Genomic DNA, 144,179 nt, shown 5'->3' on the forward strand with positions numbered 1-144,179 from the left:
CCTATTAGAGGCTGGTTCACTCTTCTGTTTGCTGCTGATATGCTCATACAGAGCCTAATGCCCCCTATATGTAAAACAAACACAGAAGCTAATGTTACTGCACAAATTCACCTAATAAAGGTGTTGGTGTGAATGAAAAAGGAGCATTTGGAAAACAAAAGGTAGTCCCTGAAAATGAATAAGAGGATCTTGAGAAAGTCTTAAGTTGAACCTTTGAGAAAAATAAATGACCCCTATTTTCTGTACTTCCTCAAAGATGTTTGTTGTTTCTTCTATAACTTGACAAACATTAACACCGTAAGCTATACCAATTGTATTTAAAAAGTCCCATAACTTGTTCAACTTCTGATTTATTATATAATCTAGAAACTATTCTGTACCTTAAGATTATTTGTACAGAAGTCCAAATTTATGTTCTATTTGACCCAACTCTGAAATTAAATCTTCCTGACAATACTATTTCCAATGTCTTCCTAATGCACTTATTTACTTTACTTGTTTGAAAGGCTTTTATTTTGCTGTAACAGCAATGTTCATGTTTTGTGTTGCCCTACGGGAGGGTTTTTCCACATTTTACAAGCAAAATGGAGCTTTCCCGCCCTCTCAAGGCAAAAACAAATTTCCACAATTTTCAGATGGAACGAATGATTCCTGTCTTTTTCATGGCTTCACTGAATTGTTCCCATTTTCTTAACCATTTTACTAATTGGATCCTAGTTATCTGCAGCTGCAATCATTCCTGGCATCTGGATAACAAGGATACATCTGTCAGGCTCCTACTTATTAACTACAGCTCCACCTTCAAGATTATAATTCTAACCAAGCTAGTTTCCAAAGTCTGAGACCTTGGTCTCTGCTCCACCTTCTGCAACTGGATCCTCAACCTCCTAATCCACAGACTGCAATCAGTGAGATTAGGCAACAACACCCCCTCCCTACAATCCTCAATACTGGTACCCCACAATAGTTCATACTCGGTCCCTTACTATATTCTCTGTACACTCATGACTATGTGGTCAAACTTTGTCCTAACTCTACCTACTAATTTGCTGACAATACCACCATTGTAGGCCAGATCTCAAACAATGACAAGACAGAATACAGGAAAGAGATGGGGTGCCTGGTGGCATGGTGTAAAGATAACAATCTTTATGCCAACAAAATGAAACAACTGGACATTGACTTCAGGAAACAAGATGGAAGGCATGCCCCTATGTAAATCAATGGATCTGGGATGGAGATGGTCAAGACCGTCAATTTCCTGGAAGTGTTGATCACCAATAATCTGTCTTGTGTTGAGAGTATGGTGCTGGAAAAGCACAGCAGGTCAGGCAGCATCTGAGGAGCAGGAGAATTGATGTTTCAGGCATAAGCCCTTCATCAGGATTCCTGATAAAGAGCTTATGCCTGAAACGTCGATTCTCCTGCTCCACAGATACTGCCCGACCTGCTGTGCTTTTCCAGCACCACACTCTTGACTCTGATCTCCAGCATCTGCAATCCTCACTTTCTCCTAATAATCTGTCCTGGTCCACCATGTTGATGCAATTGTTAAGAAAGCATGACAATGCCTCTACTTCCTCAGGAGGCTCAGGAAATTTGACATATCCATAAAGACGCTAAACAATCTGAAAGATGTACCATAGAAAGCATTCTATCCAGATGCATCATGGCAACTGTGTTGCCCAAGACTGTAAGAAACTATTGAGAGTTCTGAATACAGCCCAGTCCATCATGCAAGCCAACCTTCCATCCATTGACTCCATCTATACTTCTCGCTACCTCAGAAAGCCAGCCAACGTATTCAAAGACCTCTCTCACCCTGGTTATAATCTCTTCCAACCTTTTTAATCATGCAGAGGATACAAAAGCTTAAACATCTGAACCAAGAGTTTCAAGAACAGCTTCTTCCCTGCCTCTCAAATTTTAAATGTAATGTTGATCTCGCTCTTTGTGCACCTTCTCTGCAGCTGCAACATTTTATTCCTCACTCTGTTCTACCACCCTACTGCATTTTGTATGGTATGGTCTGCCTGTAGTGGATGCAAAACCAAACTTTTCACTGTACCTAGGTACGTGTGACAATAATAAATCAAAGCAAGACAAAATAAATCAAAATCTATTTAGCTTTAATAAATTATGCCCTCTTTATACAGTTCCTGGTTTTGCTCAATGCCTCTGGCTTTGACATCATTGCTTGAACAGATCAATCCCGATACTTTACTGTTTCATTCTGACTGATCCCCATGTCTGCACTTTCATTTCTTCCTCAACTTTCAGGATGATTCCTGTTCTCTGTATTTTAAGTAAATGCTTCCAACCTTCAATATTGTTTTAATGACATTTCTCCCACTTTCTGCAGACATAATAAAGTGTCCTAACTTTCCTTACCCACTAGATCAGGGCTGCTTAGGCTCTGGGAGCTGCTCCTTTGTCACTTGAATTCGCATTTTATAACATGCTCAGGTCTGTGACCTTGGTTTAAATTACTTTTATGGCCCTTGATTTCCCTTGCTGTAGCTTTACTTCATGATGCCCACCCACTATGGGAGTAATGCTCAATCCACATTGTAAGTATTTTTTTTTATTTTTCACTTTCCCAGCCTGTAGTCATGATCAATTTTAAAGGTTTCCCATTGCCCACCAGGGATTTTAATTTTAGTCAAGGAACCTCAATGTCTATTCACTCTCAGGCAGACCACTATCACAAGATGCAGTCTGTACCTGCTTTGGAAAAACTAATTCTCCTCTCAGGGAGTGCCCAACTCTCTTGCTGCAGTACGCCTCCTACCAGATTTGAAATGTTTTTGCTATTGATCGCAGGTTCTTGTTTTTGGAATCTTGTAACAAGTGTTTCTTCTGTGTGGTTCTTAAATGCTCAGCTCTTCTGCTGACAGTCTGTGTGAAGACGTATCTCAAAGTTGGGTCTAAAAAGGCTGAAAAATCTTTAGACCTTCACTGCCGCCACCACGTCATATGAGGCAACTAAATAAAACTTGATCCACTGCTCACCATGTTGTTTGTACAGCTAAACTTAGCTATACAGCTAAAATGTTTGCACCTCATCACATGGAAGTTTGCTGTCATTATCCTCTTTCCATGTCTGGAGTATCTTTGGCCTAGTGTGGTGAAGGAAACCATTTCTTGGCCTAACCAGACAAGAGTCTTGCATTGAACAAAATATACATTAGTGCATGCTAGCAACTAGTTAAGGTTATATTGTTGTGGTGGATATTGTTACAGAAACTACAATGGTGATCTTAAATAATCCTAACAGTATTTTATCCCTTTGTGTCTTACTCCTCTGAGTATCTTTATTCTGAAAGGTTCATATGACATCATCAAATGATTGATGCTTTACACACTCAATATTAACTCTTTAAGACCCTTACGCCCTTATCCAACAGTGGTGACTGCAGCCCCTATCAAATTAGATCAAAGTATCTTAAAGAAAAGAGTAGAAACTGAAAGAGATTTAAAGAGGGAATTCCAGAGCTCAGAAGATAGCTAAAGGCACAGCCACCAGTGATGGGGAAATAGAATTAGGGTTGCTTATGAGATTAGAATTAGATGGCTGCAGATATTTCAAAGTTTATCTGGGATTGGAAGAAATTAGAGTAAGGGAAAGGCAAGTCTATGAAAGGATTTGAAAATATTGATGTGAATTATAAAATCAATGGGTTACTTGACCATGAGCTATGTTGGTCAGTGAGGACAAGAATGATGTGAGAATACAACATATTAGGAGCAAGGACATCAACAAAAGAGTCTTGGATGATCTTATATTTATTAACGGTAGAATGTGAGATGTTAGTCTGTCGTGCACTGGAATGGTCAAGTCTACTTCTCATTATACCATTTGACTAATAATAATTATTACTTAAGTATCCTTAAGCAACCTGTTTAGACATGTTAGGACACACCTGTAAGGTATAGCTGCCTATTGAGTTGGAATTGAACCCAAACCTTCTGAACTGGAGCCCAGTTACAAGTGGAGTTCCGCAGGGATCAGTTCTGGGTCCTCTGCTGTTTGTAATTTTTATCAATGACTTGGATGAGGGAGTTGAAGGGTGGGTCAGTAAATTTGCAGATGATACGAAGATTGGTGGAGTTGTGGACAGTGAGGAGGGCTGTTGTCGGCTGCAAAGGGACTTAGATATGATGCAGAGCTGGGCTGAGGAGTGGCAGATGGAGTTCAACCCTGCCAAGTGTGAGGTTGTCCATTTTGGAAGAACAAATAAGAATGCGGAATACAGGGTTAACGGTAGGGTTCTCAGTCAGGTGGAGGAACAGAGGGATCTTGGGATCTATGTACATAGATCTTTGAAAGTTGCCACTCAGGTGGATAGAGCTTGTAAGAAGGCCTATGGTGTATTAGCGTTCATTTGCAGAGGGATTGAATTCAAGAGTCGTGAAGTGATGTTGCAGCTGTACAGGACTTTGGTTAGGCCACATTTGGAGTACTGTGTGCAGGCAGTTCTGGTCGCCTCACTTTAGGAAAGATGTGGAAGCTTTGGAGAGGGTGCAAAGAAGATTTACCAAGATGTTGCCTGGAATGGAGAATAGGTCGTACGAGGATAGGTTGAGAGTTCTCGGCCTTTTCTCATTGGAACGGCGAAGGATGAGGGGTGACTTGATAGAGGTTTATAAGATGGTCAGAGGAATAGATGGAGTAGACAGTCAGAAACTTTTTCCCCGGGTACAACAGAGTGTTACAAGGGGACATAAATTTAAGGTGAAGGGTGGAAGGTATAGGGGAGATGTCAGGGGTGGGTTCTTTACCCAGAGAGTGGTGGGGGCATGGAATGCGCTGCCCGTGGGAGTGGTAGAGTCAGAATCATTGGCGACCTTTAAGCGGCAATTGGATAGGTACATGGATGGGTGCTTAATCTAGGATAGATGTTCGGCACAACATCGTGGGCCGAAGGGCCTGTTCTGTGCTGTATTGTTCTATGTTCTATGTTCTAAAAGAAAGGACAAAAGATCTGTGCCTCAAGAGCCCCTTAAGATAGCCTATATCCTGACTTTAACTACCTTTCCTTTAATTACTCAAGCTGTCAATCTTCAAAATCATCCTTCTAGCTCTGATCCTGTATCCTCTTGTACCTCCAGCCCTTCTCCATTAGTTCATCCTCACAGAAAGCCTTCCCACTAGTGGTAGAGTATGAAAGTAAAGGTTCATCTCTACCATACACTCACTAATAAATCAAACACAAAAGTCCGGATAAGCAACTTTACTTAGAAAGTTCTGCAAGGATAGAACTTGCTAGCATGTGCACTGGTTGAGGTAAATGACAGGATGCAATTAAGGGGCAGCTAAACAGCTACATAATGAAGTAGGGAATACATGATCATGTTAATAAGGTAACAGAAAGACAGGAAAGCTTATGGTGAGCATCAAAACTTGTCTAGGGCTGATCGGCCTGTTTCTGTGACGTCAATTTGAAGTAATTCTTTGTGAATTGGGCATGAAGCTCAATTCTTCCTCCTGCATTACTTTATTCTTTCATCACTGTGGACATCACTGACCCCTAATTTGCCACTGATCTGAATGGTTTGCTAGGACATTTTAGCTAGCAGAGAAAAATCCTCCACGTTTCTGTGGAGTTGGAGTCACATGCCAGTCAGACCAGGAAAGGAAAACGGATTTCTCTCCCTAAAATGCAGTAGTGAACCAGATGGGTTTTTATGACAATCAATGATTGTTTCATGGTCACCATTACTAAGACTAACTTTCAATTCCAGGCTTCTTATTAACCGAATTCAAATTTCACCAGCTGCCGTGGTGGGATTTGAACTTATGTCCTCAAGGCGTTGACATGATGCTCTGGAAAACCAGGCCAGTGACATCACCATCATGCTCGCCTTTAGAGTTTGTATAATGTCTTTATGCTGCAGCTGTACATGAGGATGAATTTACCTGACCAGTTGACTCTACAGTTTCAGAATGACCTCTGGAAACTGGTGAAATATGTTTTGTCTTCCACTGTGCATGAATAATTTTATTATTCCATAGGTCCATCCAATAAAATAGTGTTGATGAAGACCTTAACACAGAAGAATTTCTTGCAACTGCCAGTCAATATTCATACTGAGAAATCTAGTGCTGGTGTGTTTTATGATGGAGCCACAGTAATAAATTTCAGTTAGGCCGGCAGGTAGATTTAATTACTTCTCAGCCTGTGCTTCCCTTAGTTTGACGAGCAGAGGACTGAATGTGTGGCCTTTATCAAGTCAAGTGTGCAGGAGTCCTTGGAGAGAAGACCAGTCTCAGATGTGAGTTCAATGTTCATTTCAAATAAGCTGCTCCTTTGCTGCAGGCAAGGTAGGGGGAAAACACTTTGAAAATGATTGCTGTACATTTCAAACTGCTGGCCCTCAATAAAAAGATTACAGCAAGGACGAGAAGTTGGGGAGATTGGGGGCGGGGGGGCGGTGGGGTGAGGGATGGTATTGCTGCTTGTGTTGATTGGCAATATCCAATCAGTCAGGCAGGAAAACCTAAGCCACTTAACATAATCCACCTGAAGAGATTGTTGGAGAGTCAGCTGCATAATCCAAACCCTGAAATCCTATCACTCGCAATTCCAAATCTCAAAGTTGTGAAATGTAACAGGGCCAGTCCTGGTTGTTATCTCAATCCCAAGTCAGTTGGTAAAGTATGATAATAGATACCAATACTTTTATTGATAACGAGTTATCCACTGAATGCAGTATTACATATGTCAGCTTCTTATCTACCAACCCAGGCCCAAAGCAGTCTCTCTAAATACTACAGTATTTTAAATTAATGGAACCCAGTGAAATCAATTTAGCATCTGGCAGTCCCTCAAATAGTCTCTCTTCAGCGATATTTTTAATTAGCCTGTTCAAGCATGTCATGGTACACCCTGGAGCAGGTGGAACATGAACCCTGGCCTTCTGTCTTAGAGGTAGGGATAGTACCACTGAGTCACAAGTGACCTTAGTTCACACCTTTTCATTTTGTAAATGAAAATTGTTTAAAAAAAAATTGAATTAAGTTAAAGAGGTATCTGCTCCTTAAAATGATATTATAACTGAGGACAAATTCTCAAAGAAAACTTAATAATTTGAATTAAAATGTGGTTTCAGGAAGAGCTGATTTACTCCAGTCTTTGAGGCTCCCATTCATCATATCTTTCTATCTCTCGTCCCTTCTTGTTCTGCTGAGAAACTACCACCAGTTCAGGTCATGGTTGTAGTTCATGTGACTAGGTTGATTTGTGTTGAAATGGGGCTGTACTTTTAACCACACCTGGCTGGTTTGTACATCTGCTTATGTTACTGTGATATTGCATTTTATTTAGGACATAGAAAATGTAGCAAGTAGACATTCAATGTTGCCTCAACCAGACCATTTTCTGTTGGATTCACACGTGAGTGACACTGGGTATATGTTCAGACCTGTTCAGATAAGCCTATCCCTTTGTAGCAATGTCAACAAATCAATTGTTTTTTTAATTCATTTATGGGATGAGGGCATCACAAACTAGACCAGCATTTATTGTCCATCCCTATTTGCCCAGAGAGTAGTTAAGTGTCAACCACATTGCTGTGGATCTGGAGTCATATGTAGGCCAGACCAGGTAAGTGATATTGAAATGCTCATCAGCCATCATTGAATGGTGGAGTGGATTCGATGGGCCGAATGGCCTTACTTCCACTCCTATTTCTTATGGATGGCAGTTTCCTTCCAAAAAGGACATTAGTGAACAAGATGGGTTTTTCTTCACAATGGATTCATGGTCATCATGAGACTCTTAATTCTAGATTTCTTTAATTCAATTCAAATTCAGCCATCTACATTGCAGATTTGTTTTTATTGAATTCAAATTCCATGTGTCATGGCAGGATTTGAACCCAGGGCCCCAGAACATTATCCAAGTCCCTGGATTAACAGCTCAGTAATAAAACCACTTGGTCATTGCCTTCCCCTGTACTTGTGTTGCCCTGTTTACTGTACTACACCATTACATGTCTGTCAGGCTGTCAGGGTCAGCCCTAATTTTAACACGAGATGGTAGATTGGGAAAAAATCCTGGATGAATAGCTCGGTGTGAGCCAACAGTTATTTTAAATACCTCCCGATTTCCATTGTATGTCTTTGCCTCTTGTCCGGCAAGGTTCACCAGGTCGGAGAGGGAAATCAGGCAGCAATGAGTGGTCCTCAGCATCAAGTTACTGTTGGATAGTGGGAAGAAGGTCTTTGAATAGTTGCGACTGCAGGGAGGAGGACAGCCAAGTAAGGAATTGTATGTTGTATGGCCTCTTCTGCTCATTCCACTATCTCCCTCTGGAAGGACGGAGCTGTGTTTGTGCTGTGCAGCAAGGAGCATCTCAAGTCTGAAGTTAGCTAGATAGTTTCTCCCCATCAGTTTCTGTAAGCTGTGACTTTTTATAAATAAGTCAGAGACTTTGTACATGTGAACCAGTCACCCTGTGCCTCCACAAAACAGGTGAAAGTATCCAGGGGATGCAGTTCGAGAAACAGCATTCTGATCAGTAAAAGGATCCCAGAAAACACTGGTTTTCACAGTTTTTCCATTTGTCATAGATTCATAGGGATGTACAGCATGGAAACAGATCCTTCGGTCTAACTCATCCATGCTGAACAGGTATCCCAACACAATCTCATCCCATTTGACAGCACTTGGCCCTTCCTATTACCCCTTCCTATTCATATACTCATCCAGCTGCCTTTTAAATGCTACAATTGTACCAGCCTCCACCACTTCCTCAGGCCTCCATCCACCATGACTAGGGCCTCCAAGCCCTCCGTTTCTTCCTCTCCTGATGTCCCCATCAGTACCCTTCCACTGACGTTCTCATTCGTTTGGCTGAACTGGCCCTCACTTAACAGTTTCTCCTTCGAATCTTCCCACTTCCTCCAGACCACAGGGGTAGCCATAGGCACCCGGTATGGGCCCCAACTATGTCCGTCTCTTTGTTGGCTACATAGAACAGTCCATCTTCCGTAGTTACACCAACACCACTCCCCACCTCTTCCTCCTCTACATTGATGACTGCATCGACACCACCTCGTGCTCCCGCGAGGAGGTTGAGCAGTTCATCAACTTCACCAACATATATCACCCCGACCTTAAATTCACCTGGACCATCTCTAACAACTCCGTCCCCTTCCTGGACCTCTCCATCTCCATTAATGATGACCGACTTGACACTTACATTTTTTACAAACCCACCAACTCCCACAGCTACCTGGATTATACCTCTTCCCACACTACCTCCTGCAAAAATGCCATCCTGTATTCCCAATTCCTCCGCCTCTGTCGTTTCTGCTCCCACAGAACACACCAGATGGCCTCCTTCTTTAGAGATCACAATTTCCCTTCCCATGTGGTCGAAGATGTCCTCCAACGCATCTCATCCACACCCTGCACTTCCACCCTCAGCCCTCACCCCTCCAACCGTAACAAGGACAGAACCCCCCTGGTCCTCACTTTCCACTCTACCAACCTTGGCCATTAACCACATCATCCGTCGACATTTCCACCACCTCCAAATGGACCCCACCACCAGAGATATATTTCCCTCCCCACTCCTTTCTGCCTTCCGCAAAGACCGTTCCCTCCGTGACTACCTGGTCAGGTCCATGCCCCCCAAAAACCCACCTTCCTGTCCTGGCATCCTCCCCTGCCACCACAGGAATTGCAAAACCTGTGCCCACACCTCCTCTCTCACCTCCTTGCAAGGCCCCAAAGGTGCATTCCACATCATCCACCAATGTCATTTATTGTATCCGTTGCTCCTGATGCGGTCTCCTCTACATTGGGGAGACTGAATGTCTCCTTGCAGAGCACTTCAGGGAACATCACTGGGATGTCCACATCAATCAACCCCACCTCCCCGTGACCCAAGATTTCAACTCCCCCTCCCACTCTGCTGAGGATATGCAGGTCCTGGGCCTCCTCCATTGCCGCTCCCTCACCACCCGACGCCTGGAGGAAGAATGCCTCATCTTCCGCCTCAGAACACTTCAATTCCAGGGCATCAATGTGGACTTCACAAGTTTCCTCACTTCCCCTCCCCCCCCCTTTACCCCAGTTCCAACCTTCCAGCTCAGTACTGTCCCCATGACCTGTCCTACCTGCCAATCTCCCTTCCCACCTATCCGCTCCATCCTCCCCTCTGACCTATCCCCTCCATCCCCATGCCCATGCACCTATTGTACTCTTTTCTACCTTCCCCCACCCTCCTCTCTGACCTATCACCTCCATCCCCACCCCAATTCACCCATTGTACTCTTTGCTACCTTCCCCCACCCTCCTCTCTGACCTATCACCTCCATCCCCTCCCTCATTCATCTATTGTACTCTTTGCTACCTTCTCCTCACCAATCCTTCCCCCCCTCCCATTTATCTCTCCACCCTGGAGGTTCCCTGCCCCCATTCCTGATGAAGGGCTTTTGCCCAAAACGTCGATTTTCCTGCTCCTCGGATGCTACCTGACCTGCTGTGCTTTTCCAGCACCAATTTGATCTAAACCCCACTTCCCCAGGCAGCTCATTCCATATATGCAACACCCTCTACGTGAAAAAGTTGCCCCCTAGGTCCCTTTTATATTTTTCCCCTCTCACCCTAAAACTATGCACTCTAGCTCTGGACTCGCCACCCCAGGGAAAAGACCTGTATTCTATCTATGCCCCACATGATTTTATAAACCTCTATGAGGTCACCCCTCAGCCTCAGACGTTCCAGGGAAAACAGCCCCAGCCGAATCAAACTCTCACTGTAGCTCAAATCCTCCAACCCTGGCAACATGCTTGTAAATCTTTTCTGAACCCTTTCAAGTTTCACAACATTCTTCCAATTGAAGGAGACCAGAATTGCACACAATATTCCAAAAGTGGCCAAATCAATGTCCAATGTCCAGCACAACCTACAATGTGATCTCCCAAATCCTGTTCTCAATACTCTGACCAATAAAGGAAAGCATATCAAATGCCTTCTTCACTATCCTATCTACCTGCGACTCCACTTTCAAGGAACTATGAACCTGTACTCCAAGGTCTCTTTGTTCAGCAACACTCTCTAGAATCTTATCATTAAGTGTATAAGTACTTCTCTAATTTGCTTTTCCAAAATGCAGTACCTCACATTTATTTAAATTAAACTCCATCTGCCACTCCTCAGCCCATTGGCGCATCTGATCAAGATCCCATTATAATCTGAGGTAACCTTCTTCGCTGTCCACTACACCTCCAATTTTGGACCCATATGCAAACGTACTAACTATACCTCGTACCTTCACATCTAAAACATTTATATAAATGACAAAAAGTAGTGGGCCCAGCACTGACCTTGTGGCACTCCAATGGACAGGCCTCCAGTCTGAAAAGCAACCCTCCATCACCACCCTCTGTATTCTATCTTCGAACTAGTTCTGTATCCAAATGGCTACTTCTCCCTGTATTCCATGAGATCTAACCTTGCTAATCAGTCTCCCATGGGGAACCTTGTCGAATGCCTTACTGAATTCCATACAGATCACGTCCACCGCTCTGCCCTTCTCAATCCTCTTTGTTACTTCTTCCAAAAACTCAATCAAAATTGTGAGACATGATTTCCCACACACAAAGCCATGTTGACTATCCCTAATCTGTCCTTGCCTTTCCAAATACATGTAAATCCTGTCTCTCAAGATTCCCTCCAACAACTTGCTCACCATCGATGTCAGGCTCACTGGTCTGTAGTTCCCTAAATTTTCCTTCCCACTTTTCTTAAACAGTGGCACTACGTTAGCCAACCTCCAGTCTTCCAGCACCTGACCTGTGACTATCAATGATAAAACTATCTCAGCAAGGGGCCCAGTACACTTCCCTAGCTTCCCACAGAGTTCTATGGTACACCTGGTCAGGTCCTGGGGACTTATCCACTTTTATGCGTCTCAAGACATCCAGCACCTCCTCTTCTGTGATATGGACATTTTTCACGATGTCACCATCTATTTTCCCATATTCTATATATTCCATGTCCTTCTCCACAGGAACAACTGATTGTTTTATTCACAAATCTAACTTAACTACTGGTTCCCTATTCCTAAGATGATACCCTCTTTCTTGAACGAAACTTCCAGAACTTGGGGAAAGACCTCAACCCGTTTTGGCCTGAGATTGAGGAGACATTTTCTCTAACAAGGACTACTTTTGCCCTTGATCTTCAATTGAATGTTCCCCTTAATAAGATACACCAGACTGATTCCAACTTAGATCCAGAATCGAGACAACTTCTGTCTGAGTAACTCTTCAATTCATCAGTCATTTGACTTATCCCGATTACATTTCTCTTTTTAATTTGTGAATGTGAAATATGATCTACACAAACAAGTCTAAGTTTTTAATTACTAAATATTTTGACAAAATAGGTGAGAAGACCACATATTTTTACAACTCTCCCGGTAGCCACTTCAACCACTTACGATTATGTTCTTTCACCTTAATGTTCTGATTCAACCTCAGACTTCTATCTCTCACTCTATCCCTATCATGATCTTCATTATGTTTGGATCGGTTTTGTCTATGGGCTGTGCTCAGCAATGAGCACCTAATTCTCAACATTCTTCTAAAAAAAAATTCAGCTAACATTCTACTGGTAGGAGAATGAGACATGCTATGATAATTATATAACAAGCATTCACCAGTTTGTGATTTGATGACATCTGCAATTTCTTACAGTTTGTATCTCGTATTTATTAGAATACATTTAACAATCTGTACAGTATATTCTGCTGCTCCATTTGAAACAGAATGATAGAGGGGAACTCTAATGTTTTACGCCTGTTCATTTTGATGAAATTTGAAAACACTTCTGAACAAAACTGAGGGCTGTTGTTAAATGTAATTTCCTTTGGGAACCCACAAGTCAAACTATGCAAAACCTTTCCAATTTCCTGGTTGTTATTTGATGCATTGAAAACGCCTCAACCCCCCTCAAGTGGCCATCTATCACAAGGAATATCTCTTACTGCTCACATTCTGCTGGTCATTTCCACGGTTGCAAATGTACAGCTACAGTTTTTTCTTACAGTTTGATATACTCTGTGTTGTTTTATTATGTCTTCTGGGCCATTATCAATCCTTGGCCACCAAAGGTAGATTCTAATGAAACTCATTTTCAAATGCATCCCAAAGTATCAATCATGAAGACCACATAGCAACTGTAATCTATACCTTCCCAGAATTACAGCTCTGGCTGACCACATAACGCAACATTTATAAACTGACATCACTTTTTTACAGATAAAAAAATTCTGATTCCTATAGCTGTAAACCATGGACACTTTGGGGTCCCTACAAGATGTTCTACCAATGTTATCTGCTGTCACTGACAACTCGTCCACATGTGAAAGGAAGTATATCCTCCCTGTTGGATTCTATGGTAGGTGAGGACATTAATCTAAACATTGCGTCAGCATTAAGTTGTTCTCCCAATCATTTGTACTAAATATCATACTTATAAGCAAATAAAGTCAGAGTCCATCTCCACACTTGACCTGCAGTTAAAGTGGTTACTGGAGACTTTGAATTCAAAGTATCCATCAGTGACTTATGGTCATTTTCAATTATGAAACCATGCCCAAATGCATACATATATATATATAAAATAGAAGGTGTAAGAGGTACTGTACCTTCAAGCAAGTTAAAAGCTAGCAGAACTACATAACAGCACCAAGTGTTCTGAATAAGATACAATGTAACCTTCAGTCCAGCTAGTAGTGTAACTGTTTGCCTGGAGACAAAAACAAATTTGAATGTGGCCGATCCGTTTAAATTATACTGAGAAAAACAAACTCGAATCAAGTTTGAATTGAGTGTATTGACAATATTAAAAGCCAATGGCACAATCCGATGCTTTGAGGGTATAAGACCAGGAAAAATTGAACAGTTGGGGGAGAACTGCCAAAAGACCAACACATGTAGGCTGCTAGTCAGAACTCTCTGAGAAGTACTTGTCTAGAGAAGGAGTTTGTTGTTGAAAATGTGTTGCTGGTTAAAGCACAGCAGGTTAGGCAGCATCCAAGGAATAGGAAATTCGACGTTTCGGGCATAAGCCCTTCATCAGGAATGAGGAGAGTGTGCCAAGCAGGCTAAGATAAAAGGTAGGGAGGAGGGACTTGGGGGAGGGGCGATGGAGATGTGATAGGTGGAAGGAGGTCAAGGTGAGAGTGATAGGCCAGAGTGGGGTGGGGGCGGAGAGGTCAGGAGGAAGATTGCAGGTTAGGAGGGCGGTGCTGAGTTGAGGGAACCCACTGAGACAAGGTCGGGGGAGGGGAAATGAGGAAACTGGAGAAATCTGAGTTCATCCCTTGTGGTTGGAGGGTTCCCAGGCAGAAGATAAGGCGCTCCTCCTCCAGCCGTCGTGTTGTTATGTTTTGCCGGTGGAGGAGTCCGAGGACCTGCATGTCCTCGGTGGAGTGGGAGGGAGAGTTAAAGTGTTGAGCCACGGGGTGGTTGGGTTGGTTGGTCCAGGCGTCCCTGAGGTGTTCTCTGAAGCGTTCCGCAAGTAAGCGGCCCGTCTCCCCAATATAGAGGAGGCCACATCGGGTGCAGCGGATGCAATAGATGATGTGTGTGGAGGTACAGGTGAACTTGTGGCGGATATGGAAGGATCCCTTGGGGCCTTGGAGGGAAGTGAGGGAGGAGGTGTGGGCGCAAGTTTTACATTTCCTGCGGTTGCAGGGGAAGGTGCCGGGAGTGGAGGTGGGGTTGGTGGGGGGTGTGGACCTGACGAGGGAGTCACGAAGGGAGTGGTCTTTGCGGAACGCTGATAGGGGAGGGGAGGGAAATATATCCCTGGTGGTGGGGTCCGTTTGGAGGTGGCGGAAATGACGGCGGATGATACGTTGTATACGGAGGTTGGTGGGGTGGTAGGTGAGAACCAGTGGGGTTCTGTCTTGGTGGCGGTTGGAGGAGCGGGGCACAAGGGCGGAGGAGCGGGAAGTGGAGGAGATGCGGTGGAGGGCATCGTCAATCACATTTGGGGGGAATCTGCGGTCCTTGAAGAAGGAGGCCACCTGGGCTGTGCGGTGTTGGAACTGGTCCTCCTGGGAGCAGATGCGGCAGAGACGAAGGAATTGGGAATATGGGATGGAGTTCTTACAGGGGGCAGGGTGGGAGGAGGTGTAGTCCAGGTAGCTGTAGGAGTCAGTCGGCTTATAGTAGATGTCTGTGTTGAGTCCGTCGCCTGAGATAGAAATGGAAAGGTCTAGGAAGGGGAGGGAGGAGTCTGAGACAGTCCAGGTGAATTTCAGGTCGGGATGGAAGGTGTTAGTAAAGTTGATGAACTGTTCAACCTCCTCATGGGAGCACGAGGCAGCGCCGATACAGTCATCGATGTAGCGGAGCAAAAGGTGGGGGGTGGTGCCAGTGTAGTTGCGGAAGATGGACTGTTCCACATATCCTACGAAGAGACAGGCATAGCTGGGGCCCATGCGGGTGCCCATGGCAACTCCTTTAGTTTGGAGGAAGTGGGAGGATTGAAAAGAGAAGTTATTCAGGGTGAGGACCAGTTCAGTTAGTCGAAGGAGGGTGTCAGTGGAAGGGTACTGGTTGGTGCGGCGGGAAAGGAAGAAGCGGAGGGCTTTGAGTCCTTCGTGATGGGGGATGGAGGTGTACAGGGACTGGATGTCCATAGTGAATATAAGGTGTTGGGGACTGGGGAAGCGAAAATCCTGGAGGAGGTGGAGGGCGTGGGTGGTGTCCCGAACGTAGGTGGGGAGTTCTTGGACTAAAGGGGACAGAACCGTGTCAAGGTGTGCGGAGATGCGTTCGGTGGGGCAGGAGCAGGCTGAGACAATGGGTCGGCCAGGGCATTCAGGTTTGTGGATTTTGGGCAGGAGGTAGAAACAGGCGGTGCGGGGTTGTGGGACTATGAGGTTGGAGGCGGTGGATGGGAGATTCCCTGAGGTGATGAGGTTATGGAAGGTCTGGGAGATGATGGTTTGGTGGTGGGAGGTGGGGTCGTGGTCGAGGGGGCGATAAGAGGAGGTGTCCGCGAGCTGGCGTTTGGCCTCAGCGGTATAAAGGTCGGTGCGCCAAACTACTACCGCACCTCCCTTGTCTGCTGGTTTGATGGTGAGGTTGAGATTGGAGCAGAGGGAGTGGAGGGCTGCACGTTCTGAGGGTGAGAGGTTGGAGTGTGTGAGAGGGGTGGACTGGTTGAGTCGGTTAATGTCGCGGCGGCAGTTGGCTATAAATAGATCGAGGGCGGGTAAGAGGCCAGCACGGGGTGTCCAGGTGGATGGGGTGCGTTGGAGGCGGGAGAAGGGGTCGTCAGAGGGTGGACGGGAGTCTTGGTTGTGAAAGTAGGCACGGAGGCGAAGGCGGCGGAAGAATTGTTCAATATCTCGCCGCGTTTTGAACTCATTGATTCGAGGGCGTAGGGGAATGAAGGTGAGGCCTCTGCTGAGGACTGATCTTTCATCCTCATAGAGGGGGAGGTCTGGAGGGATGGTGAAGATCCGGCAAGGCTGGGAGCTAGGACCCGGTGTGGGACTGGAGCTGGGGGTGGGGGCGGGGTTAGGGGCGGGGACAGAGATCGATGTAGGAGCGGGGTTAGACGTGGTGACGTTGCTCGGTGTAGGGGGGGCCCAAGGGATCCTTCCATATCCGCCACAAGTTCACCTGTACCTCCACACACATCATCTATTGCATCCGCTGCACCCGATGTGGCCTCCTCTATGTTGGGGAGACGGGCCGCTTACTTGTGGAACGCTTCAGAGAACACCTCAGGGACGCCCGGACCAACCAACCCAACCACCCCGTGGCTCAACACTTTAACTCTCCCTCCCACTCCACCGAGGACATGCAGGTCCTTGGACTCCTCCATCGGCAAAACATAACAACATGACGGCTAGATGAGGAGCGCCTTATCTTCCGCCTGGGAACCCTCCAACCACAAGGGATGAACTCAGATTTCTCCAGTTTCCTCATTTTCCCTCCCCCCACCTTGTCTCAGTCGGTTCCCTTGAACTCAGCACCGCCCTCCTAACCTGCAATCCTCTTCCTGACCTCTCCGCTCCCACCCCACTCCGGCCTATCACCCTCACCTTGACCTCCTTCCACCTATCACATCTCCATCGCCCCTCCCCCAAGTCCCTCCTCCCTACCTTTTATCTTAGCCTGCTTGGCACACTCTCCTCATTCCTGATGAAGGGCTTATGCCCGAAACGTCGAATTTCCTATTCCTTGGATGCTGCCTAACCTGCTGTGCTTTAACCAGCAACGCATTTTCAACTGTGATCTCCAGCATCTGCAGACCTCATTTTTTACCTAGAGAAGGAGTTTGCCCAGAGAAAAACCAACATTGACCTGGAAAGCAAATCCACAGAGGAAGATATAAAAGAGAAGATTCATCCGCTGGCTGGTTTTGAAATTTGAATTTTTCAGTAAATCTTAGTAGGGCATTTTATTGGATTAGTATTATAAAGAGGAAAGTAAAAGATAGGTTAGAGGAAGAGTTGTAAATAGTTATTAGTTAATTATGCTTGTTATACTTTAAAAAATAAAGTTGTTAATTTTTACTTTAAGTAGTTCTTGGTCTCTTGAATTTTCACAGGTTACTGCACAGGATAAATCTTTTCTCTGTTGGTGGTTTAAATAAAGTAAGGGGGTTTACCCGTGTCATAACATATACCCCAAAAATATTACCCCAAAAGTCAAAAACAATGCTTCATACTCTGAGCATAATTTCAGTCATGCGCATTGAAGTTGCAAGAGGAAATGCAATTGGTATCTCCTCATCCTTATCCAACACAGAAGACACAGAGCCACATCCATGTGAAGAAGCATCACATGCTAGCTTAATCTTTTTGACACTTTGTAACGTACAAGATTGTGCCACATTGTAACTTACTTTTACACAACTTCAATGCTTTGTCACATTATTGTGTCTAAAACTATGAAACAGAGTCAATAAAATGTGGAGCTGGAAAAAGCACAGCAGGCTGAATGGTCCTGCCCAAAACTTTGACTCTCCTACTCTTCTGATGTTGCTTTTTCCAGCTCCACATGTTGTCAATCATCCCGCAACCCCAAAACCAAGAAACAATCTTCCTCAAGAGCTTCTACAATGGATGCGATAAGGTTACGAAATTTGTACAAGTTTATTATCAAGACAGAGGTTTGAATGCTGGGAGAAATATTTCAATGAATAAACATTTTTCTATATTACTGAGCAGATTAATCATTTGGGGAAACTATTTTTCTGTAGGAAATATCCAAAACAATATTTATTTCTCATTATTCACAGGGTTAGGGCTTGGAATTGCATTAGGATTAGGGTTACAGTTGGGGTTAGGGTTACCAATGGCTAGGATTAGGGTGAAAATTAGATCTAAGATTAGGCTTAAGGCTTGGTTTAGGGCTATGGTTAGGACTAGTGTGAATGTTAGGGCTATGGTTAAATGCATTTCTAGTGTTAAGTGATAGGTTTGAGTCTTTACACTCAGCAGAACGTAACTTATGTCAGCTGCCAGACAACCTGACAATCAGTTTCTGTTCAATTCCTCAATACTGTACTAACTGGATTGTATATTGACTGGCTGACCTCAGTACTGGTACAGAAGTTGGTATCTCCCATATAGCAGCAGGGTCTGAAGTGACCTGCAGTTTTCCATATGGAACTGTTTATTGATGAGACCTGTGCTGACAATTGATATGCAGTCTCCCAAAATGGCAGGTGTCTGCACCTTAGAAGAAATTTATAAAGAAAATTGCTCTGAATAAGGATCTCTTCCAAACTGGTCTTTTTAAAGTTAGTTTGATAAGAGCCAGTACTTATACAGATATTGAAAGTACTTATACTGACCTCCTCCTTCTAAAATTGAGTTGCCTGATAATAATGAGGAAGCTGTTACAATGTCAAAAGAATTTTGTTGATATAGTGCCTTTTACATTTTCCACTTTGCGTCAATGAAATAATTTGAAGTGTGGTTACTGTATTAAAGGTAATTATTGCAATTCTAGCTGATATTGCATTTTTGAAAATTCATTCACAGGATGTGGGTGACACTGGCTAAGTGAGCATTTATTGCACATCTCTAATTGTCCAAAGAACAGTTAAAAAGTAACCACATTGCTGTGGGTCTATAGTCACATGCAGGCCAGCCCAAGTTAGGACAACAGTTTACTCCCTTAAAGGACATTAGTGAACCAGATAGGTTCTTCTGCCAACAATTGGAAATGGTCATCATTAGACTCTGAATTCCAGATTTTTATTCAATTCAAATTCTACCAAGACAGGATTCAAAATCAGGTCCCAGAACATTACATGGGTCTCTGGATTAATAGACTAACAATAATATCACTAAGCCATTGCCTCCCTGCTGATTAGGTCAGATCCTAAAATTAAATCTAACTTGATAGATCATATTTTGTCTCATTTAATGTGAAAAACATCCACTGAAACTTAGGTACATTAGGCTGTGTTAACAATAAAACAGAAGTTTATTACACAAACGAAAAAAGACAAAGCTATTTAAACATTGATCACAGTTTTAAAAATCTTAAAACACACCGCAAAACAAAGCCTCATTGGTTAGGCCACTGTTGGAATATTATGTGCAATTCTGGTCTCCTTCCTATCGGAGAGATGTTGTGAAACTTGAAAGGGTTCAGAAAAGAATCATAAGGATTAGGGGCGGCACGGTGGCACAGTGGTTAGCACTACTGCCTCACAGCGCCAGAGACCTGGGTTCAATTCCCGCCTCAGGCAACTGACTGTGTGGAGTTTGCACGTTCTCCCCGTGTCTGCGTGGGTTTCCTCTGGGTGCTCCGGTTTCCTCCCACAGTCCAAAGATGTGCGGGTCAGGTGAATTGGCCAAGCTAAATTGCCCATAGTGTTAGGTAAGGGGTATATGCAGGGGTATGGGTGGGTTGCGCTTCGGCGGGTCGGTGTGGACTTGTTGGGCCGAAGGGCCTGTTTCCACACTGTAAGGAATCTAATAAAGGATGTTGCCAGGGTTAGAGGATTTGAGCTACAGGGAGAGGCTGAACAGGCTGAAGCTGTTTCCCTGGAGCGTTGGAGGCTGAGGGGTGACTTTATAGAGGTTTACAAAATTATGAGGGGCATGGATAGGGTAAATAGGCAAAATCTTTTCCCTGGAGTCAGGGAGTCCAGAACTAGAGGGCATAGGTTTAGAAAAGATATAAAAGAGAGAGGAAAGATATAAAAGATATAAAACGGGGCAACTTTTCACACAGAGGGTAGTACGTGAATGGAATGAGCTGGCAGAGGAAGTGGTAGAGGCTGGTACAATTGAAACATTTAAGAGGCATTTGGATGGGTATATGAATAGGAAGGGTTTGGAGGGACATGGGCCAGGTGCTGGCAGGTGGGAGTAGATTGGGCTGGGATATCTGGTCGGCATAGTTGGGTTGGACTGAAGGGTCTGTTTCCGTGCTGGACATCTCTATGACTCTATAACTATTGCTTTACAGTGGTGCGGTACCAAAGAATTATCCTTCTGTATCATGTCTTTAAATTTGACTCAATTTCTCTTCCCCAGCTCTGTCCTGTGAAGTCTTCCTACCTGAATACTCAGGAAACTGAAATCTGAAACTTTCTCAGCCTTTTAATAGTCTACAGAGTTTTAAACAAACACTCCTAGATTGAAAGTTTCACAAGGTAAGTACTTACACAAGGTAACTGACTTTCCTCCGGACTGTCCTGTACATTTTGCTATGAGAGAAACTATATTTGTTTCTGACCCTAGTTAGTTCTCCTCCAAAACTGCCCTAAAAGCCTTCAGTCTCTCGGCTTCCTGAGAGAAAATCAATCCCTGATTATTCTAAACCAAAAGCAACCTAATTTCTTTTAATATTTACTCCCCTCATTGTAAACAGTATTGACAATCTTCCATTAACACTCCAGGGGCTTTACAATCACCTACTCTCTGACATAATTGATTAGACTATGATTTCTTTTCTGTCACCCTCCTTTAAATCCTACACAAAAGTAACCAACATCATAAGTTTGAAATCCAAACTCTAACAAATGATCACAAACCTTTCATCCTGCCTTGCTTCAGCCAATTTGCACAAAATAAGTTCTCACAAACAGCAAAGTGAAAATTAAACCCAGCCAGGTGGTTGAAGTTTCAGTAGGAGATTATCTTGGAAAAAGTGATCACAATTCCGTAAGTTTTGAAATACTCATGGACAAAGACAAGAGTGGTCCTAACGGAAGAATGTTAAACTGGGGGAAGGCAAAATTCAGCAGGACCTGGGGAATGTGAATTGGGAGCAGCTGTTTGAAGGTAAATTCTTATTTGATATGTGGGAGGCTTTTAAAGAGAGGTTGATTAGAGTATGGGACAGACGTGACCCTGTGAAAATAAGGGATAGAAATGACAAGATTAGGGAACCATGGATGATAGGTGAAATTGTGAGACTAGCTAAGAGAAAAAGAAGCATACATAAGGTCTAGGTGACTGAAAACAAATGAAGCTTTGGAAGAATATTGGGTAAGTAGGACCAGACTGAAATGAGGAATTAAGAGGGCTAAAACGGTCATGAAATATCTTTAGCAAACAAAGTTAAGGCAAATCCCAAAGTCTTTTATTTGTATATAAGCAGCAAGAGGGTAACTGATGAAAGGGTTGGCCCACTCAAGGGCAAAGGAGGAAAGTTATGCATGGAGTCAGAGAAAATGGTTCAGATTCTTAATGAACACTTTGTATCGGTATTCATTGAGGAGAGGGACATGATGGATGTTGAGGGATAGATGTTTTATTACTCTAGGTCAAGTCGGCATAAGGAGGGAGGAGATGTTGGGCATTCTAAAAGGCATTAAGATGGACTAGTCCCCAAGTCTGGAGGGGATCTATCCCAGGTTACTGAGGGAAATGAGGGAGGAAATAGCTGGGGTCTGAACAGATTTCTTTGCACCATCCTTGAACACAGGTGAGGTCCCAGAGGACTGGAGAATTACTAATGTTGTCTCCTTGTTTAAGAAGGGTAGCAGGGATAATCCAAGTAATTATAGACCAGTGAGCCTGACATCAGTGGTAGGGAAGCTGCTGGAGAAGATACTGAGGAATATGATCTATTTACATTTGGAAGAAAATGGGCTTATTAGTGATAGGCAACGTGGTTTTGTGCAAAGAAGGTCATGCCTTACCAACTTAATAGAATTCTTTGAGAAAGTGACAAAGTTGATTGATGAGGGAAGGGTTGTTGATGTCAAACACATGGAGTTTAGTAACATGTTTGATAAGGTTCCCCGTGGTAGGTTGATGGAGAGAGTGAAGTCGCATGAGGTCCAGGGTGTACTATCTAGCAGGAGACAGAAAGTAGTAGTGGAAGGGAGTTTCTCAAAATAGAGAATTATGACCAATGGTGTTCCACAGGGATCCATGTTGGAACCACTGTTGTTTGTGATATGCATAAATGATTTAGAGGAAAGTATATGTGATCTAATGAGCAAGTTTTCAGATGACACTCAGATTGGTGGAGTAGCAGATAGTGAAGGGGACTGTCAGAGAATGCAGCAGAATATGGATAGATCGGAGAGATGGGTGGAGACATGGCAGATGGAGTTCAATCCAGGCAAATGAGAGGTGATGCACTTTGAAAGATCCAATTCAAGTGTGAACTATACGGTAAATGGAAAGGTCCTGGGGAGGGCTGCTGTGCAGACAGATCTGGGTGTTCTAGTCCATTGTTCCCTGAAGGTGACAATGCAGGTTTATGAGATAGTCAAGAAGGCATATGGCATGCTTTCCTTCATCGGATGGGGTATTGAGTACAGGAGTAGGCAGGTCATGTTACAGTTGTATAGATGTTTGGTTCGACCACATTTGAAATACTGTGCACAGTTCTGGTTGCCACTGTACCAAAAGGATGTGGATGCTTTGGAGAGGGTGAAGAGGAGGTTCCCCCCTAGCTACAAAGAAAGGTTGAGTAGATTAGGATTATTTTCATTAGAAAGACGGAGGTTGATGGGGACCTGACTGAGGTCTACAGAATCATGAGAGGTTTCGATTGGGTGGATAGCAAGAAGTCATTTCCCACAGTGGGGGACCATGGGTTCGGGGTGAGAGGGGAAGAGTTTAGGGAAGATGCGCATGGAGTTCTTTACGTAGAGGTTGGTGGGTGCCTGGAACGTATTGTCGCCGGAGGTGGTGGAGATGGGCGCGATCGTATCATTTGAAATGTATCTGGATGGATACATAAATGGGCAGGGAACAGAGAGATACAGATCCTTAGAAAATAGGCGACAGGCTTAGTTAGAGGATCTGGATTGGTGCAGGCTTGGAGGGCCAAAGGGCTTGTTCTTGTGCTGTAATTTTCTTTGTCCTTTGTTCCAATCAATGTTCTGAGTGGATGGGTCTCTTTTAGCGCAGTGATAGCATCCCCACCTCTGGCTCAGGGCACCTAAATTCAAGGTTTACTTACTCCAGAGTTGTGCAATAACATCTCTGACCAGGTTGTTTGTAAAATATCAGCAGGGGGAGGTGGTGGCATAGTGGCTTGGTCACTAAACTAGAACATCAAGCTGACATTCTGGGGAAATAGGTTCAAATGCCACCATTGTAGACTTTTTAAAAAAATCCAGAGTCCAACATAGGGGAGGGGCGTGTTCTCTTGTGGTGCAGTCGAAATGTCCTTACCTCTGGACCAGGAAGTCTGGGTTCAGGCCCCATCTGCTTCAGAGGTGTGCAATGATGCTGCTGAACAGGTAAAAAATCAAGTCTGCAAAGTGGGTTGGAAGCCAGAAAATTACAAACCGTGAGCTGGTCTCTGGCACGGGAAAGGTAATGATAAACCCCACCATGATTTTAATAATGTGAACTTCGAAACTAAACGTTGAGCCAACAGTCTTTAGCCATAGTGGATGACAGCTGAAATATTGTCTTTTGTCAGGAATATTGTTTAATTTTTAAGTGCATTAGGTATCAAGATACTACAAGTGAATTTATCCCTGCATGGACAGGTTGGACCGAAGGGTCTGTTTCCATGCTATACATCTCTTTGACTCTATGTTAAGTTTCATGCCTAAAACTGAAAAAATGCATGTATATTTTAATACGTCTCCCATGAATTAGATGTGGGGAGGCAACAGCCAAGTGGTATTTTCACTGGACTGTTAATCCAGAGACCCAGGGAATGGTCTGGGGCCTGGGTTCAAATCATGCCAAGACAGATGGTGGAATTCAAATTCAGTAAACATCTGGAATTAATAATCTAATGATGACAATGAATTCCTTGTGGATTGTCAGAAAAACCCATCTTGTTCATTAACATCCTTTAGGGAAGGAAACTACCATGCTTATCTGGACTGACCTACATTTGACTCCAAACCCACAGCAATCAGGGCAGCTTGGTGGCTCAGTAGTTAGCACTGCTGCCTCACAGCATCAGGGACCCGGGTTCATTTCCACCTCGGGTGACAGTCTGTGTCTGTGTAGGCTTCATCCTACAATCCAAAGATGTGCAGGTCAGGTGAATTGGCCATGCTAAATTGCCCACCATGTTAGGTGCATTAGTCAGAGGTAAATATAGGGTAGAGGAATGGGACTGTGTGGGTTACTCTTCGCAGATTTGGTGTGGACTTATTGGGCCGAAGGGCCTGTTTCCATACTGTAGGGAATCTAATCTAAACAGTTTACATAATAATGATAGTGGTCCTAACATTGGCCAGTACACCAGGGAGAGCTTTCCTGGCCTTCTTCACATTGTGTTATAGGATTTATGTCTTTTTGAGTTTAATATTTATTTTGAAACATGACAGCTCTAACATAGCAGGATTTCATCAGTACTGCACTAAAAAGCCAGCATGGATTAAGGCTCAGGTCTCAGGAACAGAACTTGAACATAACCTTCCAATTCAGTGACAAAAGTATTGTCCACTGAGCTATGACTGACACAACAAACTCCAATCTTATTGGATAAAATTTAGATCCAACTATTGCCACATGAAATGTAGAGATCAACAGTCCTTTCCAGAACTCTTTTTTGGTTCAGCTGAATGCCTGAAGTATTGCGCACAGAACTTACAGAACATAGAGGGTGTTGGAGGCAATCCTAAGATCATCAGCAAACAGAGCTCAGTTCATTGGTTATAAAAGGTATTGAACTTGAGTCAGGCAGTTAGAGGTAACATCAGTCATGCACATCCACAAAGCATTACTATTACATAATTTCTAAGGAACTTAGCTGGAAATGTGTACAAATACTGCTAAGGTCAAGAGCTTAACCGGAAAAACTACCATAGCTACTCTGATTGACATGGTTAAAAATAATGCGTAGAAAATGTATACATGAATGCAAGCAAGTGATAGTAATCTTTGTTGATAAGAGATATATGATTCTAAATTGATGAATCCAGTTATTCATGTCTGTGTCACTGGTTGACAGCATTTGATTTGATGCATGAAATAACTTAGTTCTTTGGGACTCAGTGAGCTGAGAAGTAAGAATCAGTGATGTCTATCAAACTAATTCACAACTATTTTAGCATGCCTGGCGTACAGACAGACCAGGTATCATTACTGCAGATTGGTTGTGACAGGTCCTGATCTAAAGCTGTGTATTAGAAATTTCTGAAAAACTGCGGCCCTTTTGATTACCCTTTGTCATTTTCTTCAGCCATCATCAAGGTGACTTGAGGTAATATGGTAGGATTACTGAACTAAAGAGATGCTAGTCCCTCATGATGGATGGCTATTATGACTGGAATTGATTTTGAAATAGTTTCAAACTTGCACTATAGTTTTAATCCAAGCCAGAGATATAGTAAATGGACACAATAAAGAACTAGAGCATCCAATTTCTACCTTTGTCTGTGACTTTTTTTTCCAGAATTACTCAATTTGTTTAAAATCATTTTTAATGGGGAACTTCTGTTAAATGAATACAAGGGGAACAAAGTCTGGCTCAGTCGATCAGTTTGTTCCATCCATTAGCTCCAATTTCAATACCCAATTTTTCATCTTTTCCCACCCAAAACCATAATCTTCACTTTCCTGTTGAAACTGGAGATCATCCAGTGTTGAAGTGGAAACAGTTTTTACTGGACTTGCTTGAAGTATATTCCTTACATTTAACTGTACAATTGCACTAATTTTGGATTCACAGTGCAATATATGCTACGTGTGTCTGAAGATAAAAAGCTTTTGTTTAAGCATTTGGTTCCAGTGTTCTATCTAATTCTCCTGCCTATGAGTCCTAACGATGAATGGAAGAATAGTTAAAACAAAGGCAGCTTGAATTGTTGAGATTCTAACTGGAGGGATGGAGGAATTGCAGCCCTTGGCTCCAACACTTTTCCAACATGCATACAAAAATTAATTTCCTTGCTAGGTATGCTCAGGCAAAGCTTTGACACCTGAGCAATTATTGACTGTTATATCTGTGACATTGGAAGGTGCTGTTGTGGTGCAGTGGTCTCTTGTGTTGCAGTGGTAGTGTCCCTATCTCTGAGCCAAGTTCAAATTGTTTTTGGTACAGTTTCCAGCATCTGTAGTCATTTGCTCCAAGATGCTGAGAGGCTATATGTTTTTGAAAATGTGTGTTTTCCTGATCTCCAGCCATCTTTCTTGAGAAGTTAGACCACACTCCCAGTGAGATATTCACCTCAAACTGACAAAACTCTGGTAGAATTTCAGGGCCCATGACTTTAGTTGCTTCATTTGTAAGTTCTTTTTCCTCTTTCCATTAAGGTACAGCAATGTCACAGATATGAATAGACATTGGGAAGATGTTTCCATTAGTAGGAGACACTAGACCCTAGGGCATTCTTAGACTAAAGGGAAGATCTTTTAGAATGGAGATAAGAAGAAACTTTTTCAGCCAGAGAGTGGTGAGTCTGTGGAATTCACTGCCACAGAAGGCTGTGGAGGCCAGATCATTGAGTATATTTAAAACTGAGATAGATAGGTTCTTGAGTATCAAGGGGATATGAGGGCAAAGTGAGAGATTGGGGATGAGAAACTTATCAGCCATAATTGAATGAGTAGACTCAATGGGCTGAATGGCCTAATTTCTGCTCCTATGTCTTATGGTCTATAACCTAACACTCACCCATGGAGGATGGGAATGCACTTAAAAGTCAATGGAATCTGCTCCCTTTGAAGAACCTGCTTAAATAAACTTCATATCTCCAAAGTATGCAGTCTCATTCTCTGTTTGGCATGCAAGGGGATTGGCAGAGGATGGAAGACAAATCATGATGCACTATTCCCCTTGAGGAACTGTAAGAGATTGTACAAATAAGTGAAAAACAAATCCCGACTTGGCCCTGTGGTCATAAAACTGCAGCAGCCTTGTTTGTCATTCTGCATCGACACTATTTTAAAGTTGATGTGTAAAAACCCTATTCTAGTCACACCCCGGCAGCAAAAGAGTCAAATTCTTCTTCACATTGTCAGTGTAGCATCATTATGTTGCTCTTTTGCAAAGGAACAAGCAAATTCTTTTCTAACTCATCCCAGTGACTCAAAGGCAATGAAATCTTCAAGATTTCCAGGGTATAAAGTGTGATGTGGGCCTGTGTGTTCAGACTGCCTAATAGCTGCAATTATTTTGCTCTCTGCATGCCATAACAAATGTATTTTGCCAATGGAAATATTTACACAGTCCAAAGAGAAAAGAATCTGACAGGTTCACTATAGCACCTAAGCTGAATTACCTGCTTGGAACTGATGCATTAGATGGACAAAATGATTGAAATGGTTTCCAGTTTTAAGCATAAAATGAATTACAGCCCAAAAGTATGGTTTGCAGCTTTCAGGTTGTTATGACAGGATCTTTTGCCCAGGGTGTAGAAATAACTTTGAATGACCAATGAAGCCATAAGGCATATGCACTCCCAAATATTTCTTTATCTCACAGGCTAAATGCTGACCACCATAATCATTAACTACACTCTCCGATACTCACTCCCTTTACTTCCTTCGGTATGCAGACCTGCCAACCATCAATCATCAGGAACAGCAACCATTCATTTTGGTTTAAAAACCTGGCCCTTTTTGTTCTGTGTTTACAGAACAAACACACTGTTTAAATTTATTGGGCCAGATTTTGCTGAGGAAATTGCAACGTCTCAATGATGCATGCCATTGTTTATTTTATTCGTTCACGTGAAATAGGTGCTGCTGCCAAGGCTATCATTTACTGGACATCCCTAATTGCCCTTGAGAATGTGGTGGTGAACTGCTAACTTGAAATACTATAGACCAGCAGGTACACAGGAAAGGATTGCCAAGACTTTAACCCAGTGTTTATGTGAAAAATCAACCAGCAACCATAGCAAGAAAGATATACTTCATGCATTGCATAGCTCCTCAAGTTGCTGTTGAACCATCTACACTGTTGTGCGTTTAGCTTCATAAAAATGTCATTTCACAGACGCATCTGTATGTCAACATTATTTGTCTATTAAACTTAGCACTGAAATTTAATTTTAATAACGAACTATTTTTATTGTAATTTTGTAATTTTTGTAATTACTATTGTAATTTTTATTAATGACTTGGAAGAGGGAGTCGAAGGGTGGGTCAGTAAATTTGCAGACGATACGAAGATTGGTGGAGTTGTGGATAGTGAGGAGAGCTGTTGTTGGCTGCAAAGGGACTTAAATATGATGCAGAGTTCGGCTGAGGAGTTGGGCAGATGGAGTTCAACCCTGTCAAGTGTGAGGTTGTCCATTTTGGAAGGATGAATAAGAATGCGGAATACAGGGTTAACGGTAGGGTTCTTAGTAAGGTGGAGGAGCAGAGGGATCTTGGGGTCTATGTTCATACCTCTTTGAAAATTGCCACTCAGGTGGATAGAGCTTGTAAGAAGGCCTATGGTGTATTAGCGTTCATTAGCAGAGGGATTGAATTCAAGAGTTGTGAGGTGATGTTGCAGCTGTACAGGACCTTGGTAAGGCCACATTTGAAGTACTGTGTGCAGTTCTAATCACCTCATTTTAGGAAAGATGTGGAAGCTTTGGATAGGGTGCAAAGGAGATTTACCAAGATGTTGCCTGGAATGGAGAATAGGTCATACGAGGATAGTTTGAGAGTGCTAGGCCTTTTCTCATTGGAACGGCGAAGGATGAGGGGTGACTTGATAGAGGGATCAGGGGAATAGATAGAGTAGACAGTCAGAGACATTTTCCCCGGGTACAACAGAGTGTTACAAGGGGACATAAATTTAAGGTGAAGGGTGGAAGGTATAGGGGGGATGTCAGCGGTAGGTTCTTTACCCAGAGAATGGTGGGGGCATGGAATGCGCTGCCTGTAGGAGTGGCAGAGTCAGAATCATTGGTAACCTTTAAGCGGCAATTGGATAGGTACACGGATAGATGCTTAAGCTTGGACAAATGTTCGGCACAACATCGTGGGCCGAAGGGCCTGTTCTGTGCTGTATTGTTCTGTGTTCTATGTTCTATTGCATCATTTAGTGATGCAATAATTGGTAATAACACCCAAGAAACCTCTTTTACCCAGAAAGTAAACCTTAAATTGTGAAGCTTCATTCTCTCAGGTTATGAACTGTTCATAAAAATACTAAAAGCAGAATCATATCGGGGTCTGAGTGACATAGGCTTTGGTGAGATGACAGTAGAATCAGGTAAGAAGATTGTGAGCTCCATCGCGACATCAAGATCTTCTCGCTGCATCTTGTACACTTTTCTCAAACAGCATGATGAAATTCTCTTTAGGCAGCAGTGAGTTCCAAAATGACACTCATTATTGCTTGTGAACTGCATTGTTAACAGACCAACTTACCAGACTCACCATACAAACACAATGTGGAACTAGAAATGGGTTCTTGGCAAGTTCAACACACTATTTATCCCAAAGACCTCCATGTTAGACATTGGTTGCCAACATCTCAGGGCGCATTCCATAGGTACTGGTCACACACACTTCACATCAAAAGATATTGGCAACCAAAATGTGCCACCCTCTATGAACTTGCATATTTTATTACCGACCATTTACAGGACGCTTCTGCACTTCAATGATGCACAGCAGACTGCACATGCAACTATCATTGTGATTCTGCACTTTGCACTCAGGGACATGCACCCAGTTCGTGGACTGGACCAGACTGCATCAGAGGAGAAAGTGAGGACTGCAGATGCTGGAGATCAGAGCTGAAAATATGTTGCTGGAAAAGCGTAGCAAGTCAGGCAGCATCCAAGGAACAGGAGATTCGACGTTTCAGGCAGAAGTCCTTCGTCAGGAATGAAAGAATCAGACTGCATCAGAGAAATCTTTGCTTGATCTCATAGCACCCACTCAACTCTAAGTCTACCTGGATGCTCACTGCATCCCTGCCTTGCATTGTCTTGCTTTGCCTTACTGTGCATTGGTCCGAGATACCAGGCTCATATTTCTCCTACCTTATCTTGCTGTTTAGCTTAGAGAGAAAGTCAAGAAGCTTGCCACAGTTGTCAGCAGGCCTCAATCCAGTCAAGAAAGTTCAGTAAGTCAAGGACAGCATCTGACACCAGTCAAAATGGTCAGAGATAGGAAGGGCTAATGAGCTGAATGAGGGACAGTCCACCAACCATCTTAACTCTTTCAGCCCTATTGTGGATTGTTTTCCTCCCGGAATGTGAAAAAGGCGGTATTATGGAAGATAAAAGAGGGTGGCATGGTCATTACTATTGGTACAGATGGGTAGGCATTCCAAGTAAGTGAGTAGCCTGCTCAGAGGGTGTGCAGAGTCCCAAGTTGGTTGAGTGAGGACAAGTAGAGATGATGTTGAATGTATTAGTGAGAGTGGTAGAGCTTTGGTGTGGGGTGGGCCCAGTAACAGAGATAGAGTGTTAAGTATCAGAGAGAAAATGTTGGCACTTACACAGGCAGAATTGAGAATGACATTGATCATCTTCCTACAGTGCTGTGCATTCCTCCAGATGGCCGAAATCACTTGAATCTGGGTCACAACCTCAGACCAGGCCGGCATGGTCTGGTGTCATGGCCTCCACTGCTGATCCCAGAAGAACAGGAAGTCCCTGTGCAGGACTCCATCCAGCAGGACATCCAGACCTGTAACCACAAATCAGGGTGCCGATGCCAATTCCCCTAGGTTTGCCATGTCCAGAACAAGTGTGGGGAGCTCTGGAGGACTGCTCAGGACTGACAGTGCTTGTTTGGGTGTACAATGGCATTTTAAATATAGCACTGACACCATGAATACTGGACAATTTGGACTCTCCAATGAGTAATGAGTTGCTCCAGGAACAAAAATGCTAAGATAGGGGCTGAAATCGGATGTAGCATTCTCCATAAAGGTTACAAGTTTGATAAGATGTGGTGAAAAATTTCACTCAGCTTCACAGCAAGATTCACTCCACCAAACTCGACATAACTTGTACTTAGCCAAAAATCATAAGGTTCAGCCCTTATTTTTGTTTCATCTCACCATAGCTCCTGAGGTATGCATGGAGACATACTGAGTGAATTTGGGTGGGGTCATGAGTTGGCATTGATGGGGCACGTGGGGTAGTTGAATGGAGTGATGGTGAGGGGTTATGAGGGGTGAAGCCCAGAGGGCTTAATATTCAACAAACTAACTCAGACAGAGAATCGAGATGGACATTTTCACTGGTGTCCTCAGCACTCAGCAGCCCCTGTTGCCATCTTTGATCAGCATCCAGGGATAGCAGACCTGACTTCTTGCCACTCCAGTCTTCTCCAGAAGAAAGATTGTGCGAATTTTCCCTGAGCTAAGCATAGCAAACTGGGAAATGTCTGGACTGCATTTGGAATGAAAATATGGCCCGACGTGAAGTAGGAGGATCGTATCCTGTGCTGAATCTGTACAGAGAATTCAAAATTGTTTGGGAGGGGAGCTAACCTCATATGATCCTAAACTTAGTGGGTGGGGTTATGCTATTTCACTGACCAGTGTGGGAGGATGCTATCTTTAACTGTTACAAAACACAGATACATTTACCTCTCTAGCCAATGTTCTGTTATGGCCTTAAAAAACCAAATGCACGCTCATTTTTGTAGTGTCGGATATCCAAAACAGCCACCTTCTTCACACAGCACCACACCATCCCGCTCCCCCAACCCCCAAAATGTTTCCATCTCCACTGTTTTGGATGACCAGCCCTGAAATTCCAGAATGAAAAACACAGAAAAGAACTACAATGCCTTGGCTCTAAATAAAAAAAAATGTGCTTGCTGTCAACTATTACATCGGCTGAAAACAAGTACTGTATAGGTTCTGTGATTTCTACTGAGTTCACAACCCTTGCCCAAACTAGGATCGATGTGCAAAAGTCAAGTATTTCCAAATGAACTTGACATAGTATCATTGAAGTTAGCTTCTTCAATTTTCCCTTTTTCGTAGCTTATAACACGCAAATAAGTTGACTACACGTATGAAAAAGAAGCTTTCAGAATTCAAAAACCAACATGTGCAGGAAAGCACCTGCAAGCTCTCATACAAATTGATCATAGTTCGCTAGACATTTAAGCTATCCCAACATTTACAAAAATCCCTGAAGCAGCTCAATTTCACTGAACTTAAGGGATTTCATGGAAGTGGCATATGTACAATATCAACTTGGTTCAATTAACAATACTTTAGCCTTTGGTTTTCATTCAAGAGGATTCGCAGTAGGGTTAAAATCAACGAGGTAAAAACAATGACTGCAGATGCTGGAAACCAGATTCTGGATTAGTGGTGCTGGAACAGCACAGCAGTTCAGGCAGCATCCAAGGAGCAGCGAAATCAACGTTTCGGGCAAAAGCCCTTCATCAGGAATAAAGGCAGTGAGCCTGAAGCAAATCCCACCCGAAGCCTAGAGTACATAGATTGGGTTTGCACACAATGTTAAGGGTGTGCCACACTAACCAAGGTACTCCTTCAAATGATACATTGAAGCTTCAATGGCTCAATCTGTTAAAGATTAGAGGATTTTCCTGTCTGTCCTATGTTTGTCCCTCAATCAATATTTCGAAAAGAAATCAGATCCATCATCAGGTTATTCATCTTCATGTTGCTAATGTTATTTTGCTGTGTGAAAAATAGCTGCAGTGTTTCCTTACCTAACAACGAACACAACACTTCAAGATAATGAATTGCATGGGAAGCACTTTGAGAAGTTTCTCAGGCGCGATAAACCCTTTCTTTCTTTCCTCTCAAATTAAAATATTATTAGATTGAATGCTTTTACTGAGATAAAACAGTGAGATGGTGGTTATAGATACATTACAATAAAGAAGAACTTACAGATCCGGAGCGTATTAAAAAGAGAAGACTTTGAAATGTTCGTCTTTTCAAATGCATGTAACATACTTTTAATTTATTTAAAATTGCAGAAGGATATTAAAATGGTTCCTTTATTACAGGATAATCACTAATATATTGTTAGCTCTGAACAAAATGAAACCAAAATGTTTGTCTTTCAACCTAACCTCATTTGGCTACCAGAGCATTACCATGGTGGGCAATAAATTCTAAAAGATCTAGACAATTTTTGGGTGTCACTTGCAGACATTCATATCTTTAAAGATATACATTTTCCACAATAATTCAAGGAACTGCATGTAATTACAGACAGTGATAATGAGTAATGCCAGACTCTAATCCAGACATTCAAGCTATTATACAGTGAATGTTTATCTTCTAAACGCTACAACATTCTTGTAATACAAGGTAGCATTACAGATTGCTAAAAAACACAGCAGAAATATGTGCTCTAATTCAGAATACTGAGCATTTTATTTAACAATTCACTTCATCAGTTTAATATTTATTTTTATGTTAATATAATTTGATATATTTAATTTTACTATTGTGATGCATTGTGGATACCAGGATATAAACACTGTAACCTGAAATGTACAATCTTAGAACAAAAGACTTGTTACAGAAGGAGGCTATTCAGCATGTTATAGGTGATATGGCTCTCCGAAGGAACAATGTACTTCAATGTCAGTAGCCCCTTTTTCCCATCCTAGTCCTATACATTCTCCCTTTAACCAATTTGTTTCAAAGGAACCTGCCTCCATCTCACTCTGAAGATTAGAGTGCTGCTGGAAAAGCACAGCAGGTCAGGCAGCATCCCAGGAGCAGGAAAGTAGACGTTTCAGGCAAAAGCCCTTCATCAGCCCTTGCAGCACCACTCCAATCTTGACTCTAATCTCCAGCATCTGCAGTACCCACTTCTGCCTCCATCACACTCTCAGGCAGTTCATTCCACTTGCTGTGTGAAAATGTTTTTCCTCTTGTGTCAATCGCTTCTTTTGCCAATTCCCTTAAATTTGTGCCCTCTGGTTTCTTGATTCTTCCTTCATAGGAACAGTTTCACTCGATTTATTCTTTCTAGACCTCTCACAACTTGCAAAAAAGTAATAATCAGCAGCAAAATTGCCAATATATTGTCTAACATTCTGATTAAATGTATTCATTGTGTTGAGGTGGTTTTATAAGTAGCTCCAGCAATATCTTTATTTACGTTATAACCCAGACAACCTGTCAGTAGATCTCAGACACTGAAATAATGTCCATTTCTCTCTAAAAGGTAACCAATGGGACACCTGAACAGTTTACAGAGAGACAGCAGTGGGTTAAGTAAGTGGGCATGTAGTTGGAAAATGGAGTATAATGTGAGAAAATGAAATGTTGGATATTTTGGAAGGGAAAGTAAAATAACATAATATTATTTAATAGATAAAAGCTGCAACACAAAGGGACTTGCAGCTACTCATACATGAAACACTAAAAGCTAGCACACCGCTGCAACGAGTAATCAGAAAGACTAATATTTTTAGTCAAAGCTACAGAAGCAAGTATGCAAGTATGGTATGAAGGCCCTAATCACCAATTCTCTGGAAGAACCAGCTAATGACAAAGGAAAATGCAACCTTACCTGTGAGCCAGCATGAGTACCATGGTGATCAGTGCCTTGACAATAGGGGCCAAAAAGGACTCACAATGACACCTAATAACTACCTCCTGTGTGGTAATAGAAACTGACTCCCATGAGTTGATTTCTCAGCCATGAGCAAAAGTGCACCATGTGAAACTACCCCAAGGCCAATGGATTTGATTTTCTGCATTTCCATTGGCTTATATTAATGAAAGGATGCCTAAGGCAATGATATTCAAATGAAATAGCAACTAGACACAAGAGTATAAGATTTGGCAACTTAGTCATGTTTTGAAGTCTTTATCATGTTTTATAAATGTAACACAATTATATTCCTATGATATCAAATATTCGGGGAGGGCTCGTCCGTGCTCTGAATGAGAAGTCAAGTTCTTGATGGTGGGAAGGATCCACAATTTTCACCAGCAAATATCGCCAGCAGAAAAGCGATTCTTGTTGGTGAGTGACGACAGGCCCATAAAAGGAATTTTCACTTGATTTGACTCCCCTTTGACTTTGAGATATGGTCATTTGGTTGCTGCATGTTGCCACATAGGCTGCTGGCACACAGTGCAGGTGTGAGATTGATACAGCCTGGTGTCATACAGTAAAATGTGCATCCCCTTGACCAATGATTTCTGACAACTTCTGACAAAATGCCTGGCTTTGTGTGTATGCTAAAAGATGAACTCAGACAGCAATACTGTGAGTTTGTTAGCTCTGGTTGGGAGGTAAAGCATGAAAAAAGAAGGCAGGGCAAAGGCTGAGATACTGTGAGCATCCAGGTATGGCCTACGTGAATAGTTGCAAAGTGAGCAAATGAACAACTTTGAGATGCAGCTGGGTCCAGTCTATGAGCTGGATGCCTGTCCATGCGTGCTGTGTCCTTGCAGCAGTATTTCAACAAGAATTGACAGTACACTAAAAGCACAGCATTGAAGTGCCATAGCATATTGTAACTTCATTGGAGATGTGCCACGATGGTATGGACAGGTTGGCATGTTTCGAATGCCAACATCTGTGAATGTGGCATGCCATGACTGCTCTGAATTGCCCCTTGGAGCATTAGTGCCAGTTCTCCATGTTGAAAGTCCAGAAGAGCAAGTGATAAGCTGGAGTTGCTAGGTAGGAAAAAGTGAGGACTGCAGATGCTGGAATTGCCAGATACCTGCTCTGATTTTCATGTCAGGCATTCTCAGTATCTAGTTTCTATCCGACAACGATAGGATGGGAACCTGCCTATTATTAAGGTGAGATTGGTAGTCATGGGGGTGATTATAAGTGTCCAATAGACGCATTCAAAATTCTGAAAGAAATTACAAGAGTAAATAGTAAAATAATAATGAGTTGGTAGCAAAAACGGCGCAGATTGTCACAGGAATAAAGAAGAGGAAATTTGAAAGGAATTTTAAACATGGAATATTTCATCACTCGAAGTTTGGGAGAACAATATCCTTACCCCACAGAATGTTACCATAAATGGCTATTGAGACAAAAATAAAAGTATAGACTCAAGGAGAATTGAAAGAATGTAAAAGGAGGCAGTGAAAGGGCAGGGAAATGAGATTCTTGCAGATAGTTACAGTTGAACAGCTTGGCCCTGACACAGTTCACTGGGTTGCGTCCACTCCCGCTATACTGCCGTTCCCACCAATCTATGAACTGTCTGGTTTAAAGGAAATATCTGAAAATGAGATTCATCTCTCACAGCTTCAGAACTCAATCATGCACCCAAATCATTCACTCCCACAGATATTGCACGTTTACAAAATTCAGAAATGGTCCACACCAAACAAGTCATTAATGAGAAAATGTTCAAACTGCTGAAGCTGTGAGATTGGTGCCGGTTGAGATTGAGTCACTTTAGTCTACAAGAACTGCAGCAAAATAAATATATTCAGATAGTTGTCCTGATGCTGGGGGAGCTGGTCACATTTTGCCCCCTTGTGGCAGGTGCATTCTGCGCCATGGAGTCAGTTCCCAGCTATAGGATGAAGTATAAGCTGTACCTTGCCTCTCTGAAATATTACACAAAGAGCAGAAAGATGGACCAATATTGGACTGACTGTATCTCTGTTTGTTCAGTTGTAGTCAGTGTTTATTTCCAAAGTATATTCCAACAAACAGTGCAACAACAATTCGTAATGAGTGCTTTAACATTGTAAAATGTCCCAAGGCCCTTCACAGGAGTATCAACAAGCAATATCTTGACACTGACTCAATTAAAATAATGTTAGGCAGATAGCCAAAAGCTTGGTCAAAGGAGAAATTTTTAAGCAAGACTTTAAAGGAAGGAAATAGATGTAGAGAGGTGAAGAAGCTTAAGATGAGGCACTTTATTAAACGGAATGGTGGCATACTCAAATAACACCATATTTCTGCCTCCAGAAGATCACAAGATCCAGAGGCAGAATTAGGCCATTCAGTCCATCAAGTCTGCTCTGCCATTCTATCATGGCTGATACATTTTTGAACATTCTTCTGCCTTCTCTTCATAACCTTTGATCCCCTTACTATCTGTCTTAAATGAATGATTTTGCTTCTCCAGCTTTCTGTGGCAATGAATTCCATAGATTCACTACATTCTAGCTGAAGCAATTCCTGGTGGACTGGGTAAATAATGTTGCTAGTGGATCCAAAGAAAGGGAATTCATGGAATGCTTACAGGATGGCTTTTTGGAACAGCTTGTCATGGAGCCCACAAGGGAGCAGGCTATTCTGGACCTAGTGCTTTGCAATGAACCAGACTCTATAAAAGATCTTAAAGTAAGGGAACCCTTAGGAAGTAGCGATCATAATATGGTGGAGTTCAGTCTGGAGTTTGAAAGAGAGAAGGCAAAATCGGATGTAATGGTGTTACAGTGAAATAAAGGTAATTATGAGGGCATGAGAGAGGAACTGACAAAAATAGACTGGAAGCAGAGGCTAGCGGGGAAGACAGTAGAGCAAAAATGGCAGGAGTTTGTGGGTATAATTGAGGACACTATACAGAGGTTCATCCCCAAGCAAAGAAAGATTATCCGGGGAGGGATTAGACAACCATGGCTGACAAAGGAAGTCAGGAAATGTATTAAAGAAAAAGAGAGATCCTATAAAGTGGCCAAGAACAGTGGGAAATCAGAAGATTGGGAAGGCTACAAAAACAAACAGAGGATAACAAAGAGAGTAATAAGAAAGGAGAGGATCAAATATGAAGGTGGGCCACCCAGTAATATTAGAAATGATAGTAAAAGTTTCTTTCAGTACATAAGAAATAAATGACAGGCAAAAGTAAACATTGGGCCACTTCAAACTGATGCAGGAAGCCTCGTGATGGGAGATAAGGAAATAGCAGGAGAACTTAACAAGTACTTTGCGTCAGTCTTCACAGTGGAAGACATGAGTAATATCCCAAAAATTAAAGGGAGTCAGGGGGCTGAGTTGAGTGTGGTTGTCATTACAAAAGAGATAGTGCTAGAAAAGTTAAAAAGTCTTAAAATTGATAAATCTCCTGGCCCCGATGGGATACATCCTAGAGTTCTGAGAGAGGTGGCTGAAGAAATAGCAGAGGCATTGGTTGAGATCTTTCAAGAGTCACTGGAGTCAGGAAAGGTCCCGGATGATTGGAAGATGACTGTTGTAACCCCCTTGTTCAAGAAAGGATCACGACAAAAGATGGAAAATTATAGGCCAATTAGCCTAACCTCGGTTGTTAGTAAAATTCTAGAATCCATCATTAAGGATGAGGTTTCTAAATTCTTAGATGAGCAGAGTCTGATTAGAACAAGTCAACATGGATTTAGTAAGGGGAGGTCATGCCCGACAAACCTGTTGGAATTCTTTGAAGAGGTGACAAGTAGGTTAGACCAGGGAAACCCAGTGGATGTGGTCTATCTAGACTTTCAAAAGGCCTTTGATAAGGTGCCACACGGGAGGCTGCTGAGCAAGGTGAGGGCCCATGGTGTTCGAGGTGAGCTACTGGGATGGATTGAGGATTGGCTGTCTGACAGAAGGCAGAGAGTTGGGATAAAAGGTTCTTTTTCAGAATGGCAGCCGGTGACAAGCGGTGTCCCGCAGGGTTCAGTGTTGGGGCCACAGCTGTTCGCATTATATATTAATGATTTGGATGAAGGGACTGGGGGCATTCTAGCGAAGTTTGCAGATGATACAAAGTTAGGTGGACAGACAGGTAGTACTGAGGAAGTGGGGAGGCTACAGAAGGATCTAGACAGTTTGGGAGAGTGGTCCAGGAAATGGCTGATGGAATTCAACGTGAGCAAATGCCGAGGTCTTGCACTTTGGCAAAAAGAATAAAAGCATAGACTACTTTCTAAATGGTGAGAAAATTCGTAAAGCCAAAGTACAAAGGGATCTGGGAGTGCTAGTCGAGGATTCTCTAAAGGTAAACATGCAGGTTGAGTCCGTGATTAAGAAAGCGAATGCAATGTTGTCACTTATCTCAAGAGGGTTGGAATATAAAAGCAGAGATGTGCTACTGAGACTTTATAAAGCTCTGGTTAGGCCCCATTTGGAGTACTGTGTCCAGTTTTGGTCCCCACACCTCAGGAAGGACATACTGGCACTGGAACGTGTCCAGCGGAGATTCACACGGATGATCCCTGTAATGGTGGGTCTAACATATGAGGAACGGCTGAGGATACTGGGTTTGTATTCATTGGAGTTTAGAAGATTAAGGGGAGACTTAATAGAGACGTACGAGATAATACATGGCTTGGAAAGGGTGGACGCTAGGAAATTGTTTCCATTAGGCGAGGAGACTAGGACCCATGGACACAGCCTTAGAATTAGAGGGGGTCAATTCAGAACAGAAATGCGGAGACATTTCTTCAGCCAGAGGGTGGTGGGCCTGTGGAATTCATTGCCAAGGAGTGCAGTGGCGGCTGGGACGCTAAATGTCTTCAAGGCAGAGATTGATAGATTCTTGTTGTCTCAAGGAATTAAGGGCTACGGGGAAAACGCTGGTAAGTGGAGTTGAAATGCCCATCAGCCATGATTGAATGGCGGAGTGGACTCGATGGGCCGAATGGCCTTACTTCCACTCCTATGTCTTATGGTCTTATGGTCCTCATTTCAGTTTTAAATGCCCATCCCTTCACTCTGAGATTGTGCTGTTTGGTCCTCGTCTCTCCTACTAATGGAAACATCTTCCACTCTATCCAGGCCTCTCAGTATTCTGTAAATTTCAATCAGATCTCTCTTATCCTTCTATACTCCACCTTGTACTGATCCAGAAACGTCAAATGCTGTTCATATGACAAGCCCTCGTGTCCAGAATCATTCATGTAAACTTCCTTGGATGCTGCCTGAACTGTTGTGCTCTTCCAGTACCACTAATCCATAATATTCCAAATACAGTCTGATCAGAGCCTTGTGCAGCCTGAATAATACAACCTTGCTCTTGTATTCTAACCACCTTGAAATGAATACTAACATTGTTTGCCTTCCTGACATCCAACTGAACCCTGCCAGTTAACCTTAGGAGAATCTGAACTAGGACTCCCAAGTTTCTTTGTGATTCAAAGTCCTGAAGCCTTTCCCCATTCTACTCAAGTTAAATCGGTACTGGAAAGTTCCATGGTCAACCTTCTCGCCCTACCACCAATTGACACTCTTATGTAATCAATTAAGGATCACTTAAAAGCCTCAACTATTTGCCACTGGGACTAAGCCTGCTACAGGACAGCCTTGTGACGATGCAGCCTGACCAATAAGGCAAAGCTTGTCATCCCAGGAGGTGGCTGGCATGTGAGTTCCATCATCAAAAGCAATCAATACCTGATAAAAAGACAGAATATATGGACCTTAGTGTGGGCGACCTCTGGGAATTATAATGGTATTGTTATCTGCTCTGTAAATGGACCAAAAATGAAGTACATGAATTCTGAAGCTGGAAGTTCTCTAGTAGGCTTACTTAAAGCTAAACTAATAAATACCACACAATGTAGAGATGACAACAGCATAGGTGACTATTCCGCAAAAGGAAAAAAAGACAGCAGGTCGAGGATTCCTTGGAGCTGTCTGACAGATATGAAATTTTAGATGCAGCACGACTAAGTCAGGGGTGGATCACTCATGGAAAAATCACAGAACTGTGGTGCCAAGGCTATTCTGAGAAAAGAGAAAGAGGCTGGTAGGCAGATTACTATGGCAGTACTAGTGAATGATTCAGTAATTCAAAGGATAGACAGGTTGGAACTGGAATAAGGTGGGGAGGGTGGGGAATTGAGGAAACTGGTGAAATTCACATTGGTGCCATGGCGTTAGAGGATTCCAAGGCTGAAGATGAGGCGCTTTTCCTCCAGGCATCAGGTGGTAAGGAGTGGCGATGGAGGAGGCTCAGGAGCTGCATGTCCTTGGCAGAGTTGTGGGGAAGGTGCAGTTTAAGTGTTCGGCCACGGGGCAGTTGGATTGATTGGTGCAGGTATCACGTATCTGAAGTGCTCTGCGAGTAGGCATCGTGTCTCCCCAGTACATGTTCCTCTCTATTGGTCCACCCGTGAGCTAATACTTACTCTGATGCCATATGGGGAAGCATCACATGTCAACACCAGATTTCCCTTGGGATCATAGTGTGCCAACGCTTTCGGTGATGATAGCTGTTGTTCACTCCCCTAAAAGCTATGGCTTAGCAACGTGACCATTTCAAAGACTGATCTTTTTTAAGAGTTGATGCAATCACCCTTACTTTAACTTCCCACAGGTGTAACCCAACCTTGTTAACTCTGTAGATCAAGTAGATCACATGGGGTGCCTGGAACAGACATTGTTTCCCTTCTAAGGCATTCACCAGCCTGGGAGAAATGTCTAAGGACTATGTTCACTAAACATTCTCACAGGCTGATGATACCCCACATGGTAGTTTTGTATATTGGTACAAACTCTTATGGGTACAGATTGTAGTATATTTCTGGAAACCCTCATCTAACTGCAATTGTGGGTAAACATGGCTTATGTCCAGCTTCATGAAGGTCAGTCCCCCACCAGCTTTGCAAATAAATCCTCTATCCAAGTGTATTTATGAACTGTGAAATGTGGTTTGCTGTTAGTTTAAAATCCCCACAAAGGCAAACTGACCCATCGGGCTTCACAATCAGCATGACCGATACTGACTATTCTGCAAACTGGATTGGTTAGATATTCCTTCGCTTTCCAGCTTCCTGAGTTCTGCCTCTAATTTTGCCAATAAGGCAAATGGCACTAGCCGGGCCTTGCAGAATCTTGGCATTGTTTCCTGGTCAACTTGCTAGGTGGTTTTGGCATCTTTAATTATCCCTGGGCCTTTCTGAAAAACATTCAGGTAATTAATAGGACTTCACTCAAGCAGCCATTTTCTAATTGAAAAATGTTGAGCCAATCCAGGTGGATCTTTCTCAACCAACTTCACCCCTTCAAACTTGGGCCTGGGCCTTTTACTACAATCAATGGTAACTGCACTAAATGTTTCTCATATGGGACCGAAATTGAAATTGTACCCTTAATCTGTAAAGGTTTCCCAGTATAAGTTCTCAGTCTATCCAAGATCTTGTACAAATTTAAGGTTGGAATCCAGAGTGAGTTTTGTTAAAGACTAGTTCTACAATCACTGGACGGCTGTGCCAGTATCAAACTTCAGTAGAACTGGATGATCTCTTAACCAGACGTTTATTTTGATTGTTTTGCATTTGGATGTTGCTAAGTAATTTAACTGTTCCAAACCACATGTTGGTGGTCTTTCCAGTGCATGCACTTTCCTGCACACCAGCCTATGAGTTCTCTTACTCAGTTCAGGTCTTGTGGGACTCTTTTGGTCTCTCGAGTCCACATACTGGCAGCAACAACAATGGCTTAAAAGATCCTGAAGAAACTTTTAACCATTAGACTAAGGCTTAGTGTTGTTTTGGAGTTTTGCTGTTGGCTGACTTAGACTCCCTCTGCTCAGGATTTGTCTTGGGTCAGGCTATGCAATTGTCCTTACTCAACTGGTGTTCACAAAGCTCAGTCAGACTGGCGAGGGTGTCCATTTCCATTGGAATACTCTGTAATTCAAATGCTCCACTTGCCACATTTTCCAATGATAAAGCCAGTTGGAATGCCAGTTTGAGGCCCAGTTGGGCTTCAACTAGTAAGTGCTCTTACATGGTTATATCATTAATTCCACATACCAAATGGTACTTCAGCATCTCATTCAGAGTTAAACTAAAGTCACATGCCTCTGCCAGCCACCTTTACCTAGTCAAAAATTTCAATATGCATTCCTCTAGTTCTCGAATTGCTGAGTAAAACTGATAGTGTCTCAGAATTGGGATTGTAATGTTCCTTAACTAAATCCATCAACTCTTAAAAGGTTTTAGTACTTGGTGCCTCAGGGAGAGTTAGGCACTTAATTTTCAAAAATGTATGGGTCCACAACTTGTTGCCTTTCATCTGCCCCAATGTTATTATGGCATTCTTTCTACATCCTAGGCAGGATCAATGAGTCAAGCTTCCCAAATTACAGCATGGTGCCAAAAATGTGTATCCCAACTCAAAGACTACTTTCGCAAGCAACTTTCTTCAGAGAGTGCTTTTCTCCCATCATCACTGAAATAACTCTACAGAGGCCAATATTCCATCAGCAAGTCACCTTTATTCACACATGGAGAGTCCTTGACTCTCATCCAGCTCCATTAGAGCCAACTCTCAGAGTGAACAGAACCTCTGACACTCCTGTTTATATCTGTCACACAAGGCTCCCTGATTTGACCAGATTAACAGCCTCAATCAGGGAACTCATATTCTATGACATCCATCTGGCTGACCTTGTTATAATCACTACACTGGTTATTGTTTTCTGTTAATCGGAGTCCATCAGATAGGTAAATTGATCTCTCTGAGTACATTGGTTAAAGCCGTAACTTTCATGATGACCTCAAGAACAGTGGGGCTTGAGTAGCAGCACACTTTGCCAAGTGGATCTTGATGAGAGAAATACAGTCTGCATTTTGGAAAATTTGAATAGGTGGTGACCACCATTCACTCTAAACTGAGCAGATGGCAACCCAGTGTCAACCCATGTCATTGTGTATGAACTGTTGCTTTGTTAAAGGTTGCTACCACAATCCTCTTTACGTGTAAGTAATTAGGGCCAGCTTGGTCTAATGTAGTAGTGAAGAATGACTTCTTGGTCAAACTATCAACCTTATAGTTAATAAGATACAGTTTATTGCATGTTTGTAACAAATTACAGACAGTGATACTGAGATTTTGAGACTGACCAGATGCTGCATCTCATTCCTTCAAGATTCTATGCTGTTCCATCCACAAGCACATATGACATTATCATCGTGGATGTTGCCAATGGCAGTCCTCAGTATGAACCCTTTCAGGCCAATGTTCAACACTGGCTGTGATTAAATAACTTTATGATTTAAAAATTCTCATCCTTGTTTTCAAAATTCACAAGGTCTCCCTATCTTTTTACCTCCTTCATCCACAAAATCTTCTGATGTATGTGCTCATTTCATGTAGGTTTACTTTGTATTTCCCAATATTAATTATTCCACTACTGGTGTTCATGTCTTCAGTGGCCACTCTCTGAAATGACCTGGCTTCCTTACCTCACTTTCTGCCTTTAAGACACTGATTTAAAACGTTGCTGTTTTCCCAGGCTTTTGGTCTTCTGAATTAATTTCTCCTTGTGTTGCTGTGTGTCATTGTTTATTTGACAATGCCCCCGTGACAATCCCCTCAGCTCCTTCTGATAATTCATTATGTTAAAGTTGTTATTGTTGAATGAACAAACAAAAAGTGCTTTGGAATAGTCAAGTTCATAGAAAGCAAACTGCACACTGCATCACGGATGTGCCTTGATTGCAGTTTGTTTCACATTCAGACCCCAGAGAGGTTCTGCGACAGTCATTGTGATAATCATTTGGAGGGCATCATGCTGTATTAAGGGGATTCAGCTATGATGGTTTGACTGCGGGAGGAACGACTGCACCACCATTCCTGCAATCCTGGTATGCTTGTTTGTCTATGCTGGTCATGAGACATTCTGGCAAATTACATTTGGCTGTTTTTCTTTAAGGAAGCCTTCCAACAAATCTAACACCTCTGTGTTTTGAAGGGCCCTGAGGATATTATGTGTGGACCACTCTCTTATGGATATGCTTTCAAAGGCAATTTTATGCAAGAATGTTTCCGTGAGGCATAGGTGATGGGGCATGTTCCAACTGAATGAAGTATTTTGTGGCAGTGTGACTAAAATCTCTTACAGCAGAGAGTATGGGAAAAAAATACTTCTGAATAGAATGGCTTTAATGTTCAAATACCACGTGTTGCCTTTGTCATTTTAAAATATAGTTCACACTGTTACCGTCTCCTTCAGTAGAAAGAGCAGAATTTCCTGCAATTTATTCTTTGTAGACCCATTGCTTGTTTTTACAAAGAGGTCACATTGCTGTAGGCAAATACAGAGCAGAAATCCACTGAATCCTTCATCAGGCAATTAACAGGTTTCTTCAGATGAAACTTGTAAGGAAGATGACCATGTGGCACTGCAGAGGAAGGTTATTAAGTCAGCAGATAAACAAGCAGACATTTATGAAGGGAGTTGAGCAAAGGAGATAAGTTCAAAACCATTGAGATCAGTCCTCGGGCTAATATTTATTCACCTCTACAAACATAAAACATTGCGGATGCTGGAAATCTGAAATAAAAATAGAAAAAGCTACAGACCTTAGAAACTGGATAAGTGTCAGCTTCTGTGGAGAGAGAAACAGAGTTAATGTTTTGAGTCCAAAGAGACTTTCTCTTTCCACAGATGCTGCCAGGTCTGTTAGATTTCTCAAGTATTTTATGTTTCTATTGCTCATCCTCCTTTTTCTGGCCTTGAAGGTACATGTACAGTTGACAAAATTATGTATTGAGGCTAAAATTGTTGACACTGCACTTGCTATTAAAGAAAAGCTGAATAGGCTGACCAAATGACTTACAGTGCAGAGAGAAATAAGTTCAGCAACTGGTTTATGTTTTTAAGTGCTGATTTCTGATTAGTTAGGCTGTGCCAGAGTACATTGCTATTACAGAAGAAGAAAACATAAGGAAACGCATAATAGGGCAGAAAATGAAATATAAATTTTTTTTCTGACAAATAAACACAAATTCAAGCTTCACTTGGCATTTTCCATGTTCGCAAGTGAACTGAGGTACCTTTAATGTGAGATGTTCAGCACTATGCAAATATTTTTCATTCTGTCTGTATATTAGCTGTGCCTGTGAAGAGCCAAAATGTAAGAGAAAAGCTTGACGAAGGGATTTCGAATGCTCAGGCTCAAATCCTGATCTATAACTCGATGAAGGAGTAAGGTTTGCTGGACAATTCACACAGAGGTACTGAAAAGGCCCTTTAAGAAGGAAGAAAAGATACCACAAATGATATCAGACAGAGAAAGGGCTGTAACATTGTATTGAAGTCACCATTGATTGGAAACTGAAGTGAACCAGGCAGTTATTAACCTGGTTCCAATTGTATCTTTCTTTTCATCACCAAAAAAAATCACCTGTATTGTCTTCTCTTTTTGTTTTGACACCATGATCTCTGGTGTCTCCCTAAAGATAATTTTGGCCCTGCCTATTTCTCATTAATATGTTATGATCAGTGAACCCAGTCATGGATACATCAGCAGACATGTTCTCTATTTAAAATTGATAGACTAAACTAACTGTCTTTAGTTGAAAATGTGTTGCTGGTTAAAGCACAGCAAGTCAGGGAGCATCCAAGGAATAGGAAATTCGACGTTTCGGGCATAAGCCCTTCATCAGGAATGTCTTTAGTCCTAACTGTTCCCTAACCAGCAACTCCATCCCATTCCCAGACAACTACCTGAAGCTGAAAGAGATTTTCTTCAAATACATTGTCATATTTGACACCAAAATTGAATTCCCAACTATAAATCTATGCCACCTCTATGGCTAGCTACTTCCATCTCCACATCATTAGCCACAATTCCATTCCAGCCACAGATCATTTTGTTGTTGAAGGTCTTGCATCTTTTAATTACATCTAAATTTGACTATTTCAGTGCATTCCTGGCCAGCCTCTCATGTTCCATCCTAAAACCCTCCATCTCTCAACCTCACTTTCCTCCCTTAAGATAACCTTTAAAACCTACCTCTTCGAGTAAATATTTGGCTCTTTGCTTTAATATTTCCTTATATGGCTCAGTGTCATGTTTTATAATGCTGTTAAGCACCTTTGAACATCTTATTGCATTACAAAGTGTTATTGTTATGGTCACGTCGTATACCTGCAAAACCTATTGGGGAGGAAATATTACTTTGAAAAAGCAACTTGAAATATGGACACTGTACCTTTAGAAAATGGACTCCAGAGTTTCCGGTGACATTTTCTAGTTTCTGTACAAGCTGGGACAAAAACGTCTGAACCTATCCCTGGGAAGTTACTGAAAGTGCAAGTGGTCCCCTCGGGTGCTAGGTGACTGCCCCTCACCATTTTGTTGGAACACAACTAAATTATTAATTGTTGTTAGATTTAATGGCTGCATGAAAATGGGATTTCAAATAAAAATATTCAGGTGATGGTCATAGCTATAATACAGTCCACTGGCATCAGCTCCAACCCATTATCTGGACATTGGAATATATCAATACTGTCACCACATGAATGATACAATATGGAGAGAGAACCGGTAGCTTGTTAATCCAAAAGGGCAAACCAGTAAATCAGCCTGAGATTTGAGAATAAGAGGAAAGTCATCTCTCATCCAATAAAAGAAAGGAACCTATCTCAAAAGTCATCTGAGGCAGAGAAGAGGGGCAAAATCATTTTATTTGCAAGATTTCATTTTTTTCACTACTGATGCTCAACTGATCAAAAAGTTAGCGGCATCTAACTTCTTTGTTTTCAGTGAATCAAGAGTGAATCCTAATGCTTCAACCATCATCTCAAGGAATACATTTGCTGTACTTTTGTAGTAATTTAAGTGTATGTTATCTCTTTAGAAATCATCTTTTCTTGTGTATAAGCACGTGTGTTTGGGAGTGGATTCTTGCCTCATGTTTCAGGTATTGTGAATATTAAATGATTTTCCATTCTTTTGAATTAAAGTTATTTTAAAAAAGCCTGATCATATCTGTTCTTTAAAGTCACAGCACTCAAGGAGTTAAAACACTTCTCTCTAAAGTATATCTTCTTGTGGTCTGCCAAGGCATGAGGAAAGAGTCACAGAGTCATAGAGATGTACAGCACGGAAACAGACTCTTCAGTCCAACTCGTCCATGCCGACCAGATATCCCAACCCAATCTAGTCCCACCTGCCAGCACCTGGCCCATATCCCTCCGAACCCTTCCTATTCATATACCCATCCAGATGCCTTTTAAATACTACAATTGTGCTAGCCTCTACCGCTTCCTCTGGCAGCTCATTCCATACACACACCACTCTCTGCGTGAAATAGCTGCCCTCTTTCAGGTCTCTTTTATATCTTTCTCCTCTCAGCCTAAACTTATATCCTCTCGTTCTGGATTCCCCCATCACAGGGAAAAGGCTTTTTCTATTTATCTTATCCATGCTCTTCATGATTTTATAAACTTCTATAAGGTCACCTGAGATCCTCTGATGCTCCACTGAAAACAGCCCCCGCCAATTAACCTCTCCCTATAGCTCAAATCCTCCAATCCTGGCAACATCTTTGTAAATCTTTTCTGAACTCTTTCAAGTCTCACAACATCTTTCCAATAGGAAGGAGGCCAGAATTGCATGCAACATTCCAACAGAGGCCTAAACAATATCCTGCACAGCCGCAACATGACCTCCCAACCTCTGTATTCAATTCTCTGCCCCATAAAGGAAAGCATACCAAACACCTTCTTCAATATACTTTCTACCTGCAACTCTACTTTCAAGGAGTTATGAACCTGCACTCCAAGGTTTCTTTGTTCAGCAACACTCCCTAGAACGTTATCATTAAGTGTCTAAGTCCTGCTCTGATTTGCTTTCCCAAACTGCAGCACCTTGCATTTACCTAAATTAAACTCCATCTGCCAATCCTCAGTCCATTGGTCCATTTGATAAAGATTCTGTTGTACTCTGAGTTAACCTTCTTCGCTGTCCACTACACCTCCAATTTTGGTGTCATCTGCAAACCTACTAACTATATCTCCTCCATTCACATCCAAAGCATTTATATAAATGACGAGAAGCAGTGGACCCAGCACATTTCCTTGTAGCATTCCACTGGTCGCAGGCCTCCTGTCTGAAAAATAACCCTCCACCACCACGTTCTGTCTTCTACCATCGAGCCCGTTCTGTATGCAAATGGATAGTTCTCCCTGTATTCCATGAGATCTAACCTTGCTTACCAGTCTCCCATAGGGAACCTTATTGAATGCCTTACTGAAGTCCATATACCACTCTGCCCTCATCAATCCTTACTTCTTCAAAAAACTGAATCAAGTTTGTGAGACAAGATTTCCCAGCACAAAGCCATGTTGACTATCCCTAGTCAGTCCTTGCCTTTCCAAATACATGTACATCCTGTCTCTCAGAATTCCCTCCAACAACTTGCCCATCACTGATGTCAGGCTCACCAGTCTATGGTTCCCTGGCTTGTCTTTAACACCTTTTTTAAATAGTGGCACCACGTTAGCCAACCTCCAGTCTTCCAGCACCTCACTTGTGACTATCAATGATACACATATCTCAGCAAGAGGCCCAGCAAACACTTCCCTAGTTTCCCACTGAGTTCTAGAGTACAGCTGATCAGGTCCTGAGGATTTATCCGCTTTTATTTGTTTCCAGACATCCAGTACTTCTTCCTCTGAATTATGGACATTTTCCAAGATGTCACCACCTATTTCCCTGCATTCTATATCTTCCATGTCCTTCTCCATAGTGAACACTGATGCAAAAGGGAGAAAATTATCCCACATTTCCCCTAATATAGTGTGATATAAGTATAAATTGTTGTTGTTTTAGCTACATAGATACTGTGTTACAAGAGCAGATCAGAAACTATGTATTCTGAATCTAGTGACTCACTTCCTATTTTCCCAAAGCCTTTCCACTATCAAACAAGTGTCAGTCAGGAATGTAATGGACTACTATCCACTTATAATATGAATGCGGCCCCAACAATACTTAAGAAGATCAACCCCATCCAGAGTAAAGCAGCCTGTTTGATCTGCACCCCATTTACAACCTTCCATATTCATTCCCTCCATTATTGTAACACCATGGTTGTAGTGTGAAATATCTATAAGATGCAATGCAACAACTTGCTGAAGCTCCTATGACAGTATCTCACCTGTTCACAACTTCTAGGACCTATCATAGCAAGAAAAATAGCCAACTGGAAACACCACTACCTCCAAGCTGCACCCCACCCCCCTACCCCCCAAATCAAACACTGTCCTGACTTGAAAATATAGCACCATTCCTTCATTATTGCTGTAGTGAACTCCTGGAACTTGCCCCCCAACAGCATTCAAATGTATTCTTATGACACTAGACTTCAGTGATTCGAGAAGGTAACTTTCCATACCTCCTTAATGGCATACATGGATGAACAATAAATACCAACCTTGCCCACAATGGTAATGTCCCTTGAATGCTGAAAAGAAAAGGTGCCACAAATTTCAATAAGACAAAATGAAACCTCAGTCTGATGGAAAGTGGCCCAGGGTCAGTCTTGCAGCTCTAGTGTAACCTGTCCAGGAATCTATGGTAAGTCCATGAGGGAGTTGAAAGAGATTCATCAGGGGCCCCAGATACTCCTCAGTTGGAGTTATCCATCCAAGTGAGTCAGGAGGATTGGACCATGGTCAGTCTTGCGGGTTTACATCAAATTGGGTGTGGAGGTGTCAGGGGTGGATACAGCGGTAGAGAAATTGGGGAAGTCAATTCTGGAATTTGGAGGCAACATGCTGGAATGTGGGGAAGATAATAACTGTGAAAAGGGGTGGGGGATATTGCATAGGAGGACCTGGGTTCCTGCAGGAAGGTAATATCCTGGCTTCAACACGGGCAGCTCAGCATGATGGTAGGCATGTCTATGACTCTGTGACTAAGCAGTAGATCCAGATCTCAAGGGTAATGTTAGGAGATGAAGTTGTAAGCAAAAGAAGTGTGTGGGAACATGTGAAATTTCAGCACTGATAGTCTTGACAGGAAATACAAGGAAGAAAGGAACATGGAGATTCAGGATAAGAGGGGTGGCGTGACCATTGCCAGGATGAGCTTGTCACTTACGGTGGCAAGCATGACCTGCATTGATTTCATGCTCTTCCAAGTCTTAAATGCTCAATAGAAATGGAAAGTGACTGTGACCATACCAAGAGTGTGGATCATGACCCGTTTCTGTCTGAGCACACAGACTCTACTTATGAATGATTTGAGACTATTCAATGGCAATTGCGCTAATTAGAAACTTAGTGTAACTAGAAGTCATCTGTCATAGTAGCCTACATGTGAAATTAATATGGTGTCCAAATGTAAGGGACACAAATCCTAGTCACATGATTATATCAATGATCTTTATTGATTGACCATTCCCATTTCTATGAAGCAGACATTATCACAGGAGACCTTAGATGTCTCACCTTCGTGCTACAACTCACAAAGACCATTTAAAATCTCAGCCTATACAGAGGCACGGAACTGACTTCTCCTCACCATGAACAATAAGTGTTCACTAGCTTGCTCTTTTATGTAATGTTACCTTTTTTGGGTAGTGAGAGGAGCTGTGGAGTTCAACTACTAATAATGACACAGCACTCACAACCTCCTATAGAATTTGTGTAATGCAGAATAAGTTTCCTATATCAAAGACATACAACATGCCTCCTTTCTGGAGTCCTCAATGTCCCATTGCATAAAGGACTGTGTTAAACCATCATTTGTGATTGATGTAAATGTTGACTGCTTACATTATTTAGGAATTTCTGATATTTCCCACACAGGTTAAGTAGAACCCCACTGCAGGGGACATTGTCACGGTGTCTATAATACAATGAAGATGCATAGGAGAGGAGATGCACCCGCAATCCCAGGACATGCAGCAACCTCCATCAGCACCTGGAAAACCTCCACACAAAGAAATCACAGATAAAGTACCCCTCACAATGCACAGGAGGTACAAGAGGCCCAGACCCTCAGATCCTAGATGTCCTCCAGGTGAGTAAGGCAGAGTTTCACTGTAGACTGATGATGTTCCAGAACATTGTCACAGAACCATGCCAGCTGCACATTGAAGAGGTAGATGGCCATCTTATCAAGGTGTCAGCTATGCTAAACCTTTAAGTAACTGGCAGCTTCCATTAGGGATCTGTGTGAGATCTCACAACCCTACATCCACAATGTGTCAAAGCTGTTAACAATACAATTTGTGCTGGATCACATCATTCATTTCATTTCCCCATGATGAAATCAGTACTGCAGGCAGAAGGTTTAGACAACATGGCTGGCCTCCCCCAGGTGTAGGATACTATAGACAATGCACATGTTATACTGAGAGAACCACAATGTAGCAAGCTTCATCAACAGAAAAGGATTCCATTTAATCATTGTACAAGTCATTTGTGATCATTAGTACCACATCTTAGAAATCTATGCCAAATGCATGATGCCTGTACAAGTAATCAACATCATTACCTACAACCAACATACCATGTGTGCCCTAAGGATCAAAGCAACCATGCCCCACATAACCAAGTATGGTGTCCCAAAAGAATCAGTCTTCACACTAATTCTCTTCAACATATATGCCAGCAACATCCCTTCAACAAAGTCATGACTATTTACAATTACTGATGACTTTCCATGCTGAAGAATCTCAAGCCGTTGAGGACACATTTCCTGAAGATCTAAGAACATTAGGAGCAGAAGCAGGCAATTCAGCCCCCTGAGCCTGCTCCACTTTACTGTCCCCTTTCCATACCCTTCAATCCATTACTAATTACATTCCTTCCATTCACTGCACTCTGATGTAATAAATTCCACAAATTCATGACCCCTTGAGAAAAGTAACTTCTCTGCTGTAAATCTGCCATCCTATATCTTAAAACTATGGCCTCTCATTCTACATTGCCCCACATGAGAAAACAACCTCTCCAGACCTAGTTTGTCAATCCCTTCAGCATCTTATATACCTCAAATGGATCTCTTCTCATTCTTGTGAGAGTATTGGCCTGAACTGTTCAATCTCTCTTCATAAGACAAACCCTTTATCTCTGGAATCAGTCTAGTGAACCTCCTCTGAACTGTCTCCAATGCAACCTCATCCCCTATCAAGAAAGGAGACCAAAATTGTACACTTTACTCCACATACAGTCTCATTAAATGCCTTGTACAATTGCAACAACACTTCCCTATGTTTATACTTTTTTCAGCAGAGGCTATTAAAGTTTCCAGAACAAGTAATAGAACAAAAAAGTATGGAAAGTCTCAGGAATCTAAACTTAGCCACAGCAGATAAGGGGACAATAGGAGAATGCAGGACTGAGGGTATTGTACACAGTGCATGAAAGGTAAATGAATTTGCAGCACACAATAAAGTAGCAGGCATGATGTTGTGGGTATCACAGAGTTGTGGCTGCAAGAGAATCAGGACTGGGAACTAAATATGCAAGGATACCATCGAAGGGACAGGTAGATGAGCTCAGGCATTTCCTTTTCAATAAGAAATGAAACTAAATTGGTAGCAAGATGTGATATAGATTAGGCAAGCATAGAATCTGTGTGAGAAGATTTGAGGAACTGCAAAGGAAAATGGATTCTCATGGGAGTTACGAACAGACCTCTGTGCAGTAGTCAGTATGTGGCAAAGAAAATAACTCAGGAGATGGAAAAGGCACTATTACAATAAGAAAGGCACTAGTACAATAATCAGGGGGGTGTCAACATGTAGGTGACTTGGAAAATCAGGTTGGCAGTGGGTCCCAAGAAAAAGAAATCATGGACTATCCACAAATGGTGTTTGAGCAGCATGTGGTAGAGTTCACGAGGGAATAGGGAATTCTGGATTTGGTGTTATGTAATAGGGCAGACTTGATTTGGGAGTTTAAGGCAAAGGAGACTGTTAATTGGTAGTGATCATAAAATGATAAAATTCACCCTGCAGTTTGAGAGGGAGAAACTAGAATCAGAAGAAATGGTACCACAATTGAGTAAAGATAACTACAAAGACATGATAGTTGGTCAAAGTTGACTGGAAGGGAATCAGAGCAGGAAAGATGATGGAGCAACAATGGCAGGAATTTTTGGGGAAATTTGAGAGGCTTCCTGCTACTCAGGGAATTGTGGATCCAATTAGCCAAATTTCCTTGGATAGGCAATAAATGCTGGCTTAACAAATGATGCTCACATCATACAAATGAATTTTTGAAAAAAGGAAAATCTCATAATGGTCCATTTCCCAGTTGAACTGCAAATATCACCGACTGCAACCTGATATCTGACCTGAGTGATGATTCGATGTTTGGGCATCAGCCCTTCATCAGGAAGCATTCCTGATGAAGGACTTACACTTGAAACATCAATTCTCCTGTTTCTCGGATGCTGCCTGACCTGCTGTGCTTTTCCAGCATCACACTCTCGACTCTGATCTCCAGCATCTGCAGTCCTCACTTTCTCCTGAGTGGTGAAATCCTAGGTTTCAACCTTGCAGGTAAAATCTGGACAATCCGCAACTTCTTGAGGAGGGACCAGAGAAGATTGGCCATTTGCTTCAGGAATGGAATATGAGGAGCTGCTCAAATTGTGACTGTATCCATCTGTTTCAGTCCATCACCCATGTACTGAACTCCTGTCCAAAGACAGCCATTCATGGTGGCATCATAATCATTCACACTATATCAACAAAATCCTTCGAATGAATTGTTCATCATAATATTAAATTGAGTATAAACTGCCTCAGCCATATGAATTTTTCTAACAAGGGCTGGTTAGATCTGTTGTTTCTCTATCTCTGAAGAAATCCTTATTTTAAGCACAAGCCATGAATGTGCAAGATAAACCTGCCTACAGATACATGGCTATGAGTCATGAAGGTTAGGGTAGGGGTTATTGAATGGGATCAGTATCATAGAAGTTTCCTATATATTTGATATTGATCTGTAAGATATGATGGTCAAACGTCGCACTACTAGATCGAAAATCTTTCCCATTCATAAAACTGAAGGTATGATGGAGCTTTCAATATCATGCATGTTCCCTGAACTGCACCTTGCTCATATGCATTTATCTAGACCTGGAGAGCTCACTTTAATTGGGAAAAGTATGAATCGTGCAACCACTCTGAAAAGAGCATCTGTGATCCTCTTGATGTACTGGTTAGCAGAGGTCTGACAAATTTGGTAAATTTGATCCAACATGCGATCCAACCCAGATGGAGCCAGTTACAAAGGAATTTGAGTGGTGATCATATCTGGTACAGAAAATGATGTTCTCTTGATAGGAAATGCCCTTTAGTTCTTCCACCAATGGTTAGCACATCTATTTTCCTGACCACATTATCTCCTTGTTGTTTGTTCTCAAATTTTCTTTTATAACACCAGTGTAATGTATCTTCTGCCATTCTACTAAGGGAAAAACACTGTATCGATGTAAACAGTTGAGCTACTGATAGTCAGAAAAGTCTGAGCAAATTATCTTGGTCTGTAAACCCCAGTGAATAGACATGCAAATGCAGGGAACAGATACTTCTGTGAAAGAGCTTGCAATCTAGCTTCTTTCATGTTTCATTCTCCATCTATTCATAGATTAAGAATGTAGAGATTCCTGCTGAGAATCCCTACCTCCACCCTCAAATAGCCGTAATTCATTGTGAACCGAGCAAACAGCCTGACAAAACCTCCAAATACTGAAGAGATGAAATGCAGTAAATATCCCACCATTAGTAATCTGACAGCGATAGTTAGATTATGGTTGACTTTGGAGCAAGGAGAGGTGAGTAAGACGAATGAGTTATACATGTTGATCTTGCGCTTTTGAATGACCTTAAAAAAATTGCAACTTCTTTTGTGGGAGGAATATAATTCTAGTACAGATTTTTAGTAACTACTTTGAGGAAATAGCACTGAAAGAAGTAATTCTATTTAATGTTCTTATGACCAAAATGCCACGCTACGGAAATATAGTGGGAACTTAATTCCTCAGGGTGATAGATAGCACGACTAAACAATGAACAACCCATCAAAGTTCATTCAATTTTGACAAAATGTCCATGGTTTTCTGTGCTTGGTTTAACTGCTGTGATTTTCCCCCAATCCCCTGTTTGGCTTAATGGACACAAATTTTGTGAATAAAGAGATGAAAAAAACTCCAGCCTCAACCTAGGCCTGAAGTGTCAACCCGCCACCTGATGGAATGGCGTTCCGAAATAAACCTGTTGGACTATGACCTGGCATTGTGAGATTTTTAACTTTGTCCACCCCAGTCCAACACCGGCATCTTCAAGTCATGTCATTTCTTCAGTCAGGTTCTGATAGACACTCTGTATACTGTCAGCATTTTCTCTTTTTGTTATTCATTCTTAGCACTTTCAGCTTGGTCTAACCTGACAGTGTTCTCCAAAAAAAAATGTTGATCTGCATAGTAATGCAGCTAGTTCAACAAAGTCCTTAGCAAACTGGATGCAAATTGACAGTAATTGACTGTTTTGCTGGCCTTTCATGGTTACAAAATGCGATTACATAGAAACGACAGAGCCTCTGAGGATTTGCTGAATTACCTATTTAAATGATAACGCAGACAACGTAAACTGCGCTGAGCAGCAACTTTAACTGCTCAAACTGAGACATTTACAGGCTATCAGTGCTGAATATTAACTCTGACTAATAGCTTAAGACAGAATGATGTGTGGCTGCCTTGATTGCTTAGACTTTGGCACAAATCCCATGAAATTTAAGTTAACCATAAAACGAACTTTAACTTATAGACTGTGAACACATCTCAGGCAAAAACAAATCTCATCATTCAACATAGCAAAGTCATATATTATATTGAGATATAAAAAAATTAAATGAGTTCCGTATTATATTGTAAAAGTCTGGGCATCATATTTTGTTGAATTTCTCAAAGCATTCAGGGAATCATAAAAAAAACATTTTAAGACATTGTGAGTAATTAAAGTAGAATTTCTAGTTCATCCTGTTTCATTCAGCATCAGGAACAGACAATCCAATACGAGGGCCAGATGTTGCATACATTTTGCATTAAAATAAATTGTCTGCCTAGAAAAAGGCAATGTTCTAGTAGCTTGGAATTCATTGCATCACTGCAGTAAAAAAGTACCATAATATCTATTTATGAAGAATCCTTTCAAAGTTTCACCTCCAAACACCACAAACACATCATAAAATCAGACTCTCCCAATTAATGATATGCTGGGTGGTGAAGTACTGAGGAATATAAATTAACAACTGTCGAGCCACAGTTTGCTCTCAAAAGTGGATGTGTTGATGCTATGTAGAAAGTGAGGACTGCAGATGCTGGAGGTCAGAGTCAGGAATCTGATGTTGGAAAAGCACAGCAGGTCAGGCAGCATCCGAGGAGCAGGAAAGAGCATCTGCAATCTTCACTTACTACTGGTTGATTTCAACTTTGCTGCGAAGCCTCTGCCAAGAATGCCTATCTTGAAGAAGTTCTCCTCCTCTCAAAGATCCCTGAGGAAGAGCTTATGCCCAAAACGTCGATTCTCATGTTCCTCGGATGCTGCTTGACCTGCTATGCTTTTCCAGCACCACGCTCTCGTATTGATACTGTGACACTCTTTGAAGAACAGCAAGGGAGTTCCCTCTGGTGCCTAGTCAACAGTTATTTCTCAAGCCATCCTTACTTAAAAGATGATCTATTTTACACTGCATTGCTGTTTGTGAGAGTTTATTGTGAACAAAATGGCTGCTGCATTTCTTATAGAAGTGATTACTCTTCAAAGATTTTGGATGGTTAGGCTTGAGAAACTCATGATACCAATACAGGACTTAATTTTCATTTCTTTTAAGTTCTTGTAACCATGTTGTAATAACTTGATCTCTGGGTATCCCTGCATCTTCTGTATAATTCACAAAGTGTCAATCAGAGGGCATCATAAAGAAATTCAACCACTCTCAGAGCGCAGGCACCTTAGGTGAAACTGCATTACTTATCAAATAGGTAGGTCCATGAGGGACCATAGACACCTCTCTTCATTACAGGGGTGCCATTCTGTATCAAGCATGGGGCAGAGCAAAATGGCAGGTGCTAAATCCAACTCTTTCAAGCAGGAATTGAACTTGTGCAGTTGGTGTTGTTCTGAACCACACATTCGCCATTTGTTGAATTCCCCGTCATGGGACAATGCACCTTATCATGAATCACTACCTTCAGAAGAGAGAGAAAGAACCAAATTGTTCTTTCTAACATCAATACCTGTGAACCTATACGATAGGGTCTGCAGTGGATCAAAAAGACAACTTGCCACCGCTTCTCAAGGGTAATTAGGGACATGCAACAAATGCTAGCCTTGTCAATGACACCCATATTCTGTGAAGGCACAAATAAAACACTGAGAATTAAATAAAATATTTTTTTGATACTGGATCCTCAAATTACTCAGTTCAGTTTTCTTTGCACAGAGATTGGGTGGGGAGAAATGACTTGCATGTTGTACTCACTTGTACTGAACTTGCACAGATGTTAACCAGGTTCCGAATAGTTTGACACATCATGATTAATTATGCTTTCATATCAAATGAGCAGCTTTTAAAGCTGTCACATCCAGTGTTTTATCTTTTCAGCACAACTTTTGTGAGGAGTGAAATAGCACCAGCTTTATCTCTTGCTATGTGAAAACTGTGCATCGAAAAGAATCAGGACTAACTTTTGCACATAAAGAGCATTCTCTAATGAAAGGGAGTTGATTTACATTTCCAACAGCCCACTGCTGTTCCAAAGAAGTTCTTACCTGACATATTGCTCATATGACATGTGTTTTGCTTTGTATAGGGACCAGAAATGCATGCATGTACAGAATGTTACAGCAAGAAACTATGCTGTTTCAGCCATTATTTCCATGCCTGCTCTGTGAAGAAACTATCCAATTAGTCACACATTCCACATGTGGTTTTTCAAACATTGGATTATCCACCAAGCTTTGTCAGTGGCATTTTGTTTACCAACAAGTACAGGAGTATCACTCAAGGTTGGAATTTCTTTAATGTATTGTGAAAGGGAAAATGAATACAAGTTTTCAAGCCAAATATCAAAACTATGAATAAATTAAAGCAGGTCATTGATCACTATGGTCGCCTGCAGCGTATATTTATGCACAGAGAATAGCAAAATTCGCTTCCTTAAATCAAGTGAGTTTAGGGCAGCACCCTGTTTGAATCCTAGATGAGGTACTGTAAGAACAACATTACACCTGAGGATTCAACTTGTTTCTTAACAACACTATGGACGTTTTATTCATGCGTGGGAGTGGATGTCTCCGGCTCACCAGCATTTACTGCCATCCCTAGTTGCCCTCGAGAATGTGGTGGTAAACTGACTTGAACCGCTGCAGTCCATATGCTGTAGATAGACGCACAATGCCATTAGAGAGGGAATTCCAGGATTTTGACCTAGCAAAAGTGAAGGAACAGCAATATATTTCCACATCAGGATACTGAGTGTTCTTAGGAGGGAAACCTGCAGGTAGTAGTGTTCCCATATATCTGCTGCCTTTGTCCTTCTAGATGGAAGTGGTTATGGGTTTAGAAGATGGTATTTAAAGATCTTTGGTGAATTTGTACAGTGCATCTTCTAGATAGTACACACTGCTGTTACTGAGCATCAGTGGTGAACTGAGTGGATGGTGTCAATCGTCTTGGGTGCTGTTGGAGCTACACCCAACCTAGAAAGTGGGGACTATTCCATCACACTCTTGACTTGTGACTTGTACTTGGTAGACAGGCTTTGAGGAGTCTGGAGATGAGTTACGCATTGCAGTAATCCTAACCTCTGACCTGCTCTTGTAGCTAGTGTTTATGTGATGAGTTCAGTTGCATATCTGGTCAATAGTAACCCTCAAGCTATTGATAATGGGGGATTCAGTGATGTCAGACCATTGAATGTCAAGGGGTGATGGGTAGATTGTCTCTTATTGGAGATGGTCATTACCTGGCATTTAAGTGGCATGAATGTTACTTGCCACTTGTCAGCCCATGTCTGATTATTGTCCATGTAAGGACGGCAGTTTACTTCCCTAAAGGACATTAATGAACTAGATGTGTTTTTCCCAACAATCAACAATGGATCCATGGTCATCATTGCAGACAATCTGGGAAGGGTTGAAGTGTTGAATGGTTAGGTAGATGGTGGGTCAAGCAGATTGGAGGGAAAAGGGTTTGATCAGAAAGGTGTCAAGGTGCTGATCAGGGAAGAGCTACATTGTCGATTGGGGAAGGCAGGGGAGTTTGATCCTGAGGGGGTGTTTGTCAGTCAGGGAAATGCAGATATATCACTGCAGGAGAAGTATAAGGGTGTTGATTAGAGAAAGTACTGTCCTTCCTGTTGTTTACATCTCTGGTGAATGAACAGAACAACAGAACAATCATGAGAAGGACTGCTCCAATTCCTTACTGATCAGTGAGGCCTACTCAATATAGTGAAAGATATAAATGTAACTAGACAAAATAACATGAGTAGAAAAAAGAGAGAAACTCAAAGAAATGGACAAGGTCTGTTACACAAGAACTGTCACCTGAAAGGAATGTAAAGAGTGTTGAGTTTTGGCAGCAAATTAAACTTAATACAAATCCATCAGAACTGTCTTTGATTTTTACAGTGATATTAAAATTTTTCTGGCTATCCGTGTTGTCACACGGGACAGTAAATACAGGCAGCAACACTTTTTTTGCTTTAGATAACAAATCCTTTGTGGGAGTGTTTAGACTGTGTGGTTATAAGTTAGTATGTCTTGTGTAACTGCACAGGTTTCATCATATGATTTACTCAGTGATATCCCACACAATCCCACCCTTACTGACTCTTACAAACATTTCAGTAAATCAGCCAACCATCATTATGCAGATTGCTCCAGAAAATGTAGGATTCAATTATTCCAGTGAAGTATTTTGTGCAAATATCTTTTAAGTGAAAGACCGAGGTGCTTCAGGTGTAGACATACTCCAAGGCACAGTCTTTATCGAGTCATAGAGGCATAGAGGTCTACAGCTTGGAAACAGGCCCTTTGGCCCAACTTGACCATGCCCAGTTTTCACAACTTAAATTAGTTCCATTCGCTTACACTTGTTCCATACCCCTCATACCTATTCTATCCATATACCTATCAAAATGTTTCTTAGATGATGAAATTGTACTCACTTCCACCACTATCTCTGGTAGCCTGTTCCAAAGACTCACCGCTTTCTGTGTGAAAAGGTTGCCCCTGGACCCTTTTGATTCTTTCCCCTCCACTTTAAACCTATGTCCTCTAGTTTTAGACTCCCCTACCATGAGGACGGTTATCGGCTATCTACCTTATTTATGCCTCCCATGATTTTATAGACTTCTATAAAGTCAACCCTCAGTCTCCTATGCTCCAGGGGAAAAGGTGCCATCCTATCCAACCTCTCCTTATAACTCAAACCTTCCAGTCCAGGTAGCATCCTTGTAAATCTTTTCTGCACTCTTTCTAATTTAATAATATCCTTTAATAATAATAGTAGGGTGAACAGAACTGCATGCAGTACTCCAAATGTGGCCTCACCAACATCTTGTACAGCTGCAACTCCTGTACTCAATGCTCTGAACAATGAAAGCAAGCATGCTAAAAGATTTATTCACAGACCTATCAACCTGTAACTCAATTTTCAAGGAGCAATGAATATGAACCCCGAGATCTCTTTGTTCTATAACACTTCCCAGAGCCCTACCATTGACAGTGTAAGTGCTGCCCTGGTTTGCCTTACCAAAATGCAACGCCTTGCATTTATCTAAATTAAACCCTGTCTACCATTCCTCAGCCCAATGACCCAGTTGATCAAGATCTCACTGCATTCTCAGATAACCTTCTTCACTGTCCACTATGCCACCAATCTTGTTGTCATCCACAAACTTACTAACCATACCTCCTAAATTCTCATCTAAATCATTTGTATAAATGATGAGTAACAGTGGACCCAGCACAGATCCCCATGGCACATCGTTACAAGCCTCCAATCTGAAAAACAACCCTCTACCTCCACCCTGTCTTCTATCATCAAGCCAATTTTGCATCCAAATGGCTAGCTCTCCCTGGATCCCATGAGATTTAACCTTACTCAACAACCTGCCATGCAATATCTTGTTAGTGTACAGCATCTCTTTACAGGGTTAAAAACAATGACTGCAGATGCTGGAAACCAGATTCTGGATCAGTGGTGCTGGAAGAGCACAGCAGTTCAGGCAGCATCCAACAAGCAGCGAAATCGACGTTTTGGGCAAAAGCCCCCTGATGAAGGGCTTTTGCCCGAAATGTCAGTTTCACTGCTCATTGGATGCTGCCTGAACTGCTGTGCTCTTCCAGCACCACTGATCCAGCATCTCTTTACAGTGCATGTGATGGAGCTACACAATTTGTGTGATAGTCAACCATTTCAACCATATCATTTTATTTCATTTATTCAATTCTGGTCAATCCTTCTTCTAAATGTGCACACTGCACTTCCTTGGAGGATTAAGAATGGGATTTTATCATCTTTAAGATGAAGTCCTGCATCACACATAAAATTTCCAATTGCATCAAATCATCTGGATAAAGATATTTGAGATCATTGACAGATTTCATTATGGCACATGTGACCTATTCTGCCATAAACGATGTGATCTGAATCTCATGAAATGTGATCGCACCAAAGTTTTTATATAGTGGGAGTCCTGCCACTACTGGACTGTTAGAATCTAGCAGGGAGACAATATCAGGAAACCAAGATGAGCTTGCCTATTGCAACTGCAGTACTATTCTGCCAATGCATGGAATGGTTGATCTGTAAAAGTCTCTCATACAAGGACTGCCACTTTCTGAGACACATATCTGTCATGATGTGTAATGGCAATATGTTGGCACTAAATTCAAGCCTATTCTGCCATTCAGTGAGATCATGCCTGATCTATTGCTTAATTCCATATACTTGCCTTTGGGTCATTTTCCTTAATACTTTTGCTTCACAAGCATTTGTCTATTTCAGATTTAGAATTAATGACTGACCTAGCATCAACTACCATTTCTGAAAGAGCGTTTCAAATATCTACCATCCATCATATGTAGAAGTGCTTCCTAACATCTCTCCTGAATGTGCTGGCCCTAACTTTTACCATATCTCCCCTAGTTCTAGAATCTCCAACTAGTGGATACACTTTACCTTTATCTATCCTATCCTTTCATATTAGTATCTTGAAGACTTTGATCATAGCACCACTTAACTTTCTAAATTCTTGAGAAAACAAGCCTAATTTGTATAATCTCTCATCATAACCCTTGAAGTACAGGTATCTTTCTTGTAGACCTATGTTGTACTCCCTCCAAAGTCATTGTATCCTTCCTAAGGTGAGATGCCCAGATCTGCTCACAACATTCCAAGCAACTAGTGTTTTGGATAGTTGCAGCATAACCTCTGCATCTATATACTCCAATCACTCAGATATAAAGATCAGCATTGTTGATTATTTTCTGTACCTGTTTGTGGCAATTTTAACTTTTAATAAAGTGTCGTCTGGCCTTTATTTGGCATATGATATTAATGGTTGCAAAAGATTCTGATTACTTCAAGTCATCGACATAGTGTTAACAATTTGGAAAATCTGATCACCTTTTGAAATTTGCCTTTCACTCAGTTGACTTTGATCCACACTGATAAGTTTGAGTTTGCATGTCTATCCTTGTTGCCAGTGTTGTGGTATTGTACCTTCTTTTTGGTCACCTATGCTTTGTTCTGGGGTCTGGCTTGGACTTTGGAACCAGATTCTCTGCACATATGTTCCTAAAGTCTCTCAGTGCCTCATGATCCATAGATATAACAAAAAAATTGGATAGCTTTTGTGTAGGTGCAACATACTGCATCTGTTACAGATTTTGTTGGCTTGGTGCATTTTGCTGACCGCAGTAATAGTGTTGGCTGCACTTAAAGCATATAATTGTTATTGGCCTGCCAATATGGCTTCATACTTCTGTCCATCCTCAAGCTATATTTCAATGATATGCTGTTTTTCCTGCCAAAATAATCTTTCCAAAAGGCTTGTATTTCTACAGAGGCAGAGTCTAACTTAATAAGCCTCTCTGACAGTTCTTCAGAAGTTACACCTGCACTTTGCTGCAGCATCATTCTCAAACTAGCCAATAGACACATGGGGTTGTTGTCTCTATGGCATGAGTTGAACACTGTTAACCTTGGTTAATTCCTAACTTGATACAGTCTGAGAAATTTCCATAGTTTCTTCGAATCAGTCATGTTGGTAGAAGACACTAATAGTTGAAAATGCATTGCTGGTTAAAGCAAAGCAGGTCAGGCAGCATCCAAGGAATAGGAAATTCGACGTTTCGGGCATAAGCCCTTCATCAGGAATGAGGACAGGGTGGCAGGCAGGTTAAGATAAAAGGTAGGGAGGAGGAACTTGGGGGAGGGGCGATGGAGATGTGATAGGTGGAAGAAGGTCAAGGTGAGGGTGATAGGCCGGAGTGGGGTGGGGGCGGAGAGGTTAGAAAGAAGATTGCAGGTTAGGAGGGCGGTACTGAGTTGAGGGAACCGACTGAGACAAGGTGGGGGGAGGGGAAATGAGGAAACTGGAGAAATCCGAGTTCATCCCTTGTGGTTGGAGGGTTCCCAGGCGGAAGATGAGGCGTTCTTCCTCCAACCGTCGTGTTGTTATATTTTGCCGGTGGAGGAGTCCAAGGACCTGCATGTCCTCGGTGGAGTGGGAGGGAGAGTTAAAGTGTTGAGCCACGGGGTGGTTGGGTTGGTTGGTCCGGGCGTCCCTGAGGTGTTCTCTGAAGCGTTCCGCAAGTAAGCGGCCCGTCTCCCCAATGTAGAGGAGGCCACATCGGGTGCAGCGGATGCAATAGATGATGTGTGTGGAGGTACAGGTGAACTTGTGGCGGATATGGAAGGATCCCTTGGGGCCTTGGAGGTATGTGAGGGAGGAGGTGTGGGCGCAAGTTTTACATTTCCTGCGGTTGCAGGGGAAGGTGCCGGGAGTGGAGGTTGGGTTGGTGGGGGGTGTGGACCTGACGAGGGAGTCATGAAGGGAGTGGTCTTTGCGGAACGCTGATAGGGGAGGGGAGGGAAATATATCCCTGGTGGTGGGGTCCGTTTGGAGGTGGCGGAAATGACGGCAGATGATACGCTGTATACGGAGGTTGGTGGGGTGGTAGGTGAGAACCAGTGGGGTTCTGTCTTGGTGGCGGTTGGAGGGGCAGGGCTCAAGGGCGGAGGAGCAGGAAGTGGAGGAGATGCGGTGGAGGGCATCGTCGACCACGTTTGGGGGGAATCTGATAGCAATGCAAAATTACAAATGGAGAAAATAAGGTTGAGAGTATATTTAATGGGGATATTCAAAACCATGAGAGGTCCAGACAGAGCAGATAGGGAAAAACTGTTCCTAGTGATGGGAGGGTCATGGTGAGAGGGCATAAAGTTAAAGTAATTAGCAAATGGAGCAATGGTGACTTACCAGCATGTTGTCAAGGATGGAGTGCTTTAGCTATGAAGAGAGGCCGGATAAGTTTGAGTTGTTTTCTTTGAAGCAGATAAGGTTGAGGGGCACATGATGCAGATGTATAAGATTATGAGGGGAAAACAGAGAGTGGATAGGATGCAGCTGTTCCCCTTAATTGAAGGATTGATAATAATAACATTTTTAAGATGAAAGACAGTTTAGTGGAGAGTTGAGGAAAATGTTTTTCACCCAGAGTGTGTTATGAGTCTGGAATGGACTGTCTATGAGGGTGGCAGAGTACAGTAAACTCACAACCTTGAAAAAAAAATTGGATAAGCACTTGAAATGTTATAACATTCAAGACTATGTGCTAAGTGCAGGAAAGTAAAACTAATGTTACTTTAGCATAATTTTGGCTATACAGATTCAATGGGTCAAAGGGGTCATCTGTAATAGGAAACTAGAACTGCAGAGTAGGCCATTCAGCCCTTCAAGCCTATTCTGACATTCAGTGAGATCATGCCTGATCTGTTGCCTAATTCCATACACTTGCCTTTGGGTCATATTCCTTAATACTTTTACTTCACAAGCATTCATCTTTTTCAGATTTAGAATTAATGACTGACCTAGCATCAACTACCATTTCTGAAAGAGTGTTTCAAATATCTACCATCCATCATATGTAGAAGTGCTTCCTAACATCTCTCTTGAATGGGCTGGCCCTAACTTTTAGCCTATCTTCCCCTTTAGAATCTCCAACTAGTGGATACACTTTATCTTTATCTATCCTATTAGTATCTTGAAGACATTGATCATATCATCTCTTAACTTCCTAAGTTCTTGAGAAAACTGGCCTAATTTATATAATCTCTCATCATAACTTAACCTTAAAGTACAGGTATCATTCTTGTATCATTCCAAGCAACTAGTGTTTTGGATAGTTGCAGCATAACCTCTGCATTTATATACTTCTATCACCTAGATATAAAGGTCAGCATTCTTGATTATTTTCTGTACCTGTGTGTGGCATTTTAAACATCTACACACATAAATCCCTAAATCTCCAATCTAAAAAGTAACTTGTTCTATCCTTTATCAGTACAAAATGGATAACCTCACACTTACAGCCACTGAAATCCATTTTTGCCCTTTCAATTAGTCTATTATTATCCCTTTAAAATTTTATTCTATCATCCACATTGTCAACAATGCCACCTAACTTCATGTCATTAGCAAATTTGGATATATGTGTTTCTGTGCCATTGTCCAAGTTGTTAAAAGTAAAGTGAATAATTGAGGTCCTAACACAGATCTTTGTGGGACATTGCTCGTTGCACCCTGCTAATTTTTGTATCCCATTAACCCTACCTTCTTTCATTTGCCACTCAATCAATTGTCCAACAATGTCAGTAATTTGACCTCAATTCCATGGGTTTCTACTTTTGTTCACAATCTCTTAATTGGACTTTATCAAATGCCTTCTCAAAGTCCATATACATAATATCCATAGACAATCTTCTATCCACTACCTTAGTCACCTCTTCAAAAACATTCAATGACGTTTGTCAGACAGGACCTAGCTATTATAAATCCATCCTTGATTATAACCCCAACAATTCCCCACCACAGATGTTAGGCTAACGGGTTTGTAATTCCCTGATTTTCCTCTTTTGCCCTTTTTAAATAGCAGAGTGATGTGCAATTTTCCAAACAAGAGGGACAACACCTGAATCAAGGGAACTCTGAAAGATTATGGTTAGGGATTCTGCAATGTGTTTTGCTACTTCCTTTAACACCACCAGACAGAAACCATCACATCCTGGATATATCACCTTTTTCTTCCATTAACTTCTTCATCATTGATGTTTTATTTATGGCAATTTTATTCAATAGCTGGACTTGATCCACTATTGATGTCCTCAGAATTCTGGTAAGCTCCTCTTCTACTGTAAATACTGAAATATTCCCCACTTTCAGACCTTAATGAACAATATTGAATTAATAACCACTCACTTTCCCTCTGTAACATTTGTTCTTATGGATTTTGATGTCATTTGCAAGTTTCTGTTTATAACTACTTTTAGCAGCTCGTATAAGCTGCTTCTTAGTCCTTTGCTGGTCTTTATATAGTGTCACAGAGTCATAGGATCATTCAACAGGAAACAGACCCTTCGGTTCAACTTGTCTGGGCCAACCAGATATCACAGTCTGACCTAGTCCCATTTGCCAGCATTTGGCCTATATCTCTCTAAACTCTTTCTTTTCATGTTTGTCCTTTCAGCAGGATTTGAGCTTTGCTTTTACATTTTTCTAAGTCTTTTCTTTTAGTTTTAAGCTATCCCTTGTCTGTTTTGTTGTCCATGGCTATTTTTCCTGTAAAATGGTGACATGGTGGCTCAGTGGTTAGCACTGTTGCCTCACAGCGCCAGGGACCCAGGTTCGATTCCAGCCTTGGGTGACTGTCTGTGTGGACTTTGCATATTCTCTCCATGTCTGCGTGGGTTTCCTCCCACAGTCCAAAAATGTGCAGGGCAGGTGAATTGGCCATTCTAAATTGCCCATAACATTAGGTGCTTTAGTCGGAGGGAATTGAGTCTGGGTGGGTTTCTCTTCAGAGGGTCGGTGTGGACTTGTTGGGCTGAAGGGCCTGTTTCCACACTGATGGGAATCTAATCTAATCTTTCCATCCAAGAGGTGTAAATTTGTTCTGTACTGAGTTCAATTTTTCTTTAAACATCCTCCACTGTTCTTCAGCTTTAACCCCATGAGCAGATATTCCAGCTGTATGATCACATACTGCACACTCCGTACAATTCTGGTCACCCTGCAATTGGAAGGATGTTATTAAGCTGTAAAGTGTACAAAAAAGATTGACAAGGATGTTACTGAGACTGAAAGGTTTAAGTTATAAGGAGAGGCTGGATAGGCTGGGACCTTTTTTTCCTGGAGCCTTGGAGGATGTGGGGTGTCCTGTAGAGGATTATAAAATCATGAGCTGCATAGATAAAGTAAATAGTCTTTTTCCCAGGGTAAGAGAGTCTTAAACTAGAGGACATAGGTTTTAGGTGAAAGAGGAAAAATTTCAAAGAAACCTGAGGTGAAACTTCAGGGTGGTATGTAAATGGAATGAGTTGCCAGAGGAAGGATATAGTAGGGTACAGTTACAATATGTAAAAGACATTTGGAAAGGTAAGTATAGAAACAACTAGATAGAAGGAAATCTCATGGAGTGTGTGTCATGTGAATATGCTCAAAAGGTATTTTGATAGGGAAGGAAAGCAAAAGGAGAATGTGTTATTGGCAATAACACAGAGTGAAGACTCAAGTTCAGATGATTCTGATTTGGACAATCATCAAATTAAGTTAGACAATGAAGAAGTTCTCAAACATTGGCACAAATTATTGAATTACCTTCCAGAGGAAAATTGAAATGACCTGAAAGAGTTATTACAATCATATGTGGAGACACGTGGCAATAATCTGGGAAGTACTAATCTAATTACACATGATGCAAATATAGCAAATCATGTTCCAATTAAGCAATATCCTTATAGACTTAACACTCTAAATTTGGCACCATTGGAAAGGAGCTTGAATGCATACACAAGGATAATATAATTGAAGTGATTTGCAGCAAATGGAGCTCACCCACAGTAATGGTGCCAAAGCCAGATGATACCTAACAATTATGTAGACTATCACAAAGTCAATGTGGTTACCAAATCTGATTCATATCCTATTCCTCTCTCTTCCAGTTTGGTAGACTGCATTGAAAAGGTGGGAAAAGCAACTTATATTTCTAAGTTGAACTTACTCAGAGGCTACTGGCAAGTACCTTTATCTGAAAAATCAAAGGAAATTTCAGCTTTTGTGATGCTTCATACCAGTATGAAGTTGTGTCATTTGATATGAAAAATGTGCCAGATATATTTCAAGCCATTTTGGGATTACCCAATTGTGTGGTGTACATCGATGACCTGGTGATTTTTAGTCACACGTCTAGCAGAATTTTTCATTCAACTTTGGGAGATGGGCTTGGTGATAAACCTGGTGAAGAGTGAGTTCAGAAAAGGCCAAGTAATGTTCCTGGGTTATGTTATTGGACATAGCCAAATGGCCCCATGGAATGTGAAAACAAAGATAATTGGGAAGTTTCCCATAATCTTGATGAAGAGGGAAGTACTACAATTCCTGGAATTGAGTATTTTTTATAGAAAGATCATACCAAATTTTATCAGTTTGGTTGCTCTACTGACTGACTTGCTGAAGAAGTGCAGAAAATTTCAGTGGATGGAGAAATGTCAGAAGGTGTTTGACAGGCTGAAAGCAGCCAAACCTGTTAGCAGGTTAATTATGCAAAATCATTCCAGGTGGCTATTGATGCAAATGATGTGGGTGCCAGTGCTGTACTCTTGCAAAAAGACAATGAGTGGATAGAAAGAACTATTGGGTATTTTTCCAAATAATTGAGTACTCATCAATGGAAATATTCCACATTTGAGAAGGGGACCTTGAGCTTGGTGTCAGTGTTGCAACATTTCAACATTTACATTTCCAGTAATGTGTCTGAGACAATTGTATATATTGAGCATAACCCTAAAAGCTTTTGGAAAACTTTAAGGATAAAAATTCCAGACTGTTGAGATGGAGTTTAATATTGTAGCCATTCAATTTGAAAATTATACATATGGCACGACGACAGAATGTAATTGCCAATGTGTTGTTGCTACTTTGATGAAAGAAGACAGAGGTGTTCAGTGGCAGGAAAAAAAGACTGAAATGGATTGTCGTATTGAATGTTTGCATGATTAGAGTCAATGTAATGTTTATGCATTGTCATGTGAAGCTAAAGGTTTTTAAAATGAAGCTAACTTTGTATAGTGATGGGTTTTTTAAGAGGTGCATTTTGTCCTTTTTTTATTAACAAAGGTTGGCTTACAGTTTTGAGCAGTCAGCTCAAAGCCATTAAAGTAAAAAGCTTGTGAGGCTTTGTTTTTAAAGTTGGAACAATAGAAACAGCCTGAATGGGTGTGGTCAAACTCCCACAGAACCAAGATTGTTCGTTTTAGCTTTCAGCAGTTGCTGTGTTCTTGAAGCTGGATGTGGAAGCTTTTATTCCTCTCTCTGTTACAGGTAAAAGCTGCGGTTTTCTTCCTGCTGCTAGAATTGCATGTGAAACAACCTATTTTACTGAATTTGCCTTTGCCAAGGGTGTGTTTATGGGATGTTACTATATTAGAACGACTAATTAATAGCAGTTTATATATATTATTTTGATAAGCACTTTGATAGAGTTACAGTTAAACCAATTATTTTATTTTTTATTTTGACTGTATTTTAACTGTAGTGTAAAAATATAGTGTTTTGCTTAAAGTCAAGTAGTTTGACCAATTGAATTGCATTTGGAATGCAATGCCTTACACTTACCTTTAAAATAAGAAAAAAATCAGATCTAGACTATCTTCTCAATATATTTTGAGGGGGTTTGGTCTTGTCCATAACAATTGATAGGAAAGATTTAGAGGAATATGAGCTAAACACAGGCAAATGGGACAGTGTAGTTCAATTTAAGAAATCTGCTTGTCATAGATGTGTTGGGCTATAGGGTTAGTTTTCTGTGCCTTGTGACTATGATTCTTTGATTTTATGATAGCAGGCAGCACATTTTCATGCAGCAAGTGATTAGGATCTGCAATGTATTGCCTAAGACTGTGTTGGAGGCAGGTTTAATCAAGCAAATTAGATTGAAATGGAAGAACATGCAGGGATACATGAAAAGGCATAAGAGAGAAAGTGGCACAAGGTGAATTGAACTTTCATACAGCCAGCACAGAAATAATGGACAAAAAAGTCTCCTTTGGTGTTGTAACCATGCTGCCATTCTATGCTCTTATTCTGGACATATAAATACACCCACTCCACATGCCAGCACTTCCTAGACTTATGAAGCCCCTGAGTCCTGGAACCCCTGTATCTACCATTGTAATCCCGATGACAAGGAATGCTCAACTTTTAACAAACCAATAAAATGAGTTGGAAGCAAACCAGACACATGCTCATGAAGACTGACAATAAAAATTGCTTTGGAGTCAATCTGCCACAGACTGGTGCATGGTTAATTGCTTCCAAACATTTCCCATCAGAAAATTGTTAGGGAATTAAAATCAACCACTTTCTACTATAATGGGAGGCAATGACATACAGTGTTATCACAATATTGTTAATCCTAAACACCCTGCTCTGAGGACATTGGTTTGAATCCCACTACAGCAGACGTTGAAACTTACATTAAATTGATAATTACGCAATTAAAAGCTATTTTAATGGTGACCATAAAACCCATCTGGTTCGCTAAAGTCCTTTAGAGGAGGAAATCTATTATCCCTATCTAGTCTGATCTACATGTGACTCCAGATCCATTGTAATGTATTTGACTCTTAACTGTCCTCTGGGATGATCTCAAAATTCACTCAGTTCTTTCTGAACCATTACAAAACTTAAATAAAAGGGACTAAATCAGACACACTACCTGGTATTGATGTAAGCACTGAAAACAGTAATGACAAACCAGCACTGATGGTCTTGCATTATTCTCCTTACTTGCACTCAGGGTCTTGTGCTGAAATTAAGAGAGTTGTCTTACAGATTAGTAAAATCAATAGTTTTATATCATCACAGAATTGTACCTTACAGGTAATAACCCAGACACTATCATCATTGTCTGTGCTAGAAATGGTAGATAGTGGTATACAGTTGGGAGGGAATTGCTGTTCTGAGACTCCTCAACACTGCCCCCATTATTTTTCATGGTATCAGGTCACAAATGGCAAGGAATGGGCTAATTACCACATATCCATCCCCACCCCTGGCCCCCCCATTAGTGTTCCTCCATATCGAATGGCACTTGGAAGAAGCACTGAGGGCAGCAAGGGTACAGAATGTATTATATATGGACAAATCAATGTCTCACCAAGAGTGACTTGTAACACCACTATTGATCGAGCAGGCTGAGTCCTAAAACTGCTCAACTGTATCTGCAGTGAGTGGTGAGGGAACTGGAAAAAAAACATCTAACTGAGCTTGTCCTCACCAAATTATCTATTGCAAACTGGTCCACCCATAAGAGTATTAGTCGGAGTGACCACTGCACAGTTTTGGGGAGCTGAAGTACTGACTTTGGAGTGAAGGTACAGTTCACCGTGTTATGTGGCAGAACTACTTTGTTAAATTGGACAGACATGAAACAGATCCAATAACTCAAGACTGGATATCCATGAGATGCTCTGGGCCACCAACAAAATCTCACAGCCCAGTATATCTTCTCCCTTTTTATTACCGTTAAGCCAGGAGATCAATGTTGTTTCAATGAAGAGTTCGGGTGACTGCCAGAAGCAGCACCAGGTACAGAGGAACCTTGATTATCCAGCATTTGATATCTGAATATCAAATTATCTGGCAAGATCACAAGGTCCCGATGCTTAGCCAAACAATGTTATCCGGTATTCTATTACCCGGAATTCGATTTACGAATGAAATACTCCCCACCCTTGATTGAGGTTTCTCTATATATCGAAGAGTGAGGTACTTACCTGTGAAGCAACAAATCAGCATTACTTTGGTGCTAAGTAGTGTAAGCAGCACATAATAGGACAATCCTAAATGATCTCACAAATAACAGATCAGATCTAAGCTCTGCAGTCCTGCTACATCCAGTTGTATATAATTGAATAACTTGCTAAAGGAGGAGGGTGCACAAACATCCCTATCCTCAATGATGGGAAGACCCAGCATATCACTGAAAAAGACAAAGATGAAGCATTTGCAAGCATATTCATCCAGAAGTGCCAAGTGATGGTCAATCTCAGTCTCTTCCCCCAACCTCACAAACACCAGCCTTCAGCCATTTTGACTCTCTCCACATGATGTCAAGAAATGGAGCATACTGCAAAGTGCACGGGCTCTGACATCATTCCAGCAATAGTACTGAAGACCTGCACTGCAGAACTACCCACAACCCTAGCCAAGCTGTTCTAATACAGTTTCACACTGACATCAACCTGACAATGTCGAAACCTCCAGGAGTATCCTGTGTACAAGAAGCAGAACAACCCATCTGTATATTCTCAATCATCAACAAAGCCATGGTTGGTTTCTTCAATAGTGTGATCATTGTTCAAGAATACCTGCTTGCTGATGATCTGCCAAGCCCATTCAGTTCCTGACCTCATTTTAACTTCGTTCCAAACATGGACAAGCAGGCTGAACTTAAGAGGTCAGGTGAGAGTGACTTCCTCAGTGTCAAGGCAGCTTTTGACCAAGTATATTATCAAGAACGCCATTAAAACTGGAGTCAGTGGGAATCAAAGGGAAAGACTTTTGCTGGATTAAGTCATTTCTAACTCAAAGAAGATGCCTGTTGTTCTTGGACTTCATTATCTCAGCCATTGGATGTCACTGCAGCAGTTCGCTATGGAAGTGCCCAACAAACTGTTGGAAGTGCCCTCGGTCCAAACATCTTCCTAAGCTGTTTCATCAATGATTTTCTCCCAATCATAATGTTAGAGTTGCAGATGTTTGTGCAATTGTCACTGTTCAGCAATAGTTACAATTCCTCAGATAGTGAAGCAGTGTATATCCAAATGCATAGGTAAAAACCTGATGAAAGGCTTTTGCCCGAAATGTCAATTCTCCTGCTCCTCGGATGCTGCCTGAACTGCTGTGCTTTTCCAGCACCACTCTAACGTAGAATCTATATCCAAATGCAGCAAGCCCTGGATAGTAACAAGTTTGAACAGATGTGTTGATAACTTTTGCAACACACAAGTGCTAGGCAATGAACAATCTCCAACAAGAGAAAATCTAACCAGTGCACCTTGACATTTAATGGAATTACCATAGCTGAATCTCCTAATATCAACATTCTGCAGGTTACCATTGGTCAGATATTGAAATGAACAAGATATATAAATACTGTGGCTACAAGAGCAGGTCAAAGGCTAGGAATTCTATGGGGAATAACTCTCTTGACTACTCAAAGCTTGTCCATTTTCAACATGGCAATTGCCTGGCGGAGTGCAGCTCCAACAACACTGAAGAGGCCTCAACACCATTGAGAACAAAACAGCCTATTTGACTGGCACTCCACCTACCAGCTTCAACATTCACTCCATTCGCTAGGGCACAGTTATATCAGTGTATTCCTTTGACAGGATGCATTCAAACTACTTCCCAAGATTCTTTAGACATCATCTACCAAACCCATGATCAATAATTCCGAGAAGAACAAGAGCAGCAGATACATCAGAGTCGAGAATGTGGTGCTGGAAAAACACAGCAGGTCAGGCAGCATTGGAGGAACAGGAGAATTGACGTTTCAGGCAAAAGGTCTTCATCAGGAATGAGGCTGTGAGCCGAGGGGGTGGTAAGATAAATGGGTGGGGGGTAGGGTGGGGTTGTGGGGAAGGTAGCTGAGGGTGCAATAGATAGATGGAGGTGTGGGTAATGGTGGTAGTTGGAGAGGAGGATGGAGCAGATAGGCAGATAGGTGGAAGGAAGATGGACAGGTAGGGCAGGTCATGAGGGCGGTGTCAAGTTGGAAGGTTGGAACTGGGATAAGGTGGGGGAAGGGGAAATGAGGGAACTGGTGAATTCCACATTGATGCTGTGGTGTTTGAGGGCCCCGAGGCGGAAGATGAGGCGTTCTTCCCCCAGGCATTGGGTGGTTAGGGAGTGGTGATGAACGAGGCCCAGGACCTGCATGTCCTTGGCGGAGTGGAAGGGGGAGTTGAAGTGGTCAACCACGGGGGTGGGGTTGGTTAGTGCGGGTGTCCGGAGATGTTCTCTGAAGCGCTCTACAAGTAGGTGTCCTGTCTCCCAAATGTGGAGGAGACCGCATTGGGAGCAATGGATAGAGTAAATGTGTGGAAGTACAAGTAAAAGTGCAGGATACATCAGAGTGACAGCCCGGAGTGATGATGATGAAGGGCTTTTGCCCGAAATGTTGATTTTCCTGCTCCTTGGATGCTGCCTGACCTGCTGTGCTTTTGCAGCACCACTCTAATCCAGACTCGGGTTTCCAGCATCTGCAGTCCTCGTTTTTACCCAGCACTGAGTGAGTTAGCCTCCAAGGCACACATCATACTAAGTTAGAAGTATAGCTTGCTTCCTTTATTTGCTGTGTCAAAAAGCTGGAACTCCCTTCTCCCTGGAACAATTCTGCAGATGTTCCTATAACACCTGCATGTGAGCAATTCAAAAGGTGGCTCCCTATTACCTTCTCAAGTGCAATTAGGGATGTACAATCAATTCTGGTTCAGCAAAGCCCATATTCCTGTTAATGAATAAAAGCAGTTTATGAGGTGAGAAGACAATTTGGCTTGGTGCAGATATTATTTCAAAATGTTGAATGACTCAGGTTGGATGGGACATCAAGAGTAGAATGAAATGCTTGGAAATGATTTTGATGCAATTCCAGCTGAATATTATTAGCGATTCCAATGATTTTACCTGTGGCATCATTGATAAAGCAATTTCATATTGCAATGGAAAGTGCATATTGAGAATAAACATGAGCAATCATTCGTGAATATTGCCTGGTGAGTTTAATAGAGAAACTTCTATATCTACACCAGTTCTACTTATCCACCATTTTTCTTGATCATAACAAATCCCCTTGTTTTTGGACTGCTGGCCCAGCACACCCAGGCTTGATGCAACATAATTTCCTCTGGTTAAAAATTATCAGGATCCAGGCCATCATAATTAACTCGCTGCAAGTTCTGTAACTTTGCCATTGACTCTGTACTCATCCTAGCCTCTGTTGCCCAGACTTGTCATTTTTCCCTCCATTCCCAAGCAGACCTTTTAACCTCACATCCTCTCCAGTAGACTACATCTCATTCCAATTCTAACGCACCAATCTCTGTTTCTTTTTCAGTCTACCTGCTGCTAACATTTTCCCTAACGATTTTGTCACCTCCAGGCTCAGTAATACTCCAATTCCGTTAGCCACCTGTTCTTTGTTTTCCGTAAGCATTACCTGATTCAAAACTCTGCTCCATACTTTTTGTCTCACAGCAAATCCCATTCAACCATCAATGCTGCGCTCAGCTCCACTCTCCAACAAAACAAATTTAAAACTTCCAGTCTCAAGTTTCAATCTCTACCGTTCCTCGTCTCTCCCTCTTTCGAGATACAATTCTCCTGCCCCACAATTTACTCCAGCCTTGGCATTCCTCTGACAACCTGTACATCTCTTTTTGTTCTACCCACAGCAGCTATGCTTTCAGCCCTCCCAGCCTCATGCTTTTTTGTTGGTATTATCTAGGTCCAGTGTTTTAGAATTGAACTTTTAGTTTCACAATTAAATCTTGCTTGTTGAAAATGGAGTGAAATGCAAATAAAACAGGCTTAGAATCTATAGCAAGAAAGATAAAATCATAAAACATCAGGTGGAGAAGCTTGAATAATATGTGACCTTTTGTGGGCTTTTTGGTGGAGACATGACAGTATAATAATTTCAATTTTTAAAAATTTTTAGAATTAAATTACTTTGAAAGCATTCAGTAAACTTTGAAGGTTTGCAAAATCTGTTTCTTTCTTCAGATCAAAGGAGGAATTTTGAATGAGGGATAATTAACTTATTCTGATCAGGAACATCCAAGAGCATCCTATGTCATCATAGAGATTGCTGGAGCTCAAAGAGGTTCTCTGCTTTTAGTTCATCTGGATGCTTACTGTGAGCCTTAGTTCAATTTGGATCTGGTCTTTGGAGTTTGCAGTTCACTAAGGGAACGTAACCAAAGTAAATGATAGTCAATAGGGTTTTGTAATAAGCAGTGCAAATGTTCCTGCTTAAACCCAGTTTGAGTTTTAGGATAGAACAGGATTTGAAAGGTTTAAAGTCTGAAACCATGGAATCATAGAGTCACACAGCAGGAAAACAGACCCTTCGGTCCAACAAGTCCATGCTGATCATAATCCCAAACTAGACTAGTCCCACCTGCATGAGCTTAGCCCATATTCTTCCAAATATTCTTATTTATGATTCTTATCAGTTTTCTAAATGTCTTTCAAACATTGTAAGTGCACCCACATCCTTCACTTCCTCTGGAAGTTCATTCCACACACAAACCCTCCTCTTTGTAAGTAAATTGCCCCTCATGTACTTTTAAACCTTAAAAATATGCTGCCTAGTTTTGAAATCCCCTTTCACAGGGAAAAGATATGTGCCATTCATCTTATCTATACCCAACATGACTTTATAAACCTCAATAAGGCCACCCCTCAATCTCCTACACTTCAGTAGTAACCAATCCAAATTCTCCCATTACTCAAGCCCTCCATTTCTGGCAACATCCTGGTAAATGTCATCGGAACCCTCTCCAGCTTAATAATATCCTCCCTATAAAAGGGTGACCAGAACTGTACACAGTACTCTAGAACAGGCCTTACCAACATCCTGTTCAACATTAACATAACATCCCAACTTCTTTACTCAAGTTCTGAGCAATGAAGGCCAGTGTGTTAAATGCCTTCTTAATAACCTACCTATATGTGATAAAAACTTCAAAAAATTATGTACCTGAATCCCTAGATCCCTCTTTTCTACAACACCCAAGGCTTTATTTCTAATTGTATAAGTCCTGCCAGTGGAGGAAAATTACATTGGTCCTCACAGTGTCTTATGACAATAGGAAGCACCAAGGGATTAACTTGAAAGCTCTGAAAGGGCAAACAGAACCATGGGCTGAGACAACCATAGTGAAGAGATGGTAAGTGAAAGTCTTATTTCTGAATATTTAGAACTAAACAGAATTAGAGATTCAGGAAATTAGAGACACCCACATGTAACAAAGGTACCACAGTAATAATGGGTGACAATAAATATACAAATAGACTGGTCAAACCACATTGGCAATAATACTGTGGCAGATTAATTCCTGGTGTGTATACAAGATGTTTTCTTAGACCAGTATGTAGAGGAACCACCTGAGGAATAGATTATCCTGGATTTGGCTTTGGGCGATAATTAATAATCTGGTTGTGAGAGGCCATTAATAAAAAGTGACCATAACATGATATTTGGACCAATTATGGCTAACGAAAGAAATTACAGACAGTATTTGACTCAAAAGGAGTCATATAAAGTTGTGCAAAAAGCTACCAGGCTGAGGACTGGGAACAGTTCAGAATTCAATAACAGGAGCTCCAAGAGTTTGAATAAGAAATACAGTACAAGGGTTACGTTTTAAGGGACATAAAAGCCAGATTGTAAGCTCTTCTAGGAATAGGTAAAAACAAATAGGCTACTGGAATCTGAAAGGAGAGAATTAAAAATGGAGAGCAAGGAAATGGAGAGCAATTAAACAATTACTTTAGTTCTGTTTTTTCAAAAGAAGATACAATTAGACTCCCAGAAGGGCAAGGGAAGCAAAGGAAAGAAGCATCAAAAGAAAGTAATGATAGTATAAAATGTGCTTGAAAAACTAACGGAGTGAAAGCTGATAAATCCCCAGGACATGATAATCTACATCCCAAGATATTAAACAAGGTGGCTATGGAGTTAATGGCTGCTTTGTCATCTTCCAAAATTCTGGATATTCTGGAACAGTCCCAACAGACTGGAGGGCGACAAATGTAATCTAACTATTTCAAATAGGATGGAAGAACAAGCAATTACAAACCAGTTAGCCTACAATTAGTAATAGGAAAATTGCTAGACTCGATTGTAAAGGAAGTCATAACAGGACACTTAGAAAATACCAACAGTACTACACAAAGTCAACATCGATTTATGAAAGGGATATCATGTTTGACAAGCCTACTGGAGTTTTTTGGAATAGGTAGGGCAGAAAGAGAGAATGTGATGTATTCGGATTTCAGAAACTTTTCGATTTACTACCACATTAGAAGTTATAATGCAAGATTAAATCACATGGGATTGGTGGTAATGTACTGCACAGACTGAGAATTGGTTAGTTAACAGGAAACAAAGGATAGGAATAAATGGGTTGTCTTCTGCTTAGCAGGTGGTGACTATGGGGGTCACTGCAGCAGTCAGTGCTTGGGACTCAGCTGTTTAAAACATATATCGACAATTTGGATGAGGGAACTAAATGTAATATTTTCATGTTTGCTGATTGTAAAACTAGGTGTGGTTGTAAGTGGTGAGGAGAATGTAAAGGGCATTCAGGATGATTTAGGTAAGTTGAATGAGTGGGGGAATGTACTATAACATAGATAAGTATGAAGTTATTCATTTCAGTTTTTAAAAATCTGTATGGCATTATATTATTCATAAAGTAATAAATTGGGAAATGTTGACGTCCAAATGTTGTATCATCGATAGTCACAGGTGAGGTGCCGGAAGACTGGAGGTTGGCAACATGGTGCTACTGTTTACGAAAGGTGATAAGGACAAGCCAGGGAACTATAGACCGGTGAGCCTGACGTCAGTGGTGGGCAAGTTGGTTGGAGGGAATCCTGAGGGATAGGATTTACATGTATTTGTAAAGGCAAGGACTTATTAGGGATAGTCAACATGGCTTTGTGCATGGGAAATCATGTCTCACAAACTTAATTGAGTTTTTTGAAGAAGTAACATAGATTGATGAGGGCAGAGCAATAGATGTGATCGAAATGGACTTCAGTGAGGCATTCGCCAAGGTTCCCCATGGGAGACTGATTAGCAAGGTTAGATCTCATGGAATACAGGGAGAACTAGCCATTTGGATACAGAACTGGCTCAAAGGTAGAAGACAGAGTGTGGTGGTGGAGGGTTGTTTTTCAGACTGGAAGCTGTGACAGTGGAGTGCCACAAGGATCGGTGCTGGGTCCTGTACTTTATGTTATTTACATAAATGATTTGGATGCGAGCATAAGAGGTACAGTCAGTAAGTTTGCAGATGACGCCAAAATTGGGGGTGTAGTGGACAGCAAAGAGAGTTACCTCAGATTACAACAGGATCTGGATCAGATGGGCCAATGGGCTGAGAAGTGGCAGATGGAGTTAAATTCAGATTAATGCAAGATGCTGCATTTTGGGAAAGTAAATCTTAGCAGGACTTATACACTTAATGGTAAGGTCCTAAGGAGTGTTGCTGAACAAGGAGACGTTGGAGTGCAGGTTCATAGCTCCTTGAAAGTGGAGTCGCAGGTAGATAGGATAGTGAAGGAGGTGTTTGGTATGCTTTCCTTTATTGGTCAGAGTATTGAGTACAGGAGTTGGGAGGTCATGTTGCGGCTGTACAGGACATTGGTTAGGCCACTGTTGGAATATTGCGTGCAAGTCTGGTCTCCTTCCTATCAGAAAGATGTTGTGAAACTTGAAAGAGTTCAGAAAAGATTTACAAGGATGTTGCCAGGGTTGGAGGATTTGAGCTACAGGGAGAGGCTGATCAGGTTGGGGCTGCTTTCCCTGGAGCGTCGGAGGCTGAGGGATGACTTTATAGAGGTTTACAAAATTATGAGGGGCATGGATAGGGTAAATAGGCAAAGTCTTTTCCCTAGGGTCAGGGAGTCCAGAACTAGAGGGCATAGGTTTAGGGTGAAAGAGGAAAGATATAAAAGAGACCTAAGGGGCAACAGTTTCACGCAGAGGATGGTACGTGTATGGAATGAGCTGCCAGAGGATGTGGTGGAGGCTAGTACAATTGCAACATTTAACAGGCATTTGAATGGGTATATGAATAGGAAGGGTTTGGAGGGATATGGGCTGGCTGCTGGCAGGTGGAACTAGATTGGGTTGGGATAATGGTCGGGATGGACAGGTTGGATCGAAGGGTCTGTTTCCATGCTGTACATCTCTATGACTCTATGACTCAAAGCTGTTCCTCTTGTATACCAATCACTGAAAGCAAGCAGGTGCAGCAAGCAATTAGAAGGCAAATAGTGTTGTGACCTTCATTGCTGGAAGGTGAGAATACTGGAGCAAGGATGTCTTATTGCAGCTGTACAGGGCCTCAGCAAAACCAAACCCAAAGTATTGTGTGCAGTTGTGGTCTCCTTAGCAAAGAAAAGATATGTGTGCCATTGAGGTAGAGCAAGATGTTCATCAGGTGGATTCCTGGGATGGCAGGTTTGCCACGTATTTGTTGGAATTTAGAACAATGACAGGAATCTCTCTGAAATGTAATATTTTGATAGGGCTGATCAGACTAGGTGCAGGAATGATGATTCATTTGGCTGAGGGTACAGAACCAAGGGTCACAGTCTCAGGATACACTGTAGGACATTTCAAACTGAATCATAGAGTCGTACAGCACAGAAATATACCCTTCAGTTCAACCAGTCCATGCCAAACATAATCCCAAACTAAACTAGTCACATCTACCTGCTCCTGGCCCATATCCCTCCAAATCTTTCCTATTCATGTACTTATCCAAAAGTGTTTTAACGTTGTAATTGTCCTGACATCCACCACTTCCTCAGGAAGTTCATTCCACATGCGAACCACCCTCCTTTTTTAAAAAAATTGCCCATCTTGTTTTTTTTTAAATCTCTCTCCTTTCACCTTAAAAAACTGCCCCCCAATCTTGAAATCCCCCTTGCTAGAGAAAAGACAACTACCATTAACTCTATCTAGATAAGAAGAAATAGCCTCACTCAGAGGATAGTGAACCTGTGGAATTCTCTAATTCAGAGATTGTAAGTATGAATCATTGAAAATGTTTGAAAAAGAAATACACTTCCAGACATTAAAGGCATCAAAAGGGACTGTGGAGAGAATAGGAGTATGGCACTGAGATAGAAGATCAGCCATGATCATATTGAATAGCAAATGTTTCAAATGGCCTACTTTCCACTCCTATTTTCTTGTTTTAATGGGTGAAATTTTATTAGCCCTCAACAATATGGACTATGATGAAAAATCTAGGACAATCAGGCAAGAGTTCAAGCACAACTCATTACATTTTTAAACAGAGTTCTGGGCAATGAGATGAGATTCTTGTGAGATGCCTGCCACTGGGAATTATTGTTTGTCGTCGGCCTCATTAACCGCAGATTTCATCTCACTTACACACAAATTCCTATTCTACTGCTCACGAAGAGGAAACTAGACATTAACAATTTCCAAAGTGAAAATTGGAGTGGGTACCTGACAATTTCAGTTTGTCATTTGCTCCTCCACATCTCTGTCTCGGACACCCAGCACCAACATTTTGGAACACACTTAACAGGCATCAGGCACATACAATCTATATCTAATCCACATCAAACAAATGCCAGCCTCCTTGCATCATCAATGGGAGATCTCCAATCTACTTACAGTGTGCATCAGCCTACTGGACTTCAGGATGCACTGGAAACTATCATTGCAATGCTACTGCAATGTAGGTGCCCAGCTGCCCTAAGATGCAGCATGGTCCAATACTGGCAGTCTTCCTACATTGCTGGATACTGCTCCAAATGGCTGTGACTGCACTGACCCAAGTGCAAACCTCAGACCAGGTTGGCAGGATCTGATGTCATAGCCTCTTCTGCTGGCCCTGGAGAAGGAGGACATGTCTTGACTGCACCACCATGTCTACCCAGGACCTTGTAGTCAAAAGTGAGAACTGCAGATGCTGGAAATCAGAGACTTCTCCCACCCTCCTCTCTGACCTATTACCTTCATCCCCACTCCCATCCACCCATTGTACTCTTTGTTACCTTCTCCCCAGCCCCACCCCCTCCATTTATCTCTGGAGGCTCCCTGCCTTCATTCCTGATGAAGAGCTTTTGCCCGGAACATCAATATTCCTGCTCCTCGGATGCTGACCTGCTGTGCTTTTCCAGCACCACTCTAATCTAAACCCAGGACTTTGTAGTGTCTGTTCACAAAGCACGACACCACATTTCCTTTATCTGCCATGTCCATGTTAATACCAAGAACTGTGTAGGGCAGTTCCATACTAAGAGTGATTGTGCAGGCCTACAGTAGCCTCTTAAAATGGCACCAGCACCAGGGATGTCCATTCATATTGGGACACACAAGCTGTGGCGAGTTCTTCCAGTTAAGGCATGTAATAGAATTGCATTAGCATTACACAGAAGAGGATCACAGAAGAGTGTTTGGTGGTTAGAAAGGCAAGTTTGATAAGATAGAGTGGAAAAACTAGTAAGGGCTCACAGAAAAAAACCTTCCATTATGCACGACAAAACTGACACAGAGAATAAAAATGTAAGATTCAGTCCCATGTTTCCAGAAGACTGTGGCACACTTTTGAGTGATTCCAAAGGAATTTAATAATTATATCTTTAAGTAAAAGAGAATTCTTGGAGGAAATAAAAAGTATATTGAGTGCATAATATATGTGGTTATAAACGATATTATTAATTATGAATATTTTGTTTGAGTCTTTCATATATAGAAGAGTTTGTTTTTGTTTAAAACTTTGAAACTTGTGGTGCAGTCCTATTGGCTAAAATGAGGAACTTTTGTTCAAATGTTCAAATGAGGAATCTTCCCTCTAAATCCTCCTGTTTCTCCAGCCCGCTCCATCAGCTCTCTGACCCAGCGTTTGGTCTCGGTTCCTATTTAGAATAACTCCACAGAGGTCAGTATCCCATCACCAAGTCACCCTTTATTTACCTGGAGAAAGTCCTTCACACTGATCTAGCTCTCTCAGAGCTTGCTCTCTGAGTGAACAGGCTATGGTCTGTTATTATTACAAATTTACATCCATCAATGTATTGGTGGGATTTCCTGACTCCAAATAGGACAGCCAAATCTTCCTTCACTGTCTGGATGTACTTAAATGCTGCATTAGCAAACGTCCTGAATGCATACATTATTGAGCATTCCTTTCCATTGGGCCACACATATGCTAATACTACCTTGATGCCGTGCGGGGAGATCTTGCTTGAGATCATAGTGTGTCATCATGGTAGACTTCCTTGTTGTGAGAGATTTCCACCTTTAGAGATTCATAAAAATAACAGATCAGAAAACCCTGCATGGGTTACTCAAAGAGGACAAGGCCATGCCACCCATAGCTTCAGGTTGAATTCAGCGACGGGTTCTCATTCTAAATACATGCAATTACAAGTTGGCACACCATCCGAGAGTAAAAAATGAGGTCTGCAGATGCTGGAGATCACAGTTGAAAATGTGTTGCTGGTTAAAGCACAGCAGGTCAGGCAGCATCCAAGGAATAGGAAATTCGACGTTTCGGGCATAAGCCCTTCATCAGGAATCTTTCTGTTTGAGAACGTGGCTGAAGAGTTTCTGTGCAGAGGAGATGACCTGGGGGGTGCAGTGAGAGAGAGAGACTCACTGAAATCCTTGTAGAGGGAGGAAGAGAGCTTCTTCAAGGAAGGCATCCTTGCAAGAGGATTCGCAGTAGGTTAAAATCTTCGGGTAAAAAATGAGGTCTGCAGATGCTGGAGATCACAGTTGAAAATGTGTTGCTGGTTAAAGCACAGCAGGTCAGGCAGCATCCAAGGAATAGGAAATTCGACACCATCCGAGAGGCTAAGTAGCAAATGCGGATGTCTTGAGCTGCCTCTCGCTGGCAGATACACCACCGGTGGTATCACCATTCAAAGAGTACATGTGGTTTTAAACTTTCAAGACACTTCCAGTCACCACTACAACATGTGACTGTGGACACAAAAAGATCTGGTCCTGACAAAATGAAAACAGCTGGTCATGATGGGGTAAACAAAAGGGCCATCACAACCAGAACTGAAACCTTTTTGAAGCCAGTGAGACCATATCACCATAGACGATAGCATTTTATTCTGGGGAGCAAGAATGATTATCCTAAACAAAGGTCACCACCAGATATTGGTTGAACTCCACCAGGGTCATCCAACAGTGTCCAAAATGACGATGTTACCGATTATGTCTACTGGCCAGGATTGCAGGTGCGGCAGTGCCCAGAGTGCCAACAAGGACAAAAATTACCACCCACAGCTTCCCCCACATTCATGGGACTCCTAAATCCTGGACCTAGTTACATATTGACTATGCCAATTTCATGGACTCAATGTTCATCATGCATCCCCATTCTAAGTGGCTGGACATGCACCGAACTTTTTTGTCATCACTGAGATGATGATAGAAAAGCTACAAGCACTTTTTACAATAGATTAGATTAGATTACTCACAGTGTGAAAACAGGCCCTTCGGCCCAACTAGTCCACACCGACCAGCCTTCCACCCATTCCCCTACATTTACCCCTACCTAACACTACGGACAAATTAGCATGGCCAATTCACCTGACCTGCACATCCTTGGACTGTGGGAGGAAACCGGAGCACCCAGAGGAAAACCACGCAGACACGGGGAGAACGTGCAAACTCCACACAGTCAGCCGCCTGAGTCGGGAATTGAACCCGGGTCTCTGGCACTGTGAGGCAGCAGTGTTAACCACTGTGCCACCGTGCCACCCACGATACATGTGGTTCCCGAAAGTATTGCTCACAGACAACAGCCCGTCATTTACCAACAGAGATTTTGAGTATTTCCCAAAGTTTTGAGAAGATTTGTAGCTCAGGTTGAGGTTCTGGATGTAGGTTTGCTCACTGAGCTGGAAGGTTCATTTCCAGATGTTTCATCACCCTACTAGGTAACACCTTCAGTGGGCCTCAGGTGAAGCAGTACTGATAATTCCTGCTTTCTATATATATGTTTGGGTTTCTTTGGGTTGGTGATGTCATTCCCTGTGGTGATGTCATTTCCTGTGGTGAAGTCACTTCCTCTTCTTTTTCTCAGGGGTTGTAGATGGCGTCTAATCCGATGTGTTTGTAGATAGACATCATCATAGGAAATTACATCACCAATGCAAAGAAACCCAAACATATAAATAGAAAGCAGGAATTATCAGCAGTGCTCTGCTTGAGGCCCACTGAAGATGGTACCTAGTGGGGTGACGAAACGCCTGGAAATGAACCTTATAACTCAACGAGTAAACCTACATCCTTATATCAATGGTCAATAATGTGTCAAGGATCACAACAGCCACTCAGGCAAAAAGTCAAAGCATCCCTAAAGCCAGTGGATCAATGTTCCTGTGAAAGACATCAAATAACAGAAAATAGTGGAGAAATGAAGTGGGATAACAAGGTGACCATTTTAATCAGTAAAGGCAATTTAATTTAAATGCAGATATAGAAATAGGTGAAGCAACCCCTAAGATAGCAGGTTGCTTCTTGTATTTCTATTAAACTGAAAAAGGAATATTCACAAGTGACTGATCATATTCGATTGCAGTAGGTACATCTCATTACCACAAAGGCAGTTGTACAATCAGTGGAGTACTGACGTAAAAATCAATGTCCTTCCATAGAAATCCCAGTTTCATTCTGCCAAAGTACAAAGACCATGCCACCTTTAAGTAGCTGAGTGGCAGAATGCCTCGCTCCACTGAATCATGTAACACAGAGGAAACCCATATTATCTAGTACATTCTGTTTTCCAATAGGTTTCAAATATCCAAATCATTCAACGGGGGGGGGGGGGGGAGATGCCAACAGCTAAGCTTAATTCAAACCTATCAAAAGTTCCTCAGGCTTGAAAGACACTTTCAAGGACTATTCCAATGCTACTGAACTGACTTGTCACATTCTAGCCTCTGTGCACTTGGGGTCATCCAACTCTCTGTGACATTGCTCACATTTAAACCTGCTCACCTGTCATCCTTGCACTCACTGACATATCTTGGCTCCATCAAGCAAAGACTTGATTTTAAAATTCTCATCCTTGTTTTCAAATCCCTCCATTGTCTCTAACATTCCTAATGTTATAATTCCCTGCAGCCCCACAAGCCTCTAAACAACTTCTGTTTATTTAATTCTGGCCTCTCCAAATCCCCAGTTTTAATTGCTCACCACTGGTAGCTCTGTCTTCAGTTACCACGGCTGTAAGTTCTGGAATTCCTTCCTGGTCTCTATTTTTCTTTCATCCATTAAAATGTCCTTTATAAAGTGCCTTTTCAACCCTTGTGGCCATCAGTATTAATATCTTCTTATGAAACTTGATGTCATACTTTGTTTTATAATGCTCCTATGGAGCATCTTGGCACATTTCATTACATCAAAGGTACTATAAGTTGTTTGAGAATTAAATCTTGAATTTTCACCAGATCAATTTCTTTTACAAAAGAAACCTCGAGCCACTTGGAGACACTTGGATCATGCCAGGTGTAAACCTGTCAGCAATTTTCAAAGTAAAATTACAGTCAGGACTTGAAACAAGTGGGATCTGTGCCAAGTCAACAAATGAGCTGTTGGTTAAGATCTGGCAGGGTGCTTAGCATTTGGAACGTGTGCAATCTTGTGCCAACTTCAATGCTGTGGCTTTTCAGTGTCAGAGATTTTTTAAAGTTATGATCAAGGCAGGCTAAACTGGAGAGCCAGTCTTTCTGGGAACCTGAAAGATTCAGCTTCAGCCAAGGAGAGTATGGCCAAGTCAAACATCCAAACCTTGGCTAGATCAGTCATCCTTCATAAGTGTTTGGTATTCAGTTCTGTTATTTCACAAAAGCCAAAATGTTCTCTCAACAGTTTTCCATGAAAGCCTTTACAATTTAGAGTGTATCAAGAAGCAACATATGATTTTCATTTATGTTTTACAGGCCAGCACATATATTGAAAAACATAGCATTGTTGCAATGATTTCTGGCTTTAATCACTTGATAAAATGTTTAGTTGACGGTTCAGTTCTACATTTACACTTTATTCCTGTGAGTACCTCTGTTTATTTACTATAGGAATGTTCTTCATCGCCATCCTTTCTCCTTTCGTAGGTCAGAAACCCCATCAGAAGTTTCAATTACACAGACACTTTCCAAGGAGTCAGCTGCATCAGAACTTTGCATCGTCCCGACATGCAACTCCTGTCTACTTTGGTCGAATGGAAAGATCTGGGCTATTGAATGGAATAGCAACCTTTATGCGAACTATTAGGAAATTAACCTATATGGGATATATGAAACTAACATACTCTTCAATTTTTTTGCCAATTCACTGGGCATACTAGAGTTAAGAATCAACATCATAAAAGCAGATTATTCAGTTATTATCCCTTTGTTGGTCGTGGGAGTTTGTGCAAACTAAAATCTTCTCTAGCTCCTGGCTAACTACAAAAATTGAATCCTTGAAGCACCATTATCACCTCCTGACCAATCATTACTCCATCATCCCTGACTAGTTCCCTGCCTTTCAGACACCCATAGGATATTCTCTACCTCCAAACTCCTCCATAGAAAGAAGTGCCCCTCAAACCCCAAAACTTTCATCAGACCCAATACCAGGGGCAACCAACTCCCAAACCTTTAAGAACCCGACTGCCCTCCACACTCCCATCACCAACTAGACTCATCCAGACAGCCCAGAAATCCCGTTCCCTGAGCCAAGTCCTGACCTATCGTCACCTCTCATTCATTTACCTGGCATATATTCCTTCCATCTGCCTGTCACTTGAATATCGCCCCACCTGAAACCTATAACCATGACAAATGTGGCACCCTACTCTAATCCACCTGGCAAACCACCCATTACTCACCTGGCACCTTACATACTCATCCACCTGAAACCTACCCCTCACCCACCTGCTACCTAACATGCCATCCAACCTGCATCCCTCAGCAGATTCCAAAATGGCTTTAGGAGCTTGAAATCATAGAATGTGGCACCAACTGTTGCAAAAGAAGCATGGTTTCAGTACAAATCCTCTCATCTACTGGGATTCCTGAACTGTTTCACCTGGGAAGGTTCCTAGTCCACAGATTCACTGGAAAACTCCTCCAAAGGTAAGTAGGTGACTTTCAGTCTGGTTTATGTCCGAAAAAGGGATCCCCACCCAAGTCTGACGATTTATATGAACACACACATTAAGAGCAGAAATAGGTGTTTCAGTCCCTCAATTCTGCTCCACCAATGATATCAGGACACATCTATTTGTGCTTTGGATTTCACATTCCTGTGATAATAAAGTTAATTTTAATTCTAATTCTACCCCCATGACTTTTGAATATATCTACTTCTGTTTTAAAAAGACTCAAAGACCTTGCTTCCACCACTTTCATAGGTAAATAATTTCAAAGTCACACAACCCTCTGACAAAAAATATCTCCCTTTCCTCAAAGGGCAACCCCTGGTTTTTAAACAGTACCCCCTGATTCTGGACTCACCCATAATTCAGGTCAATGTGTCATAATACATGAAGGTTAAACTAACTCAGAGTCATAGAGATTTGTAGTACAAGAAAAGGCCCTTCAGTCCATTGAGTCTGTGCCAGTCAAAATTAATTGTGGATTTATATGGAAAGTGAATGGACACAAACAGCATGAGTACAATTTCTCTTAAGTAGTTGCAGGGACCAGATTACTAAAGTTCCATAACCACCTGAGTAATGGCACTGGATATTAAATATATATTGGCAATCAAAAGTAAATGGTGGGGTATAAGTTTCAGCCTACGACTACATAGGCAAACAGAGGTTCAGATTATATCTACAAAGTAAACTGATGAGGGAAAAGACCAGATCCTCATTCTCACATAAAGTTTCCAAAAAGAACAAATTGCTTTTCAGCATGTTTTTCTAGTTTAAGATCTGATACTCAAGCACAAAGTTTAGTATTCAATATCACATTTTGCTTGGGTAAGCTGCAAGCCAGGTAAGATCACTCGCTTTTTTTTGTCAGCTTTTGCAAGTCACAAGACTTAATTTCAAGAAATCAGTTTACAGGATATTGGAAACTGGAACATTTTACTCATTGAGCAAGCCAAGGACAGAACTATCATCATAAGAGCCAGACTTGATTCAAATGTTGGAGCTTATAGAATACCTGAACTAGCAGCCAAATATAACCATTCACTGACTCCTTGTGTACTCTGGCAGAAAGGTTTTGAGAAAAGTTCCATAAAATGTCACAGAACAAAATTATATAATGACCCACTTGTCCTACGCACTGCTTATGAGTTGACACATCACCACAGCACATAACAAACCGACACTAATGCTACACCAGCGTAATAAAATGTACAATGAGTGGCCCAAAAGAGTTAGAGACAAATGGGCCAGGCATGTAAGGGATTTTCAGCCAGAATACATTACTTTAATGGGTTGGATAAGAATGGATGTCAGCCTCACAGTGCACAGACTAAAGTGTTTTCAGTATGGCTGAGTTCCTAGAGGCAAAACTCCACTGCAGGAAGACTTCAGATCCAGTATGTCAGATTACTTCTCTGCTTTTGTTGAGTTTCAATCATACCTACTAGTTTGGAACATTGAGCTAAGCTTTAGAAAACTACAGGTAGCTACATATCAATGTGTGTACTTTTTAAACTGATCATTGCCTTGTATCAACCTCCACACACATCTCTCCGTCCATGCCCTACTCTACCTTTCCCTGAAAAAAACTATTTACTAATTAACTTACAATTACACTTTCATTATTCCAAGTGCCCAGCCTTTAGCACTCTAATCACTACAATGATTGTACAGCTACTGATTTGCTGAAAACCACTCGTCCCTAGTAACATCATGAAAGTCACCATGTTTGGTATTCCTCTTAGCTCCATTTCCATAGGTTATGGCATAGCCTCAAAAGGATATGGGTCCACAACAGCTTTAACCATTCACTGTCAGATCTGGCCTCATCGCTGCTAAAATTGTTCTTGATTCTAAGATCATCCTGAAACATACCCCCCAACTTCTTTTATCCACTTCAAATCATCTGCTTAAACCCCATTTCCCTGTCTCCTCCACCCACGCACACAAAATATATGGGGATGGTCAGTGGATTAACCCTCAAAATACCCCGATTTCCCATAAAAATTCATCCATGGATTGACCAATCAGAGAAAAGTCATCCTGATATCAAGGATGCAAAGTAATACCGAGGAAATGTATGGTAAGTAAAGTCACCAAAGTCCTATAGGGCTGCACAGCTACTCCCACATAAGACAGAGTCGATTGGTGGTGGTTTAACCTGAGGGTCACCACACCTCAGGTGAGGGGAAAGGTTGAAGGGCAGAATTCTTCATGGTCACCTCAGCCAGTGTGGAAATTGAATCCATACTGTTAGAAACACTCTGCATCATAAACAAGATTCCAGAATGGTGAAGGGCCTCCCTGGTGACAGAGTCAAGGATGCCTCAAATCAGCTAAAGGACATTCTAGAAGGAGGAGTTGTTCAGCCAGTGGCTGTGGTACACATTGCTACAAGCAACATAGGTTTCAAAAGGGATGTGGCCCTAAAAGCTGAATACAGGGAGTTAGGCAGTAAGTTGAAAAGTAGGACCTCAGAGATGGTGATCTCAGGATTACTATAAATGTGAACTGCTAGTCAGAGTAAGACCATAAGATCATAAGACATAGGAGTGGAAGTAAGGCCATTCGGCCATTGAGTCCACTCCGCCATTCAATCATGGTTGATGGGCATTTCAACTCCACTTACCAGCATTCTCCCCATAGCCCTTAATTCCTTGTGACATCAAGAATTTATCAATCTCTGCCTTAAAGACATTTAGCGTCCCGGCCTCCACTGCACTCTGCGGCAATGAATTCCACAGGCCTACCACTCTCTGGCTGAAGAAATGTCTCCGCATTTCTGTTCTGAATTTACCCCCTCTAATTCTAAGGCTGTGTCCACAGGTCCTAGTCTCCTCGCCTAACGGAAACAATTTCCTAGCGTCTACCCATTCCAAGCCACGTATTATCTTGTAAGTTTCTATTAAATCTCCCCTTAATCTTCTAAACTCCAATGAATACAATCCCAGGATCCTCAGCTGTTCTGAGTAGAACTAACAGGAAATATCAGATGAATATGAGGCTGAAGAGATGGTGCAAGAGCAAGGCTTTCAGATTTCTGAGGTATTGGGATTCATTCCGGGGGAGGTGGAACAAGTAAAATTGAACGTGTTTACACACTTGGCCAGGATGTTTTGGGGGCATATTTGCTTGAGTGGTTGGAGAGGTTAGAAACTGAATTAACAGGTGGATGGGAACCTATGAAAGAAGTCAGGGGAAGGGGAATCAAGGAGAAGAACAAAAGACAGAAAGAGGAGAAAGTCAAGTGATAGTCAAAGAAATCAAGGGCTAGGATCAAACAGGGACACAGTGAAAAATAATGGGAACAGGATAAGTAAAATTTAAACCATAAGCCTTAAGGTTTTGTGCCATAATGGTGCAGAATATTTACAATAAAGGGATTAATTAATCACAAAATAGATGAAAACAGGCATCAGAGAGTCAGGATTATAGAGACTTAGCTGCAGGGTGACCAGGGATGGGAACAGAATGTCCAAGAATATTCTGTGTTTAGGAAGGAGCTAAAAAGCCAAAGGCAATGGAGTTGTACTGGTGATTAAAGACGAAATTAAGGCAATAGTGAGGATATCAGCTTGGACGATATGAAATATCTACGGGGAAAGCTGTGAAACGCTAAGGGGCAAAGAACATTGGGGGGGGTTGTATAAAACTCCTAAACTGTAAGGATGATGTTGGAAATGGTATTAAAGAGCAAATTAAGATATCTGCTATAAAAGAATATCTTTAATTATGTATGATTTTCATCTGCATATAGATCGAGCAAGTCAAATTAGTATCAATACTGAGAGGAGAAATTTCTGGAGTGAATATAGAGTGGTTTTCTGGACCAATACATTCAGGAACAAACTAGAAAACAGGCCTTCATAGTCTGTGTGTTGTATAATGAAAAAGGAGCAAGTGGCAATCTAGTTGTGTGAAGCCCATTGAGAATGAGTGACTATAATATGATAGAATTCTTCATTCAAGATTAAGAATAATGTAGTTGATTTTAAGGCTAAGGTCCTGAATCTAAACAGAGGAAACTATGATGGTATGAGGTATGAGTTGGATATGATAGATTTGGGAACATTGCTTAAAGAGATAATGGTGGAAAGGAAATGGCAAACAAACATGGGTGAATAGCAAAAATTGTTCATGCAAAAGTAAAACAGAAAAGATAGCCAAACTATGGCTTACAAGGGCAATTAGAATTGATTTTAGGTCCAAAGAAAAGGCATTCAAATTGATCAGACTTGAGGAATGGGAACAGTTTAGATTTCAGTAAAGGAAGACAAAGGGATTGATTAAGAAAGGGAAAATAGAATATGAGACTAAGCAAACGGGGAACATAAAAACTGACTCAAGGATATTGATATGTGAAGAGAAAAAGATTGGTGGAGAGAAATGTAAGAAAATAGGAGAATCTATAATGGGGAACAAAGAAGTGGCTCCACCCCTGAGGCTCCCAGCCTCATTCCTGATGAAGGGATTTTGCCTGACCATTGGTTTTCCTGCTCCTTGGATGTTGCCTGACCTGCTGTGCTTTTCCAGCATCACTCTAATCTTTACCAACTAATTACCTATTTTGGTTCTGTGTTCATAAAGGATGACACAAATAACATACCAGAAATGTTGGGAAACATAGAGTTCAGTGAGAGGGAAGAACTGAAGGAAATCAGTAATACTAGAGAAATGGTATTGGGGAAGTTGAAGGCTGAAAAATCCCCAGGTCAGATAATCTACATCCCAGAGTACTTCAGGCCTAGAAATAATATATGCATTAATGCAACCCCTACATTGGAAAAGAGAGGTAGAGAGAAAACCAGGAATTATAGACCAGACAGCTTGACTCAGTAGTGGGCAAAATGCCAGAGGCCATTATAAAAGATTTAACAATAGATACTTGGAAAACAACGCTAGGATCAGACAGCACTAAAGTCATCACATGCAGTCAGCTATCCTAGCTACGTCTCCTCTTTCCATTTACAAGATTTGATCGAACACTCCATAATGCCCCCATCCTTAGTTTCTCTCCTATTTCATCTCATCCCTCTCCAATCTCATCCAGTCCATACAGCCTGCTGCTTCCTCATTTCTACTAAACTGCTGAGCATGCACAAAATGAATTCAGGTTTTAAGCCTTTTATTTAGCACACCAACTAAAATCAGCATTGACAAAATGTTACTTCGTGTTTACAACAGAAATGATAATCCTTATTAACATACTAGATGTCAGGTAACTTTGCACCACATCTATACAGTATAATACCCTCTTCATTGGATTGCTATACGTATAGGGTACAATCAATATTTGCTAGCAAATAAAAACAAAGAACAGCAGATGCTGGAACTCCGAAATAAGAATGGAAATTGCAGGAGAATCTCAGCAGGTCTGGCAGCATCTGTGGAGAGAAAGTAGAGTCACCATTTCAGGTCCAGTGAACCTCCTATTAGTTTACTATCAGTTTTCAATGGGTATACATTTCCTCATTCCACTGAGTCGTAATGTCCAAAGATAACTTATTTTGTCTGCGTGTGTGTCTCTCTCTAATTCTGTCCAAACAATTCTTAGACTGAAAGACTATCCGGAGTCAGTGCAGTTGCTTCTGCCTTTGATTTCACCTCACTCGCAGTAATCTCAACCTAGAATCCCAGTCTTCTAAGTAACCAACCAGCAAAGACCTGCTGTCAATCAGAACTATAACAGATTAAATGACCATTTTCATTCTTCCATTTTGCTTTGAAATAGAGACAATCCAAAACATATTATTCTTATAAAGCCTTGCATTTTTAATAAATGTATATGTGCCTTGGGGATGGAATGCAACTTCTACAATGTATTTGTTTTATTTGCTCATGATTGCCCATCCCTGAACTCTCAGTTGTACAGAAAATAGGAGAAAACAAAAGTTTATTTTTGTCTACACTTGTAAGATGTGAGGTAAATATTTAAATGCAATATTGGGATAAAAGGTACACTTTGCTCTATTGAAATAGTTTCTTTTTGGTTTGATTTTCAAGCTCTTGTGATGGCTTACAACATGGAGATGTGTGCAGGAAACACTGCCATGTGATGTTGGAATGTGCAATAATGAAGGTTAAAGGCCAGCGATAGAAATCATTCATCGTCCAATAATAAATAGGAGAGGAATAAAAGTTTCACTCTGCAAAAGTAAGTATTCCAGCTGACTGGATTTGCTTCCTGCATCACCACAAACAGGGAACATAAATGCAGTTTGATATACAAAGATCCAACTTCTGAATGATCATACTTATGAATGTGATCCTACACAGGGGCTTAACCCAATATACGAATTTCCTGCACTTACAGGATTATATTGTCTGCATTATATTGTCCTGTATTGTATTCCAAATTATATACAGATTGACTTGCGAATAGATTGAGGAACAGAATCTGTTCGCAATGTGGGATCCCCTGAACACAAACTGCATTGTAACAAGAAAAATTGTTTCAAGATGAGGTACTATCTATAGGATTCCTACCTCTGACTTGCACTTGGATCCACAGAATTTATAGATTTTTTTTCACATCACCCTCTTCAGATATGTTAGGACATACCTCAGGAACAAATGGGACTTGAACCCAAGTCTTTACCGCAGAGAATGAGATTCATATCTCAGACCAACAATGGTATTGCAGCATTTATATAGCTAGTCCAATTCAGTTTCTGGTCAACGATTAACACTCTCTCTGTCGACAACACTTTGCCCCTTTCCCGAACCCACAAAAAGATATTAAGAGTGGTGTTTCAAGATTTAATGCAACCTTAGGAGCTGCATACGTACTGGGAATTCCCAGTATTTTCAAGACCGAAAGCGATCATAGCTAATTAAAAGATTATTTTCTTATAAATAAGGAAATTGGGAACCCTCTGGTCACCTTAGTTTCAAGATGGTCTGATAGTTAGTTATTTATTATTTGCAATTTCCTCAGTTAGTCATCTTTTACAGGTTGGATATGTAACTTGGTTCATTGACAAATCCCAGAACAGTTGATTGTCACTTGAGTCAAGAATTTTTTTTTAACCTTTTTGTTTGTATTCGCCTGATGAGTGTAGCTAATAAGATCAACATTTATTGCTCAACCAAAGTTATTTCTGGGAAGCCAGTGTGCACTCCTGTGACTCAGCGTGGCCTGAGTGAAGGAAATGCCACAGCTCTTTTGCAACAGTAATATGTCTGATTTGTCGCTTCCACTACATTTTTCTGCCTTTGCCCGTGTCATTTAATTCCCTTCATGTCCAAAAATGTGTTCACCTCTGACTTACATTCAAGGACTGTGCATCCACTGCTGCAGAGTCATAAAATCATACAGTATAAAACAGGCCTTTTGGCCTATCAATTTTGTGTTAAATCTACATTAGTCCCATATTCCAGCACTTGACCCATGACCTTGAATATTATAACATGTCAGGTGTTCATCCAAATACTTTGAGTTTTCCTGTTTCAAGTACCCTCCCAAGTAGTTCCAGACATTCCAGACCCTCACTATCCTGAGTAAGAGAAAGCTTTTCCTCAACTCCCGACTAAATGACCTGCATTTCATCTTTAAGTTATGCCCTACTGTTAATGACCCTATAACTAAAGAGAATAGCTGTTTTCTATCCACCCTGTCCATGCCTTTCATAGTTTATACACCTCGATCAGGTGTACTTGCAACCTTCGTTACTCCAAAGAAAACACTCAGCCCAAGATTATCTAGTCTCTCTCCATAGCTAATCTGCTCCATCCGAAATAACATTCTAGTGAATCGCCAGTGCAGTCATATCTCTATCAAAATGCAGTGACCAGACATGCACACAGTACTCCAGGTGTAGCCTAACCAAAGATTTGTGCAGCTCGCTGTAATTTATGCCATGACTGATGAAGGTGTATGCTGACTTAACTGCTACTGCCCTGTTGCCTTCTGGGACTTGTGGACAAGCACCCTGAAATCCCGTTGTTCCTCTAGGCTTTCTAGTATCCTGCCATTTATTGGATACCCTCTTGTCTCGTTCCTTCTTCCAAAGTGCCTCATCTCATCTTTTTCACAATTAAGTTCCATCTGCCATTGGCATGCCCATTTGACCAAGCTGTTTATAGCTTTCAGTAACCTAAGAACTTCCTCCTCACTGTCAACCATCAGGTCAATCCTGTATCTTATCATTCACAAACATTTCATTCTCTCTCTTTCCTTCTCTCTTTCTCTCCCCTTTCTGTGTCCCCCACAACCCTTACATTCTTTCCTGCATTGTTTATATTATATATGACAAACAAAAAAGGGATCCAACACTGATTCCTGTGGGAAGCCATTGGACACTGGCCTCCAGTCACACATGCATTGCCCAGAAGGTATTGTTGTGGATCTGGAGTCATATGTAGACCAAACCAGGATGGCAGTTTCCTTCCCTAAAGGACATTAGTGAACCAGATAAATTTGTCCTGACATGGGCTAATGGTAAGATTCTTGGCAGTGTAGATGAGCAAAGAGATCTCAGTGTCGATGTGCATAGATCCCTGAAAGTTGCCACCTAGGTTGATAGGGTTGTTAAGAAGGCGTACGGTGTGTTAGCTTTTATTGGTAGAGGGATTGAGTTTCAGAGCCATGAGGTCATGTAGCAGCTGAATAAAACTCTGGTGCAGCTGCACTTGGAGTAGTGTGTATACTTCTGGTCACCACATTATAGGAAGGCCGTGGAAGCTTTGGAAAGGGTGCAAAGGAGATTTACCAGGATATTACCTGGTATGGAGGGATGGTCTTTTGAGGAAAGGCTGAGGGACTTGAGGCTGTTTTCGTTAGAAGAAGGTTAAGAGGTGACTTAATAGAGGCATTCAAGATGATCAGAGGATTAGATAGGATGAACAATAAGAACCTTTTTCCTTGGATGGTGATGGCTAGCATGAAGGACCATAACTTTAACTAGCAGGATGATAGATATAGAACAGATGTCAGAGATAGGTTCTTTACTACAGAGTATTAAGGGTGTAGAATGGCCTGACTGCAACTGATGTGAACTCGTCAACATTAAGGGCATTTAAATGGTCATTGGATATTAATGGAATGGTGTAGGTTAGATGAGCTTTAGATTGGTTTCACAGGTCGGCGCAACATCGAGAGCCAAAGGATCTGTACTGTGCTGTAATGTTCTATGTTCTATGTTCTATGGTGCTCAATGGTTAGCACTGCTGCATCATAGGACCAGGGACCCATGCTTAATTTCAGCCTCAGGCAGCTGCCTACCTGGAGTTTGCACGTGCTCTCCGTGTCTGTGTGAGTATCCTTTGGGTGCTCCGGTTTCCTCCCTCTGTCCAAAGATGTGCAGGTTAGGTGGATTGGCCACACCAATTACCCTGTGGTGTGCAGGGTTACAGGGATAGAGTAGGGAGACTGGGCGGGCTGCTCTTTGGAAGGACGGTGTGGACCCGATATGCCAAATGCCCCACTTCCACACTGTAGGAATTTTACTTTATGACAGTGGTGAAGAAGGCATTAGGTATGCTTGTTTTTATTGGTCAGTACATAGAGTATAGGAGTTGGGATGTCTTTTTGCAGCTTTACAGGACATTGGTTATTGCAATATTGCATGCAATTATGGTTTCCCTACTATAGGGAAATGTTGTGAAACTTGAAAGGGTTCAGAAAAGCTTTACAAGGATGTTGCCAGGGTTGGAGAGTTTGAGTTATCAGGGGAGGATGAATGGGCTGGGGCTGTTTTCCCTGGAATTTGGAGGCTGAGGGGTGATCTTATGGAAGTTTTTAAAATAATGAGGAGCATGGATAGGTTGTTTACCAAGGTCTTTTCCCCAGGGTAATGGAGTCCAAAACTAGAGGGTATAGGTTTAAGGTGAGAGGGGAAAGATTTAACAGGGACCTAAAGGGCAACCTTTTCATGCAGAGAGTGATGCATTGTATGCAATGAGCTGTCAGAGGAAGTAGTGGAGGCTGTTATAATTACAACATTTAAAATGGATGGGTATATGAATAGGAAGGGTTCAAGGGAAATGGGCCAAATGCTGGAAAATTGGACTAGATTAATTTAGGATGCCTGGTCAGCATGGAGCTGTTGGTCCCAAGGGTCTGTTTCCATGTTATACATCTCTATGACTCTGTTAGGCTTCACAAAAGTTAAGATAAGGGTACAACATGTTGGCATAAACTTCCTTGACTGCAAATGTTGTATTAGGTATTTGGTAATATAAGGGTTAATATTGAGGAATGCATTAAATTTCACCCAATCCGATGATGTCATATGGGCCTGGGGAGGGAGAGCACAGCTGTGGATCTAGGTCTTCTCATGTATTAGTAACAATTTCGATCATATTGTTATGAAGATGTGGGTAAACCTTGAAGACAGTTGGCAGAAGTCTTAGAATGTTTTAAAGATAAGAAAATGAGACTATTTCATTGGAGTCTTATGATACAGACTTTTAATTTAAAAATCATACATGTTGCGGGTCGGAAGAATATAATCGCAGATGCATTATCGTGGATTTAACTGATAGAATTTAGATGAGATTTGTCTTTACTTAATGTTTTATGCATATATACACAGGAAGAGATTAAGGTGAACTTATATTAAAGTTATCTGTATGTTAGGATAATGTGTTTTTAAAGAAAATGAAGCCACCTTTTCACATTATGGTTCATTTTTTCTTTGCGGGGGAGGTGTTATGAAGATGTGGATGTACCTTGAAGAGAGTTAAAAACAACAGAACTACCAGACCCAGCATCAAATGTACTCAAAAATGGTAACAATGTAATACTGAGTCGAATCACTTGATTAATTTGTTGCTTGGAGACAAAAATAAATTCAAATTCAGCCAATCAGTTTAAATTATACCTGAAACATGTCAAACTTTAATCAAGATTGACTTGAGTATATTGACAGTCTTAAAAGCCAATGACACAATCCGGTGCTCTGGGGTATAAGACAGGGGAAAATTGAACAGTTGAGAGGAGAACTGCCATAGCCCAACATGTAAACAGACTGCTTGAAAACAGTTCTCCCTTAAAAGCACCATTTCAATCAGTAACCTGTGATGCAGAAATTCCTAACAAGGGGAAAAGAAGACACAAGAAACAAAAACAAGAACCTACAGCTGCCAGGTTTTGAGATAAGAAGTTATTTTGTAAATCTTAATTGGTAGTTTTATCAGACTAGTATTAGGGAAGGGAAGATAACAAATAGGTTGGAGAAAAAAATTGTAAATAGTGGTTAGCTGATTATTTTCTATTTTAAGAAATAAAGTTGTTAATTTTACTTTACATAGTTCTTGGCCACTTGATTTTTTAGAGATTACTGCACAGGAGAAATCTTTTCTATGTTGCTGGTTTTAAATTAAGCAGGAGAGGTTACCCATGTTATAACAAGATTAATGTAACTTGTACCTAATAGTTAATACACAATAAACTACTTATTGTTTTAGACAAAAAAAACTCCTCTCATTTGATTGCTTAGTGGTTTTCCTCGATTTCTGATGACAATCCAGGCTGAGTTGATCTCAATCTAAAATGAGAATGTTGCAGCAAATTTATCTTCTGATGATCAAGAATCCAACTAAATCATATAACAGAATGAGCAGTGGTGAAAATCCATGCTACAATAGCTATTTTTCATCCCATGGGTTATTTTTACATTAAAATTGTGATAAAAGTAATTGCACAGAAACATTTTCAATGCTCAAGTGCTAATTCACATATGACATAGTTTCAATGATGTTAGTGAAACAAAGCATAATCTGACACAAATTCTGAAACTGAGTGACTGAAGTGCAGAAACTAAATGTTATTAAGTACATAAACATTATGTCACTGATGGTGAGTGCTGTAGATGCATAGTTCATGTACTATTGACAACAAATTCTGTAACTACGTAGTCCATGCATTATTGATGTTATGTGCTGTAAATATATTAGCCTTGAATTATCAATACAAAATGCAATAAGTACATAGTGTAAATGTTGCTAATACTGAGTTCTGTAAGTACACAACTCAGATGTTATTGTTAATGAGTTGAGTAAACATATATGAAAGACAAAACCAACCTGCTTTTAATCACATTTCCAGCATAGAACACATCTCTGTCTCGGGGGATCTAAGATGGCGATGATCTGAGAGGTCTGCATCTCAGTTCAGGCAAAGTAGGACTCTCACCTCCACAGTTTAAATACCCAATTTTCATAGAATTAATTTAAGAGCTTTTGAACTTATAGAATGTATACAAACTCTGTGATAAAGTCTGCTTGATTAAAGAAACATGACAAAAGGTAAAGGCTCCAACAAGTTCCAACATACAGGATCCTCACCTGAGCAATTGGACACTTCCGCGACAATAGCTGCAGCTCCCTTTACTCAGCCATCAGAGTCGTTCACTCACCAGGCCCTGGCTACAGAGTTTGCGAAGCTGCAAGAGATAGAGTCATTGATTGAAGAGAAGTTCTGCACTAGACTGGACCCGGTCACGGCCATGATCCACAAGCATAAGGAGCAGCTGGAATGCCGATGATGCCAAACGGAGGAACCTGAAAGGAGGACCGCAGCTTCCGAAATCGAGATCGATTCTTCAAAAGAATGAATTTGAGTACTGGAGAAGCAAGTATTTACCCTACAGGACAAATCAATGACCTTGAAAACAGAGGTAGGCGGAAGAACATTCGCATTAGAACATAGAACATAGAACAGTACAGTACAGAACTGGCTGTTGGGCGGCACAGAGGCACAGTGGTTAGCACTGCTGCCTCACAGCGCCTGAGACCCGGGTTCAATTCCTGACTCAGGCGACTGACTGTGTGGAGTTTGCACGTTCTCCCCGTGTCTGCGTGGGTTTCCTCTGGGTGCTCCGGTTTCCTCCCACAGTCCAAAGATGTGCGGGTCAGGTGAATTGGCCATGCTGAATTGCCCGTAGTGTTAGGTAAGAGGTAAATGTAGGGGTATGGGTGGGTTGCGCTTCGGCGGGTCGGTGTGGACTTGTTGGGCCGAAGGGCCTGTTTCCACACTGTAGTAATCTAATCTAATCTAATCTAATCTAAACAGGCCCTTCAGCCCACGATGTTGTGCCGACCACTGATCCTCATGTATGCACCCTTAAATTTCTGTGACCTTATGCACGTCCAGTAGTCTCTTAAATGTCCCCAATGACCTTGCTTCCACAACCGCTGTTGGCAACGCATTCCATGCTCTCACAACTCTCTGTGTAAAGAACCCACCTCTGACATCCCCACTATACTTTCCTCCAACCAGCTTAAAACTATGACCCCTCGTGTTAGTCATTTCTGCCCTGGGAAATAGTCTCTGGCTATCGACTCTATCTATGCCTCTCATTATCTTGTATACCTCAATTAGGTCCCCTCTCCTCCTCCTTTTCTCTAATGAAAAAAGTCCGAGCTCAGTCAACCTCTCTTCATAAGATAAGCCCTCCAGTCCAGGCAGCATCCTGGTAAATCTCCTCTGAACCCTCTCCAAAGCATCCACATCTTTCCTATAATAGAGCGACCAGAACTGGACGCAGTATTCCAAGTGCGGTCTAACCAAAGTTTTATAGAGCTGCAACAAGATCTCACGACTCTTAAACTCAATCCCCCTGTTAATGAAAGCCAAAACACCATATGTTTGACCACTTGGGTGGCCATTTTAAGGGATCTATGTACCTGCACACCAAGATTCCTCTGTTCCTATCCTTAATCCTGTACTCAGCTTTCAAATTCGACCTTCCAAAATGCATCACCTCGCATTCATCCAGGTTGAACTCCAGCTGCCACCTCTTAGCCCATTTCTGCATCCTGTCGATGTCCCGCTGCAGCCTACAACAGCCCTCTATACTGTCAACGATACCTCCAACCTTTGTGTTGTCTGCAAACTTGCTGACCCATGCTTCAATCCCCTCATCCAAGTCATTAATAAAAATTACAAACAGTAGAGGCCCAAGGACAGAGCCCTGTAAAACACCACTCACCACAGACTTCCAGGCAGAATATTTTCCTTCTGCTACCACTCACTGCCTTCTGTTGGCCAGCCAATTCTGTATCCAGACAGCTAAGTTCCCCTGTATCCCATTCCTCCTGACCTTCTGAATGAGCCTACCATGGGGAACCTTATCAAATGCCTTGTGGGGCTCCCAGAGAGAGAAGAAGGCGACCAGCCAGTGAGCTTCTTTGAAAGCTGGCTGCCATAATTTCTGGGAGGAAGTTAGTACGGGCCTGGAGACCATGTCGGACTGTGGAAAAGGCCCATTGAGTCGTGATGCATAGGCCTGGCTCAGGCCAGCACATTTGTGTGGCTCTAGTGTGACTCCACAGCTACAGGGACAAAGTCAAAGTTATGGAGGCCTCCAGAATAAACGGACAGGATCCACAGGCCTTAGCTTATCAAGGTTTCAAGATTAAGTTCTTCCAGTACCTCCCTGCACCTGTAGTTCATAAAAGGAAGACCTTTGATGAAGCCAAGTGAAAACTGAGAGACCTTGGCATCCATTATTCCTTAGGGTACCCAGCGGTGCTTCACTTTACGTACGATGAGTCCACGCCTTCTTTTGACTCTTTAGAAAAAGTGAAACACCTTTTGGACACTTTAAATGAATTGGATAACTTAAACAATGCAAACAATAGTGTTTCTTTTTTCCTTTTCCTCTTTCCCTTTTTTGTGAAGGGAATAAAGCTGAACATTTTTTTCCTGATATTAATGAGTGATAATGTATATTTGGGAATTGGTAGAGTGGCTACTTTTAGTTTACTGGTTAAGTTTATTTTTTAATTTTTTTTTCTTTCTGCTTTCTTTTTGGTCTGAGTCTGGGATGCGGCTCAAGCTAGAAGGAGACATGAAGATGTTTTTGGGATATATAAGTGCCCGCTGTGGGCAGGGGATAGAGCTCCTTGTTAAGTATTTTGTACTTGGTTTAGTCTGTTTTTTTTGTATATGTAGTTAGTCAGATGTTAGATGTAGTAGTTTTAGTTATATATTTTTTAGGTATTGTGAATTTTTTTTGTTTACACTCGGCGGTTGATAAGTCAAATTCCTCCTTTTTGGAGATTAAGTGGTGTTATAGAGAGTCATGGGTAATTCTGTCCTCAAATGGTGTCCCTGAAATGTTAAAAGGAAAAAGGTGCTTTCTAGTCTTAGAAAGGCGAGGGTGGACATTGCCGTTTGACAGGAGACTCATCTCAGTGATAAAGATCATTTGAAATTGCAACAGTGTAGATTTAATTGGGTGTACTTCTCTTCCTTGAATACTAAGAGCAGGGGAGCGGCCATACTCATTAGGAAGAATCTGTCATTTAAGTTGCTAGAACAGATTAAAGGTCAGTATGGGTGGTTTATCATTCTTAAGGCCTCAATACATGGAGAAGGGTGTGGTATCTTGAATGCTTATTGTCCCACAGCACACCCCCTTATGTTTTTGATAGACACATTCTCCAAATTGATGGCTCTTGCACCACGGCAGATTATTACAGAGGGAAACTCTAATTGCCTCATGGATCCCGTTGTGGATAGAATGCCTAAACATCCATTCACACATTCTTCACAGTCTAAACAACTAGTAGATTTATGTGTGGAATTGGGATTGGAAGATGTCCGGAGGCGTCTCCACCTTCACAGGCAGTGGCTTTATGTTTTTCTCTAATCCGCGCATGTTCCAAACCAGGATTGATCTTTCCCTAAGCCCTGCACTATCCTTGGATTCAGTAAATCCTGTATAATTGGAAATATCACTATTTTGGATCATGCAGCAGTTAATTTAGAATCTGAGGTTAAGGGTAATGTTGCAGGCACTCAGCACTGGCTTAGAGACAGTAAGTTCATTGAATATTTTATTAATGAATTTAAGATATTTTTATCCATCAATTCGGATATGGACAGTAACCCGACTATCCCTTGGGAAACGGCCGAGGCTTATGCAAGGGGTTGATCATTTCTCACTCTGGCACTCATCCACGTAGCGGACCCAAAGTTTGGGTTGGATGGTTGACAGAGCTGTTTGTCTGAGTCTCTGCATTACTACCTGTGCTTAAAAAAAACCTTAATATCAGAGATCCCATGGTGTTCCATCAGTTTGTCTGTAGGTTTTGTTGAAAATGAAGTGGGTGGTAAGGCATAGGTCCACTAGCTTGACGATGTTGTCCTTGCTGATGAAGTTGGTGTTTGGTGCATGTGCCTCTGGTTGTCCAAATCACATAGTCAGTGTTTCCTTGGCCAGGTTGATGTTGATGGATGTAAACAGGACTGTTACATCAAAGGAGAACATCATTTCAGCCTCTTCTACCTTGGTGTCTTTGAAGGTCTTCAGGAATTCTTAGGTGGAGTGGATGGAGTGGTGTGAGTCTTCTACCAAGTGTTTTAGTCTTTGGTGTAGCTCTGTGGCTAATCTGTACATTGGTGTTCCAGGTAGTGAATCTATGGGTCTGAGGGGGGGGGGGGGGGCTCCTGTTTTGTGAATTTTGGGTAATCTGTAGAAGCATGGTGTGTTGGATCCATCTGGTTTCATTTTTTGGAAGTCGGTCTTATTTAATTCTCCAGATTTCTGAAGTTTTTTGAGTAGGGCTTTGATTTGGTTGTCTAGTTGTGGGGTCGGGTCTGTTGCCACTTCTTGGTAAGTGTTGGTATCTGTGAGTAGTGCGTTCACTTTCTCAGTGTAGTCTGTTCGATTTAAAATGACTGTCAAGTGTCCTCTGCCTGCAGGTAGGATAACAATGTTTTTATCTTTCTTCAGTCCTTTTAGTGCTTTCCTTTCTTGTGTATTGAGTGTGTTTCCTACCTTTTTCCTGCTTAATGTTGGTGCGACTGTCTGTCTAATTGTTTGCTGGGTTTCTTCTGTGAGTTCATTGTCTTTCAGTATTTTTTCTAACATTGCTAAGAAATCTTTCTTAACTGCATCCTGGCATTTGTAATTTAATCCTCTTAAATGGCTTTTTCAGTGTCTGTTAAGGATCGGTCAGATAGGTTTGTTATCCATGCTTCTGCATTGTCGGTGTTGTTACTTTGTGTACGTTTGTCTAGTTTTTTCTGCAGGTCTTTTTTTTTCATTTTCTGTGTTGTCATTGTCTAATATCTATGGTTTGTGGTACTATGTCTGTCTATTCATGCTCTGTTGCATGAGTGAGTAAAGATGTTTGGTGCAAAATTTCCCGGTTGCATTTATGGAGTCTGATGTGAGTATCATTAATCATTTCTCTGTGTTATGGGGACCTTTGTATTTAAGACATTTAGGTAGTACCTGTTTTCTTAGGAATTCGTGCAGGAAGAACAGCTGTTCACGGGTGGCACTCTGTTGGATTGCACTCAGTTCCCATTTTCGAGCCGTTTTTAGCGTATTGCACCCATCGGTCTTAGCATGTTTTGAGAAGATTTGTAGCTCAGCTTGAGGTTGGATGTAGTTTGCTCGCTGAGCTGTAAGGTAAATTTCCAGATGTTTCGTCACCCTACTAGGTAACATCTTCAGTGGGCCTCTGGGCGAAGCACCATTGATAATTCCTGCTTTCTATTTGTATGCTTGGGATTCTTTGGGTTGGTGATGTCATTTCCTGTGATGATGTCATTTCCAGTGGTGATGTCATTTCCGGTTCTTTTCCTCAGGGCATAGTAGATGGGGTCTAACTTGATGTGTTTGTTGATAGAGTTCCCATTGGAATGCCAATCTTCTAAGAAATCTCATGCATGTCTCTGTTTGGCTTGTCCTAGGATGGATGTGTTGTCCCAGTCGAAGTGGTGTCCTTCCTTATCTGTATTTAAGGACACTAGTAGGAGAGGGTCATGTCGTTTTGTGGCTAGTTGATGTTTATGTATCCTGGTGGCTAGTTGTCCAATGTAGTGTTTGTTACAGTCCTTGTACATATTTTGTAAATAACATTAGTCTGTAAATAACATTGGATCCGCTATGTGGATGACACCTTTGTCATCACTAAACGGAACAAATTAAAGGAAATCTTCAAGACCATCAATAATACCCTTAGTGGCATAAAATTCACTGAAGAGGAGGAAAACAACAACAAACTGCCATTCCTAGATGTCACAGTAGAGCAAACAGCCAATGGGGAACTTCAAATCAGCGTCTACAGGAAAACAGCACATATGGACTGAATATTGAACTACAGAAGCAATTACCCCAATATCCACAAATGAAGCTGCATCAGAACATTACTCCAATGAGCCACACACACTGCAGCATAGAGGAACTATGCAGAGCAGAGGAAAATCACCTATACAGTATATTCAGATTGAACAGGTACCCAATGAACACAGTTCGCAGATTTCTCAGCAACAAACCCAAACAAGCAGACAAAACACATCCTGAAACCCTAGACACTCACCCCTACATCAAAGACATCTCAGAAATGACTCCAGACCACTCAGAACCCTTGGCATCATGGTGGCCCACAAACCCAACAACACACTAAAACAGCAGCTAATGAACTTGAAAGACCCTATACAGACAACAAGCAAAACTAATGTTATTTACAAAATACAATGTAAGGACTGTAACAAACACTACATTGGATAAACAGGCAGAAAATTAGTTACCAGGATACATGTCACCAACTAGCCACAAAAAGACATGACCCACTCTCACTAGTATCCTTACATACAGATGAGGAAGGACACCACTTCGACTGGGACAACACAACCATCCTCGGACAAGCCAAACAGAGACATGCACGAGAATTCCTAGAAACACGGCATTCCAACCGGAACTCTATTAACAAACACATCGAGTTAGACCCCATTTGCCACCCCCTGAGAAAAAGAGCAGGAAATGACGTCACCACAGGAAATGATGTCACCACAGGAAATGACAGCGCCAACCCAAAGAAACCCAAACAGATAAATAGAAAGCAGGAATTATCAACAATGCTTCGCCTGGAGGTCCACTCAAGATGTTACCTAGTAGGGTGACGAAAAATCTGGAAATGAACATTCCAGCTCAGCGAGCAAACCCACATCCAGAAAGGACAACTCCAGAAGAATGTGACTCCTGTAGGCCCACCTCATTTTTGAACTCTGGTTTTAAACTTTTGTCTAAGGGTTTTGCGTTAAAATTGGAAACTGTGCTGCCTTTTGATTAGATTAGATTCCCTACAGTGTGGAAACAGGCCTTTCGGCTCAACAAGTCCACACCGATCCTCCTAAGAGCAACCCACCCAGACCCATTCCCCTACATTTACCCCTGATTAATGCACCTAACACTACGGGCAATTTAGCATAGCCAATTCACCTAACCTGCACATCTTTGGACTGTGGGAGGAAACCAGAGCACCTGGAGGAAACCCACGCAGACACAGGGAGAATGTGCAAACTCCACACAAACAGTCACCCGAGGCGAGAATTTCACCTGGGTCCCTGGCACTGTGAGGCAGCAGTGCTAACCACTGAGCCACCGTGCCAGACTAGATTGATTTCATAAAAGGCCGTAAATCTTCTAATAATGTCAGGAGGTTGCTGATTATGATTCAAGCTTGTCAAAGCAGTCGATTCAGGGATTAGTGTCTTCTGTTGGGGTAATTGTACTAGTGGGGTGGGCACACTGGATCTAGGGAGGGAAAAACTATAACTGTAACAAGTGCTTCTAATACCGGGCCTGAAATGGTTAAACTATCATGATTACTGAACTGGAAACTGCTGGCCTGGCCTCCTAATCTGATCAGAGGCTAGCTGATAGACAGCCTGTTAATTGTACCTCTGGAATTTGTAACCGGTAGACATTGCTAATTGGATTAGTTGAGCTGTCGATTGAACCATCGAAACTACTCACTTAAATGGTAATGAACTATTGTTTCTGGTAAACCACTAATTGAATAAGCAGGACCAGTGGCCCCACAATGTCTACGGGGCTGGTCGCTCTGAGGCAAACGGACAGACAGTTCAAACCATCCAACCAGAGAGTGGAACGCTTTGCCTGGGAACGAGTAGCCAACAGGAAGGTCAGACGTGGACACCTGACCTAGAGCACTGGCCAGCGAGGGGTATAACCGGGGTGAAGTTGAGCAGAGAGGCAGAACGCCTTCTCCAACGAATTGCATGCTGTAGAATTCGTTGTATAGTTTGCCAGTCGTGATTCTGTAAAATAAACGGTGCTCTGCCTCAAACTAAAGAAGCTGGTGCGGTCTCTCCTTCCAAAGAACTCGCAAAGACCGGAATCCCGAGATTCCGGCCTAACATCTGGTGAGCCTGACGTGGGAAGGGAAAGAGACCACGGCAAGTTGGCCACGTTGGCGGATCAGGGGGCAGACAACTTTCGGCCGAAACCTTCTAAGGTGAGGAAGTGCCTGTTATTCCTGATGAAGGGCTTATGCTCGAAACGTCGAATTCTCTATTCCTGAGATGCTGCCTGGCCTGCTGTGCTTTGACCAGCAACACATTTGCAGCTGTGATCTCCAGCATCTGCAGACCTCATTTTCTTACCCTGTTAAATCTAAGGCTTCCATTAGTTAAATTTCTTTAGTTAGTCTCTTGTCTGCTCTCTGACCCTCACCAACCCAAAAATCTGATCAGTTTGGCAGCAGCATCGCAGAATCCTGACTGGTAAGCTACCACTAACCTTTTAACTAGTACCGGTTCGATTTCGCGTTGCTTTCGGAGCTGAGCGCGCCCCTGTTGTTTAATTCGCGTGGCTTTCGGAGCCTGAGCGCGCCCCTGTTGTTTAATTCGCGTTGCTTTCGGAGCTGAGCGCGCCCCTTGTTGCCAGTTTGATTCGCGTTGCTTTCGGAGCTGAGCGCGCCCCTTGTTGCCAGTTTGATTCGCGTTGCTTTCGGAGCTGAGCGCGCCCCTACTTGCCTTTTAATTGCGTGGCTTTCGGAGCCGAGCGCGTCCCTGAGATTACCTATTGCAGCGCTGACCGTACTTGACTGCTTGGATCCACGTTACAAAGCACTTAAGACCGACGAATCTTGCTATACACACTTGCTGCTACCATCTACCAAACCCCGGGGTGACAGAGGTCGGATCTCATCTTCTGAACAGGGATATCCGCACAGGCGTCTGCCTTAGACCGGTTGTTAAGAGCAGAGATCTGCCACGTGAAGGTCAGGCTTTGAAAGATGCTCTGTTTTTAACACGGTTCCCATCAGGGGAGATCCGACATGGGGGACCTGATCTCGGACCGCCGAGGCTGTAACGCCTCGGAGCATGTTACTAAGACAGAGGGCAGGGGACTGCGACAGGCTGAGACGGGGATACAGAGACACCAACAGTATGCGTGGTTTGGCATGTATGTGGGTGACAACCAGTGTGGGGCCGGCCCAGTGAGAGAGAAAGAGTGAGTGCTGTGACTTTGACGGACGTGGCGAACGGGAGTGTTGCAGGAACACTTACTCCCAGGTCTGGACCTGCTAGACCGCGTCGGCAGCGAGGCATCGGGGTGCAGCGGACCTGCACCGGCAGCCTCTGAGAGAGAGAGAGCGTGGAAAGCTGTCCAGCAAACAGGAGCAGATTTGCAGCTCTGTGAGTATGTGAGTTTTGTTCCCTGGATTTAACGGACTGGGACTTATCTCTGTGGACTCACATTGATTTTTAGGGTTAATGACTTCTGTCCTCCCAACTTTGTGTACTGCCCCACTATCATTTTTAATTACTCTTTACTTGAAAAGGTAGAGATGCGTACAGAAAGGTGACAGAGTCAGGGATGTTGGAGCATTTAATTGTTGGACCATTACGGTTGTGCCGTCCCAAGACGGTAAATCCCGGGGTGTCCCGGGGTCAGCTTGGTTCTGGCGGGTCAACTTACTTTTGGCGGGTTTGCTCAGTTTTGGCGCGAATGCTCAGTCTGGGCGGGGTCCGCTTAGTTTTGGCACGAATGCTCACTCTCGGCGGGATTGCTCGCTCTGGGAGGGGCTACTCGTTTTCAGGGGTCTACGACCCTAACATCGGAGAGACACTCAGGCGCGATTGTCCTGGTCCATGGGATAATCCGATGGGAAGGTCTTCTTAAATTATCATGATGATGACATGAATCATGCTTCTAACTACATCTTATTCGACAGGTTGTACCCTTTTTACTTTTAAATAGAAAATACCGACCAAAAACATGCGCAGTGCAGCATTACCATACGGTGGCACAGAGGCCACTACTACTCGTCCCCTTTAAAGTGGTTTTCATGCGACCGCCGTTTGCCCGGCATTACCGAAGCCGGCATTAGGCTCTGACATCCCCCAGCCCACTTGTTTTTGCCTATTCCTTTGTTCCCGGTGGCCACAGATCTCAGGTCTCCAACCGGGACCTGCAGCTCAGCAGACAGTAAAGGGTTTGGCCTAGCTCATTCATCTTTTTTCCTCGCGACCAGTCACTCATCTTTTGTCCGCCGACATGGCTGCTTAAGCCATTTTTTCCACTTTCATGCTCACAGATTCTTTAATGACGAGATGGGGGCACTCATTCATCTTTCCGCCTATGTCCTCCAATTTTTACTGACCTATCTTACACACCCGTTTCATCCTCTCTCTCAGATCCACAGATTTTCCCTTATACTAAAGTGTTATGCGCGCTCATTCATCGTCTCATTACAATTACATGCGCGCTCTTTTCGTCTTTTTACGAGTATATGCGCACTTATTTCGTACTATTATTCGTCCTCCTCCTAAAGGCTGGGGCTAGGGAGGGTAGTGCCATTGCTGCAACAGACACTGCCAGTTCCAGTCCCCAAACGGTTATTCACAGCCATGCGGGGTGCAGCTAGCAACAGCAGGGCTACCTGTCTGAAACTACATTCTTTGATAATTAGATCATGGAGCCTGTAACTGCCACCCAGTATCAAATTGTCCCATTGAGATCTCATTCCGACTTCTATTGCCGCATGTAGTGCCCCATCCTACACCCCCGCTCACCCTTTATTTCCACTCGATGTTCTCTGTCGGATCTGAGGTCGTTTCTATCGTCATTTTCTATCTTTCACTCATCTTGTTGAACCGTTGAATTTAACTGGTGTCCGCAGACTTGACATTCCGCTGGTCCCCGAGTCTCATCCCCTTTTTTGAGGTCTTACACTCCCTGAGGTTTCCTACCAGGTCGCAGTAACTCATCTTCTGGCCTCATCCCTCCATCAAAAACTCTTCACTCACTGTGCTCCTGCTGCTGTACTCTGCGTCTCATCCCCTTTTCCCAGAATTACGCTCCCTGAGGTTTGCTACCAGGATTCGTTACATGACCTCCGAAGAATAAACGGGGCCGCAGTCACTTCAAATCTGAAGGTTCCGGACCCCACTATTGCACTGCAGGCGCTCACGCCTGCCTGTCATTTTTTTCTCTGTCACAGACCTGGCCGGCGTTTTCTTTTGCCTTTCCACTGCACCTACAGTGTCCGGAGCGTTTTTGCATTCACCTGTGCTTGAAAGCGCCATACATACAATCGCCTCCCACAGGGGTAGAGAACTTTGGCCTCGTCCTTATCATTCCCCTACTGTCCGCGGCCCCTGTTGCTGCCCCGCAGAGTTCACAAGCCCCGACGGGGGTACGCCCCCTCGCAGCATAAAACAACACTCTAATAGTCACGGGAGCCCACCTCCAGGGCGAACTTGTGCAGGGGGGTGTGAGCTCACCTCCCCGCCTGACACTACCTCCTCAGAGGACGAGGGTGAGATCCTGGGGGGGTTTGTGCAGTTATTCTTCTTGTCAATACGTTATGCTTATCTTTACACTTTCTTTCATGTTCCTACAATAGACCGTTTTACCAGGCTTGGGACGTCTGGGTCGCTACGCTTTCCTGCTACCAGATTCTGACCGCTAGATTTGATTTTATACCTACTTATCTGTATCTTAGGCGGTCACAGTGGCCATGCTCTGTTCTCACCCATTTGTCCCTGACTGACTGCCAAGTGTGAATAGCCTAGCAATGCACACGTTGCAACAACTTTTGTCTGCAGCATAGGGATCGAAGCTCAGCTCTTGCCCATATCCTTCAGTCTCTTCAACTGCGAGTAGTTGTTTCCAATTCACCTGTTCATACCTCCTGCAAGGCGCAGATTCGCGCTGAAAACGGCAGGGTCACCAGGTTCTTTTATGATTCTTTTCCCTGGGTAACTCTTAAGGCCTCCTACTACCTACAAACTTTGCCTTACACAGAGGACAGTGCTACACAAAGGATTTCTGTCCTGACCTGTATAGAGTGTACTCACAACTCGTTACCCGTGTCATTCACCATGTGCCCGAACTACATGATTACTCCTCTTTTTCTGGCTGGTAGGCGATGGACTGTATTCCTCTACCAGTTAATACCTCCTATTTCCTGCAGAGCATGACCTCAAACCTCCCTTTTTTCCATCTCAACTGCACTCCACCTGAAATATTCCACCTCCTGGAAGTCAGTCGCTACATTGGTAGTCCGCATGCGATTGCTGGATGTTGATGCAGCAAACTCTCTTGTGAAATTCTATCATTCTCTATACTCCTCGTCAGTGCAGGTCGGGGAAACACTGCTTTTCACCCGCTAGTAAATTTCACTTGACTCACCCAGCCCGGACGGCTTACCCGGGGATACTCACGGGCAGCCAAGCGGCAGCATTAACGGTCAGTCGCGCAGATTTGTGGTGAAATTGTGGGGGGGCAGATTCGGTACAATTGGTTACCCCTGAACTGGGAAGGGACTTGTGTTCTGCGCGCCCTCAGTATTCCACTCTTCGTCTCTGCACATAGGAGCTGACATCCTCTGCGGATTAGGACACTCTACTCATACCCTTCTTACGGGAGTATTCAATGGGGATGTTACATGCATCTCAACTTACGTATTTTTTACTCTTACTCATCTGAATTACCCTTCATTCTCTGGCTTTTATCACGTTAAATAAGCTACAAGGATACCAGAAGCTTCCCTGTGAAGATCATGTTACACATCCATAAATATCACAGTCAAAAAGGGGGGTGCAAGCTCCAGCTGACAACACTCACACATCCACTCACTAACAATCAGATGATTTTGAGCTAGAACAGTGTTAACCTCCCTGCTAGCTGAGCAGCCCCTTATGGCTCTCACTCTCTGTTTCACACAGATACGACGTCCGGTATGTCCGCAGCACCTGCGCACTCTCTTTTGGCTATGACACACGGCCCTGCACACACACAGATTCTTGCATACACAAGGATTATACTTGCACCTCTCGTTCTGTATCTCGTTAGGGGGGACAAGTCCCCTCAGGCAAACAGTCCAATTTCGTCCCACCGCAAATCTCCTAATTGCCCAGAGTTTTACATTACTCACCAGGGTCCCCGTGACAAAGGCCCCCTCTCCATAATCATCATCATCCCTTATACTGAACGGGCTGAAAACACATGGGGCAACGCATGTGAGAGTTGCCCAAGGCAGTAAGTCCGTTCACAACCGCTGGTGGGCCCCTGACTGCGGTAACATATGGAAAATTTGGGTGCAGGGTCTGAACGGAGGATGACAATAACTGGCACCATTTCCTGTTGCCACGGGTCACCCATACTGCAGCAGAGCCAACCCTGTATGTTCGTGATCTCTCACCTGACAACTTTCTGGTTTGTCATTTACATGGTGTACATGCTGCAGTTGTTACAGTTCCTGCGCGATGCGTAGTGCATTCACCCATGTCCAGCCCATCTGAACTGATTACCTACTTTATATTCCTCCTGTTTTTTCGGTTTGCCTCCTAAGGAAGTAACCTGCGCATACGACAATCTGTTTTAATCACCTGCGGTGACAGTGGACATAGTTTGCCTTCCCCTATACAGTGTACTATTTCTCCCCTTTTACCCTTTTAATTGTTGCCAATCCTTTGACCCCCTCTAGGGGGTCACCCTACTTTTTCGGTAGAGCTCTTGGCCGGATATTTTTACTTTTCAACATTGGTTATTTCATGTGTATAACGACGTTTTTGCGCCTGCAGCTGCTACAGATGCACAGCAAGTTATAACCGAGACTCGTACTATCTTGCATTTTCATCATTGTCCCGAAATGTATCTGCCCTGTATAGTACCATTTCCCAATTGGCCGCAGCCTTTCCTACTGAATGTCTTCCACAGCCTGCGCACATTTACTTTTTACCTTTTTCTGATTAAGAAATGCTGCTACTTGGTATCTTTTTGCGTGACTGCTTTTCCGCAGTTACCTCTCCCAATACTGAATCAGTGGGGTGGTTGCATTTTTTCGCTTTTTTGCTGACTCTTTAAAAATAAGACGAACAATTCCCCTACAGGATGATCTATTTCCCCCTGTTTCAATTGCCTTCTGTGGCAGCCAGTGGTCAGGGACCTTTCTTCTCTCTGATTGGAGTTCACAACTTGCCCTGCACTCCTTTGTACAAGGTACTATTTCTTCCTTTATACGGAACCACTCTTTTCACCTCACACTGGGATCACTCTATTCTTTAGGTGACAGCTTCGTATAGATCCTTGGGCTGTGAGAAAGGTTAGGCGTTAGGCCTACCTTCACTTTTTTTTCTCTCTCATTGTCTTGATTGATATCTGGTTTTTCCAGTTCTGTTGCACAACTGGGTGGGGGGCAATCTTAGTGAATGCATTGGACATTTCGCACTGGCCCCCTCTTTCTTTTACTAGATGACTAAAGACTTCACATCCAGGAGTACTGGCGTGGTGATGTCCATTGAGTCTAATAGCAAGGAGCTTTTCGAGATCAGCTCACCCAATGGCTCCGCCTTCACAGGACTGTGCTAATGGCGGTTGTTAAATACAATGCTTTCATTTCCCATACTAGTAGGATGTTTTCTGGCTGATTTCACCAAATGTCACCCTGGGGATGGTAGGACACCTTTCACCACATTTCTGCAGCCCCATCTCCCTGGTTTAGATGTAATGTGGTATCATTACTTTTCAACCGAACCCCCCATACGCTGGGCTCTGCACTCCTCAACAGATGCCTGCGCCGCCACCAACTCTGAGTACACGACAGCCTGCGTGTGATCTCCTACAAACGGGGAGGGACATATGGAATACATGCTGTAAGGCGACTTCCACTCATGAACCATGTAGCCGGTTTTCCGTGCGGCCGGTTGCACTACGTGACTGATGCCTCCCGATGGGAAGTCAGGCGAGTGGGGATCTGGCGGTTATTCTCTCCAATGATGCACTACCACCTCTGAATGGGCTACGGGTGCAGGCGTACTAAATACTATCTCTCCGGTGCATGTCAGCGGTCTCAATGTCTTTCTTTCGAGTTCATCCGATCGCGTCGCCCACGGTGGTGCGCTACGGTTCTGCTCTTGATGCTACTCAGTACTAGCTTTTCTCCTTTATAAACAATGAATGTGGTCTGGTTGTCCAAAGAGTCCCTACTTATTTTGCCCATTTGACCTGGGGATAGGTGAATTGATCCTTTCATACAGTGGGGGGTTGAGATGTACTGTGTGCCCGGGACTCGAAACACTGCTGTTTCAAACACACTATTGAGCCGGTTGCCACTGCCTGTGTCCGTTCTTGACGGCGATGAAACGGATGTCGGTATCTACAATTCAATGCAGTACGACTGGTTAGCCAATGACGGGTACGATCCCTCGGGCGAGGGACAACCTAAGACAGGCACAGTCGCGCATTGACATCGGAACTGGTGGCCCACGTTCGTCATGATTTAATAAGATCTCTGGCCTCTGTCTTCCGTGTCGGACGTCTGGACGGAGCTGCTGGCCTGTGGAGCATTCTGATCTGCGGGAACACCGGTGCACAGTACACTTTCTCACTGGGTTTCCGCTCGCTAGCAGGTACCTAACTGCTGCTAGTGTTCTAATTCACAATTCACAGAAGATGTTTACACTTGGGTGCTCTTTGGACTACAGACTTGCGTTATGCAGACATCTTACTTATTTCTATTCCTCCACTCCAAATCTCTTAAGACTGTTATGTACTCACGTACAGTGCTCTGTTTGTCTTTTTGCCATGTTTTTTGCCATGCTTGATTAATTCTGTGCTTTTGTCCTTTCCGCAGAAGTCTGCCGGAGTTGTTTTATCTATTAACTTAGATTTGCATGTAGTTTTAATTATCTATTTGTAAATTGTGTTGCGGCGTGTTGCGCAGGGCACCCTTCATCCCAACATGACTGTCTCCCTAGAACCGGTGATTCTGGTCAAGACAACGTGCTCGGGTACGACAAAGGGATGTCTGTGGGGGCGTCTGCTGGCACACCAGATCCCGGTCGCCTCGTGGTGTTGCGTTTCTTACGGCATGGGGTGGTGTGGCCTCTGTAGAGGCCAAGGGAGGGAATGTTGGGGCAATTGTACTAGTGGGGTGGGCACACTGGATCTAGGGAGGGAAAAACTATAACTGTAACAAGTGCTTCTAATACCGGGCCTGAAATGGTTAAACTATCATGATTACTGAACTGGAAACTGCTGGCCTGGCCTCCTAATCTGATCAGAGGCTAGCTGATAGACAGCCTGTTAATTGTACCTCTGGAATTTGTAACCGGTAGACATTGCTAATTGGATTAGTTGAGCTGTCGATTGAACCATCGAAACTACTCACTTAAATGGTAATGAACTATTGTTTCTGGTAAACCACTAATTGAATAAGCAGGACCAGTGGCCCCACAATGTCTACGGGGCTGGTCGCTCCGAGGCAAACGGACAGACAGTTCAAACCATCCAACCAGAGAGCGGAACGCTTTGCCCGGGAACGAGTAGCCAACAGGAAGGTCAGACGTGGACACCTGACCTGGAGCACTGGCCAGCGAGGGGTATAACCGGGGTGAAGTTGAGCAGAGAGGCAGAACGCCTTCTCCAACGAATTGCATGCTGTAGAATTCGTTGTATAGTTTGCCAGTCATGATTCTGTAAAATAAATGGTGCTCTGCCTCAAACTAAAGAAGCTGGTGCGGTCTCTCCTTCCAAAGAACTTCCCGAGATTCCGGCCTAACACGTCTTAGATCCAGACTGGGTCGAGTGGCCATATCCTATTTATACCCTTGAGCGATTTGGGCTGGGGAGGTTTTTATTAGATGGATGAGGGCACTTTATGCTGATCCTCTCACCAATGATGTGAGGTCTAGTAATTTTAATACCTGTAGTGGCAGTAGACAAGGTTGCCATTACTGTTTACATTGGTGATTAAGCCACTGGCAGAAGCGATCCATAGAGATCTTAAAATAGACAGCCTGAAAGTAGGATCTATATCACATAAGATCTCATTATATGCAGATGATGCTCTTGCTTTTCTGTCAAATCCAGTGATCTCTGTGTACCATCTGATACAATGTATCAATTCATTTGGCTCCTTTTCAGGTTATAAGATTAATTTCTCAAAAATGGAAGCTCTGCCACTGGGCGGGGTGGGGGTGGGGGTCTTAGGAGAGTATTTGAGTTGGATGGTGAATCACGGTTCCCTTTTAAATGGTCACGGGAGAGTTTTCCTCATTTAGGCATCGCTGTTACTCCTGTCTTTGATCGGTTGTTTAAGGCCAATTTTGCCCATTTGCTCGACAGGAGTAAGCAAGATCTTCAGCGATGGGAAGCTCTTCCAATATCCTGGCTAGGCCGGGTAGCTCTTATCAAGATTAATATTCTCCCCCATTTGTTACATCCTATATGAATGATCCCCTTAATTCTTCTGAGGCAAACATTCCAGAAACATAATGGATGGTTTAGTTCCTTTATTTGGCACCACATGCGACCTCTTAACAAGCTGTATAAATGACAGTTGCCTTGTGGTGGTAGATTTCCTGGATATTAAAGATCTCAGTTAAGACCCAGCATCAATGTGGCTGGATATTGAGGCCTCCCAAGCAAAATGTCCCCTCATTAGCCTGCTGATTTTAGATAAATTGAAGACGGTCACGGAATATTGCCATAATCCAATAATTATTAATACTGTTAAGGCATGGACGGAAATGTAGCAGAAGGAGGGTAATACACCCAAAACGTCCTTTCTTACCCCGATAGCTGATATGCCGGGTTTTCAGCTGAGGATAATGGAATCTGGATTTAAGCTCTCCGCAGCTACGGGAATCTCTTGTTTGGGTGATTTATTTGAAGGTGAAATAATGATGTCCTTTGACCAAAAAAAATCTGTAAATATGATTTAGCTAGCAGAGACCTTTTGCACTTTTCTCAGGTCAGGGATTTTATTCAAAAAGGGACCATGCTTTTGACCGACTGCTGGAAATCTGTTATGGAGAAGAGGGTGCTTCATGTTAAAAGTACTCTCTCTATTTGTACTCTTTATCATATGTTGGGGGGTGATCTTTCAGAAGACATTGAGCTGCTCTGTGGGATCTGGGAGAGAGAATTAGGGGTTGAGATCTCTACGGAGGCAAGAATGTGAGGAAGATTTCGATCTGTAATAGGACTCATGCCATGCAGCTAAAGATTTTGCGTAGATCCATCTGGCCGCAGACCGTCTCTCATAATTTAAGGTGAGAGTATCTTCATTATGTCCTAAGTGTAAAAAAAGCATTGGCATTCTCACTCATTAATTATGGTCTTCCCATAGGCCCCATACATACTGAAGTACTGTGGCAGGAGTTATAGAGACGGTCATGGGGGCCAATGTTAAAATGGACCCTATCATTCTTCTCCAGGGTCTACCCAATTGTCTTCTCTGGATGCTTGTGGGAAAAATAACTTTTAATATTGTTAGTTTCTGTGCAAGGAAAAACATGCTAATGTGTTGGATCTCTGAAACCACTCCCCCCGCCCCGGGTCCATTGGGTTGGCATAGGCTTATCATCAAACATATTCCTCTGGACTTTTTTTACGAATATGGTACACCGGAAAACTGAACATTTTTTTAGGATATGATAGCCCTCCCTGGACTATTTGGATGTAGATTTATCTGCCACTTTAATGAGGGCTTTTGTGTCGCCATGACAGTCTGACCTAGTGTACTTGATGTCCTTGAAGGATAAATTTGTCTGTAATACTTTAGGCTCTTAGAGGTTGGGAGTTAAAGTTTTGTTGTGTTGAGCTATTTTATTTATTTATTAATTAACTTTGTTGATCTGCCTGTTTTGTTTTGTCGTGTTGCTGTTTTATTTTTCTCCTTTGCTGCTATGTACATATGGAGTTTTTTTTCTCTTGTTGGTTTGTTGGTGTTGTAAATTTTTTTGTAATTTTATAAAAAATATTTCTTTCAATGAAATATCTATAAAAAAAACTGTCTGCATGACAGGGGAGTAATCAAGGAAATGGGTGCTGAGCTAAAGGTGATATTCGTAAGAGATTACTTCTGAAAGGGATAATTCTGAAGACTGTATTAAGCTCTGTCAATATGAAAGATGTCATGAAGATGGGGAAAGGCAGACAATACTAGGAACTCAAAGGGGAAAATCTATTATGATAGATCTCTCAATAATCCTACTACCAATGTCTATCTTACTAAGAAAGTTGTACCCAAATTTATCTGTAGAACCGTCAGAAAAGGATGGTAGCAGCTATTTACACAACCACATGCGCACAACAATCAGCACTACATGCTCATAGGACAAGAGGCAGAGGTATGGATTGGAATTCAATTTAGCTGTGCAGAGAAAATTCCAGCAAACCAAGAAGAAATTTCCAGTTACAATTTTAAGAGTGCCTCAGCAGATAGTCAACAGCCCAAGCAGTTGGATACTCAAGCAGCCTGCAGCAACAAACTTGCGGCAAGCCACTACAAGGCAAATGATACGGTCAAACATAAGTATAGCTCAGACCTGTTCAGAAACACTGAAGCAAGTGTGAGCTTGAAGCTACATGTAATTGGCACACTAGTCACACTTGAAAGTTACAGATTGCATCAGGGTCCTGATGGACTAGAGGAGATGGCCTGAACAGAAGGGAGTAGAAGTAGTTTAAACCAATTTCAATGCCTCGAAGACAGAATTACAGCAATAAAGGGTCCATCTTGAAGGCTAAACCAACAGAATCTATCTGGAAGAAATTAAGGAAACAATTGAGACCACAATCAGAGTTGGAGATCCATAATTGAGGTTACAGTTAAGGCAGGAAGAATTTATTAAGGTTGCAAAAATCAGGATTAATTTGGGGAAGTTGTAAGGTTGAACTGGAATCTTTACTAAAATTGAAAGGCACTAGGTAATATTAGAATCATGATGGACACCATGAATTGACTATTTCAAAACTGCCTAGAGAATGAGATTCATCATTAAGGCCAAAAGCAGCAGGATAAATTTGTTAAAGTCGGGGAAGAAGATCAAAATTATTTATTAGGCTAAGAAAGTTGGGAAATGATCTATTTTGGCACACAAATGTAGGAACACTCTACTTTAGCTGCAGTACACAACAAACCTCCATTGTAGCCACAAGAGCCAGGAAACAACCTTTCTAGCTGCGGAAGGTATATTTTGATTTTGCAGTAAGGAGTGCATGGAAGTAGCTTTGTTATACTGTTCAGTGAAAAGCAAGTAAGATAAGAAAAAACGTAGAAGTCTTTAACCAAAAGAGAATAAATCAGCTCTGATATATTGCCAAATTAAAAGCCTTTAAAGTAACATGAGCAAAGGAGCATCAAGACACTACATAATTGAAAAGCTTTAAAATAAGGATAATAAATAATCATATTTGGAAATGTTGACAGGAGAAGTTAAATTGCCAGAAAGATTTAATTGCAAAATGGACTATCTTGGAGAAAACAGTTCTTAAGATACATAATTGACTCCAGACTAGGCACTAAATCAGACATACGTTTGTATTTGATCCAGTGAAGAAACATGGCTGAGAACCTGCAAAGGTGATGATTTGGATTCCACACAACAATCATCATTTGGAGAACACTTCAGCAGTCCAGGACATTTGACCTCAGACCTTCAGGTGATCGTCCTCCAAGGCGGACTTCAGGACAGGCAATAACACAAAGTGGCTGAGAGTCAAGTTCAGTACCATGAGGACGGCCTCAACCGGAACATTGGGTTAATATCACACTAGTAAGACCACTGCGCGCACACGTGCACACGTCTTACTAACTCATAACACACACACACACACACACACACACACACGTTTGTGGGGCGAATTTGTACTTGTAGTAATGTATTTTATTTTGCTCAAAAACTACATGAATCTATGTAAGGTTCCGTAAATCCCCTTTTTTAGATTAGAATCAGTCTGAATATTGGGACACAGACAGTCTCACACAGGGCACCTCACACTTTCAATGCATTATCTGAGCCAACATGGCACCTATTGTTAAAGTTCACGTGAGAATGTAACTTTAAGAAAGTTCTGGGATATACAAATGAAAGAACTGAAATCAATGTGCCAATTGTAAAAGATGAGAGACTTAACAAACAGTCCAGGTCTTTTTCAACGTATAATTTCAGTTACATCACACTGTAAACTTTTGCTATAAATTCTGTGTTCTACAATCTTATACTCCACAACCACCTGATGAAGGAGCGGCACTCCAAAAGCTAGTGCTTCCAAATAAACCTGTTGGACTATAACATGGTGTTGTGTGATTTTTAACCTGCAACTACATGATCCAGCAGATCTACCACTTAAGACATCAATGGTGCCAGAATAGAACCCATGCTATTGGCATCACCAGGTTGCCATGAAGGTCTCTTCTTCTCGAGTTCATCCCCTTGCCTGAAGCATAGTGGCCCTCAGATTAAACTCACCACCAGATGTCCCTGTCTAACAAGACAGCAACATTATAGTCCTGTGGCACTATGGCAATTTTGCCTCTACCATTTAAGATTAGAGATTACTCTAAGCAACTCTGCAAAAGAAATAGTATAAGAGACTAGACAATGTATATGTACTTCACAATCAATAATTCTCATTCCTGACAATGATCACAACTCAATTTAAATGACAGAAGGAATTCCACTAGTTATTATAGGCATTGAATTTGAGGAAGGACATTCTGGCTATTGAGGGAGTGCAGCATAGGTTCACGAGGTCAATTCCCGGAATGGCGGGACTATCATATGTTGAAAGATTGGAGCGATTGAGCTTGTCTACACTTGAGTTTAGAAGGATGAGTGGGGATCTATTTGAAATGTATAAAATTATTAATAGATTGGACACTCTGGAGGCAGGAAGCATGTTTACGCTTATGGGTGAGTCCAGAAGCAGAGGACACAGTTTAAAAATAAGGGTTACACCATTTAGAACAGAGTTGAGAAGAAACTTCTTCACCCAGAGAGTGGTGAATATATGGAATGTTCTGCAACTGAAGGCAGGGGAGGCCAAGTCTCTGGATACTTTCAAGAAAGAAATGGATAGAGCTCCGAGAGATAGTGGAATCAAGGGTTATGGGGATAAGGCAGGAACAGGATACTGATTATGGATGATCAGCCATGATCATAATGAATGGTACTGCTGGCTCGAAGGGCTGAATGGCCTACTCCTGCACCTATTGTCTATTGTCTATTGAACAGAACAAAAGACAGCCAGTCATCCCAGACCAATTTAAAGTGATTTCAATTCGGCAACAACAGTCGAAAAACATCCAGTTATGGAAACACAGATCCAGGAAATGTTAGTTATTGAACAATGGTTACTGAAAAATCAATCAAAGGGCAAGCAGTAGAAGATTTAATTAGCTTTCCAAAACCCAGGATTACCAATATTTGCATAGAAGAACATTTTCACATAAACAATAGGATGAAAATCTGCAATTGCACGAGGTTCTCAGAAGTTATACCCACTCCTATCATAATTGTAGAAAATTAAAATGACATAAATGAGCAATGATAATGAGAATATTTGATGATAAAATAGATAATGAGCAACAGGATGCATTTCAGTTTGTTGATTAACCTTTAACTGAGCTTATTCAAACAATAACACATTACAAGGTAGAATGTAAACATCCAATCTAATCAACAAGTTAAAGTACAGAGTCTACATGCTTCAGCGCAGTTGGCTGCCAAATTGAGAATAAAATTTGCTTACACATGTTGAAGATGGGCTGCAGAAGACTCTGTAGAAGCCACCATGTAGTGGAATGGCCAATATCCACAGATTCAGGATAGTTCAAGAAATAAAACTACTGGACACTGAAATTCCAAGAAGAAATTGTTTGCTCAGAAATACACAATATTGCAAAAACAAAGCAGCCATCTCCCATGAAGAAAACTCATGAGATTAAAGGTTTCTCAGATGGTGTCATGGGGCAACTGACTGTTGCAAATGAAATTTAGCTATTAAGGATCTTCCAATGATGGCATGGACCAATTTTCTGGTTCAGCAAGAGTAGCATCCACTATAAATGACATGTGACAGAAAATGCCCTCTAGTAGAGGAACACTTTACAGACCTCCAGACTCCAAGACAGAATCAAGATCAACAGCCCTCAACCCAAAGATCTATAGATCTTCTAAGTTCAAAGAAGAGTGTTCAGCAAGAATAGTCAAATTATTATGATCCCAACTTATGTTGGGAAGCCAGAACAAGCCAGAAAACAGACTTCAATCTGGTTTGATAGATTTTTTTTTGCTTTTAACAATGTTATTGTTCACTGAAACACAACAATGCGGGGGGAAGCAATGGTCTGGTGGTACTATCACTAGACAATTAATACAGAAACTCAGCTAATGCTCCAGGGGATCTGAGTTCAAATCATGCCAAGGCAGATGATGGAGTTTGAATTCAATAAAGATTCTGGAATTAAAGGTCTAATGATGACCATAAAACCATTGGCAATTGTCAGGGAAAAACCCATCTGATTCACTAATGTGCGTTAGGGAAGGAAATTTGTCATCCTTACCTGGTTTGGCCTACATGTGATTCCAGACCCACATGTGCTTTTATGCATTGTAGTTTACTCTTAGCTACCCTCTGGGCAATTAGGGATCAGCAATAAATGCTGGCCTAGACAGTGATGCCCACATTCTGCAATGAATAAATAAAATGCTGCAGAATGGGTGTTAACAATTAAACAGAGGTTAGTTGTGTAATAGAAATGAGGATAAAATAGAATAAATAAAATTATTTATAAATAATACATGTTTCAAAACTTTGAAACATACAGTAAACTACAATCCCATTAATTCTAACTACAATCCTTTCCAGTACTCAAACACCAGAGAATTTCGGTCACTATCATATTGTGGGGTTTGATTTAGCCGTGGATTCAATTCACAGGGGGTCTTGATAATTTGATCGTTTCTTCCTTGAGTCTTCATATAACAGAGTTTAGACATTTTCAGCTAGCTTTGAATGTTTCCCCAATCAAAAAAAATCAATCTCAGATCTTCTAAACTATAAATATAATGCATAACTGTTTATTTGCTCATAAAAAATTCTCCCAATGAAAACAAAATCTTTTACAAACCAGGAACTCCTGTTTAAAAAATAAATCACAATGGCTAGAGAAATACCTACAAGTGAATCATTAAGCACTTCTGACACAGACCAAAATCTAATTGCCACTAGTTCAAATCCTAAAACTAAAATAAACCAGACCAAAATACTGCAGATGTTGAAAATCTGAAATAAAGTCAGAAAATACTGGAGAAACGCAGTAAGTCTCACAGCATCTGCTAAGAGAGTAACCAGATTAACATTTTGAGTCCAATATGACTTCTTCGAACAAGAGTCATATCAAACTCAAAATGTTAACTCTTTCTCTCTCCACAGATGCCTTCAGACCTACTGAGTTTGCCATCATTTTCTGTTAATATTTCTAAAATAAATGATATTCATAATTATATATAGGTCACACACCTTACATCATAAAACCTCCAGAGAACCTGAATTTGTGAAATTAGAGACTTGGGGAAGGTGTAGTAGTGATGAATGTTGTTATATACACAAACCAGTAAAAACGCAAGGGGGCATATGTTATAATGCTTCCAAAAAGCTTAAAAGACTGCATTAACTCCTGCTATCTGATTATTTCTTTAGGACTGGGATGGGGTAAGTAGAACATCTTAGTATTTTGAAGGGAACAAACCTGTTATCCTAGGTCTTTCAAAAGTCTTAGTAACAATATCTATGCTTGTACTCAATTGCTACATTTTGTTTAACATAAGAGCTCTTCTCTTGGATTACCTTGTGGTTTCATTCTCTTAATTCAAACCAAGTATCTGTAGACACAGAGACAAGGAGGATGGTGGCAGTTATTTACCAACCACATGTTGACAATGGTTGACACTGCATGCTCAAAAGATAATATCAAAAGTTTTGAATAAAAGCTTGAACAAAAATACACAAGATTCAAGGATTGATCAAAAGAGAGGGGAATAACAAGGAAGCAGGGCTTAATTAATTTACTAGCCCTGTGGTTGACGGAGGTGCCAATGGTGAATGAGAAGGAAGGGTGCAAAAGAGACCACAGTCAGAGGAGTAGAGTTTCCAACAGGTTGTTGTAGAAATGGAGAATTGTAAAGAGATGGGATGGGGCAATACAAAATAAAATGAAATATGAAATTATGGTGAAGCCAAATTAGGACAGAGTTTATCAGTCAGCTGGATGATGTGGGATAGAATCTAGGCATGAGATCTACTGAAAGCCTGCATTATATAGTGGAGCTCTAATAGGGCAAGGAGAGGAAAGCTAAAGTTTTTACATGGGGTCAACTACACTGAGAAAGTGATGGCCTGAAGGTATTATCGTGAGACTATTAATCCAGGAACTCAACTAATGTTCTCAAGATTGAGGTCCAAATCCTGCCATGGAAAATGGTGGAATTTGATTTTTTTAAATCTGGAATTAAGAATCTACTGCTTACCATGAAACCATTGCTGATTGTTGGAAAAACCCATTGGATTCATAAATGTCCTTAAGGGAAGGAAATCTGCCATCCTCACCTGGTCTGGCCTACATGTGACTGCAGGTCCACAGTGATGTGGTTGGCTTTCAGCTGTCCTCTGAAATGGCCCAGAAAGCATTCAGTTTAAGGACAGCTAGGGGCAGGCAATAAATTCTTGCCAGCCAGCGACATCCATGTCCCACAAGTCAATAAAATAAATTAAGTTCAGTTTGTGATAGAATTGAGAAAATTGGCCAGAGTTTTATCTCCAGACCTGTTCAAACCACTTTCCATCAGGCAGTATCAGACCTGTAACCTTAAAGAAACAAGTCAGGTTACCTGCTAACCATTGTGGGGTTTGAAGGTAGTGTGGAACTGGTGGTATTAGTACATTGATATCAGTGGAAGGAAGGAAATGCTAGATTTTTTTTATTTCTAAATTCATTTCCATTAATTTCAAGAACTAAATATTGAGTGGAATGTACAACATGTACCTTGTTTGATAATGTCCATCCAGTGCTGCTGCGAAAGACAAAATTTCTAACCAGTAAAATCTGCTCCAGACTATGGTGAGAAGCAGTTTTACAGGAGATTCTTTAGTTTATATGAATAAAAATAAATGAAGAAATCAAATCAATTCTGTCCATTTAACATTCCTAAAATGTTTTATTATCCTACACTGAGTCGAGCAATGAGGTATAAAGAAAAGCAGAAATTATATCCTTGACCTGACCTTGACAAGATTAGTCTACGCAAAAGATTTGCAAAAATCTGTGTCTAGAATACATTTGCCTCACTGTAGTTATTCATCATGATTGGAATACAAAGTTGATTTTCAAAACAGTCACAAAATAGGTAGCATTGTGCATATTTTTGGATCTACCTGTACATATAGTCTCAGTGAATTACCTTCATTTGAACAGTCTGACTTCACAATATCTAAAACACAGGGCAGAAATAGGAAACCACGACATCCCCCCAGGACATGTGGACAACTGTAAAGGTGTCAGAATAGGTGATGAGCTCCTGGTTGTAACCATGCTGCACACTCCCAAGACTTGTATAATTCAAAGCACACTGAGCTGACTGCCTCTGGGAAGCAGTGAAGTTATAAGCCAATTGACTTTATTGTTTAATTTTATTTGATTTTGTCTGCCTTTCTCCACAATGAGATGATGGATAGCAGAGAGCTGGACGATGTGCCCTCTACACTGATTCATTTGTCAATGAATTCTTAAATTTGATTTTATATCAAAATTTGCCTTACTTTAGCAAAGAGAAAGAGAAATTGGATGGCAGGTTAGATGGGCTAGTGGCGATAAATGTTGTTGAGAAAGAAATGTTGGAAATAAAAATAGAAAATGTTGAAAAGTAATAGTAGGCATTTCTATTTAAATGATCTTCACTGCCTGAATTGCATTAGTATACTTTTATTTTAAAATTAGGTTTGGTGAGAAACTTTGTTCCTGACTGAATTGCTGTCAGTTGCACAATCCATTCCTGGAGCAGTAGACATTTTTTTTGCAGTCACAAAATCTAAAGATACTCCAATTACTGGGCATGAATCCAGTCTGTTTTAGGCTGAATACTACTGGCAGGAAGTAAAGGTGGAATCTCAGGGTATCTCATTTTCTAGTAGGATGAAGAAAGGAAAGCCAACCATTTTACAATGGGTCAATTACACTGGGGCAGTGATGGCCTGAAGATGTTATCACTTGACTACTAATCCAAGGACTCAGCTAATGTTGCAGGGATTGAGATTCAAAACCTGCCATGGAAAATGGTGGAATTTAAATTCATTTTTTTTTTTAAATCTGGAATTAGGAATCTACTGCTAACCATGAAACCAATGCCAATTGGCTTGAGTGCTCCAGGGGAAGTGACCACGCTCCTAACATATATCAGTATCATTTAAATACCTTAGATTGTCAAAATCAATCCAATTGCCGGCAATTATCTGACCAGTCCTGCTTCTATACCAATGCTCAATATCATCAGCAGTGTCCTTTTCCTCATCATTATGAAGGTTACCTTCCAATGGTTAGTGCAATTACAAAGAAAATGTTGCAGCACACAATAACCCACTATCAGAAACAACATTCTTTAGCCTGCATTGATCTAGACATTTTCAAACACCTCAATTGTTGTTCAGGGTCTGCTCAATGAAATCCCATGGATTTGATTTCAACACAGTTTACAACCAAGGCTAAGCTCCTATGAGAAGTCATGAACCAGTTGGACACTTCAACAGGCCCTATTTGCAAGCTTGGAACTTGCTGTATGATGATAATTGGAGCAGGGCAAGGATGAAAGGCAGAGGTATGTGGTCAATGCAAACAACATTATTCTATCTGCCTTTATGAACACAAGTGGGGAGGCGAAAAGATGAAACTCACTGACAACATTACTCCATCATAGTTTATGTTACTGGCAAAAATGAAAAATGCTAGAAGCGTACAGCAGTTTGTTCACCTCAAAGTGAAACAACAGATTAAGATTTTGAGGATGACTTTTTCTGGAAGAACTGGAAAATAACATTCCCATGTCATGTTAACATTTTACGTGCAGAACATTACCTTGTCTGTTCTCTTTTTAGAAACTGAGAGATCTGAAAACAGAAAAAATTAAAATAAATAGGATCTTCTATCATAACTTCCTGTTGCATCTTGTTCATGAGTTGGGTGATCGATATTGTTCCTAACCATAAGTTGGTCTGGGATAAAGAATCCTCCTGTCTTTGATTATAAGGTATTTAAGTTGATGTTTAAACTTTAGAAATCAAATTCTTTATTTAGAAAACAATATATTTATTGCATATTTAATGGCTTGACCTTTCCCATGTGGTTTAATGCCACAATATGTGCATGGGTTCTTTACAGGCTGATTAAGGAAAAAGCAAAGTCTAGAACTGTCCTCAGGTTTAGACTTCAAAAGAGCCCTATTTATTATACATTAATACTAAATACTGCTACATATGGTAGTCACAGATCTATATGTGGTTATCACAGACATACAAGGTTCTGACTTATAGTTAATTAAGTTAAGGACTAATCTAGGTTCTTTGTATGTTCATATCCATGTATTCTCAAATCTCTATTATTCTAAAGTATAGTGTTGCAATTTTGTATTCTTCTTCCTGAATGTTCTATCTCCATCCAGTCTCTTATTTATATTCAGTGATGAGTATATCCATTGCTTCATCGCAGTTGCTCCGGGGTGCTGATGCCCATACACTGCAGTTTGGGTTGTTGCCGATATTGTTTACAACATTCTAGCATAAACTTGACTTCAAAAGTCTAGATAAGGCATGATCTCATTTTCCTCAGTTGATGAACGACCCCTACATTATCTGGCAATTTTACCTGCAGAAGTTAAGAAACTGGGAGTAGGGCTTGCTGTCAAGTTTATGGTAACAGTTCAGGGAACTAGGGTGAATAGATTTGAGATGTCTGAGTCCTCCATTTGCTCTGTTCAATGTATGTGTAAAGGGAGTAGTTGATGCCTGTAAGAGAGTAAATCGATCTACCTTTGTAGATTTGGCCTAATTTTCAAATCATTGCCTTAATGTTTACTGAGAAACCTACAACAGATATTCAGACTCTACTAAAGATCCTCTGCAAATATTGACAAGCTTCAAAGGACCTCATTTAATTTGCAATCCATTCCTGCTCATATCAGATATTGACATAATCCCAGATGCCTCAGAATAATTTGGCACATTTCCAGGGAATATCGAATATATAGTGACATATCCTAGGTACTTCCTGCGAACAGTGAGGTACTGTCAATAGTGCAAAAAGTGACAGAGTCACAAGGATCTGTTATTGATTCCACGGATAGAAAATGTCAGATTTTTGTACTTCAAAGATTTTTCAGTGTTTCAGGTACACAAACACATAATTGGAGATACTGTACATTCGACACTTATTATCACGGATGCATAGGAGCCCTTAACTTGGGGTGGTTGCAAATTCCTTACTAATTATATACAAGTCACCCTGGGATAAAGGAAATATAAGTTATAATTAGACGTTGTTATAAGCAGATGTTCATAATAATGAAAATCAAAGCAGGACATCAGAGCAGCTGTTGATGAAAACATCCAGTTAGAAACAGAGGTTTACAGCATAGCAACAGTTTTACGGTCCATTAAGATCACACCGGTCAAAAATAAGCACCTAACTGGTCTAATTGCATTTTCTAGCACTTTGTGTCTTGTCTTATATGTCTTGGCATCACAAATGCACATCTAAATGCTGGTTAAATGTTATGAGAGTTTCTATCTCAACCATAGTTACAGGCAGTGAGTTCCAGATTTCCAACGCTCTAAGTGAATAAATGTTTCCTTACATACCCTCAAAACTATCTGCCCCTTATCTTCAATCAACGGTCATTTATCCCTCCAGCAAAGGGAAAAACTTCTTTCTGTCTAACGCATCTCTGTCTGTCATAATTTTATACATCTCAGTCATGGCTGCCTCAGTCTCCTCTGCTCCAAAGAAAACAATTCCAGTCTGTCCAATCTGTCATTGTAATGAAAACTCTCCAGCCTAGGCAACATGCTGGTAAATCTTTTCTGCTTCCTCTCCAATGTAATCATGTCCCTGTTATAATGTGAGTTTTGGAACTGCTCATAATACTCTAACAGTGGCTTAATCAATTTTTATACAGTTCCAGTATGACCTCCTGCTTTCAAACTCTATGCCTTGACCAATAAAGGCAAGAATCCCATATGCTTTCTTAACCAATTTATCTGTATTTCCTGTTAGAATGTACACCAAGGTCCCTCTGATCCTCAGTGGTTCCTACTGTTCATCATGTATCCCCTTGCCTTGTTTGTCCTTCCCAAATGCATCATCACATACTTATTCTGGTTGAACTCCATTCACTACTGATTAGCCCATTGACCAATTCTTATATATGCTCTTGCAATCTAAGGCTATAAAATTTTATTTTGTAGAGGCATGCTATTTTGATAAAGCATCCTGTCAGGTTCAGCAGAGCTCACACAGTCAACTAGGTCACCACTTTAAGATCATGCCCAACATCAAATGTACTCTGTTTAGTGTTTGGGGCAGATATTAACTCAGGGCTACTCCCACTTTGCTGCAAAATGTTGCCATAGCTCCAGACAACTAGAGTGCTGTTTTCGCATTGGAGAAAAATGATTGGTACTAAGAGGCAAGGTTGAGAAGGTGGGACATCCAATGGTAATCTCAGCCAGTGTATGTATTGAACCTGCACAGCTGGAATCACTAATCAGATGTCCACCCAACTCAGTTAACCGACAACCTAAACTTTGCTTTAAATGCACTTTGGTGGAAAATTCAGTTTACAACTGATGGAAAATCTCCAGTGATGTTACTTAGTTTGGATACAGCTTCTCAAGGAAATTCACAGATTTTTCAACATTTTTGTAATGACCAAGATAACAAAAGTGTTATGTGAATCATCGACAATAACGTGATGGTACCTCAGTACCAATATGGTAGCTTGTCAGTGAGCTAATTGAAACGGCTAGGCTGTCCCAGGAGTGGAAACAACCTGAAAGTGTCTCCAGCAAACTTATTTTCTTTAACCCTGCTTCTCTTTTCCCATCCTTAACAGGAAGGCATGAAGGAGCAGAATCTGTGGACTGCAGCAATCTGCTGATTTACTCAGATCGAAGTCACTCACTGTATGAAATGCATTCTGTCATTTATGGAAGTGCTGTGAATGACAAACTCCCTTTTTTCATATTCTTCCCCAGATTGAACACAACCCAAAGAGACAACAATTTGTCACCCAACTTGACAATAAAACATACCATGATAAATGTACTATATAACCAGGATGAGCAAATTGCATTTGCCATGGGGAACCCCCATCTGAATTTCCACTTTTACCTTTGATGGAAGGAAAATATCAGTTTACGTTTTTGTGTTTCAAGGAATTGATGTTTATACAACATTTTAGCTGTTTTCATCTTTGTTCAACAGCCTCATTGGCTTACATATACTATATTAGCTGCTTGGGCAGCATCTGAGGAGCAGGAAAATCGATGTTTTGGGCAAAAACCTTTCATTGGGCTTTTGCCCAAAACGTCAATTTTCCTGCTCCTCGGATGCTGCCTGACCTGCTATGCTTTTCCAGCACCACTCTAATCTTGACTCTAATCTCCAACATCTGCAGTACCCACTTCTGCCATATTAGCTGCTTGTTAGCAATGTACAGTGGGTGGACTGGCTGCCCAAGAAGTGCATTGACAATGTTATAACTTCTAAAGAAATCATGGACTCCCAGCACTTCAATAGTAGACTTCCTTTTATAATCTAAGTTAAACAGAATTTGACCATATGTAGTTTTAGCAAAGCTTATTTCCTCTTCTGATATTCATCCAAAGTTTTCTCCTTAGTTTGTTATTGTTCTGAGGAATCCCCCAATTTTGAAATTTCTGTCTGTCTTTTCAATTCCATCCATGGCCACACCTCTTCAGACTTCTGTAATTTTTGCCACATCTACAACTCTGAGTTACCTCTGCTCCAGTAAGTCACGCCTATTGTCAGTGCCTGATTTCATTGCCACATTGACAGCCATGCCTCCAGATCCCCAAAATAGATTCCCTTTTTAATCTCACCACCTTTCTCACTTCATTAAAGACATTTATTAAAACCTAACTCCAACATTCAGTTGGCCTGATATTTGTTCATTTGATTCAATGTCAGATCTTTTTTAAATAGCTTTATTCTGACTGATAACATGCTTCTGAAATGTTTACAGTGCCATCTAAATGCAAGTTGTGATTGTTGAATGCATCAGTTCTTTCTCCAGTTCCTCTCCCAAATGGCTATGCTACGGCCTAGAAAATATGTGGCTCGCTGCAGCAAGAACCATTGTGGCCAGGCTCACTTATACATGGGAGAGGGCCTTCAGTCTCCTGATTGTGAGAAACAAAGCTCACTCACTTCAATAATTTCAGTCCGAGACAAGATCTGAATCAGTAGTGTCATTTATTTCACTCTTGCAAGAGGGTGCGATGTCCACTGTCCACAAGGTAGGGACACACACACACACTGAATTCAACGAATACATGATATTTATGTAATTTGGTTCCTTTTTTTATCCCATTGCTCCTCCCTGTTTATATCTTCCACTCCTCTAAGACCGGCACCAGGTACTCCTGTTTATCTCTTGCCTTATCCGGCCTTGTCTGTGACAAAATGCTTATTTCTGGCCTCACAAGGCCGTTTGACCACATCCTGCTGTGGCCCATTGTTAGGTATATCCTTTCTTCATCATTATCTACTCCCTCCATCTGTGCTTTCCCCAACCATACTGATCCTTATGACCTTTTAATTGGGGCTTGTTCCTGTGTTTCTGTAAAAGTGGGAAACAGATGCTTATAACTACTGCTTGTGCAAGCATATCTGGCTTAACCTATATCCTCACAGCACCTTATCTATTTGTCTGCAACATCTACCATTGTTTTGCAGTCACGTTTCATTCTTGCATACAATTTTAGCTAATACAAAAACAAGTATGTATTTTCTCCACATAGTTTGCATTCTTGTTGACTCAGCTCTTAGTTGAAACAATTACACACTGGTGTGAGTTCATTTACCTTGCATAAGTAATTATAATTGCAGAAGTAACACTACTTTACCTATATCCTACATGATGAAAGGTGAAACACACACAAGTAAGACCAAGGGCAGAAGAGGCTGACAAGACATTCATTAATGAACCAATTGATATGCATTGTCCTCAATCCCTTTAATTTACTGAAGGCTCTGGATTTAAATAGAGATTGCACAACTCTCACATGCCTCTGGAAGGTCATCCAACACAATTGGTCAAGTTTGTCAATAACGTCTGTGGATACCTCACTATCAGGCATTCTGTAGCCGATATTGAGAGGGATGTGCATTCTCCTACATTTTCATTCTGCCTTTTCTCACCTGTGACTTGATAACCATCTTCAATCCTGAGCAGGATGTGGAGCCACTGGTCTTTGATTGATTATCACCTCTTGATCAGTTTGACACCCGGTTCTCAGGACTTCAATTGCAGAGAAAGTCCAACTGCAGCCAATCACATGGAGTCATAGAGTCATAGAGATGTACAGCACGGAAACAGATCCTTCAGTCCAACTCATCCATGCCGACCAGATATCCTAATCTACTCCCATTTGCCAGCACTTGGCCCACATTCCTCTAAACCCTTCTCATACGTATACCCATCCAGATGCCATTTAAATGCTGCAATTGTACCAGCCTCCACCAATTCCTCTGGCAGCACATTCCATACACGTACCACTCTCTATATGAAAAAGTGGCCCCTTAGGTCCCTTTTATGTTTTTCCCCTCTCATCCTAAAACTATGCCCTTTAGTTCTGGACTCCCCCTCCCAGGGAAAAGATTTTATCTATTTATCCTATCCATGCCTCTCATGAGTTTATAAACCTCTATAAGGTTACCCCTCAACCACCGATGCTCCAGGGAAAACAGCCCGTGCCTATACAGCCTCTCGCTATAGCTCAAATCTACCAACCCTGGCAACAGCCTTGTAAATATTTTCTGAATCCTTTCAAGTTTCACGACATCATCCCAATAGAAGGATACCAGAGTTGCACACAATATTCCAAAAGTGGCCGAACCAACATCCTGTACAGCTGCAACATTTACAGGGTGATGAAACATTACCTATTGTGTGTTATGTCTGTTATGGCTGTGAACCAGTGTTTTTTGTGGCTATGTAATGTGTAATTGATAGTTTGAATTGGATACTTGAATCTGACTGAAAAGATGTGAATGTTGCCTTATCTCCAAGTTTGATCTATTTTCCATTACAGCACTCAATCACTCTGCTTCTCCCATGTCTTGTCAAAAAGGGATCAAGTAACGATATTCCTGATGAAGAGCCTATACTCAAAAAGTCGATTCTCCTGCACCTTGAATGCTGCCTGACCGACTGTGCTTTTCCAGCACTACACTTTTTGACTGATCTCCAGCATCAGCAGTCCTCACTTTCTCCCAGGGATCAAGTAATGTCAAGTATCTACGTTGCTGGGGAAATTGGCAGGTGCAGAGGCAAAGAGAGATGGAAGTTCTATCTGCTCCCTCGCTACTCAGGTATGTAGAAAGGACATTGGATCAGCAGGAAATATCATTGTATTTCCCATTGTTGCCACCTTTGAAGTATCTACTACAATGAACTTTGACAAATAAAGACATGCTTTATTGTGAATTGTGAAGTAGCAGATCCAGAGGGTTTTCCAGTCTGGATCTGGCCTGTTGCTTTGGGCCATTTAATTTTGTCAGAAGGGCAAACTATCCCTCCTATTTGTTCTCCATGCAGACAGAGTTTCCATAGCCCTTGTTCCTCCTACTGCTCTTCCAACAATAGAATGTCAAGGACTGCCAGCAAGTAATAAAAGTCAGAAGTTCTTTTACCAGCTCAGAAGTCTACAGTAGCAATTATAATAATTTGTAAGTCTAACATAATTTTAAAAAGTTACTTCAAGGAAGATCAGTCCTTAAGTTCTGGCTTTACCAGAAAGCAACTGAAATTCCCTTTCAACTCTAAATTCATCTTTTATTTTTTCATGGGATGAGGGTATTGCCAGGAGAAAGTGAGGACTGCAGATGCTGGAGATCAGGGCTGAAAATGTGTTGCTGGAAAAGCGCAGCAGGTCAGGCAGCATCCAAGGAGCAGGAGAATCAACATTTCAGGCATTTCCTGAAGAAGGGCTCATGCCCGAAATGTCGATTCTCCTGCTCCTTGGATGCTGCCTGACCTGCTGCGCTTTTCCAGCAACACATTTTCAGCCATTAGAGTATTGCCAACTAGTGTAATATTTGCTGCCCATCCCTAGGTACCCTTTGATGGTGGGGAACTGCCTTATTGAACCATGGAGTCTATGTGGTTAAAGAGCTTCAGGATTTGAGGCATTTGACCCAGCCACATCAAAGAAATGGCAATAAAGTTTCAAGTCAGGATGGTGTCCAGCTTGGAGCAGGATATGCAGGTGACGACATTCCCACACATCTGCTCCGCTTATCCATCTAAAGTGGTAGAAGTCGTGGATTTAGAAGATACTACGGAAGGAAACTTGGTGAGTTGCTGAGGTGTACTGTGTGGACGTACTTACCTTTGCTATCTCTCCATGCTTCAGGCTCTCTGCCTTTATTCCTGATGAAGGGCTTTTGCCTGAAACATCAATTTTGCTGCTCCTTGGATGCTGCCTGAACTGCTGTGCTCTTCCAGCACCACTAATCCAAAATGCTGTGTATAAGGTCTAATGGGAATGAATGTTTAAAGTGATGGATAAGATGCAATCAAACAGGTAGTCCAATGGTGTTGAGCTTCTTGAGTATTATTGGAGCTGTTTGTCATAGTCAAATGGAAAGTACTTCATCACACTTCTGATTTGAGCCTGAGGGGGCAATGGGGAATCAGGAGATAAGTTACTTACTGCAGAAATCTTAGCCTCTGACCTGCCCTTGTAGACGCATGATGAATGTGGACCAAATATCTTCCAAATGACAGAGATTAGTGGAAACCCGAGAGCAATGGTAAAACCAGCTGCATAAGTTGGTTTCCTGGGTCCTTGCTGATTTCTATCAAAGTTATGGTGCCAGATTGAGAGAAGCTCCCCTGAAAATTCCAGACAGGCAAGTTCTGATGCAGAGATGTATGTATTCTTTCTTACAAATATTCCTGTATAATAAGTACACTGTCATAGATATTGTCTTTTGGGTAAGACATTAAACCAAGGCACATGAAAGGCTCCCATGCTCCATTGTAAGGAAAAGCAGGGAAATTCATCTTGGTGTCCTGGCCAATATCTGCCACTTTTCAAATTATTGCAATTTTAGCAACATTTAAACCATAACACATGAGTAGTAAACCCTTTGGGGTGGCCTCAATCAATGAAGGCACAATATAAATACAAGTTCTTTCCATTATGGACGAGACCAAACCTCCTCAAAATATATCAAGGGGACAGCTAGACTCTAACTTTTATCTCACTTAAAGACGAGTGTAATGTGCTGTGTTCTAGGTGTAATCGATTAGTCACACTACTCGATTTTAAGCAAACCACACTTTACTCTAACCTTACAGTTAAAATACAAACAAAAGAAAGAAGAATTTGTATAACTTTAATTCTATTGGAAAATTTAATAGAATAATAGATATTTTAATTACTAAACTATTCCAATATAGTAACATCACATAAGCACACCCTTGGCAAAGACAAATTCAGTAAAATAGATTGTCCTACATGCAATTTGGGCAGAGAGAAAACAAATTCTGGTGTAGAAGAGAGAGAGAAAGGGGGATAGAGAGACAGCTTCCACAGTCAACCTCAAAATCCTAACAGCTAGTGAAAATTAAATTAAAACCCTAGTTCTGTGGGAGCTTGACCCCACCCATTTATGCTACTTCTATTGTTCTAACTTTTAAAGAAAACCCAAGGCCTCACAAACTGTTTATTTTATTGGCTTGAAGGATATAGCTCAGCACGTATGGCTTCTCTTCAGAAAGAGAACTAGGACAAACTACATGTCTTAAAAGCCATAGTTTCATCACATTTCTTTCTTAAATGTTTCTTGGGCATAACTAAAGAAACTCATCACCAAAGCAAGTGTTCAGTAAAAGTGAAGAATCACTCTTGATAGAATTTGTTTCACTAATGCAAATATTATATGTGAGGACAGTACATATATTCACTTAATAATGCAGAAAATGCGGCAAATGGAATTTAAGGGAAAGTGAAAGCGACAGGGAGTATGGCTATAAATGGAAAGATAAGCAGCAGGATAGCATGTGTCCAGGCGGATTTAAAGTTGAGGCAGAAAAAAGCAAGGATAACTTAGGACATCATATGACTTCCATCATCTCTAATGATAAGAAAGTTAGCATTAAGGCGCTTTACCTGAATGCTTGTAGCATTCATAACAAAGCCGATGAACTAATGGCACAGATAATAGTGAATGATTATGATGTGGTAGGCATCACAGAGACTTGGTTACAGGGGGGTCAGGACTGGCAGTTAAACCTCCATGGTTTTTCAACTTATTGAAAAGACAGAGAGGTGGGCAGAGGGGGTGGGGTTGCCTTGTTAGTTAAGAACAAAATTAAATCAATGGTATTGAATGACATAGCGTCGGATGATGTGGAATCTGTGTGGGTGGAATTGAGGAACCACAAAGGCAAAAAAAACATAATTGGAGTTGTGTATAGACCTCCTAACAGAGGTCAGGACCAGGGACGCAACATGTACCGGGAAATAGAGAAGGCATGTCAGAAAGGCAAGGTCACATTGATCATGGGAGACTTCAATATGCAGGTGGACTGGGTAAATAATGTTGCCAGTGGATCCAAAGAAAGGGAATTCATGGAATGCTTACAGGATGGCTTTTTGGAACAGCTTGTCATGGAGCCCACAAGGGAGCAGGCTATTCTGAACCTACTGCTTTGCAATGAACCAGACTCTATAAAAGATCTTAAAGTGAAGGGAACCCTTAGGAAGTAGCGATCATAATATGGTAGAGTTCAGTCTGGAGTTTGAAAGAGAGAAGGCAAAATCGGATGTAATGGTGTTACAGTTAAATAAAGGTAATTATGAGGGCATGAGAGAGGAACTGACAAAAATAGACTGGAAGCAGAGGCTAGTGGGGAAGACAGTAGAGCAAAAATGGCAGGAGTTTGTGGGTATAATTGAGGACACTGTACAGAAGTTCATCCCCAAGAAAAGAAAGATTATCCGGGGAGGGATTAGACAACCATGGCTGACAAAGGAAGTCAGGAAATGTATTAAAGAAAAAGAGAGATCCTATAAAGTGGCTAAGAACAGTGGGAAATCAGAAGATTGGGAAGGATACAAAAACAAACAGAGGATAACAAAGAGTGTAATAAGAAATGAGAGGATCAAATATGAAGGTAGGCTAGCCAGTAATATTAGAAATGATAGTAAAAGTTTCTTTCAGTACATAAGAAACAAACGACAGGCAAAAGTAGACATTGGGCCACTTCAAACTGATGCAGGAAGCCTAGTGATGGGAGATAAGGAAATAGCAGGAGAACTTAACAAGTACTTTGCGTCAGTTTTCACAGTGGAAGACATGAGTAATATCCCAAAAATTAAAGGGAGTCACGGGGCTGAGTTGAGTATGGTTGCCGTTACGAAAGAGATAGTGCTAGAAAAATTCAAAAGTCTTAAAATTGATAAATCTCCTGGCCCCGATGGGATACACACTAGAGTTCTGAGAGAGGTGGCTGAGGAAATAGCAGAGGCATTGGTTGAGATCTTTCAAGGGTCACTGGAGTCAGGAAAGGTCCCAGATGATTGGAAGATGGCTGTTGTAACCCCCTTGTTCAAGAAAGGATCAAGACAAAAGATGGAAAATTATAGGCCAATCAGCTTAACCTCGGTTGTTGGTAAAATTCTAGAATCCATCATTAAGGATGAGGTTTCTAAATTCTTAGATGAGCAGAGTCTGATTAGAACAAGTCAACATGGATTTAGTAAGGGGAGGTCATGCCTGACAAACCTGTTGGAATTTTTTGAAGAGGTAACAAGTAGGTTAGACCAGGGAAACCCAGTGGATATGGTCTATCTAGACTTTCAAAAGGCCTTTGATAAGGTGCCACACGGGAGGCTGCTGAGCAAGGTGAGGGCCCATGGTGTTCGAGGTGAGCTGCTGGGATGGATTGAGGATTGGCTGTCTAACAGAAGGCAGAGAGTTGGGATAAAAGGTTCTTTTTCAGAATGGCAGCCAGTGACGAGCAGTGTCCCGCAGGGTTCAGTGTTGGGGCCACAGCTATTCGCATCATATATTAATGATTTGGATGAGGGGACTGGGGGCATTCTAGCGAAGTTTGCTGATGATACGAAGTTAGGTGGACAGGCAGGTAGTACTGAGGAAGTGAGGAGGCTACAGAAGGATCTAGACAGGTTGGGAGAGTGGTCCAGGAAATGATGGAATTTAACGTGAGCAAGTGCGAGGTCTTGCACTTTGGCAAAAAGAATAAAAGCATAGACTACTTTCTAAATGGTGAGAAAATTCGTAAAGCCAAAGTACAAAGGGATCTGGGAGTGCTAGTCGAGGATTCTCTAAAGGTAAACATGCAGGTTGAGTCCGTGATTAAGAAAGCGAATGCAATGTTGTCTCTTATCTCAAGAGGGTTGGAATATAAAAGCAGAGATGTGCTACTGAGACTTTATAAAGCTCTGGTTAGGCCCCATTTGGAGTACTGTATCCAGTTTTGGTCCCCACACCTCAGGAAGGACATACTGGCACTGGAACGTGTCCAGCGGAGATTCACACGGATGATCCCTGGAATGGCAGGTCTAACATATGAGGAACGGCTGAGGATCCTGGGACTGTATTCATTGGAGTTTAGAAGATTAAGGGGAGACTTAATAGAGACGTACAAGATAATACATGGCTTAGAAAGGGTGGACACTAGGAAATTGTTTCCGTTAGGCGAGGAGACTAGGACTCGTGGACACAGCCTTAGAATTAGAGGGGGTCAATTCAGGACAGAAATGCGGAGACATTTCTTCAGCCAGAGAGTGGTGGGCCTGTGGAATTCATTGCCACGGAGTGCAGTGGAGGCCGGGACGCTAAATGTCTTCAAGGCCGAGATTGATAGATTCTTGTTGTCTCAAGGAATTAAGGGCTATGGGGAGAACGCTGGTAAGTGGAGTTGAAATGCCCATCAGCCATGATTGAATGGCGGAGTGGACTCGATGGGCTGAATGGCCTTACTTCCACTCCTATGTCTTATGGTCTTATAGTCTTATTTATATATTTCAATAAATGAATAAAACAATTATTTTTCTGTCTTGACAAGAAGTACATGCAAATTCTCTGAATCTCCTAAGTTTTCCCACCAGAACAACATAATTTCTAACTGTGTGTGAACCCGGTTGCAAGAGCTTTACACTGTCTTTAAACTGAAAATTGTTGTCTAAGGTAGTACCTAAAAGGGTTAGCAGGCTATCCATCCCAATAGCATACTATACACTCAGTCTTAAGTATAGACTGAGGGCTTACAAAATAGGTCCAATGTTATATAAGTAGCTATTAAGTAGTATGTAATAAACAAATTCTGTTTGTTAAAATTAAGATCTTCTCTTTCAAAGATGGCAAAGAACATCATTCTCATTGATAAATATTAAAAATAAGGACTGGTTGCAGTGAATCTACCCAAGGCATCTCAATGGCTTCAGTGGACCTGACTACAACATATAGCATTTCATCACATGAAAATGTCATCACATAAAGCAAAAAAATACAAAGAAAAAAGGGCTACCCATCCAGTCCCATTCTCCAGCCTTTTCTCTGTAGCCCTTTAAATTCATCGCTTTCAAATATACATCCAGTTCTCTTTTGAAACGTCATATTGAATCTGTCTCCACCACCCTCCTAGGCAACACATTCCAAATCCTAACAGCCTTCTGAGTAAAGACGTTCCTCCTCATCTCACTCTTAGCTCTCTTGCTGACAATCTTACAATTGTGACCCCGAGTTACCTCTAGTTCTACATAACAGCTAGTAGAAACAGAATGTCTTTTTTATTCTGTCAGAAGTGTTCATAATTTTGGACATCTTAGTAAGGTCACATTTAATCAACTCTGCTCCAAGGGGACTATGTCCAATTTCTCCAATCTTTCCTTCTCTCTAAAATCCCTAATTCCTGGTATCATTCTAGTAAATGTCTTTGGCACTCTCGTGAGGGTTTTAATAGCTTTATTTAAATAAGGTGCCCGGAACTAACACAATACTCCAAATGTGGTCTGAGCAATGATTTGAAGAGGTGCAGCATCATTTCCTTGCTTTTTTACACTATGCCACTATTTATAAATCCAAGGATCCCATAAACTTAACAACTGTTTCAACTTGTCTGGCCATTTTAAAGAATTATGCATTTCAATGCATGACCTCACACTTCTCTGCACTGAAATTTGTCTGCCAAGCTTCTACCCATTTGGCCTACTTGTCAATGTCTCTCCGAAGTCATTCAGCATCATCTCATCCTCACAGATCACTATCCTCTCTAGCTTAGTATCAACTGCAATTTAGAAATTTTATCATCAACGTCCATTTCCAAATTGTTTATATTGATCAGAAAAAACAAGGGCCCCAGCATCAATCCCTGGTAACATCGTTTTCAACTCATCTGCAGTCTGGCAAAATGCCCATTCATACCTACTTTTGTTTCCTATCTCTGAGCCAATTTCTAATCCATGCTGCCATGGACCCATTAATCCAAACATTTCAAATTTGTTCTCCAATCTTTCATGTGACACTATATCAAATGCTTTCTGAAAATCCAACTATACAACATCCACAACACTACCCTCATCGATGTGTCACCTCATCAAGAAACTTAACAAAAATGATCAGACATGATCTTCCTTTGACAAAGCCATGTTGACTGTCCAGTATTAACTTAGTTTTCTCTAAGTGCATGTTTATCTTATTCTGTCCTCAATCAGTTTTCCCACTATTAATATCAAGTTGACAGGGCTGTAGTTTCCTGCCTTTCTGTTTTCTCACATTTATCCATATCACACTTCATCTGCCACATATTTTCCCACTCATTCAACTTGTCCAAACCACATTGAAGCATCTTTGCATCTTCCTTGTAGTTCACCTCCCATCCAACTATATGCCATCGGTAAACCTGGAGATATTACATTTAGTTCCCTCATCTAAATCATGAACACATAGATTTCCATGTGTTTCCCCACTGTTTTTAATTGCTTAATGAAATAAAGTAATTCGATAGTTTTGGCTGTTTAGTTCAGGTTAAATGGACAATCAAATTTCAGTTTATTTGACAGCAAATCAAAACAGATTATCTAAATCCTGTAAAAGTCATGCTTATACTTGCATTTGAATGCAGAATGGGATTGGAAAATTAATGTTAGAAGTTTATTTGCAATGAAAACACAGTTCAAAGATGTTTGACAAGGATGATTTCAAAAATCCAAATCCTAATTTAATAGGAAAGGCCGACGGGATTGAATTTGGGTGCTGCTAATATCAAATTAAAAATGAGATGTGATATCTATTGAAAATGATGAATGGCATGGGTAATATAGAAAGAACCAGTTTGCTTCATATGAACTCTGATTGTAAAATTACAGGATATGTATATCCAGCACCTTTCATACCAGTGTAGTGTGCCTGCAATATATCTGCAGGATGTATTCAGCAACTCAAAGTTTTTTTTGATGGTGCCTAATTCAACTTGATTATAGAATCCGTACAATGTGGAAGCTGGCTATTCAGCCCATCAAGTCTACAATGCCCCTCCAAATATCATCCCACCTTACCTCATTGCTGTAATCATG

Source organism: Hemiscyllium ocellatum, chromosome 10 (assembly GCF_020745735.1).
Source record: "Hemiscyllium ocellatum isolate sHemOce1 chromosome 10, sHemOce1.pat.X.cur, whole genome shotgun sequence".
Lineage (NCBI taxonomy): Eukaryota > Metazoa > Chordata > Chondrichthyes > Orectolobiformes > Hemiscylliidae > Hemiscyllium > Hemiscyllium ocellatum.